The 135,833-nt window shown below is 35.1% G+C and overlaps 2 protein-coding genes, 1 long non-coding RNA gene and 6 pseudogenes across 5 annotated transcripts; 4 read left to right on the top strand and 5 right to left on the bottom strand.

The window, feature by feature from the left end:
• The first annotated feature begins 3,483 nt into the window (after positions 1 to 3,483).
• LOC122145433 lies at positions 3,484 to 9,973 on the top strand (annotated as a pseudogene).
• A 653-nt stretch (positions 9,974 to 10,626) lies between these two features.
• LOC122145386 lies at positions 10,627 to 18,165 on the bottom strand. Of its 2 annotated transcripts, XR_006160320.1 has the most exons (3): positions 17,696 to 18,044; positions 10,999 to 15,436; positions 10,627 to 10,965 (listed from the first exon to the last, which is right to left on the bottom strand). It is a non-coding gene; the product is annotated as an uncharacterized LOC122145386 (long non-coding RNA). The 2 variants fall into 2 exon arrangements; XR_006160319.1 differs by lacking the exon at positions 10,627 to 10,965 and having other exon boundaries at positions 14,737 to 15,436; positions 17,696 to 18,165.
• A 1,620-nt stretch (positions 18,166 to 19,785) lies between these two features.
• Positions 19,786 to 23,441, top strand: eif6 (eukaryotic translation initiation factor 6). The gene is made up of 7 exons (XM_042759152.1): positions 19,786 to 19,941; positions 20,567 to 20,708; positions 20,813 to 20,898; positions 21,127 to 21,302; positions 21,506 to 21,682; positions 22,763 to 22,944; positions 23,054 to 23,441. Exons 2-7 carry the CDS (start codon positions 20,602 to 20,604, stop codon positions 23,061 to 23,063), a joined length of 738 nt encoding a protein of 245 aa, XP_042615086.1. The 5' UTR covers positions 19,786 to 19,941; positions 20,567 to 20,601; the 3' UTR covers positions 23,064 to 23,441.
• Positions 23,442 to 23,521: 80 nt separating this feature from the next.
• Positions 23,522 to 54,765, bottom strand: LOC109107340 (annotated as a pseudogene).
• A 2,387-nt stretch (positions 54,766 to 57,152) lies between these two features.
• Positions 57,153 to 59,709, bottom strand: LOC122145434 (annotated as a pseudogene).
• Positions 59,710 to 61,683: 1,974 nt separating this feature from the next.
• LOC122145241 lies at positions 61,684 to 62,310 on the bottom strand (annotated as a pseudogene).
• A 1,603-nt stretch (positions 62,311 to 63,913) lies between these two features.
• LOC109107341 lies at positions 63,914 to 67,701 on the top strand (annotated as a pseudogene).
• A 1,330-nt stretch (positions 67,702 to 69,031) lies between these two features.
• Positions 69,032 to 76,344, bottom strand: LOC109107343 (14-3-3 protein beta/alpha-A). 2 transcript variants are annotated; one of them, XM_042759153.1, is made up of 6 exons: positions 76,189 to 76,344; positions 73,092 to 73,392; positions 72,321 to 72,444; positions 71,931 to 72,094; positions 71,623 to 71,718; positions 69,032 to 70,866 (listed from the first exon to the last, which is right to left on the bottom strand). In XM_042759153.1, the coding sequence occupies exons 2-6, from the start codon at positions 73,383 to 73,385 to the stop codon at positions 70,810 to 70,812; spliced, it is 735 nt and encodes a 244-aa protein (XP_042615087.1). In that variant the 5' UTR covers positions 73,386 to 73,392; positions 76,189 to 76,344; the 3' UTR covers positions 69,032 to 70,809. The 2 variants fall into 2 exon arrangements, with proteins under 2 accessions (XP_042615087.1, XP_042615088.1); XM_042759154.1 differs by lacking the exon at positions 76,189 to 76,344 and adding an exon at positions 75,856 to 75,874.
• A 22,283-nt stretch (positions 76,345 to 98,627) lies between these two features.
• Positions 98,628 to 128,467, top strand: LOC122145387 (annotated as a pseudogene).
• The last annotated feature ends 7,366 nt before the right edge of the window (positions 128,468 to 135,833 follow it).

Consider the following 135,833-nt stretch of genomic DNA (forward strand, 5'->3'; position numbering starts at 1 on the left):
AATACACCCAGTCAGGGGCCCATCCTCGCCCAGGGCCATTTCGACGCTTCTGGCAGGCAGTTGACCCCGCTGACCTTTCAGACAGTGTCCTACTCTGAAGAGCAAGAACGAGGTTAAATAAAAGCGGACCTTATTATCTTCCTTTGCCCTCTGGTTTCCATGGTGACAGTTCTCCGTTTGATGGAGAGGGAGGTGTTTTTAGCTCAACGCATATTTTCCCCTGGTCCCGGTAATTGGCGGAGACCACGCCACTTCATCGACTCATGTGATGATCCCCTGGACATTTGGAAATGCCAATCACGACGTTAAGTGTGGGCCGCTGGGTGGTGATTAAACTGTGTGATTTTTTTTTATTTTTTTATAGCGTTTTATCTTTCAGTTGTATTTGCATTATCTTAGTACGTATACGCCCATTATTGAACTAACATTAGGATGTGTTTTGTGATCAAAGCAACATGACAGTGGGCTGAATACAGAATGATTGACTTGAGATGTCTGGACTCATATGCTCTTATGAATTACTGTGATAGACAAGTTTAAATTAAATTTGTTTAATTTTTGTTTGATTTTTTGTTTGCTTTTTTTTACTTTTGTACTTTTTTTTTTGTGGCTCTATTTACATTTTAAATCAATCAAGCATAAATCCCTGATGTAGTAATATTTAGACAAAGTAATATATATAGAATTTATTTATTTTTTAAATTAATCAATTAATGAAAAATTTTTAATGCAATAATTACATAATTTTTAAATTTTTGGGGGCTCTACCACTTCATGATCAATTTCATTTTATTAACCAAAAACAAATTGTACATATATATTTTTTGCATCTGTATAATGATGAACTTTTCATTTATTTGAATTTAAATTTATTTGAATCAAGCATGATATGGCTTAATATAGGAATAATTTGACGACATTTCTGGGTCTCATAATCACTGACATTTTTTTTTTCCCGTCAGTAGATTTTTTTTTTTTTTTCAGATTTTAGTTTATACTATATCTTATTTTATTTTTTTAATGTATTTTTATTTTATTTTTTCTATAAATATAAATTTTTTTTGTGGATCTATTTAATTTTGTTACGATTTTTTCATGTATGTGAATTTATGTACTTTTAATCAAGCATGGTAATGGCTTATATATAGAATTGATTGTGACCTGGCTGTGTCTGGTCTCATAATCTCTGACATAGTAATATGAAGTTGTATTTTCTAGAAATGTTCTGCAGCTATAGATAGATGGATCATCCAGATGTGTAGCAGGCAAATCTTTTGGGAGCTGGAGGCAGTGAGCTGCGGAGCAATCATTAGATGCCACAGGGGGAAACATAAAGACACACAGAGCATTGCGTTCTTTCTTCTTTTCACTTGCATCAGCCGTGCCTGCGTGCTGCATATTGGCTGTGTTATCTTTTCCTGTGTGCTGCAGAGTCAGCAGTTCATGTAAATGCTTTATAGAACCACAAAATCTGTACCCGTTTGTTCACGAACACCACACACACACACACACACACACACACCAACACCAACACACATTTCTTTACAGATCTATTTCTCTATACACCGTATCAGACCTAGTGGATACAGATCAAAGGTAAACGGTTTACAACAAACAGTAGATGTATTTATCTTCAGCAGCTGATGTAGATTTTATATTTAATTTTTTCACAATGACACTCTCGACAGAACACAAAATCAATTTCTTTTTAAAGAGACAGAGAATTAAATACACAGTTAAATTGGACAACAAGAGAGCGTGAGGACTGATAAAGAAGAATCTCTATACAGAGAGATCCTCTAAAGAAAGCAAAATGTACAAGACACTTTGTGAGCCATCTGATACTTGTAGCACCCATATATGCCAAAGAACAGATCAGGCTATTTCCTGTGATTTGAGTGATTGGTGTCACATCCCGTCTGTGTTTCCCCAAAGATCCCTGAACATGTCAGTCATGACAACCGAGTCATTGTTCTGGTAAGGAGCTTACAACTTGCAGCCCAGGCAACAAGATATGTTTCCTTAAGGGTTCTGGGTACAAACAGTGTTTTTTAACCTGGTCTACACAAGTGGGGAAAAATCAGACAAACTGATGAAACTTGTACAACAACAAAATAGTATTTTTAGATAATAGTTTTGAAAATATGTTTGCACATAATACAAATATACAATGGAGTGGAAGAAATACAACTTGCTAATATATAAATTTTAAAAAGTTTCTATACATGAATATAGTTTTTTGTTTGTTTATGTATTTAGTGGGTGTGTGGGGTTTGGTGTGTATGCACGTGTATGTGTATATATATATATATATATTATATAATAATAAACGCACTGAATAAAGATGTGGACATGTGTTTTTTTTGCCTCTTGAAGTATGATTTTTAATTATTGCTTAGAATTTTGAGATATAAAACTATATAAAAAGATAAAAATATTTCTGAATCCAGTATATCTTGTAACGTATGGATGAAGCCCTGTTTCTGACACCCGTATAGAAAAAAAAAAATTGTTAATTGTGACTTTTTATCTCAGAAAGTGTTGAGATATAAACTCGTAATTGTAAGAAATGTAAAATTTGTATGTATTTTTTTTTTTGACCTCAAGAAAATGAACTTTATATGTCTTCTTTAAAACAATTCTGAGTTTATATTTCCTGATTCTGAGAAAATACTTTGCAATTATGAGCTGTAATGTCAGAATTGTGGGATAATAAACTCACAATTGTGAGCAAAAGGTCAGAATTGCAAGTTTAGAACCTTTATATTTCCTTGCAAATGTGAGTTTATAATGTCAGAATGCAGGATACAAGCTCGCACATTCTGGAGACAATATTAAGAGTTTATAAAATCAACAATTCTGACTTTTTTTCTTACAATTTTTGAGTATTGGGAAATTCCCTTAATTAGCATTCCACCCTTCAGTTCCTCTCGCTAAACTAATTAACTAAATAGATTGCACCTGGTTTTTAGAGAACGGAAACTGGTTTCCAACACCTTTTTACAGAATGTTTAGTTTTTACCACATTGATTATGACTTCTTATGCATATGCAAATCCCGGAGGTGCATTATACAAATGAAAGCGAAGGAGGATGGGATTCTTAATGCTCCAAAAGAAACAAAAAACACCATAAAAGTAGCACATTACTTATATAATCCCAAGTGTGCTGAACTACGAATGAACTCAATCCTTTAATAATTTTTCTCTCTGCTGATTCAGCTGTTTGATGAATTTGTCTATGGGAGCTCTTTATTATGTTTAGAGATCACTTTTTTTAACAAAAAATGCACATCAAATATGCAGTGCCTTATGATTGCATTGGTAATTCTCCCTCTTCCATATTCTTATTCATGCCGTGCATGTCATTACTGTAACATATTTCATCCAACATAGAATTCTGATCTGTACTGATTCAAAGATGGTTTGACCTTTCAACCCCATTTCCTTTTTCAGGGCAATGACCTTTTCCCTGGTGGACCGTACATGAGTTGGGACACGCATTGGGTCTGGAACATTCCCAACGACCCCAGTGCCATCATGGCCCCCCTTCTACCAGTACAGGGACACACACGAAAGCAACTTCAAACTGCCTCTAGATGACCTTCAGGGTGATCCAAGAAAATCTACGGTAACAGTTATGATCTCTCTATCACCTCTATTATCATTTTCACGGAACGAAGCAGGAATGTAGATTATACTTTGCATGCCAGGATAGCTGAATGTATTTTTAGAATGAATAAACTTTGTTCTTCTACAGGTATTCCCACAGCCATGCGGGAGCCCCACCCGACTCTTCCTACTCCTCTGCCTGCCCGACGCACACACTCCACCTCTGAGAGCTAAACACGACCGGCATCGCCCCGCTCGCCCACCCTCTGGAGATCGTCCGTTCTCTCCCGGTAATGGAAAACCCAACATCTGCGATGGCAATTTCAAAACACTATGGCGCTTCTTTCGACGGGAGAATGTTTGTTTTAAGGTGGAGTTGCAATCATTTTCTCTTTCCGATATTTGATACAGATGGTTTAATATAAGCAGATCATAACACAATTACCATAATTTCCAGCTAATTTTAGTCAAATTGGGGTTGTCATGTGATATCAACCATTTTAATTCCTTTATTATAATGGCCATAAATTCACGATTATTTTTTTACCAGTAGGCCATTTATCGGTTTATAATGTGAAAATAATTTCTGACTAAGTTGCTGTTAATAAATTTTTAATATTGTGGGATCCCTACTTGATCTAAATAATCTCTCTTACTAATCACAGGATCGCTGGTTCTCTTCTGGGCGTTTACGCAACAACAAAGTTCAGGAAGGCTATCCCATGTTGATAGAGCAGTTCTGGAAGGGTCTACCTCCTCGCATTGACGCCTGCTTACGAGAGATCAGATGGCAAGTTTGTGTTCTTCAAAGGTACTATTAATTATCTGTACTCGACAGATGTCATGACATTAATTGAAAAATTATTCCATAAAAACAAGCATTAACAAAACAGCCATGTGTTTATGGCTTGATATGAAAAGTGCAGCCTCAGGCTAGTTTTTCTAGTATCTTTTTGTCATAACTATAAATTATGATACCAAATGCAATCCCGAAGCCCTAAACTTAAGTACCTGAATATGGCCTAGATAATAAAGAGAAGCCATACCCATTAAACATCTGTTGCCTTTGGATAGTTTCAGCTCAAATCACTATATTTTGTGCCTTTGTACTTGTTTAGTTTTATGTCACCTTTTAATACAAGCATAGGTACACTAGAGTTAAAGGTTAGATAAAATGCAGTTAGATTGTGGGTTCATCTCAGGAAAGGTCTGCATTTTATCCTTACTGTTGGGCCTGATAGCCTTAGTGAAATCCTTTCAGTACACTTTATTATTTCTATCTGTTCCTCCCCTCGCTCGCTCCCCTTTCTTTCAAACAATCTCTCTCTCTATCTCGCCGTCCTCACCCTCTCCTCTTTCTCATTAAATTAGCCCGGCGCAGATTTGCAGCACAAGGAGAGGTTGGTGAGATATTTTATAGCCTGAGTCTCCTGGTCTGTGATGTTTTCATGAGAAACAAGCTCGCAGGATGCCCTATGTTTTTATCTCAGAGAATGCCCATTGGTATTAGTAATAAAAGGGTGGTGAACTACAAAGTCATGCTGGCATTTCGGCATCTTATTCACTAACTACACACGATGCGGTTTACCCAAGTGCTATCTGTGCTGAAATAAGGCATTAAAAATAAGATTAGGGTCATTACAGGTTGCGTTTTATTCACAAAATTCAGTGCCCAATCACAATTAATGTTGTAGGCAATAAAAAACAAAAAAACATCTGAATAAAAGATTTAAATACTGAAAATCACACTTTATAGATGATCATGGTAGATATAATTCATTGAATGATGATAAAATCTATGGAAGCTTATTTCCACCATGTATTATATAAAAAAAAATAATAATAATAAATAATAATAATAATTTACAAGGTAGTTGTGTCCTTATCTCGTAATTGTGGGAAAAGAACTGAGAATCACAGACCTTTGAGATATAAACTCACCAGTTCCTAACTTATTTTAAAAGAAAACAGAATTGTGAAATTAAACTCGCAATTACCTTTTTTTCAATTTTATTTTAACCTCCTTATTGGAAACAAGTTTGTCACAATTCTGATATTTTTCTTTCAATTTGTGAGTTTATATCTCACAATTAAGACTTTCCCCCCAGAATTGTGTTTCAATTTTGTAATTTTCACATTTTTTGTTTAGAAGTTTATATACTTCAATGCTGAGTTTATCTCTCACTCAAACAACTGACTTTATATCTCACATGAGAAAAGAAAATGTCAGATTGTGAGAAGTAAACTCAGAATTTCAAGAAAAGAAAAATTTTGCAATTTTCCTTTTTTTTTTTTTTTTTTACTTAACGGAAACAAGATTGTCACAGTTCGGACTCCCCTTCTCAGAGCTGCGAGTTTATATCTCCAAAATACTGACTTTATATGATGCAATTCTGAGTTTATATCTAGCAGGATAAAGAAGTCAGAATTGTGAGATATAAACTCAGAATAGCAAGGAAATCAGACTGAATTGTTATATAAAATGTTGCAATACCTTTTTTTATTTTTTTATTCCTTGGTAGAAATAAGCTTCCATATATATCCAAACATGTGGCACAGATAGCACATTGTTTCATTATGTGATAGTATAATTCAATATAACCATTGAATTTTGACCTTATCTACTGCTGTTTTTCTGCGTGTTGTTTTGGACTCTAGGGGATAAATACTGGGTCTTCAAGGAGGTTACAGCAGAACCTGGGTATCCTCACAGCCTGGTAGAGTTGGGCAACTCTCTGCCCCGCGATGGCATCGACAACAGCCTTACGCTGGGAACCTGTGGGCAAAACCTACTTCTTCAAGGGTGACCAGTACTGGGCGTTACAATGAGGAGAAGCGTACGGCTGACCCAGGCTAAAATCCCAAACCCATCAGTGTCTGGAAGGGCATCCCTGATGCACCGCAAGGAGCCTTCATCAGTCAGGAAGGATGTGAGTCAGTGAGGTTCCAATAACCTATCAATATTTAATGTGCCAGTCAGCCATGTGGTCGGTGGGCATTTGATCTGACTGCTTCCCTCTGGTTTGAGAAGTTCAAGTTGGTTGAGCTTCGTTCTCTAGTGTGTAGTACTGGTCTAATCTGTTGTGCAATGCAACTCCCATTATAATAAGTGAAGCTTTATAAAATGGATAGTTGTCATTGGATGAACTGCATTCAAAGCAGATTTAAAATGGCAATAAATGCACACCGGAAACCGCACATTCAATAGTAATGCTTGCTTGCTTGGGAACGGTAAGCATGATTGATACTAAATGGAGGAAGAATGGTTTATTCATTATTATGAATGCATTTAGCTGTTTATTGCATGTTAGTGTATTTTATCATCATCTGCTGCTGCTATTTTAACACAGTGTTTATCTGTCGCAGCATGCTTATGTATTTTATTGAGCAGGTAATAGAAATAAATGCGCTGAGGTCTCTTTTTTTTGCACTCATCCTTGTAGAGTAATTGATTAGTGTTTGTTTGGCGCAGCGCTGGAATATTGTTGTGTTGACACAGTGACTGTTTTGGCTCTGAGTCTTCCTTTCAGTGGTGATCTGATAGCAGGGCTGGATTGGCACAGGCACCGGAGACACAAAAAGACAGACACAACTTTTGGGTGTTAAAATTCACTCACAATCGATGCATGATTACAAATATAGTAAAATGGCAGCAAACTGTAGCAAGATACTTTATTATGTGATGTTAAGTTTACGGTTTATTGCCATGTAGCTAAAAAACAATATAAGATTTAAATAGCTTTTGAAGGCATTCAATATATAGGCCAGTGCTAATGTATTTTGCTCTGAAATAGTTTTTTTTTTTTAGTCAAAAAAGACTGAAACATGGTTGCCAAGTAGCTTGAGAATGCAAGAGAGAAATTAAATACAGGAGAAATCTATGTTGAGCGAGAATTTTATTTTATTTGAACTTTTTTATTTATTTGCACCATTCTAGTAATAAACCATATTTTATAAATGCATATTTAAAAATAATATTTTTTAATTAAAACATTTTAAAGCATGTAAAATTCCATTTGACTTTAATTAAATTTTTTTTAATAAAATATCTGTTTAAAAACATTTTATTTTATAAAATATTTGATTAAAAAAAAAACAATATATTAATAACTGTGCAATATTTTCTATATTTATATTTTTGTATTTAAAATATAAAAATAAAATATTTTCAAATGTAATATGTAATAACATTTTTTTTTTTAAATTTTTTAATACAAATTAAATGTGATTTTTTTTTATATAAAAATATTTGTTAAAATATATAAAATAATTGCTAAAAACATTCTAATATTCCATATGTTGGTTCATGTTTTTTTGCCAACAAAATATTGAATATATAACTAAAATAATAATAAAAGGGGATTTGTAAATAATCAGAATCAAAATTTCAGTTTAGCACTATAGAAAATAAAATGGGCTACTGACTATGGATGATGAGCGAGAACCAGTTGTTCTCACTGTGTTGGGTTGATGTTGTTGCTAGTGTCAGTCTCGTCCAATGGTAAATCTTCAAGTGTCAGTCAAGTATTTTTGCTGTGGCTGCATAGAATTGCAGATTTCTCCTCCTCCTCTCTAGAGTATTATCCAGTGAAGGAATGATAATCTTTTCTGCGAGTCATGTCATAACCTCTGTCTCAACATGGAGCCTAGGGCCAGAACACAAGATGGAGAAGCCAAGAGGGTTTATATGGGCGGTTTGGTTTGCCTGTAGCTCATGGGGATTTTCTGTCTCTCAGATTTTGCAAGAGGGATTCGGCATGTCTTGCACGGCATGAGTAAGAGGAGGGAAAGTAAGAGAGGAAGGACGAGCACTTCATCAATCACACTCTCAGGGGTTGCTGTCTAAAGCTTACTCAAAGCATTTATGTTTAGTTTTTGGACTGTGCTTGTATAGGTTCGGTTTGAGTGCCGCGAATGCATCTGTTTGTGTGGCATTGGCGATCAGACTGACAGCTCTCTGAGGAATTGTATAACACTGGAACAACTTTTTGAAATACTGTGTCATTGAGTGTTCACAAGGACAGCTATTTTTGTGATCATGAATATGAATTGAGCATTCTGAAAAGGACGTGCATCTCTGCCTGCATGTGAAGACAAATATTTGCTTGTTGACCTTATGCGCCAGAGAAAGAGTACACAACCATCTTTAGAATTTAGTCTTTGAACTTCTGGCTTTGCGGCAGCTCAATAGCATTGCTGTTAAAGTGGATTTACTTATTGTAGAGTTAACAAAAGTTATCATGTGCATTGTAATGTTCGAAGCAGATGTCATAAATGTCAGTAGACTGGGAAGATTTTAAAACGAGTGGTTCATTCATAAATTCGTACGACCTTACCTTCACGCTGTGGAAATACAAATGGAAGACAGAAAACAAGTGCAGCGCTGAAAAGGGGCGGAGCTACATACGGTCTATCCACCCTATTTTTTTACTTTAGAATGGCGGTGGCCATTTATAAATTTATTTTGTCTAGCTTCCAGTGTCATTCGCTTCCAGATATTTTTTAGCTGTACAAAACTTGTACTTGAAGCTGCAAACTGGCATATGTATTGTCCTAATTACAAACACACACTGGTGTTTGTAGCACATACAGTTTAAAAAAAAAACCATTTACTTTGATATTCTTCTCGTTATTTCCCTATTGCGGCTAATGAATCAGAAGCATTGCAGCTTACTTCTGCGTTGAAAAATAAGGTGGATAATGAATGGCTTTCTATGATTGGTCTGTTCATGTTTGCAACTTTTAGCTTAACATTAATGATTTAACTTGTTTTTGTATGTTAACTCATAACTCAATCCAATCAGTAATCAGCAATTAGTTTCAATGTAATTTTTTTTTAACCAATGGTGTGATTTTGGTGGCGGGACTATCTGTTTGTTGACCAATAGTAGAATTCTGGTTATGGAAATGAACTGAATTCTTATTTTTCGTCCTCTCTCTTTGATTTTTTTCTAGTTTATACCTACTTTTACAAGGGAAAGGACTACTGGAAGTTTGATAACCAGAAGTTAACAGTGGAGCCAGGCTACCCGAAATCAATCCTCAAAGACTGGATGGGCTGCGATCAGTCGGAAGTACAAAAGAACAGGACCGTCACCTCCCTCATGATGATGTCGACATCATGGTCGCCATTAATGATGTACCCAGCACTGTAAATGCAATCGCTGTGGTCATCCCGTGCATCCTCTCACTGTGCATTCTGGTCCTTGTATATACTATCTTCCAGTTCAAGAACAAAAACGTCCAACAGCAAGTGACCTACTACAAACACCCCGTGCAGGAGTGGGTATGACGGACTGGGGGGCGCGATGGACCCCAAACGCTTGAGAACATAAGTGAGGGCTACTATGCTGAGGTTTGACCAGTGCCCTTTTTTCTGATCCTTCAACCTTGTCCTGGAACGGGAACAAAATACGAGGCAAGGGAGCATCTTCTTCCTTCCCACTTGAGACAAAACTTAACAACACATATTGCAATTTTTTAGCATGAGCCCAACGGTCAAATCTTCTGGGGATTGAACGTTTGAAGTTGTGCCCTGGCCTTATGCTAACCAAATGAAGTCTTAACGGTCAGGAACCATCACTCCAATTTGACCGAGACCATCAATTTCTCTTCTCCAGGAGAGTTAGAGGAACCGCAGATTTGCAAAATGCCAGCAAATCCCTGTCTCATTCTTAACATAACCTCGTACATGAATTTCAAGTATTATCAAAGAAATGAAATGAGCAAAACAACAAAAATGACTTGAAAACCATGTAGGTAGAAAGGCCATAGAAAAGAATACCAAGGAATTCTTGCAGTCTTTTTCATTTACGGGGTAAAGGTTCACTGCTGGCACTCCTTGAAGACTTCAACATGTTTTTTAGAGGTGGATAGGAGGCATTTTCAAACTAATTAGCTTCATAACATCATCTGAATGTTTGTTTGCATTTTTTCCTTTCCTCACCTGTCAACCCATTTCCACAGAGTAGGAAGAACGAATTATAATAACTAGGGCAGTCTTAACACCTCCTCCCACTCGCTTCATTTGCTGTTTTATCAGTCCGCAACAAAAGAGGATCTCTTTTAGATGGCATTAGGTCTTTATAGGAGAGTAATTTTGTGTCATAATAGGCACAATTTGGTTCTTTGGAATAAGGCCTGATTTCTTGCAATCTCTATATTATATTTTGCTTTTATTAGTGATATTTCCAACCATCTTGCACAGTTTCCTGTTACGACCTTACCTTTTCACCAAGTGTAATATTTGAAACACTGGTGCCAGGCAGGAACATGAACAATGAACACATCTGAATATGAAATAGCTTTGTTACCGTTGCCTACAGGAGATGATCTCTCAGCGGTTCATCCGTCCTCTTCGAATGAACGTAATATGCTATATGTCTTACATTTTCATGTGTTCGGTGTGGATCGTCTAAAGCTCATAAATGTCTGTCGGGTGCTTTTATTGGTTCGACTGTGCTATTTAATGGGTGAAGTGTGTCTGACTGTACCATATTAACACATCTCTTTGTGCTCATCTGCTGTGGGAATGGATCTGATACATTGCACATTGGAAGGAGCTGAGATGTAATTGATATTTTCAGAATTTCAAATGGAACTTTTTTGGATTAACCTGACAAAGCTTCAGGCGTATAAGAAAAGGTTTGTAGCATCTTAATCACAATATTAAGATGGTACATTTGGCGAGACTCCCTAAAAGGCTTCACTTATCACACAGTTTATCATTTGATATAGGGGTTTCACTGATGTTTTTGCCTTAACACATTTAGGTTGCATGTTTTAAATCCATTTTATTTTCCTCTGTGGAAAGAGCATTTTTAGCTACAAAAAAGCCATTTTTTTTATTCCGCAGAGAATCATGTAAATATTGTATTCACAGTTCAGTGGAGCATGGATCTGCAACACAAACTACCTGGCATCTTCTTTTAGGTTTCTAATGTTTCTCCAATGGTTTGAGCATCTATTCAAGCTTTACCATATTTTTACACCGAGCTGGCTTCACTGGCATGGTGTTTGTGACATTACTTCACTTCTGTAGTTGCCATATGTACATCTGCCCAAAAGATCGACCATTTGGAGATCGTAATTTTGTTAATACATTTCAATCAACATAAATGTTTTCTTAATAGTCTGTTGAAGGTTTTGTGGGCATGAAAATTTTTTCTCTAAACCCTTGTCTTCCAAAGATTTTCACCCTCTTTGCGTGGTCTTAAAGCTTTTGGACCTTCTTAAAAGGGGATCCATCATGTTACCACTGATTCGCAAGACAAAATAGAGGAAACTTTCAGTGCAGTGCAACTATGAACTTTAATGTGCGTAGCAAAAACAACTTTGAGAACTTAATGATTTAAGACAGGCATACAAGGAACGATTTTAGACAGTTGCACAAACTCTCAATCATTTTTCCACATGCAAGACTGGACAAGTCACCCACACCTTTTATGCCTGCCCTCGATGACTTGTATGGAAGGCTGGTTTTGTCTCAGAGTAAAAAAAAAATAATAATAATTGCGGCATGTATCTCACATTTGTTACTTTATTTCACCTATTTCCAACTTTGTATATCCCATTTTTGGCTTCATAATTCACAAAGTGGCTTTACATCTCACAGTTGCAAATTTTTATTTTGCAATTGCATGTTTATATTTCACTGACTTTCTCTCAAAATGTGACTTCTGAATTAAATCTCACAATAACTTTTTTTTTTTTTTCTACTCTTAAGGCAAAAACAGGCTTCCATAGACTAGTGGCAACTAATTCCATCACAAAAAAAGTACTGTGGTTCCACGAAACAGTGATAATATCAAAAGTGTTTGTCACGGTACTTTGATATGTGCCATGTAACTGAATGATTATCAATATTTGCATAGTACTTCATACCATTGGTTGGAAGAATACTTGGTGTGATGATGATTTTTGAGATTGACTATAGAATGTTTTATAACAAGGTGGAAAAATGTATAATTAGCATAGTGTTTTGGTCAGATTAGCTCAATGCAGTAGTATTGGGGGACTGTACCCCTTTAAGACATTGTGCCTTGTCTTCAAGTCCGCTATGGCACACTGAACACTGCTCATTTACATTGATTTCCACCTCATTGTTATTTGAACAGTGGATTCATGAATACATGCCTTGATATATTATTCAATGCCTTTACTAATTGAAAACAAGGCATTACCAGTCATTTTTATTCCCCTCCATCTCATGTATCATTTTTTGGATCTGTTATGCGAGCAGCTTGGTCGTGGGTAGAAAAGTGGCATGAAACTAGAGCAGATTTTACATGTTTGTGCCCACTTGGGAAAGATTCGATGTTATTGTTTCTCAGATAAGCATTTTTATTAGTCAGCTCCGAATCTAGAGCAACAACAACAACTTGTTGCAACAACAAGCAATGTGACTGTGAAGTGATCTAATGTCTCGGGTACAGGAAGTACTGGGTGGGAGTATTTTTAATGGAACACACTGTGCATCACCAATTGTCTTCCTCAACTTTAAATCTGTCCGATGAGCTGTTGTTGGTACAAAAGATGGCAAAACACTTGCTCTAATAAGCCATGGATTGAATTTGACAATGTGGCACAATAGTGTGTTCCGTACTTATTAAGAGGTTTTATGTGTTTTAGATGTATGTCTGACATCTTATATAGCAGTGTTAAAGTATATTCTTTATCAATATGAGAATGGCTTGTGATGGAAGAAAACTCATGCTGCAGATGTACTCTAGATTGGGATCAAAATGTTAAATTAAAATTTATTTACAGAATAATGTAAAATCTTCAAGGTCACGTCATGCATTATGATCAGTCATATTGCAATCCACATAAAGGTGTTTTTGCAGAACGCATATAAATCCAACTATAAACCTACTCCCAAACTATATGCAAACATAACATTGTTGACTTCCATGTTTCTGTCCAATATATTTGCCAGGTTTGGCAAATGAACATTATGTGGATTGCATATGCAATCCCAAACATCTGTATGCTGGTGTAATTCCATTTGGGACAACCAACATTTATAGACATTTACGCTTGTGATTCAAACTATCTCCAGAATATTAGTCTCAAATGCCTCTTGGAGGGCATTTACACTTTTCATGCATTACTAAAAAATGCATGATGTGACCATTATTATTTCTTTAAACCTGCACTATTATCACTTAAAGATTCTTTTGTAAAAACAGGACATTTAAATTCCAGACCATGCCATTTCATGAAGAATTCCTAAGCTAACAGAGCACCGCACAAGCAATTATGTGTATATATTAACACACTGAACATTCAGCAGTGTCTGAGGTGAAATGTTTAACAGCACTAAAATGTATTTATCAAAGGTGGATATCTTTAGAAATGTTTGTCGTAGGGTGAAGTGAACGGTTTGTTATGATAGCGGCTTATCATATGAAAAGCTATTTATTTCTCATTAATGGAGACATAAGGGTATTCTACACAGTTTAATTTGAAATCAAGGTGAAGCCATGCCTATAACCACATTAGTTGCACAGAAAACAAAAATACAGAACTGTACAGGGAGATACGCAAATAGGAATTCTCTGGTAATTTGCCTCTTTTTAATGGGTATGTGGCTTTGGACAAGTCACTTTTAACCCGAGCTGCTGTTGCCTTTTGTTTTTTATAGTCCTTTTATGAGACTAACAATAGGACAAACATATCAGAGGTAGTCAAGGAACCAACTGTATTTACGCTTTTTCATTACAGAGGGTTAACTTTAATGGAGCTTTTATCTGAGATAGCTTTAAAGGTTTTTGGTTGGTTTTTTATTATTATTATTTTTCTTGGCTGACCATGGGGGAATTTCAACTGTGTTTGTGTATATAACTGGTTCTTTTTTCCCTTTGACAAGAATTTAAGAGTGAACGTCTCACTCTGCGATTTAAATAAATTCAGATTCTGTCAATGGAATTTTGATATTTTCTGATTTACAGGTCAAATGTCGCTGTCTGCTCAGCCTCGTCAGGTTTTAATGGTCATGTAAATACAAAGATTTACCTAAACTTTTCAGACCTTTTGTATTTTGCTTTCACTCTAACGGTAGCCTATGATTTCACATTGTCATGCATAATGTTGATTATTAAAAAATGAGGGTGATCTTAAAAGGATTGATTTACTTATTAAGTTTTATTTCTTAAATCCTGTTTTTAATTCTATAAACAAGGAGTCAATTTTATTTCGGTTTTCCGTCTACAGTTTTACACTGTGTATCTAATATCACCATGTTCAAAGAAATGTCAATAAAATAAAAACTACAGAAATGCCAAGCGTATGATGCATTATATTATGACATATTTATACATACATACTGTACTTAATTAGTGCAGGTTGATATTAACTACATAATACAAGCTTTTGATATCATGCAATCAGTACATAAGTGTACAGCTAGTGCACTAACTTTATTCCTTATGTCTTTAAACACATTGAACAACTTATTAATGGCATAAATCACATCAAACCCATTTAAACAGCAATGCAACTCCAGCACCGCCGTGTCTTCCATTGTCCCGTCCTGAATTTGGCACTCATTTGTGGACGAAGCGTCCAGTCTAGTCAGTTCTTTCACAGTCTTCTTTGGCTTTTAATACCAGTTAGTGCAGGATATCATAAAGCTCATGTCGTCTACCTTTCTGGTGCCCATTCGGCACTGAGGCAAGTCAGTGTCTGGATCCAGACTGTCCCGAGGCTCAGGACCGGTATTGTTTTGGACACTGGATGAAGATACTTCACCTTGCAATGGCAGATTGCCAGGATCCCTGGGCTGCTGGTCAGCAGCCAAACTGGTACTCTGATCAGACCCCATTTCTTTAATAAACAACAGACTTAGATTTGCTTACGTTTTTCAATCACACTTGCAAAAATATATTTTAGTTCTTATTAGGATGAGTTTAATTGCAAATGCACTGTAGTCAGGATAAACTAGTACTGCTTTTGATTGTATTCTACAGTATTAACCTTCTACAAAAAAGTACCATGATAAGTTACTGAATAATAAGCGTATTCATGCACCATGGTACTTGTGAAGATGGCACATGTCTCAGGTAACCTTCCAGAATTCATAAGATGATTAAGTTAATGTTCAGCAACTTCCTTTCGCAGATTATTCGGTTTGAGGTAAATTAGTAACGTTAACTGGAAACAAGAGACATCATCATCTCTAATAGGCAGAGTCGGCGTCAGAGCAGATCTACTGGAGGGGCATTGGATCATCGGCGGGGGGGCACTGTCATTTGGTTTGATAAATATTTTTTGACGCATTGGCAACATCATAGTAGCATGGAAATCCAGACCTAAATCTGAAAGATCTATATATAGAATGACAATGAACGATTTAGACTTGAGTTTTTATCTAAAAGATGAACAGAAGGCAGCGCTGAAATTTGCTGTTTTGCCGACCGGATACGGCAAGAGTCAGTTAGCTCCAATGATCTATATAGAATGACATTCTACCCTAGAATGTTAGCTCCAATGATCTATCTATATAGAATTGTGACGAGTGGGGCGGAGCCGAGAGCCGTGGGAACGGAGCGAGGCCGGTGGAGTGATTTGGGAAATGAGCAACACCTGCTCCACTCACCGGTCTCGATTCCCACGGAGGAGATTGGGAGGATACAAAAGAGGAGCGACGACAGTGAAGGACGAGAGAGGACCAGGCCTGGGTTTTATTTTGTGTTTGGTTTTTGTTTGTGCGCGGCAGTCGCCCGTGAGGGGCTGTCGCGCTGTTTTATCTTTATTTGGTTATTAAGTTTTATTTGAATGTTCGCCGGTTCCCGCCTCCTTCTTCCCGTGACTATGGAGTTTTGAATGTCATTATATAATTTTTTTATTTTTTATTTTTACCTGTCTTGATTCCTAATACACAACAGATGACGATTGTTAGTTAAAACGTTCAGAATACGATTCCATATAAGGTTAGTATAACCTAGTTCAGCACTTTGCGAATGGACAGCGATTCAAGTAGCACGTAGTAACCTATTCTCGCGTTCTATGAGTTCAGTAGCCTACATTTTTGGGAAACGCGCGAGGAATTGCGGCTAACGTTCATAACCTTGCACGTAGAGAGCGCTTTTAAAAGGCTAAGATAGGCTAGGCTACATCGTTATCGGGAAACCCGGCCCAGAACAGATAGCCTAAACAACAGAACAGGACAGAAAATAATAATATAAATATAATATAGGCTAAATAAAAAACATAAAATAGGCCTACAATAAATAGCAATATATGTTTTATACTTGAATAATTAAAAAATTACGACGACAAAAATAAAACACTGAATCAGTTTGAAGCTTTGAAAAACCGGCAAAAAAAAAATGTACCCATCGGACAAAGTTTTTTCGTATAGATGTTTCTGAAAACTTAAGGCTTTTTTCTTCAGAAAACGAGTTGGACATCATCACACAAATGTCTGCGTATTAAATCTTTTGGCGGTTGTCCGGAGCTAGCATTCGCAGAAGAAGGGCCAGCTCGGCTCTCATAGACCGTGGTACTGGTGGTCGTGGCTGGAGTATCTAAGTCTGATGATTGACGAGGCTGCGGATGTCTAAAACATTTTCGTAAATCCATTTTTTTTTTTTTAGAAATTTTTAAAATTAGCTGCTAACAACTGTAATAATATAGACGGACAAACTGTTCTTCAACTTGAAATGGATTTTGCGCGCGTGCTGCAAATCAAATGTAACAAGTTTACTCTGCGACCAATAAGCATTCACCATGACGAAGCCTAGTAACTTGCCATGAACAACCAAAATTATGCATTTTCCCCATTCTTTTTATTTTATTTAATTTAAGTTACAGTTTGAACATTTAATATTAAAATAATGACTAAAAGGGATATTTTTTTGGGGGCCACGCCATGGCCTGTAGGAGGGGCATCAATGACCGCTAGGGGGGGCACGGCCCTCGAATGCCCCACCACAGCGCCGGCGCTGCTAATAGGACAGCAGTGTATTGAGTACACTGCAAAAACCTACACACGCAACAAGCACTTGGGAGCGTTTGTCACCGTGACTGGGACGAAAACAGATCAATAGTGCGTTAACGAGCCGAGGCACAGCAACACTTTACCTCACTCCGACTCCAGCCCCCGGAATCTTGCATTTTCGCAGCTCCGACTAGCTCGAGATGTTTCCAGGCAGAAAACGCGGGTTGGACGTCAAGGGGTCACGGGCGCGCGCTGCTGCAGTGACGTTCCGCGGGTGGCCAGCTAATCGAAGTGTCAACAAGACGACGTCACGCTGAAACTCAATCGTGATTGGCTCACAAATCCATAGTGCCAGGAGAGGTGTGCCCTGTTGCTACGCAGGTTTGTAGCTGATGACAAAAGCATGTGGGAGTCTCAGCCATTTAGACAACAACAGGTTTTAGAAATGTAGATGTGCTAATTTTAAAAAGATAACAGGATATATATTTACTTCATTCATTTTTAGTATGCTATTAAATGGAATAAAGTTGACTCACTGAAGCGGTTAAGTGTTTTCTTTTGATATGTTGTACATTGTTATTCTAAAATTATTATAAAGCACTTTAAATAAAAGTACACAAACTACACTATACCAACACATATGTATCAGTACACTAACAACTGACAAATCAAGTCAAATCAAAAATGTAATTTAAAAAATCTAATTTAATTGAATTCTTATATTGCATTATTATTTTTAATAATATTTATTATTAAAAACAATCAATAAAAATAACATCTAGCAACTCATCTAGCAAATAATTATTAAATTAATCACCAAACTTTGCTCCAAACTCTTATCTTTAAACAACAAAAATGTATCTATACCAGAGAAATCGAATCTTTCATTTTATAAATCTAAATATTAGTTATTCAATATTAATCCAAAAAATCTGGGTAAATATACATTCATAAAATAAGTGTTTTATGGATTCTTCCTCTAAGTGACAAAAGATGCATGCAGTCTCAATGTCTCTAAAATTTTTGTGACTGCTTGTCTCATCAAATTAGTAACTTTATATATAACTTCTTTAACTTTATTGGTGAGACAGTATTTATGAACGAATTCCAAAAAGGTTTGCATTTAGGCAATAATGTGGTTCTACATATTTTTTTTTTTTAATATAAAAGTTATTAAATTTATTATTATCTATAATTTTCACACCATTAATACTTAACTGATTAGTATATAAGGGGATAGACTCGGAAGATAAATTGCCAGGCAAAAGCTGAATAAGACCACTAGGAATGGCTTCAAATACTACTGCAAACTCTTTAATAGTTACAGGGATCTTATACTGTAATAATTAAAGAATTCGCAGTGATTAAACAGATGTCCATTATTCTTGAATACCTCTCACCAAAGAGTATACCATTATTGTACCAGTTTCTGTAAATTAAAGACTTATTTTTAAACGTAATATATTTGTTGTTCCAAATCATTGAGTAATGTGGAGAAAAGTAATGAGCACTCATAATTAACAAACCTGTTTGTGAAAAGAAGAAAGGTTGTTTACATCAAAATTACACCTAAAAAAAAAAAAAAAAAACCCAAAACTAAACCCCCTAACTTGCCAAAAAATTAACTCAAGGATGATATTCCAAATTTTGCCTTTAGATTTCAGGTAGTTCTTAATCCATTTGTTTTTTAAATATTTAAATACATAATTAGCAGTATTACAGTCAAGTACATTAAGACCACCGTCTTCCATTGAAGCGTTCAGTCACGTGACCCGCTCGAAGACCAAGACTAAGACAATTTTCAAGCCTAAATCAAATTTAGATCACCTCTCGAAAATAATAAAACAATGGTACGTGAACAAAATGCAGGTTTTGGCCATTTGCAATCCATATTAACCACCCGCGGCAATATTTCAATCATTAAACAGAGCGACAAACGTTGTGAAAACACTTAAAGTGCCTTATTATATTTAAAAAAAGTAATGTTAAACGATCAAATTCAGTAATCACTATATTAATGATGCATAGTTTTAGTTTACATAGGCAAGCAGTTGAGCTCGGAATATGAACGCTTCTGTTTAATGGTTCAGCGTTTTCCTTATAATGATTTTCTATGGGAAACCATTTAACTTGAAACTTTGCACATTGCGTTTATATTCTGGGATCATATGCTTACCTGTACAAAATTACATAACCAATAATATGTTTACTGAATTTCACCTTTTAATAACTGGCGATCAGTGGAGCAGAGCTTCGTTTTGCCCTCCAAGTGGGCGTTCCTATGAGCATGTGACGTCACGTGTCATGACGCGTTGACGTCAGCACGTCGAGGAAGTGAAGTGAACACGTGGTTTACGGCTGTCCACGCTTCTACACAGAGTTACTAACGGTAAATATAAGATTACTGTTGTAATTGCTATGAATTTTATACTTACGTTTTTACAATTAGGATGTGATTTGTATTGTTAACCCGCGTTGTCATTTGAGGACACCGAACTGATAGCGTTTAACGAATAGAGAAGTTAAAATAACTTCATTTAGCCGACTGCTAACTACCTTGACTAGTGCTGTTTAAATCAAAGTTAACGTACTTAGAACGAGTTTAGCCCTAAGGTTTTGTTGAGAATTACTTTATTTAATCATGGTGCCCTAGAGTCCCCTATTTTTCAAAATAATCGTTTCAGAAGTACATTTAAAATGTTTCTCTTACCTTAAGATGTGATTTAATCCTAAAATAGCACCATATTTACGGTTTAGAAATATGATTATCCTTTATAATAATTTATAATCTATTGAAATATAAGTTTTTATGTTTCTGTTTGGGATCAAACCCTAATTGTAGAGAAATACATTGAAAACATTTTTTTTTTTTAACTCTCAACTTACCAGATCATAGTATGTATATATGCTTTATACTGTTACTAATGTTTGTTGTATATCATGTTTTTATAGCTTCCCTATTTCTTTTTTCTTCTTATCATCACTATCTCCCTATAAATGTTGTTTCTCATCAGTTTCAGGCAGCTTTGATCAGTTCAATAGCAGAAGAATGGCAGTCCGTGCGTCATTTGAAAAGAATAATGAAATTGGATGCTTTGCCAAGCTCACAAACACATACTGCTTGGTAGCGATTGGTGGTTCAGAAAACTTTTACAGGTAAGCCATAAATGAGATTACTGAATATATATACACACAGTACTGTACACACAATATAGTGGGATATACAGTTCTGATTGTGATCAATACCTGTTTGTCCACAGTGTTTTTGAAGGTGAACTGTCAGAAACAATGCCTGTCGTTCATGCCTCTATAGCAGGATGTCGAATCATTGGCAGAATGTGTGTGGGTGAGGAAATATATCCAATCCGATTTATTTTACTAATTTGTGATCGATTACCATAATTTTTGTTTATTGTATGCTGATTGAAATTCAGACATCATGTCAGTAAATAATGTAGCAAGACCTTTAATGTGATGAAACTGAGTCAGGTCAAAGTAGGTCTTATGTTTTTATGTGCTCATATGTGATGTATAATAGATCTTGTGTGTCTGTCTGTGGGCTGCTCTTCTGCAGGAAATCGTCACGGTCTCTTGGTGCCCAACAACACGACTGATCAAGAGTTACAGCACATTAGGAACTGCCTGCCAGATTCAGTGCGGATTCAGAGAGTAGAAGAGCGTCTTTCCGCGCTGGGGAACGTCATCGCTTGTAACGACTATGTTGCTCTAGTTCATCCTGATCTTGACAGAGTAAGAACATCCCTAATGGAAGACTCTCTGAAATGAGTTTGCTTTCTCCGAACCTTAAATGGTCTTAATGGGTCTAAATTATTTCTCAATGCTTTATATTTCTCTAAAAAGCCTATAAGATGAATGAAACCATTAGAAAGTTGAATGTTTATTTCCCAAAGCTGATGTTTTTTGTATTAAATTCGGGGAATTATTGTCCACAGGAAACAGAAGAGATTCTTGCAGACACTCTCAAGGTGGAAGTGTTCAGACAGACGATTGCGGAGCAGGTGCTTGTGGGTAGTTACTGTGCCTTCAGTAACCAGGGAGGCCTCGTCCACCCCAAAACCTCCATAGAAGATCAAGATGAACTCTCATCACTCCTGCAAGTACCTTTAGTGGTGAGTGACCGCTCTCTGACAATCAGTTCATTTGGACAAATTAACATGATTTCTGAAGGGTCATGTGACACTGAAGACTGGAGTAATGATGCTGAAAATTCAGCTTTGATCACAGAAATAAATTACATTTTACAAGATATTAAAATGGAAAACACAAAATTACTTTACTGTTTTTTTTAATCAAATAAAAGCTGCCTTGAGCATAAGAGACCTCTTTTAAAAATCTTACTGACCCAAACTTTTTTACAACAGTTGTGTAAATACTGGTGTTTACTAAGATAAGAATTACTATTATTATTTCTCATACTTGGCGTTTATGCAAAATATACATACACAGAGGATGTATTTGATATTTTTTTTATAGACGTTTATCATAATTACAAATTTTTTGTTAATCTTTGCCATTTTAATGTCAGTGATAGTTGATTCTACCAATCCTAATTTTCAGACTATTATATACCTTGAGTATTTATCTATGAATTTATGTGAAATGAATAATAGGGGCAAATGTATTCACTACATCGTCAAACCCTAGACTGAAGTAACTTGTATTTTGTCAGAAACCTTTATATATTTATACAAAAGGAACTACTTGATTTCTTTACACTGATGCTGACTCATTGATGATTTTGACCCTGGAGCACACATGCAGTCTTAAGTCGCTGAGGTATATTTGTAGCAATAGCCAAAAATACATTGTATGGGGCAAAATGATCCATTTTAATTTTATGCCAAAAATCATTAGGATATTAAATAAAGATCATGTTCCATGAAGATATCTTGTAAATTTTGTACTGTAAATATATCTAAACTTAATTTTTGATTAGTAATATGCCCTGCCAAGAACTTCATTTGGACAACTTTAAAGGGGATTTTCTCAATATTTTGATATTTTTTGCACCCTCAGATTTCAGATTTTCAAATAGTTGCATCTCAACCAAATATTGTCCGATCCAAACAAACCACACATTAATGGAAAACTCATTTATTCAGCTTTCAGATGATGTAGAAACCTCTATTTCAAAAAATGGACACTTAGACTGGTTTTGTGGTCCAGTCTCATAATTGTGCTCCCTGTGGGCTGGAACGGTGAACCGCGGTAGTGAGGTGATCGCTGGTGGTATGGTGGTGAATGACTGGTGTGCCTTCTGTGGGCTGGACACCACGAGCACTGAGCTGTCCGTCATCGAGAGCGTCTTCAGATTGAGTGAAACACAGCCCAGCGCCATCGCAACTACTATGAGAGACTCGCTCATCGACAGGTATGTGATGGAAACTTCACGTGTGGAGAAATACATACAGTTTATCCAAGAAAAATGTTCTGATTATTATTTCAAAGCAGACTCAACCTCATTGTTTCTTCTTTTCCAGTCTCACATAAAACTGAAATGGTTCTGAAGTCTTTGGATATTTGTGGGAAGATGCCTAAACAGACCTGGAAGTCAATATTAGATGGTTTGAAGGCTGATTATGTCTCCCTTCAGGGAGAAACGCACTCTTGCCTTCGTACCATGAGAAAACGTGTTGTCATTATAATGTTCATTTATGAACTGCTTGTCACACTGTCTTTTTGTAAAATACTTAGAAGTATTGTGTTGATGGGCTGTTTTTAATATAATCACTTCACAGCCTACATAAAATAAAACCACATGTCCTTTAAATGGTGCCAAATGTTTGTTTCGTTGCACAATGCAGCATTGATAAAGCTGTGCATGATCAACATAGACTGCTTTGTTAAATAAAAAAATCAACTTCCACAGAAGGTCTTTTTAGTGGTTTTTTTGAGTTATGTAGTAGTAATGCTTATGTGGTTCGAATATAAGGCTTCTGACAACATTCTGATGCCATAACTGTTTTATTGACAGCTGTGAATATGAGACAATACATGCAGAAGTGTGACAGTACGAGTAGTGCTGCTCAGCTGAACATCATCTGTAGCATGGTTTGGTTCTTTGGTATTTACTAATTTGCACATAAAACTCAACACATTACAGCATGTTTTAATGTAGAATATAAAAATTGTGGGAATAAAAGTGTAACATGCACACAATGATAGAAAACAAATGGAATGCAAAATATGAACTCCAACTAGTAAAGTAAAACCTATGACAAGAAAAAATACTGTACACTACAGTTCAACTATTTAGGGTCTGTAGGATTTTTTTTATTCTCACAAGGTTTCCATTTATTTATTAAAAAGTATAGTTAACTGATTATTTTATGATTCTTTGGTGAGTAGAAAGTTCAAAAGAACAGCCTTTATTTGAAATAGAAATGATTTGCAACATTATAAATGTCTTTAGTGCCAACTTTATCAATGGAATGTGTCCATGCTGAATAAAAGTATTAATTAAAAAAAATCTTGCTGACCCCAAACTTTTGAATGGTAGTTTGTATAAAGAAGTATATTATAAAAACCAAATCATGAAAAAAATGAATAAAGTTGAGCAAAAGGCATTTGCATTCGGTCTAGACCTTGGACAGGGCTCCCACCCTTTTAACTAATCAATTTCCATGACTTTTCTAATTGTTCATTATCACGATATCCAGCTATTAGTGGTTAAGTATCATTCAAATCATTTTAGACATTACTGGAGTTTCTTTTGTAACTCAGATACCAATCCTTGGAATTAAGTGATTTAAACAACCATACATGGTTTACAAAAGTCTCCAAAGAGAAAAAAATGAATCAAAAATGCTCTGAATGCAGCTCAATGCATTTGATTCAATGCATATGACTCTGAAACCCATTGTCAAAGCGTAACCAGAAATTTACACTCACTTTAGAAATTTTTGAGACTTTAACACTTTATGTTACATGATTTTTGCAAGCCTGGGATTCAATTCAAAGGTTTTCACAAGTATGGGAGCCCTAAGAATAGACCTGGCAGTTTTTGGCAACATAAATGACTGTAAATAAAAAATGACTTTTAAAATGAACACAATGTAACAAGCAAGCTTTAATAACATACTTTTGGCTAAAAAAAAAAAAAGTGATTTTCTAGATATTTGGCATCACAATGTACTGCAGAAGCTACATAAGACACATCCATGTGTAAACAGCAGCTATATGTCGAAACGCAACACTATGATTGTAGAGATCTGCAGTGGTAACAGCACATAAGTCATCTTAAATAAAGTGTTTAGGTGGTGATATGTAGACTTTCTAAATAAAACCACTTTATATTTTTGGTGCACAAAGATCTGTCAATTATAATCCTTCATGAATTTGAACATTTAAACAAGATTTCATATCGTATCCTGACGTTTAATAAAAACAAATATATTTCTTTGCTTTAAAAACTCATTTTAAAATCCATTTTCTTCTAAATTTAAACACAAATGTGACGTCCATGCAACCTGCACAGAAAGACGAGATTCTTTCCAGATAGACTTTACAGATATAACCAATTTATATATCAGCTCTGATATAATACTCAGTGCAGCAATATGTTCAAACCACAAAGATCTTTCATATTTATCACATGAACTGGTCACTCAGAAATCATCTGTTGATAAATAAACAGATGGAGAGAAGAAATATGTGTGTTTGTGAAGTAATAAAAAAAAGAGGGAAGGGAAGCATTGGCAGGGATACACGACAGCGAAGTTAACCTGATGAACTTCAGGAAGAGGTTCAAGGTTGGCTGTGAAGTGCTCAGGTCAAGAGCATTGTGTTCAGCTCTGCTCTTCTTTTAGATCAAACCTGACAGAGAGAAAAAAAAATTAAGGAACAGTTCATCCAAAAATAAAAATTCTGTCACTGAAGAAGTTAAACAGATATCAGAACAAAATAAATAATACATATACACAATACAGTTATTCCATGGGAAAATATTTGTATGTTTGTGTATTAAAAGCACCAAAACTAACCATTCTGTGACTCCAGCGATTAAGTCAACATGTCCCAGGTCTATCTGCACCTACAAGAATAAATCAACAATACATTAAACACTACAATATTTAAATAATAATATGGTTATTAAATGAAATAAATATTATTAATATAAGTATAATAAAAAATTATAAACATTAAAATATACAATTGAACACAAATAAAATTAACTTAAAATGAATGTATATAATTTTATTTTTAAATAAATTTGTATAAATTCAAAATTGTAAAATTATAAATATTATAAATATGAACAATAACATTAATTTATATATTTTTTTAAAATACATCTATATAAATTAAAATTAAATTATAAATATTTATAATATAAAAATTCTTGAAATTTAATACAAATAAAATTATATAGTTAATTTTAAATAATTTTATTCTTCATACATTGAGATAAAATAAAATTCTGTTATTTGTTCATGGCACAAAATCATATGACATTTTTTTTTGTCTTGCTTTACACTAAAAATATCTAAATAAATATATATTTTAAAAAAATTAATGTGCACTTAAGATTTATATTTAATACAAAGAATACAAAAAAAGTAACTCATAATTCAAAATAAATTCTCTGAAAACAATTCTTTATGTCTTACACAATTTTGTGCACAGAGTGTCAGAATGTGTAGATATTTTAAATGGACAAGGAGAAAGTTTTATTTTTCATTTTTTTGTGCCTGTATAGCTGACGTGAGCCCAGGCAGACTGACCTGTCCGATCAAGTCTTTGTCTCGGTTCATGAAGGACGTGGAAGCGTTTTTCACACAAACGCTGAGCTCTCGTCTCTGAGCGTCCTCCACACTCATATCAAACTCAAACCTGCAGAACATCATTCCAGTTTATGACACACACTTACTGGGTCAAGGTCTGATAAACCCATTTGAAATGCAAACACATTTCAGATCATAAAATCAAAAGACAAGATTTACACAATGCAATATATAAAAATTAATTAAACACACCCTTATCTTTATAGTATTCTGATATGCTACTAAATAATTATGTTTAGATGGTGCTCCAATGCAAAAGTAAAGTATTACCATAGTACGTAGTGCACAGAACTGATAACACTTCACTTGAATCTCCCTTATTCATGAACAACACACACACACACACACACCCACACACACGTCTCCAAACCTTTCATTGAACTCTGGGTTCAGATTTTTCTTCTTCACACTTGTTTTTCTTTTCGTGGCCTTGCTTTTATCCGGCAGCAGAATGAGGGAGACGTAGGTGTCTAAGCTGTCCTTGGATGATGTAACCAGACCCCTAAAAAAACACAATCACAGAACGTCCTCACTTCCCCTCAAACTTCAGACTTACACAGGCGATTCTAAACTTGAAATGAGTCAAAAGGGTTTATAATCACACCAGACCTGCATGCATGGATGATCACGGTCAACTTCTTCTGGAAGGTCAGGGAGATTTTGATCTGACCAGTGGTGGCCGTCTGCTTATTACGCAACACGGGACCTGAACCCATGGCTAGTAAGGCGGCCATTTTTGAATCCAAGATCTGGATAAAACAGAAAAAGTAGTTAAACTAAACATCTTGTGCTCAAATATGATCAAAATGAGTGAAGATGGCTCAAGTTTTCTCACCTTCAGCTGTGCCCTGAGTAGGATCTGGCTCTTTGGTGAAGCTCCATCCAGATCGAGCCACTGGTCCATCAGTAGATCTGGTTTTGAAAGCAGCTCTCTGATTGGTAGAACCAAAGAGCCCATGGGTTGGTCCCAGGCACTTGAGATCTGCTCAGAATGACAATAAATCAAATGAGAGTCTGAAATAATCAGAATTTAAGACCTGAAGCTTAACACAGAAACCCTTCTAGTTTAAACACAAATACCTGTTGCATTCTTGTGCCTCCACAAGGGGCGCAAATTAGTGTAAACTCTTCTTCTACAATCAGTTTCTCTTTGAGGTCAACTACTGTCATGCAGAGCAAGTTAGTTTAGGTTTGCTGATGTATTTTTTAGCATGCTAAGTATGTACTTAAAAGACACTAAGGCTCTGCACTGTGTATACAATAATAACAATTTTAAATATATATCATCATATATTGCAGTTACTGATTATTAGTTTAATATTCATTGCATCTAATCTTCACAAAATGATATCAACTGCATTTCAGGCTAAAATATCCTCACCTTAATGACAAGTATGTCCTTTTTGGGGTCGTGAACCAGAAAGTCAAATGCTTCATTCCAGTGAGGAGAAGTTGATCGATCACACACCTTTACATGAGAGAGCACAGAACAAAGAAATTAAATATATTACAATATTACAAATAAATGCCACATGACTTTTTATAGTACTGCATTATTGCTATTATAGATCAATTCTCCTGCCTTGGTTTTATAAGATGTTGCTCCAAGTGCAAGTTCAGCAGCAGCTTTGGGCTCCTTTCCACTTTTCTTCAACTAGATGCCAAGACAGCCAGCAAGAATTATTAACAGAACTTTCATTACACTTACAGTCATTTAAATACTTTATAGAGATGTAATAAAGACAATTTCTAGTAAATATACAATAATTTCTAATAAATATACATACAGTGATACTCATAATTAATAGAAATACATACATGTGTATATGTAGTGTATAGAAGTATATAGACTCACAGGCAGATCATGAGCTCTTTCTAAATGAATAAACAACAACGCTGCTGACGGCACAGACTTGTTCTGGTAGGTCTGAGAGCTTTGCATCTGCATGACCTAGTTAAAAAGACAACTTTTAGCACTGAGTCAATTTTATAGAAAACAATAATCGACAGACTCTGTGTGTCTTCATGAAAAACTGACTTGATCCAGTCTTTCCCGTTGTGTTGAGGTGGGAAGCCATTCCAGCACCACATGGACTCGACCGTGTTTTATATCATTCAAAGTAAACCACTGGAAAAGAAAAGGCAGCAGGAAATGATTAAAGTGCTCACTGTGTTGTGTTCTTACAAATCAGAGCCAAATGTGTTGATACGCACTTCATCATCATACTGGGAACTGATGATATGACCAAGTTTGAGCTTGAACCTGAACACACATGAAGACAAAGTAAAATGTAATTTGTTTTATGAATATATTATCTGAAATGAAGTGTTTTTGTGTGTGTGTTTAGAGTAAATTTCATGAACATTTATCTGGGGCATATTTCACCCCAAAATCAACAGTAAAAATAGTTTTACTTTTTTAATTTAATTATTTATTTACATATTTTACTGTAGTAGGCCTACATTGTTTTTTCTTTTTTTAAATCATAAACATAAATTGAAAACAAATACTACCATGATATATATGAAATGGAGGGGGAATGTGCCTAGTTGTCCCAAAAAATTATGTGATAATGCAAAAAAATCTGGTTTCTTAAGACTTGCGCTTTATTGAGTAATAGTGGTTGTAGATGTACTAACCTTCCAAGGAAGTCATCAGATTCAAAATCCTTATCATAGACCTCAAACTTCACATCTAGATTATTATCAGGTCTCAGAACCATCTAGTAAATAAAAATGGGAACTATTAATGTCTCATAAAGTAATTTCTGTGACGCCTTGATTTTTCCAAACTACATTTCCCAGCATTCCCACCTCATACATCTCGTTCCAGGTGGGGTTGAGGTTCTCCTTGATCACGTGACTTTTAAAGGTTGTCTCCCCGATATGGATCTTGACATACGGGTCGCTCTTGCCCTTCACCATCCCTCCCATCATGTTGTCCTTCGCTACCAGATCCTGAGCTTCCAAAAGATGGATGCGCAGCACCCCCTATGGGACAGATATTAAACAATAATAACTTTTTCTAATGTGATCCTGCCCAGTAGGACATGTTCCAGCATCCTAAGACTGACCACGGAACCTAAGCAAAAAGATAACACTCACCTTGGTGCCAAAGCTGGGGTCATGGCTCGTTTTTTGAGGTCGTACGTCTGTAGAGCTAGAGACTTTTGACTCCTCTGCAGGGACACTGGGAGAAACCTTCTTGGGAGACCTGTTTAGCATGAACAAACACACATTAATCAATCTGTATATGATGACCCATCATTATTATGATTTTTATATTAACAATTTTATATGATATATATTAAAAAAACCATCTCAAATCTTGAACTCACTGCTCTTCTGGTTTGTCCATGTGTCTGTGCTCTTCATGGGCTGATCCAAATGTTTTGACTGGTTCCATGTATCCACCCTCACTGATAGTGGAATCAGGAACATTGCTGAGATCCTGTAAATGATAAGCAACAATCAGAGTTATTATAGTTATTGAAAGTAAAACAATTAAAAAAAACTTTACGTTTGTCAAAATATATGTTAATCTAAATAGAATAAAATATATAAAAAAACTAAAAATTAACTTCATTTATGGTCTGTGCACTTTTCATCCATTTGTTTTTCGTTTTTTAACCATTATGAAAAAAATAAAAAAAAGAACTGTTGTTGTATTTTTAAATGCTATGTTGAAAACCAAAACTGAAAGTAGAACCGTACACACAAGATGCTGCTCGAAAAAGTAAAATACTCACTTCTTTTCAGATTTTTGTTCATGACTCTTTGCTCCTTTAATAAACATTTTCAAAAAGCATCTGTATAGAGAGTGTATAGAAATTAAATTTAACGTTTATATACATTAAAAAGACAAGCTTTATGTAATTTTTTATATTTTTAATGAAAAACGAATTTTGAATAATGGAAATTAGTTTGTGTCTGCTTATTCTATTCATCGGTGTTTGAACCATTAAAGAAAAGCCGCATGTTGTGTATTTCATGTCTGAGTTAAAATCGAAAAATGAATGGATGCAAAAGTACACTGACCTTTTTATTCCTGTTAGCTGCTAAAGCAACATTTCTCATCTTCATTTAGTTTAACTTGAAAACTAAAACTGAAGTAAAAACTATGTAGACATAAAAAAACTAGTCTGAACAATGACAAAAACAGACGACAAAATTACTAAAACTTAAACTTTGTGTTCCTGTAGCTCAAGTGGTAGAGCATTGCATTAACAAGCGCAAGTTTGGGGGTTCGATTCCCTGGGAGCACATGATAGGTAAAAATTGATACCTAATTGATAGCCTGAATGCAGTGTAAGTCGCTTTGGATAAAAGCGTCTGCTAAATGCATAAATTTAATTTAATTTTAATTTAAATTTTAAACTAATTTTAATTAAATTTTTAAAAATAATACAAACACCACGATAGTATCTGAATTATACAAAATTAACTCTGGCAACAGTTTCTTTAATGAGCAAATCATTTAAAAGGAAGCTTTTTCATCATTCACTTTTAACATTTATTGTACCATATTTAATAATTTTTTAATCAATTTTTTTTTCTCCAAAAAGTAGTTTAATGTAATATATATAATGGATCTGAAATACTGTTTAAAAAAAAAAAAAAAAAAAAACGTAATTAAATAAAATTAAAATAATTAAAATGAATTGAATAAATTAAATTCAACTAAATAATTTAAGAAATGAAATCATTTATAATATAATGTATTACATTAAAATTAAAATAATGTCATTATGATTCAAATACTTAAAATAAAATATTATATAAAATTAATTATCTATTAAAATAAAATCTTCAAGTGAGTTATGCTTTATACACACACCTCAGTGTCAAGCTGTGTTTTTGTGTGTGTGAGTGCTCAACAGTGACTGGTGCTTTTTCTTCATGCTGTTCACTCACCGAACGCTCTTCTCTTCAACAACAGGCTTTTTACGATGAAGGACACTTGTGTCCAAAACTTGAGTCCAAAATCTGAAATTAAAGTAGAGTAATTTTGCCATTTATACATTTCTTATGGTCTAGATTTGACACACCAACATGTAACTAATTGCAAGAGATCCATATATATCCACATATCCACATATACAATATACATATTTTTTTATTTTATGAACTGAAATGACAATTTGAAAAAGGTCATTATTAAAGGTAATTAAAGTACAATTTAGAAAAAGCAATAAGAATCATTGTTTGACCTTAAGTTGTGCCCTCAGCAGAATCTGACTGTCAGGACCTGCTCCATCCAGACTAAACCACTGGTCCATCAGTAGATCTGGTTTTGAAAGCAGCTCTCTGATTGGTAGAACCACAGAGCCTAAGGGCTGCTCAAAGGCACTTGAAAGCTACAGTGAAACGAGAGAAAAAGATGAACCAAGTTAATAAAAATCCATTATGATTGTTTATTACGACATATATAAGGGTTTTTGATGCATAATGTGTCCATGGACTATATCAATATTGAAAAATCATGTTAAAATCGGTCTAAAAATACATGAGAAAGTGTAAACTCTAGTCACCTTTTTCTAAATGGTCCAGCAGTGTGACAAATAATATCATATATAATAATATGATATATTTCTAATTATTTAATAATATCATCATAAATAATACAAATAATAATATATTAAAAGTACAAATATTTAAAATAGTCTCTGAATATGTGGTATACATAAATTATATTTATTTAAATAATAATAATAATAATAAAAAGTATTATTATCATCATTAGTAGTAGTAATATTTTTACTATTATTACTAGTACTATTATTATTATTTAAAATATATTATTTTTAATTATTAATTTACATTTAAATACATTATAATAACTTAAAATGTATTACAATTTTAATCACCATCATCATGTTTAATATTCCATCATATTTAAATACATTTTATTATAAAATATATATATATATATATGATTTTGAATGTGCATAAAATAAGACTAATAATGAGATCATTAATTACTATATTATACAATATTATAAATAACCAATGTAATGTGTAATAAAAGTAGCAAGCACAATAATTCCATCTATTTTACCTTTATAATAAGAATTTCCTCTGTAGGGTTGTGAATGAGGAAGTGAAAAGCTTCACTCCACTCGGGAGACGTGGAGCGCTCACACACCTTTAAACAGACCAGCAAAGAAGTGGCTGATATTAAGGGTCAGAAACTGACACAAGACTTCATCTTTACAAAAGGCACAAATTCCCACCTTGGTTTTATAAGAAATGTCCCCCAACACCAGCTCTGCAGCCGCTTTAGGCTCCTTTCCACTCTTCTTTAGCTGCACACATGACACAGTATTACCACAATTCTGTCCAATATAGTGTAACTGTATTTGTGGTGTGATGATGCTTGTAAGACGTACCTGCAGGTCATGAGCTCTCTCCAAGAGGATGAAGAACAGAGCTGCTGACGCCACAGATTTGTTCTGGTACGAATGCTCTGACTGTAACTGCAGAGCCTGGCATAAAGAAAACAAGAAAAGAGATTAAACTGAAGAAAAGAAAACACCAAATTAAACTGTATAAAAATACATTCACATTAAACATACTAAGAAATGAATAATTAATGCACTGAAATAATATTTTTGATTATTTAATTTTAAAACCATGACATCAAATGTAACAATTTATCCTGATCTAACATGCAAATAAGTAATTCAATTAATTAATCATTAATGCAAAATGACTTTAAATGAATTCATTATTTTTACTGAAAGGTAAACTAATCTTGACCCGGTGCATACATACATCACAAGTCTCACCTGACAAGTAACATGAAAAAGCAAACTCCAAAAATAGCACACTAAATTATATAAATATATTTATTCAAAATATGACACAAATATGTAAAGTCAATATTTTTAAATTAAACAATTTAATATTAAAAAGAAACCTTCAAATATAACACTTTACTCTGATCATAAAAAAAAATAGTCATTACATTTATTTTTTTAACTGAAATATTATAGAATCGCTTAAAATTTCAGGAGGTTCTTGAAATAAATCCATTAAATAAATAAAACATATAACATAACATAACATAACATAACATAACATAACATAACATAACATAACATAACATAACATAACATAACATATAAATTTAATGATGACCTTCTGTAGTCTGTCAGGTTGTGTGACTGTAGGCAGCCATTCCAGAATCATATGAACCTGGCCATGTTTGACGTCACTCAGAGAAAACCACTGACACACAGAGAAAGAAAACAATGAAATTACATAAATCATTACATAAAAACATTATCTATTCAGAAATGAATAATCAAAAACCAACAATACCACTGAATTACTAATATGACACTTTCTCACCTTACCAGTAAACTTATTAGCAATGCTCTGTAAATGCCAGTTTAATTTAATCAAACTCTAAATTGCTCAAAATAAATACATTAAAGAGAATGAGGAAAGAGATCAGCGATGAAGCACTCACTTTGTCAGTCAGCTGGGACTGAATGATCTCCTGTAAGCTGATTTTCACCCTGTGGCCAAGCAAAATTAATATGCAAATATGCATTACATAACATGGACGAGTAATAAACGGTTTAAATTAGCTTTTATATTTCCATTTTTTTAATGTTAATTTTAATTTGCATTTTCACTGCTTATACTGTATATACTTATTATTATTTTTTATTTAGTTATTATGTATATATATGTATATATACATATATATATATATATATATATATATATATATATATATATCTATATATATATATATAAATATACACACATAAATATATATATATATACATATAAAATATATATATACACATACACACATATATATATATATATATATATATATATATATATATATATATATATATATATATATATAATTATTTTATAATTTCAGTTTTAAAGTCATTTTAGCCTTTCAACTAAACAAGGCATCATTTCAAATTTTTGTTTACATTTTTCATCTAATATTTATATTTTATTTCAATTAACGCAAAGGTTTTTTTAATAACTTTAGTTTTAGTTGGCAATAAAACACGGCCACATACCTCCCTAAAAAGTCGTCTTTGTCCATATCCTTGTCGAAAACCTCCACAAGGACATCAGAGGTCGACCTGGAGGTCATAACCAGCTGGAAAAAGCATTGTTATTATTTTGAAAACCATGTTTAGTAGTCTCTAAAACAACATCTGAGGACCTAAACGCACCTCATACATCTCGTTCCAGGTGGGGTTAAGGTTCTCCTTGATCACATGACTCTTAAAGACTGTGTCTCCGATATGGATCTTGACATACGGGTCGCTCTTCCCCTTCACCATCCCTCCCATCATGTTGTCCTTTGCGACCAGATCTTCAGCTTCCAGCAGGTGGAGGCGGAGCACGCCCTAAAAACATCAAGTCATTATGTTAGTATGTTTGCTTTTATAAGCCATATCAACAGTCTGCCATCCATCTTAACATTTCTCACCTCAGCACCAAAGCTGGGGTCAGGGCTGGTGTGCAAGGGTCGAAGGTCATCTGAACTGGAAACTTCTGGGACCTCTGTGACTTCTTCCTTTTCTGGGACTGACACAGAGGAAGTCCTGCTGACAGGAGATGGTGGGACCTCCTCAAAACTAGACCTGAAGCCCCCAAACAAACACAGACACTCACGTCAAAGTCAAAGAAAATGCATTGTCTTTTCACTTTTTGGCCAAAGAAGTTACATAACATGCAACAATATGAACAGAAAACATTGTTCCTCTTAAACATCAATCAATAAATATCCATAAATACACTTAACAGTCAACTAGAATCAGTAAACACACACACTTACTTTAATATATATGTTTATTACTATTGTTATTAGATAGTTGATGGATTCCATCATGCTGGTTTTATAAAGAGAAGAGATTTTTAAATTTGAAGAGAAATTATGAGCGAAATATCAGTTGGTAGTTCTGCAGATCTATCTTAAATAGGAACTTCAGTTTAAGGAACTGTGACATGAAAATCTCCTCCTCTCACTTCTGCACTAATTCCTCCTCCTGTTTTCTTCTAATGCTGGATGCTTCAGGACGATTAGGTTCCTCATGGTCTTCAGAGCTCTCTGTCTCTTTAGGGCAAAGAATCTACAACATAAAGAAAACATCACATCAACACCAAATACTTCGAAGGGACAGTTCAAGCAGACAGGACAAATCTGCTATCATATACCACTGAATGAACCATATGTGACCCTGGACCTCAAAACCAGCTTTAAGTGTCAATATTCCAAAATTCAGATTTATAGCTGAATAAATAAGCTTTCCATTGATGTATGGTTTGTTATGATAGGACAAAATTTGGTCGAGATACAACTCTTTGAAAATCTGGAATCTGAGGGTGCAAAAAAATCAAAATATTGAGAAAATCACCTTTAAAGTTGTCCAAATTAATTCTTAGCAATGCATATTACTAATCAAAAATTACATTTTGATATATTTACGGTAGGAAATTTACAAAATGTTTTCATGGAAAATGATCTTTACTTAATATCCTATTGATTTTTGGCATAAAAGAAAAATCAATAATTTTGACCCATTCACAGTGTTTTTTTGGCTACTGCTACAAATATACCCCAGTGACTTAAGATTGTTCCAGGGTCACATATTCTTTTCTTCTTCTTAAAAAAACTAATTTTACATGAGGCTACTCTTTCATTCTACTATTCAAAAGTTTGGGGTCAGATCGTTTTTTATTTTGTTTGGAAACCAGACTTAAAAAAAAGACCAAGACAATTTGAATGAATAATTTTAATGACTAATTTGAATTCTTAAATCAAGATGCATTTACTTGAGAAGCAAAATGACATGAGATAAGAAGTCTTGTTTTCCGTTAAACTGCTCAAAATGCACAAGTTTTTGAATAAAACAAGAACACATATCTGCTAATGTGCTCAGTCATTATCATACCCTACTGACAGATATCCGTTCTTGTTTTAAACATTTAGTTAAATTTCTCAGAAAACAAGAATTAATTTCTTCATTTTGCATCTCAAAAGTAAATGTATCTTGATTCAAGGAAGTTTAGATACTTGTAATGGAATTCAAAAATACGGATGAAGATATTTATTTTTTGCAGTGCGTGTGAGATTTAATGCCATGATTTTATGAATTTAAGAGTTTCTGCTCTGATTTAAGACCTTGCATTTAATAAAAATGCTGTTCCTTTAAAAATTATATTCATCAAAAAATTATGAAAACAAATGCACCATGGTTTCCACAAAAAATTTTAAGCGCCAATGAAGAGTAACGAGTAAGAGTAACGGCAGCTGATAATTCAGCTTTGCATCACAGGAATAAATAAACATTTTAAAATCTATTAAAATAGAATTATTTTAAATTGCAATAATATTTTACATTTTTCCTGTGTTTACTGTATTTTTTTATCAAATAATTGGAGCCTTGGTGAGCTTAAGAGACTTCTTTCAAAAACATTTCAAATAACAGAGCATGTCTGTGTGTGTTCTACCTTCAGCTGAGCTCTGAGCAGAATCTGACTCTGGGGTGACGCTCCATCCAGATCCAGCCACTGGTCCAGCATCAGATCTGGCTCAGAGAGAAGCTCTCTGACGGGAATCACCACAAATCCCAGAGAGAAGTCCCAGTTGTGGGTCAACTGCAGAGTGGTAGTAGAAAGGTTCAAGTCAGGTGCATAACATGCATAACAAAAAATGTGCTGTTTGCTTTTCTCTTACCTTCACAACAAGGTCTTCATTCAAAGGATCTTGAACCAGGAAGTGAAATGCCTCATCCCACTGCGGAGAGCTGGTGCGATCACATACTCATCACAACGTATCAAGTAAAAGAAAAAAAAGAATGATTGCAGCCACACATCATTAATAAATCAATTCAACAGTATTTGTGTTTAAACAGTTTCTCACCGTGGTTCTATGAGACGTTCTCCTCAAAATCAGCTCAGCTCCAACTTTAGGCTCCTTTCCACTCTTCTTCAACTAAACAGAAAAAATAAGCCTTATGAGAACATCTCAGACAGTAAATATGGGTAAATGTTTCAGACTTCTGAACGTGCACTGTTTCTTGGCAAATACGAACACAGTTACACTTTAGAGATACATGCAAGATTACGAAAGTCTTCTTCTCAGAGGAAAAATCAAACAGTCTCCTCTAAACAACAGAGATATTAAGATATTCAAGAGATGTCATGTGTGTCATACTCACAGGAAGCTCATGCGCGCGCTCCACATACACAAACAGGAGAGCGGCAGTCGGCACTGTCTTATTCAGGTAAGAGCTCTTTGACTGGTACTGCAACACCTGATGAATAAATCGCCCAGTTAACCAGTCCGTTTTATCAATGCATTGTCAACACAGACAGAGACTGGTTTTGCTCACCTGCTGTAGTTTCTCTGGTTGTGTTACAGTGGGCAGCCATTCCAGAGCGAGATGAACACGGCCACGCTTAACGTCGCTCAGAGTAAACCACTGACACACAAACACAAATCACAAGAGCACACATGTATCAGTATATTCACACAGCTTATTTTTAGACTTACTACTACTGATGCACATATACTCACTTCATTAATGTACTCAGAGCTGATTATGTCACTCAGATTCATCTTCAGCCTAAAAGAAAAACCAACATATGCCTAAATGATGCTAAAACAAAACAATGCTTAGAGTTCTCATGGATTATATTGACAGCAGCCCTCATACCTGCCCATAAAGTCATCGTTCATGTCCATGTCCTTATCAAAAACTTCCAGCGTTAACTCTTGACCAGGAAGCTGCGTCAAAACCACCTTAAAAATAATCATGGGAAATTAAAAAAGTAAAAAATACTTTGTCATGCTGTTAAACAATCTGCAGCTTAAATGAGGAAAACGTTTGCATAACGCATAGTTTTCTGTACCTACTGTATACGGACTGATATTTTTATTTTAAAAATAGCATGTAAAAAGTATGTCATTATTGACATAAAAGTTATTTTTATTATATTATAAGGTTATTTTTTATATTCTATATTTTTTTCTTTATTTATTTTTTTATATATATTTATTTAAATAATTTATTTTTTATATTTTGTTAGATAGTTATACACTATTTTAGTATTTTATTATTATTTTCATTTAATAAGGAAAAAAGTCCCAAAAATAAATGTTCTGAACTGTTTACAGACTACTATTTTTAAAAAAATATATTTTTTAATTATTATTTTAAGAATAGCATGTAAACAGTATATATCCACTGACATGTAACAGTTATTTTTTATAGTTTTAATTATATACTACTTTAGGATTATCTTTAATTACTTCTTTATGCTTGTAGAGCCTTTTGAATTGCATTGCCGCATGTGTGAACATGCAACATGCAAAAAATACACATTTGAAACACTGTTGCATGACTATATTACATTTTTTAAAACAAATAAATATAAATATATAAAATATATTATGTACATTTAATTTAATATGTCATATCCAGTTATGTTTGGAAATAAATATGGTTATTTTATATTAAGAATTCAAGTTTTTAAGAAAATGACTTTTATTAGCAGTCTAATAAAAAAATAACATTAGTTAAAAATGTGGTTTAAAATCAATTTTCAGTTTCATTAGTCCTTCTGGAAATGAAATGTCAAGTTGAGCGCAATGCATCATGGGATAAAGTATTCCATGCAGTCTGCTCTAATTGTATACAGCACATTTTAGGCGAATGCCAACATGCCTAATATAAATGTAGAATATACATACTACAAACTGCATAAATTGCATGAGTATTACAGTAGCATACCATTCCCGACATAGACATAGTGTCTAGAGTTGATTTCTAAATGTGTTTCCCAGCATTCCCACCTCATACATCTCGTTCCAGGTGGGGTTGAGGTTCTCCTTCATCACTTGACTCTTAAAGGTTTCACCTCCAATTTGGATCTTGACATACGGGTCGCTCTTGCCCTTCACCATCCCACCCATCATGTTGTCCTTCGCGACCAGATTTTGAGCCTCCACAAGGTGGATACGCAGCATCCCCTACAGGAACAAAGAGCAGATGATTTTAGAGGTTGGTTATGATCGACTGAAGTCAGACCATTAGGATGTTGGTTTTCAGAACATATTGTACTCGTATGGCTAATGCGACACATTATTAATAGTTTACAGAGATAATGACAGTGCTGACTCATGGACACCTCAGTGGCGAAGCTGGAATGGGGCGTCGTCTTCTGTGGACGTGATGCAGAACTCTTGGAAAGAGGGTCACTGGAGAGGAGAGAGGAAGTTGCGGCGGCTTCATCCAACCAGAGCACCTGCAGGAAATGACATCAACAAAGAATGAGACTCTTTTTCTCCAAATATAATGCATTTGAAATCTGTATAACATCATTAACTGCTGTTTAAGGGGTTGGGATGAGCAAGATTTTTGTTTTTTGAAATAAATGAATACTTTTATACAGCAAAGATGCATTAAATTGATCAAAAAGTAAGAGGAGGAAAGACATGTATGATGTTACAAAGGATTTCTATTTCAAATAAATGCTGTTCTTTTGAATTTTCTATTCATCAAAAAAATCATCATTTTGGTTTCCACAAAAATAGCAGCACACACTGATAATAAAAAAAATAATAAGTGCGTATTGTGTGTCTGATGAATTTACCCTGAGCACTGTGTTGATGTGGATGCGGCTTCCTGGACCAGAATTCTCCAGATTAAACCATTCATCCAAAGTCAGATCTTGGCAAGAGAGAAGACGGGAAACAGGAATGGACAGACTTCCCAAAACCTGAACACGGTCATTAATCCTTCACCTGAAAGAGATGGAAGAGACATGTGGAAAAAATACTGCAAGCATTCACATTAGTGTTGTCAAAAGACCCAGTACTTTCGGTACCAAGTCGGTACTAAAAAAATGAAAATGTCACGGTACCAGGTTTCTTTAAGGTACCGGTGGTACCGAGTACCCGGTCAACCCGTTTCTTGACGCATACAGCACTATGATCTCCGCAAAGTAGAAAACGCGGACGGAATCTCAAAATCCAGTCATGAAAATGAAACTTACATTTTCAATATGGACAGTCACGGAATTTGACAAAGTTAGCATAAATTAATCAAATCAAATCTCCATATGGACCAGTATCTGTAAATGTTAAGCTGCAGAAGTTGGTTGAAATATGAATCCTGCATGTTCTGCGCGTCTCTGTGTGAATGAATGAATGGCAGAGACGTGCGGGTTTGTTTACTACATCTGCCGTCTCAATGAGGAGATAAATGCATAAACAACATCACCAGAACTGTTCTGAGTCACTTCACAAGCATTTACCGTTTCATTTGAGTAAAACCAGGTGTCAATTTAAAGGTATTCACGGCAACCCGTCAAAATAAAAGTTCATTTTTACATAACGGCATTGTTCTAGAAATATTACTATTATTTAGTAGAATATATTTGATACTGCTACTACTGTTGAAAAAAATTAATAAAACTTTATTTTTTTAAAGAAATAAATCTGACAATATTTCTTCCATGTTTTAATTTTAATAGCAAATCCCCTTTATTTACCAAAAAATAAAATGTGTTTTAAATTTCATTAATTAAAAAGACAATTAAATTTGGGTGAAAACTTGTTTTACTGTTTTTCATAATTATAATTACTTGTAGAAAAACTTTAAACAACAATTGTAAATAAGTATAAAGAATGGCATTGGTTTTATTTTTAGTGATAAAAAGTGTGTTTTTTTAATTAGCATATTTTTGTGTTTTGCTTTGGTACCGAAATTGGTACCGAGGAACCGTGGATTTTCACTGGTATCGGTACCGAATACTGAAATTTTGGTACCGTGACATCATTAATTCACATATGAGCCGTGTTTTCACTAGTATTTAGAGCTGTGGGTTTGTAAACAGATCAGACCAGACGAATGCTAATTCCAGGCAGATGATGTTAGGATACCTGTACGCTAATGTCCTGTTTGCTTGGATCTCTGATGAAGAAAGTGAAAGCGTCCTCCCAATGGGGTGTTCACGGTATTCCAGCAAATCTAAGAGAAAGGGGAAATTGAGTGGAGCGAGAAAGAGCGGGTCACATGGGAAGGTTTATTTGGGGACAGATGGTAGGTGTGAATCTTACCGGCTGTCACGAGTAACATCTTGCATGAGATTTGAACGATTGGATTGGGAACCTTATTGCCTTTCTTTCATCTGAAAACCAGAAGAAAAAGGCACAAATACACTTAAAAAGCAAAACACACCGCAGCAAATGCATTATAGTTCTCTTATGATTTTGTCATTAATATGATTAGATTTCCTGTTTTAACTGTTTAAACACAAAGTACAGTTAGCAAGCGAATCTATGTACAGTACACCAAGTTGGTGTAGGTAATATTTTGTAATGTTTTTGAAAGAAGTCTCTTCTGTTCACCAAAGCTGCAGGTATTTAATCAAAAAATACAGTCAAAACCGTTAAATTGTAGAATATGACAACAATTTTCAAATAACTCTTTTCTATTTTAAATATATATTAAAAAATGTAATTTATTCCTGTGATGCAAATCTGAATTTTCAGCATCATTACTCCAGTCTTCAGTGTCACATGATTCTTCAGAAATCATTCTAAGATGCTGATTTGCTGCTTAAGAAAATACATTTACTATAATAATCAATGTGTGTGTGTGTGTGTGTGGTGTGTGTGGTGGGTGTGTGGCTGTGGATGTGTGTGTGTGGTTTTTCCTATCCCGGTTGGGACTTAAACCGGGAATACACACAACTGGACTAATGTGGACTCTTGTCCACCGTGGGGAAATCAAGCTTATAAAATCATACAGAATTAGCTTTCTGTATGATTCGGCATTTTTGACAGTGAACCTAAAGATACCGAATCAGAATGGCATAGTGATACATTCACAACCTGACCATGTGGGTCCGGCGTTCGCATAAAGCATCGCTCATCTTGTAATTACTTCCTGTTTGGGTTCATTTTAAAAGTATTTGGTCCGTGTGCATTTATATTTCATTCGAACCGCACCAGAGTTCGTTGGGAGAGGACCGAGACCTATCTTTTTGTCCGCTTGTTGGTTGTGCACCAGGGTTTGGTATGGCAGCGTTCACACTTACTCAAACGAAACCGGATAACAGAGCAAGCGCAACCAGAGGTCGTTTTTTTTGTTTAATCGAAACAAACATTGAACACAAGTGTGAAACACACCCGTAAACTGACTTTAGTTGTCATATAAAGCTAATTATAAGAGCATTATATAATTTTATTCAAAACTTTTTTTTTTTTTTTTTACTTTTTCAAAAAAAAGCTAAATTTTGTTTATTTATGAAGAATTTTTCCATTCAATGGACATGCTCAGATGTCACCAAAAGCAGGTTTTAGCCAGACTTAGCACATTTTGGGCCCGAATTACAATGTGTGGTTTGTGTGTGAGTGGCAGCAGGAAGAGGATGTGAGAGTATGACTCACAGGAAGTGCCTCAGCCTTGTCCAGATACACTGCCAAGCATAGCTGCTGAGGGAGGCTTTGCTGTTTGGACTCACCACACTTTCATTTCTCTTCAGACCTGCGAGAGAAAAAGAGAAAAAAATTGAGGGCAATGGAGGGAGGGGCGAACCAACTGCAAGAAATTCTGTTTGAAGTACACTCTGTTTGCCAAGCGTGCAAAGTAAGCTTTCGATGTCTTAACTTGGGATTGGTTAACGGGTGGAGTAGAGGAACACACTGTTTGCATGTGCGCTGAACAGAGCACACCCTTTTCCATCAAAACCCCCGTGTTGTTCTGTGTATGTACGGGTCTTAACCGTCTTCTAGTCTTTCTGTGTTGGTTTCTAGTGTCAGCCACTCAAGTCTGAGATGAACCCGTCCTGTAGGGGTGTCTTTCAAGTTGAACCACTAAGAAGGGGACATTAAAACAGAAATAAACACCAATGAGACAGGCTACAACAAAACCTATGACCAACATTATAACAAAAAGACACCAATGTTCACTATATAAGCTGCCCATTGTTGTAAAATCAACCCTTCAGGTTGATACAAAATAAAATAGCCTTTTCAGAACCAAATAGTTTATTTTGCAAATAATGAGCAGCTTAATACACTTATTACACTGTTATTTAAAAAATAAATAAATAAAATGCACTTACATTTCATATACTCACTTCAGATTTAATTATTTTATTATGGCAGAAAAGTGAACAGAGTGATACAAAATCAGTGCTTCGTATTTATTATTTTTATATTTATTTTTTTTGTATTTTATTTTTCATAAGTTTTTGTATTTTCATATGAGATATATTATATATATCTATATATATATATATATATATATTAGATAATATATAATATATATATATATATATATATACATCATAGTCATAATTTTTCTACTTTTATTTCAGCAATATTCTTTGTAATATAAGTACTTCGGCTTCAACCTATTTCAGTCGGTTACCATGGCAAACATATTTTTTTTTTGCTAATATTTCAAATTTTATTTATTTTTAGCTTATATTGCAGCTTTTATTGATTTTCAATATTCAATTTATCAATTGAAAATATGTCATTTTAAGTTTGATCTTTTTATAACCACTGCAAAGAGATTTTGAAAAGCAGTTAAATGAAAGTCCCTCATCTTTAAAAATATTTGACGGGAGAATGCCATGATGGACCAATCAGAATCAAGCATTCATCCATGTGATGATTACATTCAGAAATAAAAATAACTGCAATATGCAAAACTGGTTTACGATTTAGTGGTTTATAACTGGTTCATCAATATAGACTTCATGTCTTGTGGTGAAATTTTGCAAGGATTTGCAAACCAAACCAGGTAAACCACAACACCCACAGCCACACCCACACCCACACACAGGAATATAATTAAGGTTCTCACCTCATCCCCTATTTTAGATTTCTTCACAATCCCCCAAATCTAATTTTGTCCTGAGCACAAGTGGAAATAAAGAGAATCAACGCTAGGATGAGAGTAGTGTGAGATCAGCAACAGAAAAAACACCTTTTAAAGAATAAATGAGAGATGGATGGACAGAGAAGAAATGCAGTGATATGGTACCTGCCCAGGAAATCATCAATGATCAGGATCTTTATCAAACATTTCCACCTCTAGCTCCTGACCAGGCAAACCTCATGAACGAGGACCTGACCGGACACACCACGCAATGCATGAAACACCAAACACACACCTACAGTAACAGCATGAGTAATCAATGACAAAATGTAGGTAAATGGTTCCACATCTGAACTGAAAAGACACTGATACACATGAGATTAAGATGTTTATCACATTAAGATCAATACACCATTGATTTTATAATAATAATGGATTATTGTTTTTTTGTTGTAATTAATAAATGTGGGTGTCACTTTACTAACCCAACACCAACTACATTTCATCCATTTGGGATTGACGTGTGTGTCCAGATGGCGGGATTTGAAGGTTTGCGGCCGGACGTGCTGAGCAGGGCGTATGGGTCAGGACATGCCCGCCATAACCAACCCTTCGCACAGCAGGTCATCCGTCGAAGGCCAAACCGCGCCAATCAGCCTCCAGCAGGTTGAATCTCGCACAACTCCCTTTAGGTGAAAGGGTAAAGATGCACAGAATTGAGACCGCAGTTGTCAGAGAAACGCTTTCATTACTGCATCTACTCCTAAATGAAGCAAGGCAAATCTCATACGTGGTTACCAATGTTGTGTGGATGTCAATGAAAGAACGATCCTTTTGAGATGGACTGGGTTTTGATGCCTATTTTCTCCAATAAAAAAATGTGGTTAACGATTGACATTTCTAATGTGCACTGCCAAATGTGAAGGACACATCCGAGAAGCTTAAATGATTCAAAAGTAACAAGAAAAGGACATTTATAATGGTACAAAAGATTTTGAGTTTTCAAATATACATTGATGTTCTTTTGAACTGTCTATTCATCAAAAGAATCTTGGGGTGGGGGGGTTTCCACAAATATTGAAGCTGTTTTCAACCAATGATAATTAGAAAAGTTTCTTTACAGCATCAAAATCAGGACGAAGTATAGAATGAGTTCTGAAGGATCATGTGGGCCAAGTGATGCTGAAACATTCAGCTTCCACCATCGACTTGTAGTAAATTGGCGATTAAACACAGAGCGCAGATGAACGGACTATATATACACGCATAATGGTTAGCTCGTCAAATAGCAACAAACTAGTTATTTTACTATTGTAATAATATTTTTTACCACAAATTTAGCTGTTTTTACTATATTGTGAACCAGAAATACATGAGCAGCCTTGGTGGGGCGTGGATCCAAAAACCTGCATGTGGTAAACTAGTTTGGTATGGTAGTTTAAATTTCAATTGCAAAAACCAAAGTACTTCCTTATGGTGTTTTGAGTGTTTTGTGTACACAGGAAAATGTTGCATTTTAGTTGGTATCGTTGAGTGAAGCATATTGGCATTTGTAAAGGTCCGGTGTGTCGTCGCAGGTGTGTTGCTGTGCAGCGTGTTACCCTGGGTAAAGGGCAACCCAAAGCAGCAGTGCGCAAACACTGCAGGTCTGCCACTAGGGAACAGTGGAGCGAATTGGGCAGAACCATGGAAATGAAGCCGATCGCCGTGCCATTGATGTCTTAGTATCTGACATCGCACTGAGAAACAGATTTCAGAGATAGAAAAAGTGTTAATTAGATTCAGAGGGAGAAACACACACACCAAATGAAGGCAGCTCCGGACAGTAGTGTTACTGAAGCCGAATACATATTAGTGTGTATCTCTAATGACTGCAAGACTCAACTTGAGGCCTGGAATCGTCCAGAAGGTTGGTCAAAACGGTCCAGGTTAATGGTTCAGTTTCTAACACAATATACAGGGCAAAGTAGAAGATTCCAATGATTCCAACAAACTACATTAATTCTGTTCTTGAGTACTACTGAATAATAAACACTTATGTGTTTATTGCTTAAAGAACGAAGAACCCAGATGAACCTTGTAAAAGTCTCAATGTGGGTTTTTAGAAGAAATCATGTATTGATGCTTTCAAACGCCCAGGAGAGCTTAAATTTTCTCATATTAAAGGATGATACTAAGAAACTATATACTACTGCAGTGATTCCCCAAAAATTATTTTGACCTAAATATTTTACCTTGTAATACCACATGAGATTATTAAATGGAAGCCTGTTTCCGCCACTGAAATATAAAAATAAAGGTAACTGCAATGTAACTTGAGTTCATTCTTGGCAATTCTGAACTCTTATTTAACACTATCAATTGCAAAGTTATAAAGTCAAAATTGTGAGTTATAACCAATCAGCCGCATTGTGGAGATATAAAGTCGCAACTTCTGATTTTCTCTCTCGTGCCATTCCGCTTGCTTTTCTCTATTGGGTTCAAAGCCACATTGTGAGTTCATATCTCGCAATTTTTGACTTTATAACTCACAATTGCGAGTTTATAAACGCAGCCAGTTCTCACTTTCCCTAACGCTTGCAATATCTTATGGTAAGCCGTGTGTGGTACTGCAGTACTACTGGTAATAAACCTAAATAAACAAGGGCAGGTAACCTTGCGGCTTTTATTTGTTGAGCGCAATTCTGATTGTGAGATAAAAAGCACAATTACCTTGATTTATTTTTTATTTAGTGGCGGTAAGGCAGGCTTGCCATAAGAATTTTAAGTTAATATTTCAATATTTAATAACATATTTGCATGTTCACTGTCCTTTTATTTTGTTAATGGTCACAACGTTTACGTATATTTAATATGAACCTTTATTAGTGATTTGCTCTATTTTATTTTACATTTCAAACACCTTTAATGTCATGCAAGTAACTTTTTAATCTCTGAAGAACTATCTAGACAAACTCAAGAGCCAGAATACAGCCTAAAACAGTTCTTCTGTTTTGTTTACCTTAGAACCATACAAGAACATTTACTGGGTCACACATTAGTTTTGGGACCAATTCTCATATTAACTAACTATTAACTACGACTTCTGCTTCAAGAAGCTCCTCATTTGCTGCTTATTAACAGTTAGTTAGGTAGTTGTTAAGTTTAGGTATGGGCTAGGATTAAGGGATCTAAAATATGATCATGCAGAATAAGGCATTAATATGTGCTTTCTAAGTCCTAAAACCAGCCAATTTGCTAGAAATTGATATGCATGCTAAGCAACTAGTGAGAATTGCACCCTTAAAACTAAAGGGTTACCGATTTATTCATAGTTGTAGAATATGTTTAGAGAAACTCACAGGTCTTTGAAAAGAACGATACATGGTTACAGCACCCACGATTTGGGACGTCACCGATCAGAGGCTCCAAAATCATACGCATCATTCATGAAGCTGACAGACAAGCGCCGGTGGAATTAAACTCTCATCATTTATTACTGTGAGTGTGCATCAAATCTACCGTCACAAACGAATCATATCACTCCCTGGTATTCCTTCACAGCCAGCCTTGCAGAAATACCTCTTCACCTCCACATTTATCTCGACGTCCCCACGTAGCTGGAAAAGACGGCCGATCGAGGATACATTAGGATTGCTTTTAACTTCTTCCAAATATATTAGACCTCTTAAGGAATTCTGCTGAATTTGTCAAAAACAACTAAAACTACAAACTAATGAATTGAAATGCTTTTTCAGTCTTTCAATTTCATTTTTGTCTCTGAATAACACTCATTCAGGCTGGAACAATCTGAGTTGGCTGCAGTTTGACAATCTTGTTTTGTCAGCTGCAGCTTGTGAAATACAGACACAATATCGAAGTAACCCACAAGGCTTTTAAAATCACAATCCCTGAGGAGACAATTCCCTGATATAGGACCTTGTGGTTTGCAGAGAGTCTCAGATGCATGCGTCACCTGAATGTAAACGTCTAGCAGAATTTGACCTTTCTCATTTCCGTATGAGCCTTCCACTCCAACCACCCTCATAGGCTGTGAAAATGAAAAGAAAGTTCTGTTGTAGAAGATCAAAAAAAAAACAATGCCAGGCAAGACTGTAATATTGGGCAAATTAGTTGTTTCTTTATGAATATTATTCAATACTGCTAAATGGGATACAATAGTTCAGGGATTCCAAAACCCCTTTGATCTAAAATACGTACTTGAAGAACATCTATGATCTTAATGTTAAATATTTAAAGGGTGGTCATATGACATCGCTAAAAGAACATTATTTGTGTGTAGTGGTTGTAAATGCAATGTGTTTTTGCGGTTTAAGGATCAAAAAACACATTATTTTCCACAGAAATGTACATTATGTGTTGCTCCTCTATGCCCCGCCTTCTGAAACGCTTCTGATCACTTTTTTCTGATTTAATGAATTAATAGCTTTTCCATCGACTCACATCCTCCCTGTAGTATTAGCTAAAAATATTTGCAACAAAAATATACAATTTCAGTCTTATAATATTTCTGAATGACTTTAAACATCTAAATTTCACTATGCCTTAATCAGGAAATGTTTGTCAGAGACATCAGGATGACTGTAATGTTCTCTAGAGCGTTTATTTTAAACAGAACGCTTGTTCTAGACACGGTGTCAGGGTCACTGGAGCTCTCTTTTAATCTCTTGCGTACTGTGGTGGATTGGAGATGGTGGGAATGTTTTTATTGGAATATTATTTATTGGGCTTGCTTAGGCTGTAAAGTGAAGTGAGGCATGTATGACCTTGCCACCAAAGTCGGACTACTTAGACTAAAAGCTGAAGCGTCTGCAGATGAGGAGCTGGAGGCCGCGGATGGATGGAGCAGCATGGTTTCCGTCAGACAGGCTTCTCAAATACTGACCAATAAATGGCCAAGGCCTGCTGGATAAACCTTGAAAAAACCAGGACCAGGAAGAGAAAGAGTGTGTCATATTTTATGTCAGAGATGTGTCATTTTTATCCTTTTAGACTATTTTGCATCGTGCATGGAACGTTTTTTTTTTTTCTGGAAACGTTTTAGCTTTTTGTTTTTAAACTGTTACTACCGGTTCAGAGGTTTAGAACATCATTGACAAAGCAACATTTCATAATGTTTGAAAAATTATTAAAAGGATATGTTCCCTTAACGCTCATATAAACTCATGTTGTTCTACGGCTTGCTTGCAGCTGTTTACACCGTGCCATTTGTGTTTGAATGTTACTATAGCGACTGTTGTTGTTGTTCGCGGAGGTTCAGAGCTGATAACAGACGCGAAAGCCCAGTTGCCAGGGTATTTATCAGATTGTTTGTTGCATGAGCAAACCGCAGAATTTAGAAATAGCATTTGTGACTCATAAACAAACCACATGACCACGAGGTACAACAAGGGTAGAGTCTCGGCTGGGATGAATGCCAGCGTAAAATATCTGACTTGTGAATCACTGGTAAAGAACGTCAAGCCTAAAAAATGTTGTGCTCTAACGATACGTTGCAGCACTTTTACATATATTATACACTATTATATAATAAGACTATTACTGAAATGGGATGAGCTTCATCACAAAGAAGGACAAATGCTATAAAGACGTCAGGAAAGGATGATGCTCTATATTCTCCTTCCTCTTTCTGTCGCGAATTTCAATAAAGCTCAAGAAGAAAAAGAAAAGTTCTTTCAAACCCCAAAATCTAACTAAAAAAAAAAGAACACCTATATCTTTGCATAAATCTCCCATTAAAAACCTAATAAGAACGCTAAAAAATGTATCTTTTTACTTCCGGCTTTTAAATAGCTATTGTTTTTCCTGGAAGCGTTATGTAATTATGTTTTGTTTTTTTATTATTATCATTTGGTTTCATTTTCATATTATTTGTTATGCCATTAATTGGTATCTTTTATCTATCATTATAAAGTGGGTTCTATCTTTAATTGTATGTTATATTTACTATGGTGTTTTGGGCAACTATTGTATAATTTTTATTGGTAATGTTTGTAGAGATGCAAGAGGGCCATTAAAATTTTAATTTCTTGGAAAAACGTTGCATTGCATCTCATCTACTAATCACAAGGCAGGAACATATGTTGGTTGAATTAGTGTTTGGTTAAGAATGGAATGGTGTGATAATAGAATATGCAGCTTTTGTTCACCAGGCACCGTGTCCACGTTTGTGTGTGTGTGTGTGTGTGTGTGTGTGGGGGGGGGGGGGCATCAGGACAGCTGTTGTGACATGAGGGAGGGCATACAGACGGGTTGGGTGGTCGGGGTTAAAGTCCACGGTTCAAGAGGATTAACATGGGATTACAGGCTTGATTTTTACATGTGGGCATCCAATGAACAAATGTAAACAAAAATGTTTTTTCTCCGAATTACCTTGTTGAGCCATTCAACCTTCTCCACATCTGGAAAGTCTGACCTGGAATTATGAAGAAAAAATAGTAAACACCATTTCTAAATGCAAAGCTTGCAATGCATACAAGCTTATTTAAGTGTACAGCACAACAAGTTTTTACTAGTGGATATGGTTATTAAGATGGTAAACATTACAAAAAAAAAAAAAAAAAAAAAAAAAAAAAAAAAAAAAACATACAACCACCTCAGTCATCATGACACATTCTTCCTCCAATTGCATCATTTCTTTCTTGCAAAAACAATAACAATATATTATTTGCAGCCGTATAATTCGATTTCTCTTGGATAAAAATATCCCAATTAAAATTGAAAAATGAAATAAATAATTGATGTTTGGATTTAATTTAAAACGTTTTAATTTTAGTTATATATATTTTATATATACTTTAAACTTTTTTTTCACCACAGTTATAGCCATGAGAGCATGTACCAAATATAGAATAAAACTCTTTAATGGAAGCGTGTGCAAAATGTGGAAGGGATGACAAAAGCAACAATGGGTGTTCAGCAGATGATTTGGGGCGATGGGGAATCTTTGGGCCAACTATGTCAACACCTACATGGTTATTGCAGATATACACACCCAACACAGCGCCAACCATCAGCTCGAAAGATGTCCTCTAAATTGGCTTACCACTCCGTATTTCTTAGCACGCAGTGTGGGTTTATTTGGACGTTATACATCAATAAACAAATGGAATGTGTTTTATTAAAGAATAACAAAAGACACACTTTTGTGCATTCTTACCCAAGAAAGGCAGGTCCTATTCTCACATTCTATAATGATTTTGAGGATATGTATTTCTGGTTCGTCGTTGACTTAACTCTACAGCAGACTTCAGTCTCGCCTCCTTGGTCTCCCGAGGTGTTTTCCATTCCTGCAGTGCGTTTGAAAGCCACCATCCACAACACGGCACTAAACTAGTGGCCACTCCTGATAGTAACCAAGCCAGGTAAAACGGGCAGCAAGGCAGTTGAGGACATTTGCACAAAAGTCCATAAGAAGCGCTTGCCTTGGGCATCAAATATCGTTAGTGTTTAGGGTCGTACATTTTCTCCCCGATGAGCTGTCACGGGGACGGTTCAGTCTTCTTTTTCCGACAGTACCCGAGTCAGTTTTATCGGGCCCTGCCTGAAATCAAAACGGAACGTGCGCCATTGGCTATGGTTTGCCACCACGCAATTTTTTTTTCAAAGTCGAGAGTACGATTACCAAAGCGATTGCGCGCGGCGATTTGCAACTCAAATTGTCAACAATATGAATGCTGCGTTAAAGTTCGAGCGTTTCGTGCGCGCAATGGACTGTTGAATTAATCAGAGAGTGCCTGATCACTGCGGATCAATAATCAACCCGAGAAAGCGAAATTGCGACACCACTTGCCGCTTTTACCCCTCTGGCATGACCGCTCACTTTTTCCTTCTGTGCAGGGATCGTCTGTCTGAAAGCCCGATCGAAGTGTGTGCCCGCACCGTTACTTAGGGGACAGATCCACGCCCACAACCCAAAACGGACCGCAGTTATGTTTAAAGCTCACAGAAAAACCTTTGTTGGAAGCTACAGTAGGGCAGCTCTCTAACTTACACTTTACATCTCGCTGAGTCAGTTTCTGACTAGACGCAATTTGATTTAAAGGGAAATGTTAAAGCACTCTATCTGACTTACATACGTGACTAATGGAAACGATTAATATTCCATTTTTTATTCATTTTTGTGACTGGGCAAAAAGTAATTGCAATATGATCCTGGATATCCTTTTCTTTAATGTAGTTATTTGCATATAAGGTATTCAAATTTAAATCAGTTTTAAGATTTTAATTTAAGGTGGTAGCCATCTAATGATTTTGCATTTTGATTCCATTACATTTACATTTAGTCATTTAGCCGACCGCTTTTATCCAAAGCGACTTGCAAATGAGGACAATGGAAGCAATCAAAAACAACAAAAGAGCAAATGATATATAAGTGCACTAACACGTCTCAGTTAGCTTAACGCAGTTACACGTAGTAAGGGCTTTTAAATAATATAATAAAAATATTAATAAAAAGGGGAGAAAACAAGAATAGACAAAAGAAATAGAGGGAAAAGCTAGTGTTAGAGGTCTTTTTTATTAATTGTATAATAATGGAAAAGAAAAACAGAAATACAAAAAAGATTAGAAAGGCAGTTAGATTTTGGTTTTTTTTTTTTTTTTTTTTTTTTTTTTTTTTTTTAAAGAATAGTACATTAGAGCTATCGTGAGGTGTTAACAGTTAGAGGGTCAAATAAAGATGGAAGAGACTGTTGGTTTTAAAGCCGATTTTTGAAGAGTGTGTATGTGCTAAGGACTCAGCTGCTCGGATTGAAGTTGGGCAGGTCATTCCACCAGGAGGGAACATTTAATTATAAAAGTCTGTAAAAAGTGACGTTTGGTGCTTCTTTGGATTGTCACAATCAATGCGATGGTCACTTGCAGAACGCAGGGCTTCTAGAGGGCACACAGACATCATTAGTATCAAATCCCTAAATAGAATGCTAATAAAGTCGGTCCATAGTAAAACCTTTCCTAATGAATCAGTGTGGATTAAGCCAAAACTAACCATATCGGTAAATGCATATTTGACTAGTGATCATTTTTAATTTTTGTAAGATATCTAGTGCAATTTTGACTAGTCATAATTCTCAGGTGGAACATATCCATCATGCAGTTTTGTCTAGTTTTTAAAAAAGGTGATAACAGAAAAAAAATGGGACTTTCCATATATCTAATGGGATCTTGTTTTTGATTCTTTGTTCAATCAAAATTACAACTTAGACTTCAAATTCTGAAAATAAAACTAACACTTTTTGACAAGAAATGGTATGCACGTATCCAGAATACATTACCTATATTATTATTATTTTCTATAATGTTATCTAACAAGCGTTTACCTTTATTACTAGAGTATCTTTAATTGGATTGTACTGGTTTAAAAAAGGCAATTTTTAACCAGTCAAAACTGACTTATATAAATGATTTAAAGACAGATAAAAAGAAAGCTGAAAATGTACTTGTCACAGTAGGTGCTCTCATACCAGCTGACCACCTGCTGCCTCAAGAGCTGTATTCAATTCATGCCCAGAGTCATGTCACCAAATCAGATTTTAGATAATCGGCTCGCCCATAGAGACACTATAGGTGGTTTTGTGGCTGAAGTCCAGAGCATCCAGATGTGCCTTTGTGTCCTGCAACCTGGCAAGAGAGATAGTTGCTACAACGGTGGATATATCAGATTAAAATAAAGGAAGGAGGGGGTGGAAGAACTGGTCAGTTTAAAACATACTTCTGATGCGTGGAAACTTTTTTGCATGAAAAATCACCCTACTTTTAATCTGAGTAGAACCACAAAACCTAGTACTATATTAGCTTTAAAAACAACAATCACAAGCACAAATCACTAAAGCATGACCAGTGGGGGGGCCCTTTTCGTTCATGAGAACGATTAAAAGTAGCAATAATTAGAAGTGGGATTGGGTTTTCAAAAAAATCTGTCGGCTCCCTGGGTGTTTTCAGTTTATTAATAACAATTGAAAAAAATAAAAAAAAAAATGTGGCTGTTAAAATTTCATATCTATCTATCAAACAGAACGCATCTAAACTCTACACTCTAATAACTCTGCATAAAATAATTGGTGGGCATTGTGCGGGAAAATATTTTTAAGCAAGCATAGAAGTGAAACACGGTGATTTTCTGAAATTCTCTATAGAAAAATTTACACACAATGAAATCCCATTATACAAAAAACAATACAAAAACATTAAAAAACAAAAACAACAAACAAAAAAAAAACAAAAATTACACAACATACACGCAACAACAATACAACAAAGATTACAGACAACCAAACACAAATACACACAAACAAAAAAAAGGATACAAAAAACGGTATCCGAATTCAACATGGTACCAGGCCGAGGAGGTGTAAACAATGGTGTTATCTATAGTCTCTTTCTCTCCTCTCAGCAGAACATGAGAAAGTGATCAAGCTCAGAAAGAAGTTTGGCTTGGAGAAGAAAATAAAAACAAAAATTTCACAATCATTCACAAAATGTCAGATTTCAAAGATACTCACCAAAGATGGAGGAAAACATGGCCAATAGTCAGACAGAAAAATGCAGTTATTTAGGTTTTGCAAATAAATAAGTAAACATTTTTATGCCAATATATGATTTTTCTTTGCTTTTTGTATGTAAACATGACAAGAATTAATATGTTGCTGTAATGGGTCAGATTCCATTAATTTTTGTGCAAAGACCAAGTAATCAGTTTCACACAAAACAGCAATTCACAAAACAAACTATTAAAAAAGAATCCACAAAAAACTGACAGCTAACAGGTAACGTATATATTCCACAATCCTCCTCTGCAGCGAATTAGCTGAATAGTTTCCATCTTTAAATGTCCACAATCTCGAGCAGTCTTTTTTCCGGCTCTCTTAAAGGCAATTCATAGCCAGTAAAGCTATGGCAAGAAAACTCAAATTTGAGAAGAATTCCTTATTTTGTCTATACAGAAAGTGTGAAGTTCCGTCAGTGCAAAAACAGACCCGTCACCTGATAAACTGAACCGGGTTAGTGGAAGGTAAACAAAGGGGTGGTAAGCAGAGAGGGCCTGATTTTAAAAGGTAGGGATATATTGCGACAAAACATCTGCGCAGACTAATGAGGCATGTGGGTGAATCTCATGACTCTCGGGCGATGGGATAAAACGACACCATCGGTGTGGTCGGGATTGCGCATCGGGAGGCCAGGGCAAAGTTGGGGCCATTGACACAGCGACCGGGCCAACGAAACTGCAACAGGGGACCATGGAAACAGGTGGAGCCAGTCCCGGGGCGCGATAGTCTGAGCGCGGGCGGCAGAGATGGGGTCGGGGTTCAGAGGCGGACGGTGGTGCGCATAGGGGGCGCTGCATTGTGGGATTGGAGGGGGGGCGGTTGGAGGCGCCGGCCGGGGGCCACCAGCTCCTTTGTTGCGTGACGGGACGGGGCTGCCAGACCAGCGCGCTCTAGTGGTGGGGGTTGTGGGGCGATGCCTGTTGTAGGAGTCGAACAACCAACAGGGGGCGCCAGACTCTGCTCGAACGGAGCAGGGGGGAGGACGGTCTTCAGTTAGCCGGGCTGCGGAAAACGGGAAGCGTTGCGGCTCCAGGAGCACCGCGTGTGGCTATGGAGAGTGGACACCTGGGAGGAAAAGGAAGAGGGGAGGGGTGGAGAATTGCACTTAAACCCTAAACCGAGTTAGGACAGGTACAGGTGTCCCCGGTACATGTTAAAAAAAACAACAAAAAAGATGCTGGCACTGATCTTAAAGGACAAGGGGGGAGATGAGGGGCAGGTTTGGATTGCAGGATTTATCATGCAAATACTCTGGTGCACTCATTTATTCATAGCTCAAATTCATTCAAAATCTGTATTAATTATCTGTCATCCTGTGGAACATAAAAGTTATCTATTGCAGGACTGTCACCCCCCCCAGAATTTAAAAAAAGTAACAGTCAAAGATGGGACTGAGGGCAATCTCCCAAAAATTCCACAAAAAATGAATCTAAAATATAAATAAAATAATACTAATAGGATGCCTTGTACTATGTTCATATCAGTTTAATATCAGAGATTTTTAATAATTAAATCAGTCAATATTGGAAATATTTTAATATGCATGCCTAATTTTTTACATAACAGATTACGTTTATCATCATCTAAACTCATCAAAAACAGATAAACTTAAATCTTTAGCAAATCTCAAAGTCAAATTTATTTTTTATACTGCCATTTATAATGTTAGGATGCAGCATTTAAAACTACTGATACTGGTTTTTAAGTTTTTATTTTTAGGTTATTTTAGACAAAATATACGAAGTTTATTATCGTGCCGGTCCCTAAAAAAAGCTGTTGTTTATTGTAACTAAAATACAACAAACTATTAAAAATGCATTTTCATTTAGAAATGAACTCAACTAATACAAATATATATAAAGTTACAGCAAAAAAATACTAAAACTAGAAAAAACCGACAAAAAATTAAAAGGTCCAAAACTTACTAAAACTTACAAAAATAAAATTGTAATAATATCAATATATTAAAACAATTACTGCAAAAAAGCACAATAAAATAAGGAACAGTTCCGTTTGTTATAAATATTCTCCTCTACTGGCTGTATTTCTCTAAACTCATTTACAACTAGGTTTTGATGCAATGTGAAATGTCTTTCTGTTGTGGTCTTTTTGAACAAAATCAGGCACACCCCCATGCATCTTGCTAAGCTCTATATTTGTACAGAACGAGGCTGGAGAGCTAAGGCTAAGTTTTTTTTAGTAACTTATGTGGACTATATTATTTTGCAGAGCCCCAAACCCATATATCTTTCTTTGTATTCGCCACTGAAGAAGGGAGGTTTGGAACAAACATAAGGGGTGAAAGTAAATGAGTACATTTAACATGTGGTCACCTGTTTCTTAAGCTCTCTCCCTCTTTTCTCAGTAGGGAGTTCTCCCTCTTCCTAGTAAGCGGTACTCTAAACGGTCCGGGTCGTCCACGAGTGGTCTGAGCCCCAGGTCATAATGTCCACCGGTGTTGTCCCATCAGTCAACCGCACGCCCCTCCAAACGGCGTCTCTTTCAAGCTGGAAGGCCGTGTGTGTCGACAGGGGCCACCTCCGACCGTGCCCTTAGCTTCAAACATACCATTCTCAAACAGAGGGTCGTAGACGGAGCAAGGTGCCCCTGGCGTGTAGCGCCGATGACCATGCCGTCCCCCATCGACATACAGACACTCCCTTCGAGCCCCACACCTCCAGCTCACAATGCCCTTCAGTCTCTGCAGCTGCCCATAGACTTGGGACTGCATGCCATGACCATGTGTTCCACGCTACCAACCACACAAGCACAGCAGGCCCCCCAGCACTGCAACACGTCCGTCTCCACCACCGGGGGGGTTCACCATCCCGCTAACCCCCTCCGTGACGCCCATCATGCAACCAACTCCACCCCTGGACGGCCCTCATATGCATAATTCCTTCCTTGACGTGACGGTAACTTGCACATTGTGGCCCCCCATCGCTGGCACTCTCCTTTCAGGTAGTCCCCTGGCAATGGGTCACCTCTCCCCGAGGCTCAACGGGAAGGGCGGTTGAAGACAATCCCATTCCGGCCGCCACCTGCCCCCCGGAGCCGAAGCGGAAGCTCCTCCAGTTGTCCTTATAAAATCCTCGTCCTCCGGTCGAGCCGTTGCACGAATCTGCAAGTTAGGGCGCACAGCACTCGTGGTGCTGATGGTCGGGGCAGAAGATGAACGCATTTCTTTTGGCCACGCCCAAATCAGGAACCTCGGGGAAGGCTGGAGAGCGAAGCGGCAGCGCTTTCCGCGCTTTGCACAACGTTTTCCCGCAAAAAGGCTCCGCAAACACCAGCCGAGTCAAAAACCGGAGCTGAAAGCACCAGTCCTAAAGCGCCGCCACCTACTCCCCTTGCCCCGGACCTCGGTACCCCCCGCGCAGCCTCACGGAGCCGCTCACAATGCACACCGGCCCTATATAACGAATCACCCTCTCCACCACCTTCCCCAATCCTCCCGTCGTACCCCTGACCAAACCCCTGTCGCGCACCTGCCAACCGCCCCCACCACCACCCCCCTTGCCAGGTAGGCTCTATCCCGGTCCGCATGGCGCTGGCCGCTCGGCCCAGCGGGAAGAGAACTCTCTGCGCTCATGTGGGAGACGGAGAGGTGGAGGTCTTACAAGTGTTCAGTTAGTTATTTATGGAGTGCAAAAAAGGAGAAGAGCTCGGACATGAAGAACGGATTTCAGATCACAGATCCACCCCGGGCACCTGTGAATATAATACAAACGACAAATATATTTTTATTCCAGAAGTATCATTATATACCTGCTACGTAATTTAAACTATTTCTACTCATATTATATATTATTTCTTGTTTCATTTAAATATAAAGCAGCACAACTGTTTACAAACATTGATAAGAAGAAATTGTTTCTTGAGCAGCAAATCAGCATGATAGAATGAGGTCATCATGTGACTGAGTAATGATGCTGAAAATTCAGCTTGCATCACAGAAATAAATTATATGTTATAAATATATTTAAATAGACATGCAATACATTATAACAATAAATATTTTAAATAAATATATAACCTCTTATTGTGTTATATTTTTGAATTTTTAAAATATTTATTTTCATTTTATTATTTAATATAGCTTGAGCTTTAAATCAACTTACGAAACCACATCTAAATACAAGTATCTGCAAATGATCATTACAGGAAAAACTGACCATCACTACAAAAAAATTTTTCAGGTGCATCATTGCGTGTTTGTGGGGCGGCCGTTTTAATGTCTATTCAAAACTTTTCTGCATTAAATTAAGCCCCAAATTTGCGTCACACAGGGAGGCAACTTCTGTTGGGTAGAGCATTTCAGACTTAGGCATGCCAGACATATTAGCCTTGTGAAACTTGGACTTTTGTTTAAAATTACATCTTGAAAAGGTCTCATCAACACCAAAAACACAAATTTTTAACATGCTAAATATTTAAATTTCTTCAAAGCATTATAATTCTTCCTGGACATGCAAATCTTAATCCAACATATTAGGCAGTTCAACACTAATATTGTTACGGTTTTGGTTTTTGGGCATAGTAAACATATTCAGTTAAGTAACAAGTACATGAGTATATAATAATATGGAATAAAGATAATTATATGCAATAACAATGGCACAGAAATGTATGTACATTGGCAATTTACATGGAACTAAATAAAAAAGTGTGCAAAAACCAACTGTACAACACCATTTTTTTTAAATAAAATGCATATCAATGAAAATGCAAGCTTCCGCCGGGTATACAATATGGTTAGAAGATTATATGGTTATTGCAATAATGTTTTAATAATTGCTTTACTAATACATCAAAAAGTGACTGTCAACTTTGTGGGGCGCCAAATAACAAACACATAACACATAGGCTACCTGCCTACCTTTGAGTCTAACAGAAGTACACCAGGTATTGTTGACATGTTCGGTTGTACCTTATCTAGACTTAAATACACAATATTTAATAGTTTATCCACCAGCACACACACATGCTGTCCACTCTCAGGCTCGCGCGGCACAAAGCCCTGCAAAAGGCACATGCACAGAACGCACTTGATACCCTAAACCATCACTAGAACTAACAACTCACCCCCCAGATACACACGCAGCCGTATCGGGGAGAGTTAAAGAAACTGCGTTGGGTACGACATTACTAAGCATACGCATTAACTGACAAATTGACCGTAGAGAATGCTTACATTAGGAACATGTTGGTTCATGCAACAACAACAACAACTTCCGCTTTCCTTGTCGAATCACTTCCTGTGCGGTAGAACGCTGGGAAAATGCTGTCAAAATAAAAGCCCTCAAAAGCAAACAATACTGTGCAGAGCGCGTGGTACAATGATGTGTTGATCAATATGGCAACGCCAACGGTAGTTTCAAAATAACTATGGTATAAGAATTATATATATTATATAATATAATATATATATATATAGTATATATTATATATATAGAAAACGCGCCATTATAGTTAGTAATCATTCCATTAATATAAAATACATTTAAAATAAAAGGTATACAGCAAAGTATACATGTGAGCCATGTGGCTTCTCTTAAGGAGGTCAAAAGTACAAACTAACTGTTGTTGTTTAAGCACATCATAGGGTTTTTAAAGTAAACCTTAACACAAATTTTCATATTTTTCTTTAATGGCATGGAAAATAACTATTCTAGACATGACTATGGCAACATTACTCTATATGGGATCAATTAAGAGATTTTAATTTATCATTTATATAAATTTACACTATAGTAAACAACCAACCTGGTCAGTGATGGGGGGGGGTCTCTAACTCAAAGTGTATATTTTCATGTAAACAACGAACATGTTGACAAGATTCAGGTTTGCACGACATTTATTTTCATACACAAGTACCAATAAGTTCACGACCAGCATGATGGCTGTCAATAGTTTATTTGTTTATAATAAGACTATCAGACATCAGTGTTCATATCTGATAATCTCATAAAGATTCAGTATGTAGAGCAGGAATGCAGGGGGGGCAAACCTGTAAAGAACCGAAAAAGTTGTAAGTCAGTGGACACCACAGGTGAATTCAGCAATACATCACCATGCTTTCACCTGTTGATTAATCACGGCCCCATTAAACAATTTTTTGCAGAGCAAGTGTCTCTGAAACGTGGTTTAAACAAAATAGAATGCATGATCTACTCATGTGTGCACTAATTTGCCACATTGTCCTGAACAGAAAGAAATCTGAACGTGGATAAAGCCAGGTTTGAAAAAACAGATTAGAGCTAAAGGTTTTTACTGATGATAAAGGATTTATTAAAGAAATCAGAAAATACTGTTGTTCAAAACAAAAAACCAAGTCACCAATTTTTAACAAATTAAAATGTTGATAGATCGGTGAATGATCTATGAACAAACCGTCAGAATATAAATGGGAATAAAACGAAACAGTAAGACTCGGACATTGAGGAAAACGGCCTTTGCAGATATGTAAATGAATTGAAATCTAAAATGCAAATAGATAACGTGTATAAAAAACAAAAACACTTTAATGTGCATTTTGAATCTTTTCTATACACTAGATCAGAAAAAATAGTTATATGAAAGCCAAACCACCCGACCGGTGCATGAAAAAAAATAATCATGGTATCAATGGGCATATTTTTCTTATTTATAGCCAGGTACATAACTCTAGTATTTAATTAAATATACATTACATGAACAACCTCTCACTTTGTTTGGACCATTTAACGCTGGGGATGTTTTAGCCAGAGCTGGTTTAAAAAGTGTACTCAAATGATCGTATTTAGAGCTTCAAGATAATGGAATATAGTTTAATTTTATTATGCATTGCATGAAAAGTATTACAAATATAACTAATATATGCAACTGAAGGGCCACTCACAATGACAGTGGTTTATTTTCCAGTGGGTCTGACACTTTTCAAAAACACCAGCTTCCCTCATGGCACTGAACTCCTTCATTGAATCGTAATGTTTGTAGAAGTCAGCATAAGCTTGTTTCCTGGGCTCCGTTACGGTGAACTGCAGAAAGACACAAAAACTGTTTTTCTCAGATTCAAGGAAAACTGAAAAAAAAAACAACAACATTTAAACTCCTTTTGCCCCAAGATTAAAAAAACAAACAAATTAAAGATGGGGATGCAACCAAATAGCCAAGGACTACAAATTAAGGATCATCTAAGGAAAACTAATTAGAATGACTTTTGAGGTTACATCATGAGAAAAAAAAAAAAGGTGCTTTTAAAAAACGTCCGAATTTATAGATCTTTTTTTAAATTAATTTAAAGAAACCTTTTGACAAGAGGAAGAGATGAAGTACCAATCATAATTTTTAACAGCTATGAAGACCACAAAGGTCAACTATAGTGCATATAATCATAAAAATCAGCATAATCTGAATTTTATAGCACATTTGCAACTGACCTTGAAGGCGACTGCTGCCACAAGGGCAAGACCGAAAGCTATGGCAAGTGGAACCTCAAACGCTTGGCAAGGAGGCCTCTCATTGCTGGCTTTACAAGTGACAATCGTTGACTTCTAGAAAGAGAAGACAGTAATGAGCATTAATAAAAGAATCTTCAGAAACCGATTTCGTACTGCTACGTGCTGTCCTGACCATCACGAATGGATTGTCTGTCTGACTTTTTAAGACAACCAAACGAAGAACCACAATTTCATTATCTACTATCATCCAGATATATGAATCTCTATGTTTGCTCTACTTATGCGTGCTCTTCTTTGCAGCTTTTTAGCGCTTTTAGCTAATATGCAATTTGCATCTTATTTTTGTAGACGTGATAAAAGCGCGTGCAAACGCAAGAGAAGAGCTTTCTTTTATTTTAAATATAACATTATAGATACATAACAGCCTCGTATCAGCAGGTGAGTATATTCTGAGACATAAATACCTGTCTAGCTAACACTAAGTTTGCTAGCAATGACGACAAGCGGCAAGACGTACTTCAAAAACGAGGCACGTTTAGCTAAAATAAATCAACTCTTATATAGTGTTAAAAACATAACAGTGGTATTATTATATTTTATACAGATTTCAGTATATAAGTGTTGATGTAAGCGTATAGCAAGCTCGATAGTTACTGTTTAATTCACGACCTTCAGCACTCACGTCCGGCTTCTCGGAAAGGAAGGCGTTTATGTGGGGCCAAACTACGGAAACAGGCGAGGGACACATACAGCGGGGCAGATTCAGACCAACATGGGACGCACTGTCATAACAAAGGAAACAAACAGGACATTTTTAAAAAAACAGGATAATTAATGTTTTTTATTTGCTGGAAAAATTATGCGTTTATAGAGCAAAGCATTACATTTGATAAAACATCTCAACTTCGTTGCTACATAGCAACCACGTATTAAATTCATAGTAGTATTAATAATAATAAAACAGAAAATAGACTTTAAAGTGGTTAACTTTAATAGATAAAGACAAAACTTTTTTTAATGTAAAATGTATATTTAAAAAAAAAATCAGATATAATATTGTCTATTTATAGTCTTGTACTTTATTAAAAATATTTTACTGACTCTATTTACTATATAAATTGCACTTGCATTTCATAGTATTCAAAAATAAAACGAAAAGCAACTGATGCGTTTTAAAATAATGAATTAGTCGGGTTTTAGGAACATCTGGCAACCAACAGCTTGAATTTCCATAGAGGGAAGCCGCCAGTCGTTTGGGACTGGGTCGGGTGTTGCCATATCCCTGTAATTTTACGTGTTTTTTTCACTCGTTAACTTGTCAGTACAGGTTGCTTGCTTTTCTCGCTGGACCTGGCAACACTGGATTGGGTTACACTCACCCATCCTGATCTTCAAATAGCAGCAGCGGAGATCGACAGCCGCTTCAGTCCGGAGAACTGAAATTGAAATTCAACACCGCCCGTTCTGTAGAGCCTCAGCCGGTAAAACGTGGTGCTCGTCCCGGCTCGCGCGCGCGTGTAGTAGGCGGAGAAGCGGATCTTCTAGCGTGTTCTAGAACGAGGACTGACTCGTTCTCTCATGTAACTTTAGTTCACAGTACAACAACTGGTAACCGGTAACCGAGCGGAGCTGGGCGATCTCTAAAGCCCTTCCTTCGATATTTACTCTCCGCCGGGTTTTCAACTTCAGACAGCGATTCTACCGCGGTAGCTTTGTTATATTGTAAGTTTATACCTATCACAACAGTGTTGCTGCCAGTGTGTAATATTGATGTAACTAAGTTAACAGCACTCACGGTTCACGCTGCCTTTGATCGTTTCAGTATCATCATGCCTCAGAAGCGGCGCTCGCAGTCGTGGGACGGAGCTCAAAACAAGCCGTAACGAGTGCTTCAGAGCCGGTCAGTACGGAGAAGCTGTGAGCCTCTACAGCCAGTCCATCCAGCTGCTGGAGAAGTCTGGTAAGACCGGTCAAATATAGTAATATTACAAATATCACCATAGTAAACACCAGCGTTACAGTATTACCACTTAGCTAATTACATGTTTTCGTATGTCGGAATGTTCATGGTATTCTTGTAATATCATATCAATACCATGGTATTGCTGAATACATTTCAGTACCATGTGTGTACTGTTTCAGGGGGGTTCAAAATGGGGTCCCAGGACCCCCAAATGAGGATCGTACTCGGGGGTCAGTGGAAAGTTTAGAGAAAAAGAGTTGAGCTTAGCTATATAGCTACCACATATTAAATTAATAGTAAAATTTTGCAATAAAATTGAAAAATACATGAAAAAATTGACAGGTTAACATTAATAAAGAAAACTCTCTCACACACACACACACACACATATATATATATAGAGAGAGAGAGAGAGATAAATTATACATTTTATAGCACAACACTTGTAGGTGAGTAGCAAAAGTGTGATATTACATAATAGAAAATATTTTCAAAATCAAAATATACACATATTTATAGGATTAATTTTCATAGTATAAACTGGGTCTTTATAAATACAAATATATTACTGCCTTTTAAATTTTAGGAATTTTAGGATGGGGGGTCCCATGCATTATTATGCTCATATTATCCTTTATCATCTGACAGAACTGTGATGGAATCTGATGGTAACATCATCGTACTGTCATATGCTAATAATACCATGGAGATAACATATTAATATGTTTTTAAATGAGTAATAATAGGGCAATCATACTTAACAGGTTCCTTAAAATGGTTCCTCAGACTATAATGGATGTAAAGGAGGCAGTGGTGCTATTGTAAATAAGGACACATCACTGTATCTGTAACTGTTCTTTTCGCAGGTCAGAAGAACAAGGAAGATCTGGGTATTCTGTACTCCAACAGAGCCGCCAGTTACCTGAAAGATGGAAACTGCAGTGAATGCATTAAAGACTGCACAAAGTAAGTGCAACAAACAGCGGGTGCAAAAATGGTTAAAGTGATTATGTTCCGTGTTAATTATACTTACCTTTCAGGTCTCTTGAACTGATTCCGTTTGGATTTAAGCTCTGCTTCGCCGGGCGTCAGCTTATGAAGCTTTGGAGAGATACAGACAGGCATATGTGGACTACAAAACTGTTTTACAGATAGACTGGAACATACCGGCTGCTCACGATGGCGTCAACAGGTAATTCTGCATGAACAGGATCCAGAATTATGCATGTTCATAGAGAATGCACTGATCAACTGTATAATGAGGAAATACACAAAATATAACACACACCCAAAGAATAAAATGTCCATTTGTGAGCATAAGGATACAAAAATGTACCATTTAACCACATCTCTCCTTGCCTTCAGAATGACCAAGGCTTTGTCGGATGTAGACGGACCTTCTGGAGAGAGAAACTGCCTCCGATTCCCACCGTTCCGATGTCCGTGAAAGAAAGCCTGGCGCAAGCCGCCAGCTCGGCCTCCAGTCCACAACAAAAACAGCGTGATTGACAACAAGAAAAATGGTATTTACCTGTGCCGTACTGAGCGGAGCCATCATGCTTTGCTTCAGCACTTGATTTTCACTTGTTTTATTCGAAGCACCAGGACCTGAAGCTGCTAAAAAAGCCAAGGCTCTAAAGGAAGAAGGCAATGCGTTTGTGAAGAAGGGCGAACACAAGAAAGCCGCGGAGAAGTACACGCAGTCACTCGGTCTGAACCCCACAGAAGTCACAACCTACACAAATCGGTAAGAAATGAAACCAAATGTCAGGTTTCCTATGGTTATTCAGTTCAAAACTGATTTGTAATTCCTACCTGTAAAAGTCATGGACTTCAGGTTTGATAATGTGTGTAAATCAATACTGCTTGTAGGGCTCTCTGCTACCTGTCATTAAAGATGTTCAAAGAAGCTATTAGCGACTGTGATGAGGCTCTTCGATTGGATTCTGCCAACGTTAAGGCTTTTTACCGACGTGGCCAGGCAAACAAGGAACTCAAGGTAAGTTTATTTCTGAATCATTGTCTTAGTTTAAGGGGTCATGAACTGAGAATTAAAAATTCCCTTGATCTTGACATATAAAAGGTTATTGTGCTCTAAAAACACCCTGCAAGTTCAACAACTCAAAACAGCTTATATTGAAGCCAATCTGCCAAAACGACAGGTTGTGGAATGTGCCACTTTGTGACGTAATAGTGTGGCTAAACCCTGCCTCCGCAGAAGATCATCAACGCCTACTTCTACATCACTGCCTGTTTAGCCCCACCCACGTAGTGTAAACGAGAGAGTGGAAAAACAGCCTTTCTTCTGATCTCAATATTAGGAAAGAGTGGATGAACTTTATTTTTAATGAAGATCCAGATCGCATCAGTAAGAACTTAATCCATTGTTCACTACATTTTATCACGGATTTGTTTGCAAACAAGGCACAATTCAGCGCAGGATTTTCAGAAAGATTGAAACTAAAAGACGATAAATTGGATCCGACAGTAATGTCGCACCAAACCAAATACTGAGTATTTATGTTTTTAACTTAAATCACAGCAGTGTCCATCTATGAAGTCTGTCAAACATTCACAATTGTTAGCCAGTCATAGCACTGAGCGTTTACCAAGTCTACAATCCGCCACGTCCATTCAAACACAGGGTGGTTAAAAACTCCTAGAGATGTTTTTTTTTGATGTAAAATCTTGTTAACATTATAAGTGGACCTCAGGGAACAGTACAAAAAAAAAGGCAGTTTGTGACCTCTTTAGTAAAAATTGGTGGATTGTTTTATAAACTGTAATACATTTTTTCTCTTAGAACAAGAAATCTTGTATTGAAGATCTCAACAGCGTGCTCAAAATCGAGCCAAACAACACGGTGGCGCAGAAGCTACTGCAGGAAGTACAGAAGATGAAATAACCGTGATTATAAAGTGAACATGAGGAAACTTTCCCAAAGTGCCTCGAATTGATTTGCCTCTGCAGTGTTTGCTACAGACTTTAGATATGCACATCATAATGTTATTTTAAACTTAGGAAAAGTGTTGATGTTCATATAGGCACATTTGTCCGGGTCTATTGTTGTCATTAATAAGGTAATTAAGGCTTTTTCTGAAAAACTTTGTGTCTTATGTCAAACTTGTTCTGGTAATTTCATTTGTCCATTTAATCAGTAATGAATCATGTGACATTAAGCATGTGATTTTAATTTCTTTTTCATTGCACACTAAACTGAATGGCTCTTTTTCAGACAAAAATTTAATTCCTACTTCACTTTAGGTGGACAACTCAGAAAGGCAGATCGTATTCAGGCTGCGTTTTCTATTACATGTTGTATTGTTGTGGGTTAGTTACTTTCAAAACCAATTAATGTTTAAATACATTTGTAAAGACTTGGCTCCTGTATTTATTAATGTTTCATATGCCATTTTGCATCAAGACCATGTAAACGGATCTTTATTTTATTTCTAGAAAATAATGTGCTGTTATGCATCTGATAATAAAGGAAAATGTTCAGGAATATTGTATTTTATTTTTTTTCATCCTGTAAACCGGCAGATGTAATGCTATGATCAGCGGTGACTTTTATTGTAGGAATTAGCCATACTAAAAAGACATAAACCAGTAAATGCTACGTATACAGGTAGTATAACTATTGTATTCCTGTGGCTCAGTGGTAGAGCATTGTTTTAGCAGTGCAAAAGGTGGTGGGTTCAATTCCCAGGGAACACACATACTGGTAAAAATATATATATATATATATATAGCCTGAATGCACTGTAAGTTGCTTTGGATAAAAGCATCTGCCAAATGTATAACTGTGAATGAAAGCAAAAATATACATGCTGTCAATTCCAATTTCAAATTATTCCTCAGTTATCTGAACTGTAAACATGCCTTAAATTGAATATGCCTTTTACAAACAAGTAATTTTAATCACAGTAGTCAACTTCAAATGTTACTCTAAATGTTTTTTGTACAAAACAAAAAAACCCTTTTCTGTTGCAATCAACAGAATGCCACAGATAATTGAATTTACAGAATAATTCAACAATAATGAATGGGTGCCATCAGAATGAGAGTCCAAACAGCTGATAAAAACATCACAATAATCCACACCACTCCAGTTCATCAGTTAATGTCTCGTGAAGCCAAAAGCTGCATCCTTGTAATAAATCCATCAAGACATTTTTAACCTCAAACCATTACTTCTGGTTAGAATGTTCTATTCATAATATTGCTTTCTCCGAATTAAAATATCTTGTGTGAATCCACGAGAGAAATATGCACAGATCTAGCACTGTTAACAAGCAAAAAAAGTCCAAAACAGTTCTAAACAAATGTCAGTGGGTTTTGAAGTCTCAAATCGACTTATTTGAGACTCATATTTTGACCAGAAGAAATGGTTTAAAACACCTTGATGGATTTATTTCTTACAAACATGCAGCTTTTTGCTTCACAAGATGTTAACTGATGGACTGGAGTGGTGTGGATTATTGTGATGTTTTTAATCAGCTGTTTGGACTCTCATTCTGACGGCACCCATTCACTGCAGAGGATCCATTGGTGAGCAAACGATGTAATGCTATGTTTCTCCAAATATGTTCCATTAAAAAACAAACTCATCTACATCTTGAATGGCCTGAGGATGAGTACATTTTCAAAAAATTTGGTAAACTATTCCTTTAACTTGTATTGAACCTGGAACATTCCCTTAAATGGTTATTTAAATAGGCATAAAAAACCACACACCATATATATCTTTATAGGAGAGTGAGAAGACCTAGAGAACTTGCTGCTTGTGTATTCTGAATTGAATGTACACCACTATGAAAAACAATACAGCGCGATTTGGAACTGATAAAACTTTTATTTCACTTTAAATTGTCTTTTACACTTTCCTGATTATAACATGTAAGGTGAAACTAGAACTGTTTTAAAAGACATACACAAATCTAGTATTACGTCAATAACCAGGTTGTATATTTTTTTTTGTCATTTTGTAATTTTTTTTCCCTTAAGCTAGTCTAAATTTTCACAACCACGTGCGCACTAAGCAATGAAACCGTCACAGAAGCTAACTTTAGGCAGAATACTGGTCAGTAAAAACAAAGCAATTGGAGATACCAGATATACAGACAGGCTCGGCTCCACATTCACTACTGTATTTTTTGGTAATCAAGCGTAGAATAACTGCCATTTGTTCAGCTAAGGGGGGAGAGAGAAAGATTTCGTCTTCAGTGCATGAACATTGTCTTCAGCTCGAGACAGATGAGTTCTACACCTAAGTGGAATGTTATGGTGATGTGACAAGGTATTGTGACACTGAGTGAGTGACTACCCCATAAAAATGTTTGAGGTCCTTCAACTATTTGCCAAATCCGATCTCGGCTTGCGTTTTACAGACTTTGGGCCAAGACTTCAAAGCCTCCACTGGATTGCAGCACTTTCCTGCACCATAACTCATATTAAATCCAGAATTTCTCATTTGAACTGTTAAGGTCTTACAGAAATTCCTCTCTTAGCAAGAATGAAGAGTAGAGAAGTTCAAAGTCAGTCTAAGGCCCCAAAACTCCTTCTGATTTACATGAAGAGGGAAACATCAAGCATCGACTTCTGTTTGTGTAGTTTGTTTGTTGAATAACTTAAAAAAAAAAAAAAAACATTTGCAAGCATTTAGTTTTAGGACAAATTATATTTACCTCTAAAATGTTTATAATTGTACATCTTTATTAAATGGAAGTGCGGGAAATATGTCAAAGGGAGGAAAAATGTACAGAACAAACCAGGAAAATCGTTTACTGATGTCAAACAGCACCTTTATGTAAACTGCCTCATTGACAGCACATTAGGAAACTCTCCAGTTTGTTCACGAAAGGTCTGTAATTGTTAAACATCACACACTAATGGAATGTCTTTAACTTAAAACTGAATAGACATGGAATTGCAAACCTCGGGTCCCTTTTGTCGTCAGCCGTGTATGCAAAATTACGCACATGACAGCAATGATAGTAATGCATGTTAGTCAGTGTCACAATACAGCCTGTTTTCATCCCTTCTGTATGAGATCGCAACAGAATTGTACTGCTCTTTGTAACGAAACCATTCCGATTTCCATTAAGCACAAGTTATCCAGGAGGAAAAACTAAACATCACAGTGTTTGTTAAATTAATGGACAGTTTAATAGCCTTTTGAATAAAACCAGCAATCGCCAGTACACTATTGGAGAGAAGAGACAGAAGGGAAAAATGGTGTTGGGGTGGGTGGACACTATAATGTGTTATATCCTGCTAGACCAGAGAATATATACCTTTTAAAAATGTTAGGAAGGATTTTAGGACGGGAAAAAAAGATGGAAATTGTTTCCACTATTCAACCATTTCCCCTCGACTGGGGGGAAAATACACAATCAGACATGTTTGAGACAAGTCAGCCTTGGAAAAACCAAACTTTTCCCTGCCGCTCGTGGCTTCAGGGGTACAAACTTGCAGGTCAGGTACAATTCATGCTGCTCGTCATACAGAAAGGTGGATAAAGGTGAGGTGGATTGGATGGAGCAGGGAATTATGGGCTGTATATGTGTAAGATAAAGAGTGTAGGTGGATTTAACAGTGAAGTGCAACGCCTTTAGTTCTCGCCCTCGCCAGCATCCCCCTCATCACCCTGGTTTTCTGATGTCCACAGCTGCAGAACAAAAGAAAAAAAAAATTACAATTAGACAATGATAAGGCTTCCAAGGGTCCAAAATTAACTGACCAATGGCGTAATATTAAATTTTTCTTATTGGCAAAATTTTGCATTATTCATATAAAAACTATACTGACAACTATTCTGTAGCTTTTATGAAGGTAAATTCAAGATATTTTGTTTGCCTCATCAATATTTGTCTTGTTTTCCAGTGCAAATATCTAAGATTCTTAAATCAAGATGACACAAGAAGTCTCATACCACATTGACAGATGTGTTCTTTTAAGCAAAACCTCATTTCATTTTGTTTAATTTCTAAAAGAACATGACATCATATTTTCAATTTGAATCTCAAGTAAATGCATCTTGATTTAAGAATGTTGGATATTTGTTTTGAAACGCCTAACAGATATACTGAGGGAGATATTCATTTTTCCACCTTAAATGCCATGAATTTAAGACTTCCTGTTGTGATTTAAGACCTTGTGATAAGACCTGAATTTGTGAAAAGGGTGAATTAACACTTTAAGACTTGCAATTCATATCAATTCATAAACTAAAATTGTTATGGTAATAATAACTTGTAAATGACAAAACTAGCATGGCTCAAACTAAAATTTGTAAAGCTTGATTTAAAGTTTTATTTAATGATGAGTAGTCTAAACAGTCTACACTAATTTTGCATTGTTAATTTTAAGCAAAGATTAATTTTGGGGTCTGTCTAAACCTATTAAAGCCAAAGATGGCACTTACAGTGAGGTTGTCCCTTAGTAACTGCATGATCAGGGTGCTGTCTTTGTAGGAGTCCTCGTTTAAGGTGTCCAGCTCAGCAATGGCCTCATCGAAAGCCTACGGTGAAAAGCAAACATGAGGGTAAGTTCTGTCTTCCTGTACACTGGAATTGAACACACTATTTTTCAATATAAACTCATTTAGTTTCACATTCCAAATCACTTTTTGAAGATATTCATGGGATGAAAGAGGAAAGTGTACATTGTGTGTACCCAAAACAGAAAAAGTCAAACGCAGACAAGTAGTAGATGAACAGATCATTGTCTAACCGTCTTTGCCAAAGCGCAGGCCTGCTCTGGGGTGTTGAGGATTTCATAGTAAAACACGGAGAAGTTCAGTGCTAGTCCCAGCCTGATGGGGTGTGTTGGCTGCATTTCCCTTTTGCTGATCTCAAACGCATCCTGGTAAGCCTTCTGAGAGTTGTCCACTGTGGCTGTAATTTGAGAGAAAAACAAAATCAAATTCATGACCATCACATCACAGCCTGAATGTTCTGATGCTTTGGCTAGCATCTAACTATTAACTCTTAGGACTGGACTTTAAACTTCAGCAATATCAGTTCCAACCATTTCCTATTAGTCCATCTTCTCCCTAATGAATAGATTTAACAGGTTAATATTTAGTCAACAAACTTCTTGCTTTAAAGAAAATGAGCTCACTTCTCTTTGCTTCTCCGGATGCCACCTCGGACAGGTATCTGTAGTAGTCTCCTTTCATTTTCAGGTAGAAAACTTTGCTCTCTGCCTGGCTAGCATTGGGAATTAGGTACTTCTCCAGGAGACCCTGAGAGAACAGAGGTAAGACTGACATTAAGCTATGAACATTAATACTAATATTAAATGAAAAGCACTGACCATCAGAAAGAGGAAAAACTACTTTCTTAAAGGTAAAGTGTGCATTTTTTGATCCATCCTAATTGCATTGTTCATACGAGCAGTTTCATGTTACAAATAAAATTGATTCCTTTTGCTCTAACCGTAAAGTGACCTGCCTTGCTGCCTAATCTAAGTGAAAACAAACATTTAGTGGTTGATTGCAACTCATTCATATAAAGCTTTGCACCTGAAGCCCAACGATTTTGACACAAAGGCAATGCAAGAGAAACAACACAGTATTCTAATAAGCATATATATACATTGCACATTTTTTAATTGAAATTTGAATTTTCTGAATTTTGGCCAAAGACATTCATTCTTTAAATTTATGTACTAAATTCATACTTTAACACTATAATGCCTTAAAATGCTGTAGCCAACTAGATTTTGAAACGGAACATCTAATATTGCATAACAGACATCATCATAATAGTCCTACGTTTTAAATTCAGCTGCAATTCTAAACCTAAAATTAATTGCTAATTAAATCAGGTGGAACTTCTAGAACTGTCAATTCAACTGTCAAATGTTTTCTTCACACGTCACGTCTCTCACCAGCACGTCGTTGCAGATGTCCTGAAGCTCAGCCTCGATCTTCTCACGGTATTCACGCGCCATCTGCTGTTTCTTCTCGTTGCCCTCCGTTTTCTGCTCGATGCTGGAGATCACGCGCCAGGACGAGCGGCGGGCGCCCACCACGTTCTTGTAAGCCACGGAGAGCAGGTTGCGCTCTTCGTTGGAAAGCTCAACGCCACCCTCCGTGACAGCCTTCATGGAAGCAGCCATGTCATCATAGCGCTCGGCCTGCTCAGCGAGCTTTGCCTTCTGCACTAGGTCACTCTTGTCCATGATGCAACTACAAAAGTAAGAGAAAATGTATAGTTCGATAACAAAATGCACGTTGGAGAGTTGATTTTCCTTTTCCTATAGCCTGTACTATGAATATAATAAAATTAAGTCAAGTTTGGTGTCGCTTAGTGAGATTCAAGCTGACCTCCTTTTGTTGTAAAGAGGTCAGTTTTCAAGTTGGCGCCTGTTTTGACCTGCACCAGATACTATTATTAAATTTGGGACTTATGAAGATTTAAGTCATACTTAAGGCTACCCATGTATGATTATGTAGGAGGACCAATGCTGAGGCACGGCTTTGAAGTTGCAGTCATTCAGCGACTGTCTCAGAGACTTTATCTCACTGCATTCATCACTGAATCAGAGTGAAAAAACATCAGTAAAATCCCATTTGAGGTTATAACACTAATTGATGGTATGACAATACAAGAGGATTACCTGAAACCTTAAACAAAGCTTCCTTAAGACTGATTAGTTGACTAGTCGGCTTTGAAAACAGTCAGTTTTGCACACTAAAACGTCATTCACACTAGTCTTTAAGTAAAATCACTTCAAATCCCACTACAATGCAAAATAATGCCATGTCTGTGTTTTTCTTAACTTTTTTCGGTAACACTTTACAATAAGGGTTCCATTAGTTAATGTATTAACTAACATGAACGATACATTTATTACAGTATTTATTAATCTTTGTTAATGTTAAAGAAAATACAGTGGTTCATTGTTAGTTCATGTTAATTCACAGAGCATTAACTAATGTTAACAAGCACAACTTTTTTTTAATAATGCATTAGTAAATGTTGAAATTAACATTAACTAAGATTAATAAATGTTGTATAAGTATTGTTTATTTTTAGTTCATGTTAACTAAAGTAGTAATGAACCTTGCTGCAAAGTGTTACCATTTTTTCTTCTTTGAACTCAAATTAAGATTCTCTACTGAGAATCAAACTTGAACTTTGGTAAAACTTATATAATATATATATATATATATAAATATATATATATATAATATATATATATATATATATATATATATATATATATATAAATACACATACATACATATACATATACATATATATATATATATATATATATATATATATATAAACACTTTAAACAAATTAAGTTTGGGGGTTTTATTTTGCCATGTAATGCTTTATAAAATATTACCATGCGTATCTGCATAATGAATCAGGTTTATCTATAGATAATGGTAGAGAAGACTTTTTTTTTTTTTTTGTAGAATAAGAAATATATGCACTGCATAATGTTTGTTTTACCTTGACAGTAACAATTTCTGAGAAGCATAGAAACACTTAACAGAGAATTTTTATTTTATTTTGCCATATAATGCTTTTTATTTATTTTTTTATTATAAGATTACCATGCATTTTATATATTATAACCAAGGTCTACCCCATAAATAATAGTTTAAGCAGTGGTTAACCTAAAGGACTAGTTTCGGTCGATAAATATATGACCACCATAACATTTGTTTTACATTGACAATTGTTCTCTGCACCAAACTGACAAATAATCAGGTCATATGTTTAGCTCACACTGCACTGATGCAGTGGTTTCAGGATTTCTGAAATATATAACCCAATTAAAAAGTAGGTCAAAATCGTTATTTCTAAAACACACAATGGCTTATCCACCTCTGCATATTATAACTGGTCAAAGTCTAAACCAAACCCACTAGGTTATATCACCTTTTCTAAACCACATATAACCTCAGGTTTCTGACCGCTGCTTAATATTACATGTATCCAATTGTCCCGTCTACCTTTGTGCAAGGTCATGGAATCCGACATGGTATCGGGATTCCAGCAGGCCACGGTGGGAATTTCAACCCTGTCAGCTACCAAAACGTGTGTGAGTGCCAACGCCCTGGGCGTTGATGTCTCCGCCTGAACCCGAAGCACAGGTAACGCTGTCAGGCGAGTAAACACAGTCCGTCCAGCTCCTGGAGACGAACATACACGTGTGAGCTTGCTAACCGGTTGCCTAATGAGACCGAGGAGGGCTGGAGTACTAGTTAGAATACGTAGTTTGAACGGTTAATAGATGACATAAGGGCTGGTGTCGAACTAGATTTATTTACATAGGCCCTCACGACGCGTCCTGTCGACAAGTCCGCCATCCTTTGAGACGATTGTTTCGCGATTTTAACGATCCAACCCACTATATTATTTCACTAAATTAACTTGAACGCATTTAGAAATAGTGAAACTATAAACGTGAGCCGTTTTAAGCGCCTAACCTCACTAATGCTGCACTGCAGCATATTCAAGGCTCTTCGCTCGAGCTAACAGTGTTAGCCACCAATGTAACGCCCTCTCACTCGCATTCCCGTGTGGAATTTAATCGGACGCGCTGATTATTCGCGCCAAATTACATTTAACCGTTACTAACTGCATTTCACAAGCACGCGCTTTACTCCTCTGGTGTATTATACTATTACCTGGTTAGCCGGTTAGCTTTCACGACGGCCGGGTGTTGAACAGACGCGGGAGCCGCAGGGTTGTTCCTCACGACGATACTTTGATTATTACACAATGATAGTGCGGGAATCGCGCGCTTCTAATAGAAATCGGACGCAATCGGAAATAAATCGGCAATAATCGTTATTCATCGCCCGCCTCGGCCTAAGTCCTTGTACCCAGCCCCAAACCACAATAGACACCTTCCGCCATTGACAATGATGAGGGGGGCTTACATGTGCAACAATACAGCAAAATGCATCTCTAACATTCATAATATCACCCGAGCGGCCTTAATGGGCGTTGTAACTCACATTTAAATATATTTCGAGTCCTGATTTGTGTCTGTTAACGATGGGAGTATCAAGCTGTCCTCCTTTTCGCTGCTCGGGGTATTCAGGGCAGTACCACTTCCGCTTGCGCTGACACTTCCGCTTCCTCTAAACTCCACCCCCCCCCCCGCCAGTATCCATGGTAACCGCTATCCGGGGTTTCCGACACCGTTTTACACGGTCCCTCACGTCACAAGGACCATGGTAACCAAAGTCGAGCGTGACGTAGTTAGTCGCCATAGCAACCGTTGCCAGGAGGCGCTCGACAGCTTGCTGAATTCGAAATGGAAGCTTGTGAGATTAAGAATAATGGCAACAACAGAAGATGATGTTTACTCGATCTCATATGATTCATCGTTTCTCCGATGCACCCGCATTCTGGAGCACGTACAGTATTTGTAATGACCATTTGTAACGCTCATTTCCATCTCTCATTTCTGTTTTTTTCCATATTAATATTAATAATTTTATTTTTTTAATAAAATTAATATTAATATTTTTTGTAGCTATCACTTTTTCACACTAAAAATGCAGCTAAAAAAGTTTTAAATTAATCATTAAAATAAAAAGAAGTGAAAACCTATGTAAAATAATTAATAATAACGATAAACAGAATAGCGCAGAATGTTAAATACCTGGCTTTCCTAATTTTATGTCATAACTTTTTCTTTTTTTTACTAGCTTATATCTGCCCATGCAAACACTTGCGTAGGCTATCTTTGCATCTTTATCAACAAATTATCTTGATCTATTTAAGTAAGATTTAGCCTTTTCAATTTGTTGATGAAAAAGAGGAGTTTATAATGTTCCAAAGAGTATCTTGTGCTTTGATGGAAAAAGTTAAATAACCAGTGTCATTAAATTGCTTATTTAATTAGTGACCTAGAAATAGTGCAGAATCTTAAATATTTATTCCTTTTTTACTATCTACGCTGATTCAACATCAGCCGCAGCGCATCAACAAATTCTCTTGAATTATTTGTCCATCAGGAGTTAGCCTTTTGCATTTGTGAATGTACAATGATGACACATATGAATGAACCATAATTCATTTTTCAAAAATAGGCCAAATATACAAGACAACCCATTTAAACAGGGTTTTATAACACTGAAACCCACATCAAGCCTGTCAGCGCTTGTGATACACAGAAGTCACCAGCAGGGTGTAGTGTAGATCTCTACAGTGACTCAAAGAGGTCAGTCTGGTAGTTGCTTTAGTTTGAATAAAAATTTTCATTTTACATTGGCTTTTATGACACAGACATAATAAAGCCTGCCGTTTTAACCAAAACGGGAGCATTACTAAGATCACAGTCTACACCAGAAGCTATTTGTTGCAGAAGTTGCTCCATGCAGGTAATCTCATTGCAGTTAGTATTGCTTAAAGGCAAATAACATTTGTTAGTGTCTAGGCCATTTTTATAAATGGTATGACGTCAAGTCACAACAATGAGCTAACTAGATTTTCCTTTGTTAAACAAAAATGCGTAGCATTGCAACTTTGCATTCATAGGGCAGGTTTACTCATGTAGGCATCATGCATTACAATCAAGTGCTGACAATGTTTTCCCTCAGTTTGTAGGTTCCCAGGTATTATGCTCCTTTAATACTAAAGCTTTAAAAGAAAAATAAAAAGATGTCAGACGGAATATGTTTAATGCAATCAAAATAAACATGCATAGACCTTTTGAAGGTGATGTTTCTGCATGCGTTGTGCCACAAACATAGCTGGAATTTTGCATTGAACTGATTTTATTTTTTATTTTTTATTGTATTTATATATATATATATATATATATATAATATATATATATAATATATATATATATATATATATATATTATATATATATAATATATATATATATATATATATATATTTGCATGCCCGTCTCCTCATATAAAAAGCTTTTCAGTCTTCAGTGTCAGAGTCTTCATGCTCTTATACTCCGCTCTTTCATTATAAAGCACATGACTTGATGCAAGGCCTGGAATTAAAAGCATAGCATATCAATTCCAATGATTTTCTGATTATCTGCAGCAAGAAAATCAATGGTTCTATCAGGTAATCAATTAAGCATCCACTTCATTAATTTAGAATTGGAATTATCAGCATGACCTTTAAACTTTAAAAGCCAGGTCACACAGAGTTTTGTCCATCACACACATCATTCACACCTTGCTTGCTAGTGTGATTAATGTCCTTTTTGTAATTTCATGCATGCATGTGAGAAATTACCACGTTCTACTCAGTCATCCACTTGTACAACAAAGTAGAGCAACCAAATTTGGTGCATGAAGAATAACTAAATATATTTTCTCCAGGTTTTGAAAAAAAAAAAAAACCTCAATGTTCAATGAAACAGATACAGCAATGAGTAAGACTGTTTCATAAACCAGTTCAAATCTTTAGAGGTGCTATATCATGTATGACTCAGACCCAAAATGAGGCTGGGTTATTTTGGGACAGTAAATCAGATGACTGAAAAAGAAGCATGGAAGAACTGAACATGGTCATTATTATTATGAACACTCATTTATAATCTAAGCTTATCTTTCAAATAAAAGAAGCTAAATACATTCTGAAGCCTAATGTCTAAAATTTGTAAACTATTTAATAGATAAATGTTGATATAAATGATACAAATGAGAAAAAAAGTTATTTTGAGTGCCTAGAAGCAATGTATTGAAATAAGCCTTAAAAAAAAAAATCCAGCACAAAAGAGGCTGCCGTACAGTCTGTGTTCCCTAAAGGGACTTGAGAATAATATCTATAGCTGCGAGTCTCCAGGGAAATCTGTACAGACCTGCTTAAGGCATGTTCAAGCAGATTTATTTGTTAAGCAATGGAAGCATGTATTGATGCTGACTTTGTCACCTATTCATAAATCAAAGACATACAGTATATCGCTGTATGTGTTGTTGTTCTTTTTAATGAAAGCTCTGCACAAAAGCTAGCCTATATGACAGAGGCAAGCATCATGATTATTTCTGTTTATACTTTATGGTTAGAGACAACAGTGTTATTTTAGTATAAGTCATATACTATTATACTATTTATTAAAATTTTAATAGTTTTTATTTTTATATTTTAAGTTTCCAATTTAATTATTAATAATTATGTTGTGTGATTTTGTCATTTTTATCAGTTTTTATTATTTATAGGTTTAATTTCTTATTATTTTAGTTTTAGTAATATTAGTAGGCTACTTCTGCAACATTTCTAATTGTCACTTTTTTTTCTTTAAATTTCTAAATTTAAATTCAATCTAATAGGCCACTTTCACATAGCACAGGGTTAACTTCAAATTCAAGGAACTTTCAAGGACTTTCCAGGTCCAGTACCCTCAAATTCAAGGACTTAATGTGGGAACACATTTCAAGTGAGAGCAAGGTTATTGTGTTACTTTGTAAGATACATTGTTACAGGTTTCATGTGTCAAACACAACTATGCAAAAAAAAGTTTTTTTTATTTTTTTTTATTTATTTATATTTTTTTTTTTGCCTTTATTTTTGGCCATATGACAGAGACCTTATATTCTAATTGTCATATTTTTGTTTTGCATAAAATTTAAGAATATTCAGTACATCCTATGCTGTATTCTAAAATGATCTGATAGTAACTTTTGCATGGATTTTATTGAAACAGGTTTTCTGCAGGTGTCATCAAATCTAATCATCAAAAGTTTTCTTAATGTTTTTGAAACAAGTATATTCTGGTCACTAAGGCTGCAGTAATAGTAATATTGAGAAATATTATTTAAATTTATAATAAATGTTTTCTATGTGAATATCTGTTAAACTGTAATTTACTCCTGTGATCAAATCTGAATTTTCAGCATCATTACTCCAGTCTTCAGTGTCACATGATCCTTCAGAAATCATTCTAATATGCTGATTTGCTGCTCGTTTATGATTATTAGTGCTCCATCATTAATAACAGTTCTTATTATTATCAATATGGAACACATTTTTTCTGCTTAATATTTTTGTGTAAATCATGGTAATTTTACTTTGCAGCATAAATTTCAGCATAAATATATTTCAAAATGAACAGCATTTATTTGAAATAAAATATTTTGTAACATTAATATAAATGTCTTTACTGTCACCTTTTGATTAATTTAATTTGTCCTTGTTGAATAAAAGTATTTATGAAAAAAATTATTGTATTTATTTAATGGTAATATACTATGGTTTCCAAAAAAAAAAAAAAAAAAAAAAAAAAGAATAAGCACAACTGTTTTCTATATTGATAATCAGAAATGTTTCTTGAGCAGCAAATCAGCATATTAGAATGATCCCACTAAAGACTGGAGTAATGATGCTGAAAATTCAGCTTTGAATCACAGGAATAAATAACATTTTAAAATTAATTGACATAAAAAAAAAAAAAAATCAGATTCACACACTTTCAAGGATTTCAAGGACCCGTGGGAACCCTGATAGCAGCAGAATACAGATGTCAGTCTTATATTTGAGTCCGTTCACACAGTATGGTTATTTTCAGGACTCACAACCGCATTCTCAGAAAACCCGCGCTGTGTGAACGGAAGAGGACGGACAACTGGTTGTCTGTCACATCATACAGCGAGAAAGTGATAAGTCTTTCAGTTTTATGGACGTCGCCATCTTTGATATTACTTTGGTCACTGTTGCTATGGTTACCGGTAAGGAATATGGGCTTGACTCAGTTCATACAGACAGTATTCGAGACGCTACTGTTGTGTGAAGGAGACATTTCGAGACTCACATCTGTAAGTAAATTTTGGTTGTCAAGCCCAGAAACTGACAAACCCCTAACTCTAGTTTCAAAGGAATAGTTCACCCAAAAATTTGTTGAAAATTTACTCACCATCAGGCCATCCGATCTGTGGATGAATTTGTTTCTTCATCAAAACAGATTTGGAGAAATGTTGCATTACATCTCTCACCAATGGATCCTCTGCAGTGAATGGGTGCCGTCAGACTGAGAGTCCAAACACCTAAAAAATATCACAATAATCCACAAGTAATCCACACCACTCCAGTCCATGAATTAACGTTTTGAGAAAGAAAAAAAAAAGAAAAAAATACCCCTGCAGGTAAGAAACAAATCCATAATTTGGAGTGGGGTATGAGTGGTTATGAATGAATGAATGAAATACATTTGTCCATGTTTCACACCGTCAGGAATCGTGCTCGTGGAAGGCGCTTGAGAAACAGTGTCTCTTCCACGGCTCGGTACGCTTTCAACTGATTTTTTTAGTATTGAGCAAGACTGTACGAAATTCACATAACATGATTTTGACTGATTTTTACGTAGAAAGGGCAACAGCACATAAAAAAAAAATTATCAAAAAACAATTCATAACCACTGGCCAAATTCAAAAACAAAACTAAAATTAAGTCATCTTTGAGAGCAAGGGGGGCCCTACGCAACTTGCGTATTTTGTGTATAAGGAGGATCAGCTCTGGCCAGAAGTGATGGTTTAAAAGGGTCCTATTATGCTTTTTCACTTTTTCAACTTTAGTTAGTCTGTAATGTTGCTGTTTGAGCATAAAAAAGATCTGCAAAGTAACAAAGCTCAAAGTCCACTTCAAAAGGAGATGTCTTATTTAATAAAAATCACTTTTCAAAAACTACAACGAATGACTCATTTGGACTACAACGCATTTTCTTCTGGGATTTGTGATGTCACAAATACCGATGAATGGGACGAGACCTGGTTGAGCTGCACTAGAGAAGGCAATGAGTGTTATCACTATGTCCGAGACGCACTAGCTTTCCCAAGGCAGACAAACTTAGAGTGGTTGCAATCATACGGTATTAAATTGCGCTCAAATTGGTTTGATTTTGATGCAATATTTACACTGAAGTCTGTAGGCTGACTTAATGATGGAATTGTTCCTTACAAACAGTTTTTTACTTCACAAGAAGTTAGTTGATGGAGTTTTGTGGATTACTTGTGGATTATTGAGATGTTTTCACTCACAACACCCTAACATCGCGGCTTTTGCACAGTCACTTGCATTTTCCTTAGTTAACGTAAAAACTGTCTTGTAGAAGATACTGGTGATCTAAACCTCAGAACCTTTTCCCTTCAGTCTTTTTTGAAATAAAGGCCTGTTAAATATGTATTCAAGAAATGAACTGCCTCACAAGACACTGTATGCCTCTCATGTTGGAGCGTGAACATAATAGTCTTGGACAATAGCAGACATCAATTGTTCAGCTATATAATGGAGAGAGGTGGAGATTCTTTACCATGCATGGAGAGAAAGGAAAGAACTATACTACCACACAATATAGTCTTTATGTTAGCTTGCCATTTTTAGTATCTAATCATTCCCTGGATAGAAATGAACATGCATTACTGACAGCCAAACAACTGAAATGAAGGAGCAAAGCACGGCAGAGTGGCATATATCATCCCAGCATGAAACATGAATGAGAAACTAGATTTGTACATTTTCTGAACGAAAGATGAATGGTGCCTGCTAATGCAAAACTCACTTACTGTGGTTCTCAGTACATTGCCATGCAGTTGCTTGAGTGTTCTGGGTGGTTGCTAGGTGGTTGCCAGGGTGTTACTGCATTCTGAATGGTCATTAGTGCAATTCTATGTGATTAATGGCTTACATTTCAGTCAAGCATGCAATTTTATAACTGTTTTTTTTTTTTTCTGAGCATTTCTCATAATCATTTACACCTGCAGCTGCAACCAATGATGCAATGTAATAATTACTTTACAAAAGAATGAAAAACTGCAGGTTGTTTCTGAATTTTATACCGAAAAAAACTGGTGTAAGATTTACTTTGATACAATTTTCACCCTGATATTGTAGTAAATTTTACAAATAAGTAGTGTACAAAGAAATGGCAAGTAACACATTGAATTAAACATTATATTTTGAAGTAGAACAACTGAAATAGTATACAAAACATACTTTAATAATCTGTTTTAATGAGCTAGCAGTTGAAATTCAAAATATTGAAGAGATAGTAAATTATTTCTCCCACTCCCTCCTTCTCAGACGTGACGCTCTAGAACAAACGCAGTTGACAATGAAAGGTGATGAGCCTTATACTATAAGTTGATGAACTGATTTTTTATAGTTTTCAAGCTTATAGAGTTTTTTAGATGGATGGCCAGGCTTTTTAGGTCAGGTAGAATCTGCAATCTCTGACCCAGTTAATTTTGCTGGTTTCCATGTCTGTAATAAGTTTTGTTTTCTACCAACTGGCAACCTGTGGTGTCAAAATTCTATTGGGTAAACTGGACGTGGGCGGAATCACACAGACCAAAACAAAAACAGATATTCTGACACGGAACACACATTTCAAAGCAAAATAACTGGCTGTAGAAACAAGCATGTGGCCCAAATATTTACAAACATATTATGGTGTTTTATACAATAAATGACATACAGCACATTTACATGAACTCCAGGATTTTCCTTGGAAAAAAGTGAGCAAGAAATACTTAAAGGATGAACTGACTTAAAAAAAATTAAAGTTGATCGATAAGTGCCAAGGAGTATTGAAAAACAGGTGGTCGTCTGAAAAATCTCCTTAGTACAAATGAAATCATTATTGTTTCCTAACTACATCTTCTTTAGTGCTTCTTTACAGTCTAAGCATTTAATTGACTTCAATTAAGTAATGGGACTGTACTTCAGCTTCAGTCCAATAACTGCCTCTCTGTTTAACATTGTCTTAGGATGTGAACCGATGCTTGACACACTTAGCCTGTCCTCCATCCTCCACGTTTTAATGATTAGCCGAGGATATCAGATATGAAAGACATGGCATCGTCCTCTGAGCCCCAATTTCTATATTAACTGGCAGCAGGCTGCTCCATTTTCAGCAATCTAGGTTGATGTGTACTGGAGGAAACCGATGGCACTGTTAAAACGAGTGCCAAGAACTTGTGGTTGGCAAATGAAGCGAGGAACAGAGAGTTTCTGCACAAGTCATCACATAATACGTCTATACACTTGCACATATCAGATACAAGAATCAGATTACTTAAAAATACACAACATGAATTCAAAATGAACACTATTTCCTTTCCTAATGCGACTTCTTTGGTCTTATTGTAAAGAATTCATCAGTGCATGTTATTCCAAAAAAAAAAAAAAACCTATCAAAAATAGTTCACCCAAAAACAAAAATTCTGTCATTTTTTACTTAGCTTCGTGTTGTTCTGAACCTGTATGACTTTTTTCTCTGGAACAAAAAATAAGATTTTAAAGAATGTTGATAACCAAACAGTTTTGTTTCCCATTGACTTCCATTTTATTTTTGTCTATACTATGGAAGTCAATAGCTATACTTCCATCCACCTATATGCGCATTTTGGGATATCACATTAAAAAACATGAAATGGAAATGCAAAGATGCACATAAATTCTAAAAATATGCATAAAAACTGTGTGCACATTTTTTATTGATAAGAAAACGAGTGCATAAACTATGATAGAAACATATTTACCGAGTAAAATTCCTCAAAGCGTATTAAAAGAGTAATGTGACTTTGCTGGACTAACCAGCAGACCAATCTCGCTGCACAATATCTGAAATGTTATTTTGGTCACCCTTAAATCTCTGAGCCAAAGTCTGTCGTCAAAGTGGTTCTGTATAATTACCTCCCAAAACTGTCCATGTTTATTGCATTTCATCTGCTGAGGCACAGGTAATTTATTATATATGAAATAAGACCCAAAGTGGCTTCTCCTACTGCAGCAAATTACCTTTTTCTTAGTGATATTTGGCACCAGTTTATCAGGAAGTGACAATGTTGTTCTCTTCCTCTCGCTGAATGGAAATAGAGCTTTATTTGCAATTTTTTAATATGATATTCCAACTTTGCACATAAGTTAAATTCTCAGCTTTGGATTTAAAAATAGCTAATGGGAACTACAATTATTTGGTTAAAAACATTCATGGAAATAGGTGGACTATCCCTTTTACAACCAAGTCAAGTCAATTTGTTATGAAGTTTTTTAAATTCAATTTTAGAACTTGCCGCATGTCATCAATAAATGCAGGAGTGTTTTAGTTTATAACTAAAGCATTTAGACTATAAATCTACATTAAACATTAAACACATAGGGAGGATTGTACAGTATCTTATATCATTTGTCATCAAAACCACAATTTTGATTCTGCAGTGCAAAGAATAATAGATACAAAATGAAATATTCAGCAGCTCCTAAAGGCAATATGGAGAATTTATTTACACATATCCATCTTTGAACTAAATCGTCAATGCTTATCCCATAAGACATGTCTGCCCCACAGCCCTCCCAGAGAAATATAGTGGTGGGACGTCATCTGTAAATTGCTTTCTGACTCAGCATGTCCTGGTAAAATGAATTCACACTACAGCAGGTAGTGGGCCCACGGTGGGAAACAGCTGGCTGCGTTATTTGCTTCTCTCTCTCTGGTTGTCGCTGGTAAATAGAGACAGCCTGCATGCATCGCTGTCCTTGGATGTGCTCAAACCAACTCAGTATGTGAGCAGGCACCAACAAATGAGGTTACCACAGGAACAAAAGAGGGTGGCCTCAGCAGGTGTTTGTGAGACATATAGCATCTGTTGTGAATAACACTCTAGTAAAAGCTTGTACTGCAAAGCATCTATCTATCTATCTATCTATTAAAAATATATACTTTTTTGTCTAAACAAATTATACACAAAAACTAAAATTAAATGTTCTAAGTGAATTAAGGCATTAAAATATTATAATGTACTGTATTACAAATATTAGAAATGCACCAATATTAAAATTCTGGGCCAATAACCAATAAATAATCGATTACAATTGTGATTTAAAAATCTATACTATTTTATCTAAATAAACATTAAAAACTCAAATATTTTAAGTGAATTTAGGGACCAAAATATTATAATTTACTATATTTAAAATTCAGTGTGAAAATATTATTGATGAACAAATGAACCAATATTAAAATTCTGGGTAATTACTAATAAATGATCATTTAAAACTCTATTTTAAAAGTCTAACATAGTTTGTCTAAATAAACAAAAAATAAAATCAATTGAATCAAGTGAATTTTCTAATAAAATAAGATGAACAATATAAAAATGGAATTTTTATTTTGATATTTCCTGAAATGTGCATTTAATGGTGCTACTAAATTATTAATGTTTTTAAAGAATAAGTTTAAGTGAGTGTTAGATGATGGCAAAGTTAAGCTAACTGTAAAAATAGGGGAAATGAGCAAGCTTAATTAAACAATAAACAAATAAACCTAAATAACCTGTTACAGGCATATTATTCAAAAATATTTATATAATATTATAATATCATAATATATGTACATGCAATATGTAAATAAAGATATGATAGCATTATATATATATTTATATTTTTTGTTTCGTAATGCTAATATGTCTTCGAATAATACAAAATTTTATGATATCACATGGTTTGTAAACAAACTGTCAAAATTCTTGCTTCAGTTTATTATTAGTCTGAACTGAAGACATATTTTGCATGGGAAATATAAAAAATAATTCCAGCTGTCATATCTACAGTATGTGAGGGAGTGTGTATTATATCAGGATGGACTGACAGAACTAATGGAGCTCTATGATCACAATGTTCTCTGCTTATGTCAAGGGCAGGTGGCTGCTACATTCTTGTGAGCTCTTTGTAGAGGCGCCAGAGAATGATGATGGCTTTCCAGTTTTCTAGGTCAGTCTGATGCATGATTCTGCTGCGTCTGTGAATAATATGCATTTTGTTTGTGTGTGTGTGTGTGTGTGTGTGTGTGTGTGTGCGTAAACCAGCTGTTCCAATTCGGTCATTATTGTAAACATGGCCGTTTGGTGAAGACTGATTTCCTGCACATCCAAACAAACTAGGAAACTATATTATCAGTGGACTAATAGTTGCACACAGCTCATGTTAATCAAATGGTTTGTACTGGTTTCTACTTCTAAACCAAAACAAAGTCACAATATACTGAAATACACATATGCAAATTTCTTACACAGCTTGTTTCCACACTCATGCATTCTGAAATCTGCCAGAACGTAACTCATAACTCAAAGCAAAAACACTACGCATTCTCAGCGTCACCTCAAGGGGTGCTACAGCAGGTATTATAGTGTAAACTATCTTCTTCTACAGTCAGTTTTTCTTTGATTGACAGAATGATAGAGTGATAGAATGACAGATTGAATGATAAATAGAATGTTGGATGGATTGATGATTTATGGACGGATTGATAGAATGAAAGATACAACAATAGAATGATGGAACGATAGAATGATAAATAGAACGATGAATGAATTGATGGATTCATGGATGGATGGATGGATGGATGGATGGATGGATGGATAGATAGATAGATAGATAGATAGATAGATAGATAGATAGATAGATAGATAGATAGATAGATAGATAGATAGATAGATAGATAGAACTGGAACAATTTGGAAAAAAAATGGAAAAAGAAAGAAATACTGTTGCTGTAGAAGTATTGTTCATTCTAAGTTCATGTTAACTAAAGTAGTTAACTAATGTTAACTAATAAACCTTACTAGCGCTACCCACTGATCTTATATATGTATTATAGATCAGTGGTGTTACCCAATTTTTGTTACAAAAACTAAAGAAAGAGCAGCTTCGGGCTGAAGAGCTTTCTAGAGATGTGAAGGTAAAGACAGAGCTGTTGAGAGCGGCTCTTAAAGACAAACCAATGCCAAATGAAGGCAGACTACAACATCTGCACCTCAGACAGCAGCTAATGAAAGCACAGTTTCTTCTCCCTCCTTTGCTTTGCACTATCACCAACATGGAGAGCGAGAGCGAGCGAGACAGAGAGAGAGAGAGCACTCGACCTTTACTGTAGACAGCCAGAGTAAGTGCACATTACAGCCGAATGATTTATGTTAGCTCCTCTCCCAAATCCCACAACATCAGCAAGTGCTCAACATCCAGATGCAGCCGTACCTCTCCCTCCCTCTCGCTCACTCGCTTCCTTCCACCGTTCCACCTAAGATGTCACAAGGACACATCGGCAGAGACATCCTCATTTCGTTCTGCTGGAGAATTGTGTCTCCTGGGTACCTATTTAATTACTTTGTGCTGTTTGATGACAAGAAACACGCACACACCCACTACCTGATTGCAAGGTGATGACCTCTGTAAATGTTGAATGGAACAGACGGACGGGAAACAGATAAAAAAAAAAAAATGATGCTCGTGTAATTTATCCATTCTCAACCCCTTATTAATTAATTATTATAAGGCTAGACACAACCATTTTCTCTATTTTTGTGGGTGTTGTGGGCTTGGGGACACACTATGAGGTGTTCAGTGTACTTTCACAAAAGGCTACTCCTTCTCACTGTTATTTATTTCTATATTTCTTTATTACAATTTATTTTTATAATTTTTAGTGTTCGTTTTAAAACTTTAAGTTTTAGTAATTTTGTACGCTTGTCATTTTTATTATTATTTTATGATTCAATTATTTAAACTTATTTCAATTATTAGCCAAGTCATTTTTAATTTTTGTTTTTCAGGTTTTCTAAGTTTCTAAGTTAAGTTTTTTTTTTTTTTTTCAGCTTTATGATTTTAGTTAACAATATCATTGCAAATTCTGTATTTGTAAATATACTCAATAAGCAACTACAATGTGCAGTTTAAAACAAGCAGACGTGAAATAATTTATCCCTTCATACAATGTGCTCGATGTGACCTGTGACCAATAATATTTACAATTTTAAAAATCTCTTCCTAGTCTAATTACTCGAAGCTAAGTCTTTTACAGAAGATCAGACCAAAAATTAAAAATAACCATTTTAAATACCATTTGCTGGATTATAATGCATGTCATGTGACGGCAATGAATGTAGTATGCTAATATGTTGCATAATGCACATACTATTTTTTAAGTATTTCGTTTATGTTATGCAATATTTGGTAGGCAATAGGCAATTTAATTTTGAACATATTATACTAGCATATTACTCTGTTATAGTATGGTATTCTGAATTCATGAAAGCATTGAAATTCATGTATTTTCTTGGGTCCAACTTCTTAGGTTAAAAATCTGGAATCTAAATGTACATATCCAAATTTCAAATGCAACATGAAGTTATTTTTTTGACCTGGTTTCACAAATGTGTTATCCACAGGAAGTGAGTAGCTGCTGCTGTCCTGCGGCATGGTGGATCTCAGAGGCGCACTGATTGCACATGTAAACACACACAGGTGCTCTGAGCCTATTTTGGAGCAACTCCCATTAGCACTTGACAAAGACTGATTTTGCTCTCCATTTTGGCAGAACACTTCTGAACATTTCTGCACAGATCCACTCATATTACTACTGCTGCACACCTAACATTCCCAAAAATAAAACCTCAACCTTATGTCGTTCTAAACCTATATGACTTTGTTTTCTTCGTAGATAAAAATCTTGTTTTTGTCCATACAGTGAAAGTCAGTGGGGTTCAGTGTTGTTTGCATTGTCTGGCTTTACAATCAGCTAATGTTTAATAGCAGCTAATTTAAATCCAATACTTGTTTCTTACTGATTTAGAAGAGCTGATTGCTAAAATAGTGCTTGTTTTGTTCAAGTATGTCACCTTTTCTCACAAAATATGATGCATTTCATAGCATCTTTGCTTTTGACAAGCCATTTGTAAGGTGACAAAGTCTTGTATTATCCCTTAATCACCAGAAAAAACTGACACAAAGACAGGATTCCTGGATAATTGTTCAGTTCTCGTCCCATTTTTTCATGGATAAATGATTCTGAATCCTGATTTCAAGGTTAGAGTTGTTATGTTGTTGTTGTTATTTTTATTACAGGTTTTGGGAAAAAACAGTATTTGAACATTTTTCCACTCCTTTATGTTACATTCTGAATACTTTTTGAACATTTTTTTTTTCACTCCATTGCAGATTTATAAGTTAAATGATACATTTTGAAATCTTTGACATTTAGTAGCTTTGGTTATTTTGATAATGCATTAAAGCTTTTGTATACTGAATATATAATTTGAAAAATGTTTTTGAAAAAAAAAAACTTTAAGAGATAGAGAGTTTTTTTATTGATATATTTGAACTCATCAAAGGCAACATTAGGTCCTTTTTGCAAATCAGCATAAATTGTTTTCAAGATGCGTGGCTGAGCAGTTATTAGTTTTGCTACAAATATAAACACACTGTCTGTCTAACTTCCAGATGTGTTGTGTAACCCAGTCTTGAGTTCGGTGTAGGACGTGTTTAAATAGGCCGACTCGAAGGGGACTCTCTTGTGTGTCTCTCGTGTGCCAACCAAAGGTAGTGTCCTAAAAGTGGGAGCGTTTTTTTTAGAGCAGGAGCTGCTATGAATCTACATTGAGTAGATCAGTGTGAGGATGTGCAGTGCTTTTTATGAGATGCCCAGCATTCAGACCATCAGTACCCTTGGAAACAACACAAAAACAGACAGCAGAAGTAAACAGGCGAGATTACATCTGTGCATGTTGCTCAACTCACACAGCCATCAACATAACAAGATTAGAGAATTACCGTAAAAAATCAGGGTGAAGCCAACAGGATTGAGGATTAAGCAGTGTTTCAATAACTGAAATGATGCGGGGTCTAAACAAAAAGCTGTTACATAATAAGCATTTGGAAAATATCAGGAAGAAAAGCAAAGGATTTGATGGAATAACTAAATAGAATAACTAAAAAGAACTATAAAGAACAATCTGTTTTTTTTATTGAAATGGATTTCAACTTTAAAATTTCATCAAATAATGTTACATTTAACACTTTTTTAACAAGCACTCATTATTTAATCAACATTTACAATTTTACCATTTATTCACATTTTTTGTAATTATTAAAACTGTTATAGTCTATCTATCTATCTATCTATCTATCTATCTATCTATCTATCTATCTATCTATCTATCTATCTATCTATCTATCTATCTATCTATCTATCTATCCATCCATCCATCCATCCATGAATCCATCAATTCATTCATCGTTCTATTTATCATTCTATCGTTCCATCATTCTATCTATCTATCTATCTATCTATCTATCTATCTATCTATCTATCTATCTATCTATCTATCTATCTATCTATCTATCTATCTAGAATTATGGACTATGAAATGGATTTCAACTTTATATATATATATATATAGTATACATACATATATATAAATAGTAATACATTTCATGTATTTTCATTTTATTTTTTAGTTTTATTTTACTTAGTATTTTACTTTAATTTAAGTTTCAACATTTCTGATTTGTTTAAAATGTATCATCTAATATTTGTATTTATATTTTCTCAGCTTTATTTTAAGTCACAAAAAAGTTTTTAATATTTTTAATTTAAGTTATCAATAACAACACCAGCACTAAAAATGCCCACAATTAAACTGCTTATTTACCAAAAAAAATAAAAATAAAAAAAATCAGCATATTTCAACAATATCAGTAAATACCTTGAGATGAAACAAACAAATAAAAAACATCCCCAGCAGTAGTATAGTAGTATTTATAACTGACAGCTTAAGAGGGTTTTATCTGTTGAGACACTGGGACGCTGACAGCACAAAGAAGATTTTTATTTTAATGCCAGTCCATTTACAAAAGAGTAGGTAATTTAAATGGAAGCTGTCAAAATGTATAAGATTTGGTTGGATTTAGATTTTAGGGTTGTCATAAAAACATGTTGACATTTGGAAACTTTTGTATTAAAAAAAATCAAGACCTGGAGCTGCAATATGTTCGGTAGGCAGACTGGCTAAGAATAGCTTTAAATTTGGAAAATTTAGAAACCACAAACGGAGAATCGATTCAGTTTAACATCTTCAATGAGAAGATCAGTGACATTACACCTCCTGTCGAGTGCATTTAAATTAAACACCTGAAATTACCCATGACTCATTGAACTAAACAGCTCTAAATGCCACACAGCCTGAGACGGTCTATCGAGGTTAGCCTCTTGCATCCACTTCCTGTGGAGAGCACCCGTCTGTTTCATGTTTACGGGCATCAGTCAGCCATGGTCGTGATAGTGGGTTTATGTCTATCAAATCAGCAGGTTCAGTTCAAAAAGTCTTTTTTTAGACAGACATGACTAATGCAAGTTTTGTCTCACAAATAAGCTATTTGGATAAAATCAATATGATGTTTTTGGCAGTTATGATTTAGGTAATACAGTGATTCTATGTTGTATGGGACATGAATAAATGACAACAAAAATGTCATTTTTGGGCGAACTATCCCTTTAAGATGCCAAAAGCAGGCTTGCCATGCAGGGAATAACATAAATCTGTCGAATTAATCCCAGATCTTACCTAAGTAGGTTTTTGTGCAATTGTAAATCTGAAATTTTATGGCGACCCACATGACATTACAACAAACATGCTCCAATTGAAGTTAAACACCAAAACACAGGGCTGAAGTATATAAGTGGAAGTTAGCATGTATTAGAAAACAAGAGAGAGCGAGACAGATAAACGTGTAGCACTATGTTGATGTTAAAAGCTGTTAGAAGGATTGGCCTGTGGACACGGTGCTTTGTAAATCCGGTAAGTGGATTTTGCAATTCTGTGATAGACTGAGCGCTTTTGCTTAGTTGGTAAAATGATGTGATCAAGCAAAGCTTCAATACGACACGCCCCTAAAAAGAACCATACAATCACTTGGGTTTGTGTGTGTGGCACTTTTAACAGTGAGGGCCCCTTTTTTAATCTAATAACCATATATTTACTGTAATTACCTTTATTGAAGCACTATTAAGTAATTGGCAAACCGTGGGCCGCCGCACTAAACGGATATGCTGGTGGCTGAAAATTAGTCTGCAAATTAAGGTTTCCTGGCCATCAGCTCGACCTGGATGTCAGTTGAGCTCCACTTTTACAAGTTGCTTTCAGAATAAGACAGTATGTTAATAAAAAATGCAGTCAATTGGACCAGAAAATATAGGCCATCCACACTGCGCTGCTCCACAGAGAAGAAATATCACAAATGAGATTTCTTTCATATCTCAGTTGTTTCTCCTAGGCAGCAATGATGGAGGTCAAAGTGTCTGTATGTGGCCTGATTTTCAGATTTTTTACCTAAGAAGAGAGAGAGAGAAAAAAATAAACACTTCCGTAATCTAAAATGTGTCTCAACAATAGACATCTCAACAACTCAACAATGTGCTTAAGTTTACCGAGATACTAAAGTCTGCAATTAAAAGCCTATGGACATTTATTTTCCATTATATTATAAAAAAAAAATATAGAAATGTTATCACAAGTTCTTATCTCACAGTTCTGATTTTTTTTTTTTCACAATCTGGGAGTTTATATCTAACAATAGCAAGTTATAAACTCATAATTTTGAGTTCACATCTTGTAATTCTGACTTTTCTCACAATTCTGAATTTATATCTCAACTCATATTTTGCAATTCTGAGTTTATATTTCATAATTTTCTATTTATATTTCATAATTCTGAGTTTGAATCTTGCAATTCTGACTTTATAGCTCGCAATTCAGACTTTTGTTTTGCAATTCTGTTTATATCTCGTATTCTGAGTTTATATCTCACAATTCAGACATTTTTAGCTCAGAATTGTAAGAACAAAAGTCAGAATTGTGAGATAAAAATACTTACTTAAAAAATATTACTTTTTTCTTTTTTCCCTATTTTTGGCTTAAAGCTTCCATAAAAGTCAGATCTCAATAAGACCTCAAATATTTCTCATTAAATTCTTCCAAGACCAAATGATCTGAGATGCTATCTATGTTCACTTATTGCAAAGAGCTGCATGAAGCTTCTCCTTTCTTTTCCACAGAAAAATAAGAGAATACAGATTTGGAAAGACATGAGGGTGAGAACTGTTTGCTTTAATGGCATCAGAAATGCTTTCTGTGCCTTCACAAAAGCACACTAAAACCTAAAAGTGTTGCCCTATCGTCCTTCCATCATGCAACCCAGAATTTCAATGCAGCTCATGAACGTGGAACAACACATCCTCAACACGTGTGTCCACGTCACGTGTTCAAACATCTCCCTGATGCATTGCAGTCACCTAAAATGATCCGTTCTGCAGCCGTAACATCAAAGTTACTGCTGCTAGTACAAAATCCAAGGGCTTGCAAATGTAAGATTATTTTGATTGTGTCATTTACTTCTGGATTATATATATCATTCACTAATTTGCTTTGATTCACTTAGTATTTATTACTTCTGAGATAAAAAATGTAAAAGTTCTGTTTCAGATATACATCTCTATTTTTACAGACAGGATAATAGTGCAGGATGTGTTTGTACGCCAGTGAAATGAAAAAAATAAACCTGCTGTTGTCACCTGCTGTTACGTTTCTAAGTATGTGCTCTGCTACCAGGAAAAGCTTTTGCTTCCACTTGGATTGTGCAGGCAGGCATCAGCTGAATAAAGTAAAAACTGCGAAATATACAATATATTATGATCATTGCATCAAACATCATTCATTTGTTCTTAATATTACTGACCAGGATAAAACATGTTTCTGAATGAAACATAACAAAAATCACCTAGACTACGGAGGCCGCTATGCAGTTACACAAAAATCAAATCAAATACGAAATCAAAATAGGCACAATATTTTTACGTTCAGTACTTTATAATCAACATTCCAAAAGACTACCTATAAGTTATATTCCATCACTAGAAACAATGACAACTTAATTCAGCTCTCAGACTGATTCTAACGGTAACTCCTGAGTTAGTGAATCATTCAAATAGCCGGTTCATAAGAGTCATTTGTTATTAAATCAAAGACAAATCAATTGAACAAATAGCTTCGCAAAATGATTCACTCACTGTTTTTGAAGCACTCAAAATATTGTGGACACCTAAAGCTGTGAAAATGCAACGAGAACACCGCAAACATGTTCATGGTCTACAAGCAACGCGTAAAAAGACAGTATAAGTTATTATAATCAGTAATTATGTCCCCACTGGATGCAACAATTGCCTCGTTTATAATGGCTTTTATTGTTTTGTCTCATAGTGCCGGGAGACGGTATCACACTATGTTAAGCGGCGTAACATTTCCGTCACACGCTTGAGGTATTCGCCCAATCACAACACACACTGTATAGCTGGCCAATCAGCATACACCTCACTTTTCAGAACGATGAGCTTTGTAAAAATCAACTTGTTTCAGAAAGGCGGGGCATAGAGGAGCAACAATAATGTACAGCACGTGGAAAATAATGTGTTTTTTAACCTTAAACCGCATACACACATTTCATTACACCAAATACACAAAATAATGCTCTTTTTAGCAATGACCCCTTTAAGGAACAGTTTTTTTTTTTTTTGTAAGTGTATTATTTTGAACAGCCTAATTTAACCAATAATATAGTCTTCATTTAAATGAAATAAGGAAAAGGCCACATTTGAAGGCTTTGATGAACTACTGATCATATAATAGTGTAAGTGGGTTTCTGTGCATCGCAGAAAAAAAAAAAACACAAATTACAATGGTCTTACCCTCTTTTGGAATATTTACAGCATGATCATGGGTTTCTGCCATGGGCTTTGAACAGAAGGGGTGTCAACTGTTGCAAGTACATGTTGTTTCTGGAACAGAGAGAACAATCCTGCCCTAATTTGACCGTCTTTCTTCCTCCTGTATGTTCTCTCTTTCACACACATGCAAAAACTTGTGTTCACTTTTACTCTCTGCATCTGTCAGGTTTCATTGGTGTCTCGCACTTAAGATGTCATCACCGTGAGACGGCCCCTTCCCCAGGGTCCCGCTGGTAGATGGAACAACATGTTAAAAGGTCAGTGAAGCAATGAACAAGAACCAGCACAACTGCCATTGGCTACAATACAACGAACAAGCCGTCCTAATAAACACACACACTATTTAAATAGACACTTTGATTGTTATAAACACTAAAACCATATCATAATCCACATCCTAACAGAAAACTCACATTTTTGCCTTTTTTTTTTTATTTCAGTATAATAATTTTTGTACTTTTTTTTGTACTTGCATTTATTTTACTTCAGTTAGATGCCAATACAACATATAACATTTTTCATTTAATATTTATAATGATTAATTTTATTTATAAACTGATTAATGTATATATAATTTATTTTAACTGTTTTTCAATGAATGAAAACCATTCTTATTCTTAATTTTATTCTTAATTTTAGCTAAAATTAAAAACAATGCTCCAAGGTACGTCCAAGAATAACGTTGTACATGTTCAAAGCTAATGGCAATATCATGTTCCTCTCTGATGCTTTTTGTGACTGAATGATGGTACAGTGATGGTATCAGATGATAATGCTGTGAAATACTTTGAATATGGTACTGAAATGCACAGAAATGTATTATAGTAATTTGTGGTATTTGCTAATAGATGGCAGTTATCACATAGCAACTTGGCAACAGCCACTCAGAACACCTTAGCAACCACATTGCAATGTGCACTACTTCCTTCTGAAAATGTAAAAATCTAGTAAATCCTTCAAAAACTTGCATACAGCCAAAGTGAGGGTTAGCATACAGTCAGATGAACTCTGCTAAACCTGCTGAGGTTAAACCATATAAAGACTCAATCTATACGCAAAAACTGACAGGATGCACATTTGAGAGAGAGCGAGATTGTCAGCATCGGTTATGAGGCGTTCATAACTATGAGTGATTTTCCTGCGTTTGTTATTTGCAGTAGAGTTGTGATTGTTTTCATTGAGGGGGCACAGGTGACATTTTCAGCCCTCTCAGACACACACACACACACACACACACACACACACACACACACACACACACACACACACACACACACACACACACACACACACACACACACACACACACTCCTGCCAGACACACAGAAGACAAAATGCATCTTTAACAGAAGATGACTGTTCTCAGCAGGCAGTGTCATTCTTTTATTCAGCTTCTTAAAGAAATATTGTGGGTTAAATACAGCTGAAACCCACAGGTGCTGTCAAATGTGGGCATTTTAGTGTCATTTTGTTGCTATTTACTTGTACTTTAATTCACAACATACTATGTTCAAGTCAAATGCAATATGCCCTGTTTGTTGATGCTGTTTCTATCATTTCTCAGTTTTAAAAAAACATATAAATGTATATATAAAACAGGCAAACCTGGTAACTTCCAGATGGTAGTCATATATTAACGATACTAAGGACATCCAGTTTTATATTTTCAGTTTTCATTTTAATTTTTTTAAATTTTATGCACTTTATTATTTTTATTGGTTTTAATTTATTTTTATTTCAGTTTTAGTAATGTTTGTACTTCAACTTATTTTATTTCAGTTAATTGTCAACTGTCAAGACAGTATTTTTTTAATCAAATATTTGTATTTTACTTTGTTTTAGCTTTATTTCAGTTAATGAAAAACAATTTTGAATAGTTTTAATTAACAATAACAACACTACAAATAACCTTTTTTGCATTAAAGAATTAAACACAAAAATACAAGTTTCACATTTCTATTTCTAAACTTTCCATGATGTCTTGCTGTATTTATATTGTAAGTGCATTGTCTTTGTACAAATATGTTTTACAAAAAACTAATGTGAGATTACTTTTCTTCATGCTTGAATTGATTACATTTATTTGATATTAATATTCACAACATTATTGATTTGATAGGTCTTAATATATAGCCAGCTGTTGCAGTTTCTGGTGAATGTGTGTGATTTACTGTTAAAACAATCAGGTTTGTTTGGAAAGAGAGAGGCAAAAACATGCTGCAATCAAACCATGTCTGAAATCTATCAGCTTTCCAATGTTTCAAGATTTCCACTTCACCGTGTCAGTGGAGAGAGAGCGAGACGGTCGATGTCTGTGAAGGATGAAAGATATTCACAGCTATTGTGCCTGTAGACGGTGGCCACGCCCACATCCTGACATCTAGCCTGTGATTCGCCAGTATCCTGAATCCCAGCAACAGCTCTCGGGTCTCTCCTCCCACTTTTTGTCTCCACAAAGAGCTCAGCGCTGAATGAAGTGAATCAGCCTCAGACTGTTAGAACAGTGAGCACCTTTTCTCCCCGTCTCTCTCTCTCCGTCTGTCTCTTCAATCCCATCTCTCCTTCTCTCTCTTCATTTCTCCTCTTCTCTATCTCACACACACACAGACAAACGGCATTATATACTATCCATCCATCCATCCATCCGTCCATCCATCCACTGCACAGCCAAGTGAGGGATCAGCTAGACAGGGAAGAGCAACAGATCATGCTCTCTGAAGCAGATCCAGCACAGCTCTGAGACATCAGCCTTTGGGATGAGACTCCATCCATCCTAATTTTCAGTCCTGAAGACCTGGACAAAAACAAAACAAAATAAGGACATTGCAGACACCAGAAACTCTGGACATCACATCTTCACAACATTATTCTTGAACCCAAACCAGGTCCACAGGGACTTACAAGGGTGCTTTGGTGTTTGTTTTTCTGTCTTGTACGGGGCTGGCGAAGGGGCCGGTGAAAGTTAGCCAAGACGCCGCGTGCTGTGCTCCGCGTGAAGAATGCCCAGGCGCGCCTGCCCAAACCGGTGGACACGGCGCCGGCACCTACGCCGGGCCTTTACATGGAGCGTTCGCAGAGTCGCATCAGCTTGTCCGCTTCCTTTGAGGCCCTGGCCATCTACTTCCCCTGCATGAACTCCTTTGATGAGGACGATGGCGGTGAGTGGACTTATATGTGTGTCTGAGGATGTGGGACTGCTTTTGACAAACTGTGACACCTGGAAGTTAGAGCAGAGGTAAGGCTTAGGGTTGAGTTTTTGAGGTTATCGGTACTAGTTGCAAAAGATGTGGCAATCTGGGCTGGAAACCAAAAGGTTATGGGTTCGAATCCCACAAGACGTATATGAGTTTTCACCAATGTGTCCTTAAATAGATAGTTCCAAAACATAATGGCAATTTCGGAAGAATTTGTACAATGTGATTCATATAGAAACATATAAGCTGTGTCTCATTTCATAGGATGCACCCTCCAGAGGTCACATACAAAGATCAAGGATGTGCCATTTGAGAAAAGTAAACACTGTAAAATTGACGTTTTTCTTGTGAGGCGTAAATTATTGTAATTTCTGTCTTGTTAGTCAATGGGTACTTTTTTTTCTGAAATTAGCCAGTTTAATGACATAGATGGTCGATAAGTGTGACCTGCAGAGGGCGCAGCCTTTGAGACGAGATGCAGCAACAGTTTTTTCAAAAAGGTAAGCATGAAGGTCACAAAATGCAAATTCCTAACCGTCAGTGAGATGTAAGCAGATCGTATGAAAACATATGAATGCGATTACAAAATAGCCACCAATACGCAAAAATGAAAAATAGTTATGAATTGCCATGAGATTGGATAGTTGACCAAAAATGCAAATTCTGTCATCATTTCCTCACCCTTGTGTCATTTCAAACCTGTATGACTTAAAATAAGCAATTTTTTTAAGAATGTTGCAACTGTTTTTCTCTATACAATCAAAGTCATTGGGGTCCAAAGCAATATTGGCCTCACTGACTTTCAATGTACTGAGAAATGTGTGTCAAACACTCATACAGGTCTGAATTAACATGAAGTTGTGTACATGATGACGGAATTTGCAATTTTAGGTCTCTTTAACCAAAACATCCCAGGTTAATCCAGGGAATATACTTTGGATAAAAGTGCCTTGACAACTGACAAATGACAAGTTTGCTTTCACTTAGCTATCATAGATAATAATAGTTATCCTGTGGTTTTGGGATTCATTTGGGTCAGCAGCATTTATTTGGTGCAAAATGATGTTCAGTTCCTTTCCCAGTTTGGGGTGATTTTGCAAGCCCCCAACTTTTGAAAATGGTGGTTTGGATGGAAAGGCCATGTCATACTGCACTGTAAAACCCAACAGTGAAATTAATAAAAAAATGAAAGTTAATTTCACTCAAATAATAATGAAAGTTCATTGGACTTAATTGAAATAAGTTCTGTAAACTCAAAATGCTGTTGGTAGTGAGGTGAACTTAAAATTATTGCATTTTCAAGTTCCCAGCATGCATTGCATCAGCCAACAAGGAAAATAAATGTAGATAGAAATTGGGTGCTATTTTGTGTGTTTTTACATAAGAATAACATAGAAAGACATAAGTTAGTACTTAAATGTTGTGTTATCTTAGGATTTACATATGTTTCTGTTATGTTAGTTTTGTAGTGTTACCGTTGTGGTGAAGAGGTAGAGCCTGTGGTTAGGCCGTGAGGATGGAAAGCAAAACTTAAAGGCTATATATACTGCATGATGTTTGAATAATAATATGCAAGTATTATGTGAGTCTTTTGATAACTACATTAGTAGTTACATTTGAGTGTATTTCTCACATTATAAGGGTTGGAAAATAGTGAATATTTTTAGTGAATTACTCCCTATTTCTAAGTTCAGAAATATCAATATTTATAAGATAATATTTAGATAATTTAAGGCAACTGGAAATGTAATTTTTATTTCATGTAAACTTAAAACATTTGAAAACATCACTTAAATTTTTTTGTGTAATCTGTTACAAAATATTTTTTGAGTTCTGTGAACTTATTAGGGTTTACAATGTGTTCATTTTGATATGCAATAAAGTAAATGGGGTGGTTGCTTACTTAAGTGGCATTTGAAATCCGTATCTGCCATCTGAAATGGTAAAACAATTGTTCTTTATGATGAATACCTGCATATGCATGCGCGCACAAAATGCTTCCTTCAGCCGGCATTCTAATCAGACAGACGTTTTTATTAATAAAGGCATTTAATCACAGTGTTGACACTCAAATGTTAATATAGATGTGATTTTCTCCAGGTACGGCTGTTGCTCATTTCAAACGTCTGATTGCAGGTTAATGTCTGTCTCAAATCCATCAGCAGACATCATGGCGTTAATTTAGTGCTCATTAGAAATATTCCAACTGCTCGGTGTGCTACTTGCTGAGTGTTTTTGAGCTGCAATTTTGCATAATTTCCCAAGTGCTTTTAGTCTAGGCATGCTATAAATCTCTCTCTCTGTCCCTGTGTGCTCTCTTCCTTTCTTGATCACCCTTGTTTCCTTTTTTTCCTGTCCACTCACCCAAAAAACCTTTTACACAGCCACGTCTATCCGAGACATCCACACACCCACCCACCCATGCTCACACACACACACTCTCTACCCTTGGCCTGATTATAGACTTCTCTGCAGGAGAGAGACTAGTATCGAGAGGAAAGATTGAGCCTAGCTGGTGATCATCTTCGTTCAACATGTGTGCATAATCAACAAACAAACACTACTTTCTGGTTTAGGTCAAAGTAACATGCACAACTCCCCATATGCATCTTCAATTTTCACTACAACTCCCATAGCATCTTTCATGTTCACTTTATTCACTTCGCTATGCGGTTTCCGTTTATTTATAAATTATTAGCAAACAGTTTTGCATGACAATGATAATTTATTAGCGTTGGCGTGAGATAGTAAGACTTATGTGCCGTGTTTATTCGGCCGTGATGTTGTGCTTGAATTATAGCGTATGCTACTTGGTTTTTAGACTTATAGGCTTGTATAGGCTGTCATTTTAACTAATCAGCCTCACCGCATCTTTTTTTTTTGCTGATGACATACTTGCATAAATCAAACTTAATCAATGCAAATCACACTAATGAATATTCTAATTACTGGAACACAAATGAACACATTGCAAGGGATTTAGTTTAACACCTATTGCTGACTGTCAGATGAACTGCAAATGCAGACTGTGGTGGTTAATAGCAAATAAGGCTCAAACACAATTGAATTTGTGCAAATTACACTTTCCTTTCTGTTTTTTGGAAATTTTCTACTCCGTAACTATTTGGGATGGTTGCAGCCATGTTTACAACCTGGTCATTTATGAACATGAAATGGTTAGATGAAGGAGATTTTTCTACAAAAGGAAGGAAGCTAGGAATGAAAAATGCGGAACAAATGCATGTAATCAAAATGATGAGCTCGCCAGTGATTTCGTAATATACCCATTATTTACTGCTCGAAACCCCGGGACATTTCTGGACCTACCAAATATATCGAACAAAAGTTAATCTCATTAAAAAAAAAAAAGTCTCGCCCGCATGATGTGAATTAATGCTTTTCGGATGGATCCATTAATCTGAAGAACGAGTGGAGTTAAATGATGTCTTTTGTCAGTCCATTTCTGACAAAGAGCTGAATGTGAAGGTCCTTTGGTTGTGTTATATTGCACATCTCAAGACACCTGTAACTGCTGATCTAATATTTTATTAGAAATGCATAGGTGGTGATGATTTGCAATACATTTATGTTATCAAAAGGCTCTTACTGAAACAGATGTACGAAGCTGAAACTATCAGAGAGGCAACTACAGCAGTCTGCTAATAGATCATAATGAGCCATTAATGTCTACAATTCACTTTTTAACAAGACAGCTGTGTTCTCAACTTTGTTCAAACATTATCTACCCAGATAACAATGGCAATTTTGGATGAATTTTTACAATGTGATTTGTACAGAAACACACAAGCTATGTCTCATTTCATAGGCTGCGCCCTCCAGAGGTTACATGTTGGCCACATACAAAGATCAAGGATGTGTCATTTGAGAAAAGTAACCATTATAAATTTGACTGTTATTTCTTGTAAGGTTATTGTCATTTCTTTCTTACTTTGGATTTTAATGGTTACTTTTTTGAAATGAGGCCGTTTCAATGACATATGTGGTCGATAAGTGCAACCTACAGAGGGTGCACCCTTTGAAAAGAGATACAGCGACAGTTTTTAGGAATAATGTAAGCATGAAGGTCCATCCCTTAACTAGACACAAACCATGCCAGTAGGGTGTAAGCAGTATGGATATAGTTTCGCGAATTGCCATGAGATTCGATAGTTGACCCAAAAATGAAAATTTCTGTCATAATTTCTTCACCCCTCGTGTCATTCGTGTCCTAACCAGGCACAACACAAATAATTTTTGCAATGTAGTGATTTTCTAATCTTAATGAAAGCGAAAATGTGATTTTGAAATGTATTAATTATGTTTATTTTATTTATTCTGTTTTATTACTTTTTTTCTTAATTTTTATATATTTAATGCATTTATTTGTTTTTATTACACACTTTGTGTTATTTATACAGTTGAATTTTGTGGTATTCTGTTTTATTGTAATTCTCTTCAATGCCAAAAAAAAAAAGACCACTATTAAATGCAGTTCAATACCTGGCCCATAGGTGGCGCTTATGAGTTATAAAGTGGTTGCCCTACAGTTTCTGGACTTCATGTTGTCATTTTGCAGCATTTCTGTTTTTTTTTTGTTTTTTTTTGAGAAAACTTATTCCAGTACGTTTATTTAGCAAAAAATCATTTGATTAGTGTCCTCTCAAGCTTTAACAACCGAGTTAAAGTTTCTGTGTTCAGACTGCTTTCACCATTGCTTTTTTCTTCATTCTGTGTTAAGATTTAATCTAACAGCCCAACAAGGGGGTTCAACACCTATATAACACACACTTGCTCCCTAGCCACGTTGACGGCGAAGGGCCCAAAGCCTTTGCGACACGCCTCAGATCCAACATTGCTCCAACGCTTGTCTTGGCGCATTCAGACTTCATCTTTCTTATCCGTTTGCTGTTAGCGCTGTTTGACTTGCAATGTGTACGAAGAATCCCAAAGTACAACATGTCTCGGCTCCCCCCTCCACCAGCACAGGAACGGATCTCTGCCAAAGAAAAGCGAACGCTCTGAAAGTCTCGTAGGCTTATTACCACTCCTACACTGACAGTTCCCTGCATGGATGCTGCTGCCTCAAAATAACCCTGCCAAACAAACACACGCACCACATCAGTGAGATGTCATATGGCGGGCAGGCACACATTCTGTGTTGCTAACAGCGTAGTGAATCAAGGACAGAGGAAAAGATAGAAGGAGGTCAGGATGATTGATACTCGTAGCATCCGTACAGTGCATTTGTGTGAGTGTATGTGTGTCTGTGTGCATGAGATTTAATGCTGACACTGATTATCAGCATGTGTTTATGGCTCCGGTTTTAAAAAGCTGGTGAAGGATGATGGGTGATGATATTTATATTTTAAAATCAGGGTTAGGTTGGGGGGAAAAAAAACCCTGTCCTGAAGAATCTTTCACACGTTGAAAAAAATGACATTTGATTCAGATCTTTGTTATGAAACAAAATAAAAAAAAGCTTTAAAAAAATTATTTCAAAGAAAAGTGTTGCCAAATACTGTGCCTTAAATTTTATACACTTCTTTTATTTCACATTAAACTAGCTTTTTAGTTTTAAGTTAGAAAACAAAAACATGAACTATAATTTAAATAATAATAATAATAAAAAAAAATGAATAATACTAATAATAATAATAATAAATGCATGCTTATTTTAAGAATGACTTGTTGACACACTGTTGAAGTATTATACATTTTAAGCCAAAACTGCTCCACAACATTTAATACAAAGTTCTGTCATGAAACTCTAGATGGTGCAGGCCAGTAAGTTGTAACTCAATTTGATATAAACAACAACACACACATTGCACACCACACCAAAAGTGTTTTAAAAAAATATTTAGAATATCTACTATGACCACAATATGTGCCATTTTTCCCAGACGCATCCTGGCCAGGATTTCTATATTGCCTAAAACATCCAGGTACTTGACAAAGGTAATGATCAAAAAGTAGTTTGACCAAAAACATGAAGGCATTGTACATAATCCAGCTATCATGGCGCGTGAGAAGGCAGGGTCTACAGAGAATGGTCAAAGCGATGTAAATACATGTACATATTAGGTGTGTTTGACTTGAAGCAGCACTGCGCAGACTGATCGCCATATGGCATCAAAGTACCGTGAGAGCGGTTGCAGCATGCTTCAGAAACCCTCCACCTTCCCCAGCTCCACCTGTATGGATCCGCAATGGGGTGATTTCATATATATTATGAATGAATGAATGAATGAATGAATCATGCATTTATAACATTGCATTTATGATGCATTTATAACATTGCCATAACATTATATATGGGGGTTATTTTATATGTGTTACATGTGCAGCAGCAGTATTTCCTACATGCTCACAGCAGCATGTCTGTGGATGTATTGCCAGTAGCAAGTCTCGGCAGCAGTGTAGAAGATCTATTCTGCCAAGACCAAACACATTAACATTGCCATGTATATTACCATGCTAAACTCTCTGAGATTTGCATGTCTTTTTAAAAAGAGTTGTGCTATTATTAGTGTTCCAACGTGTTTTCTGACCATTTAAGAATGTAAGGAAACTTGCTACATCCAGAAACCATAAAATCACAGAGACTTGTGATAGAGTTGTGTTTTTTGTTTTTTCTTTTCTAACTCGATCAAGTAAGCAACATCCTAGCTAAGCATTACAAACAACCCTAAATGCCTTAGCATCATAGCACATTATGATCAGCATCATGATCAAAATGCAAAAATGTAGTATTATTTCTTATTTTTGAATAGCCGTTTCTGGCAAACATATCATCAGACTCAGTCGGGACTCAAATAGGTCAAATAGGTCTGGTTGTGAAGTCATATCAAAAGACAATCTGAAGTGGCATCACTTTATCAAATGTTACGCTCTTTTGAAATGTCACAAAACCATTTTTTTTTATCATAGAGATTGCATGTCTGTTTCCAATGTACAAGTTCAAATATTTAGAAAATATCAGTGTGATAAGTGTGCAGTGGTCGATTCTCATCGGCCCATATGAGCCGCTGTGTGTGTGAACTGATCCTGAATCGATGGCCACTGAAATGCTGTTCGATTCCCAGCCATCAGGCACAGGTGAGAAAGTGATCTGTCGTTTTTTTTTTCCCCAAGTGCAAAAGAGAAAAAGTCAGCCAGGGTGAGAAATCTATCACATGATGCCAGTGTGAAGACAACAGTCTGTCCGATCAGATAATGAAATTTCCTGTTTCACACCGATGCAGTCTGACTCATAATATCATTCATTGTTCCTGTTAGAAGCATCTCTAAAATACAAAATTCTTTGTTCTAATACTACACCTACATGGTGAAATGCTCAGTAACACTTTATATACAATGCTATATAAAATTATTTTAATGCATGAATTATGTATTGTAATGCACCTTATAATGCACTGTATGATCTCATGAATATTTGTAACCACATTATTATACAAAACAACACAAAAACTAATTATTTACAACACCTTAAAAAAATACACCACAAAAAAAACACACAAAAAAAAAAATAATATTAATTTAAATCTTTCTACAATAATTAATTAATAATATATATATAATGCATTATATTGTATGTTACAAATACCTTTTTGATGCATCAGGCATTAAAGGTTTCAAGTAGTGTAATCAAATGTTTTTATATACATACAATTATAAATATTATAAACTAAAATAATTTCAGCATAGAATAAGATGCCTTCTCTCTTTTTTCTCATATTTTTCTGAAGCAAATATTGTAGCATATATATATATATATATATTAGTATAGTAGTTTAATTAATAGTTTGACATTACAAACATATCTGAAATGAAACAAGAGTATGTGCTACATACTCTGTAAAAAATATTCTTCATAGTTCTTTTATTTAAACAAAGATTATTAGAGTTTTACAAGAAAATACTATTTCATACTTCAAAATTTTGTTTAATTACTTTAATTTAATGTTACTTGCCATTCCTCTGTTATTGTTTGTAAAATTTACTAACAATTTCTGCATCACCACCACACACTTCAGCTTTAAATCGAGTGAATAAATCTGCAAATGGAACAAGACCAAATACACATACTCTTCATTCTCTGAAAACATAATAAATGATGCAGTTTCAGGTCAATTAATTTGATTTTAAGGACGTAAGGAGGATACTGAAAAGAATAGTGATTTTATCGCAATGTAAAAGTATTTCGTAAAAATGTGTCTTGTGCCTCAGATTTATGCACACACAAGCCTGGCAAATGCAGCACTGATTGATCTCTCTTTTCTTTCCCAGCATGACCTCTGGTAGTGTAGCGTGCAGGTGCATTTGGTCTGCACCCTTTGTGTTGGCATAGGCAGTTGGAAAGCACAGCGATACAGTGACGCGTGGGAGCAAGAACAGATGGATGTGCACAAATGCTCAGATTTACCTGCTGTCATGTCCTTTACTACAGCCTAGAAGTGGGATTAATGTTCTGAACTTTTCTTTTCTCATTACTGTCATACAGTATGTTTAGGCTTAATTTTCTTCATGTAAAACATAAACAAATATTTTAAATAAAATTTTTCATATTATATAGTGCAATACAAATATAAAACATAACTTATATTAAATATTTTCTTTAAAGTTTGACATTAAGTTTTCAATTTTAAACTAGAAAGATATTATTTTCTTGTAAAACATACTCCAAAAAACAGTGGAGTGCATTAAGATTTTCTTTTTATATTGTGACATTATTTTCTAGACATTTTATCTATTCTTAATAATAAATATAATTAAAATTGTATTACTGTAATACTGTATTTTTAGGCTTAATATACTTAATTAAGGCTTAATTTAGGCTTTAATTTAGGCTTAATTTGAATTTATATTAAAAATATAATTAAACAATTTTTAAATACAATATTTAATAATTTAATACAAATATAATATAAAACATAACTTAATATTTTTCTAAGTTTGAAATTAAATTTTCAGTTTTGAAGTAGAAAGAGGGAAATAGTATTTCTTGTAGAACACTCCAATAATCTTTTTTATTTACAACATTGAACAATAATTTTATTACAGTGCATTGTTTTTGCTTTGTAACATTATTTTCTTGACATTTTAACTATTCTGAATTTTAAATATAATTAAAATCTTATTACTGTGATACAGTATTTTGATGCTTAATGACCATAAAAAAAAAAAATAATTAACACATAATTTAATATATAAATATAATATACAACATAACATATATACTTTTCCATTTAAGTTAAGGGTGAAATACAATCCAGTTCTTGGCAGGTTTTTGTGAGATTCACCATCTTCGATCACTGGAACAAAATAATCACACTTCATACTAGCAGGGTGTACATCCAATAACTTTAAGCGTTCATAATTCATTCATTCATTTAGAAGTGTAGTTAAATTGAAGAGTCAATATAATATTACAATGAGAATTATATCTGTATAATGATGGAATAGTGGGATAACAGGTGTGCACTAATGCTAATCATCCATTGTCACAAATGAAGATCATAATTGAAAATCCTAACCAAACATGAATTTGTTTTTAATACGCCGCTTGGCAGAAGCGTTCAGCGAGCACATCAGTTTAAGTAGCAGTTGACTTGTGGAGTAAATCACAGCGTGGTTCGTCTGTTTTATAAAAGCCACTCTGAGCAGATCTGCAGAACGAGACTGTTTGAAGCCACACAATGTCGACACTCGCGCGCTCAATTATTGCCGCCCACACGTTATGACTGAAGTATCTGAACCAGCATCCGTTGGCCCACATTTTGAATGGACACATTGTTTTGAAAGGAAATTTATTCAAAGCTGTGACTTAGTGGTATAGTGTTGAGTCATGCAGGAAAATGTGAGTTTGAGTAGGGCTTGTGTGTTGCTTTTCTGAACTTGATTTCACTTCTTTGGCTACTCTCATATTTTCAGTTGTACTTTATTGTCACGATTTGCTTATATGATATTTCTGCCAAATTTATATAACAACAACAAAACATACAAGAATGAACTGCAAACAACTTAAAAACAAAATACAAACAAAAACTAAAAAAAGGTCATTAAAATGTTATATTCTACACAAAAGTTTTTTTTCTTTCTTTTTTTTTTAAAGAAATGAATTACTTTTATTTAGCAAGGACACATTAGGTTCATCAAAAGTGTTTCAAGAGATTTCTATTTCAAATAAATGCTGTTGTTTTGAACTTTCTATTCATCAAAGAATACTGAAAAAAGTATCACTGTTTCCACAAAAATATTAAGCAGCACAGAATGATTTCTGAGGCTTCCTGCTGACACAGACGATGGAATTCTGCTGCTAAAATACAGCTTCATCAAGCCAGAATTAATTGACATTTTTTTTTTAAAAAAAATTGCTTCCTAATGAAAAATCTATAGATGGTTCCCGGTCTTTTTGCTGTCAACACAACAGCCTTTGTGGGCATAAGATACGTCTTTCATAAACATTACAAAACCTTCAGTGTATAGTGACATGAAATCAAAATTTACCTTGTTTACTTTCTAAATACACATTTCTGATCTCGTAATTATTAAAGATTATTACAAAAAAAAAAAAAGGATCATAATTGTATGGATATGTCTGATTTAACTCTGAGAGAAAGATGATAACTGATGGACTGGAGTGGTGTGGATTACTTGTGGATTATTGTGATGTATTTATCAGCTGTTTGGACTCTTACTCTTGATGGCAGCTATTCCTTGCAGAGGATTCAATTTGAATTTAAAATGGTCAGTTGACTGCTAATTAAATAAGGAATATATATAAATGATATTAATACAGATCTATTTAAATGAACAACAATATAACTCAAATTATAAAACACAAGACAAATGTTTTAATCTAAAGTCTGTTGTGAACAGACGCTTGTCTCTGGTCTGCAGCTACTGAAGCTCCAGTATGAAAAATCAAACTCATAAAATCCCAGAAATATCTCAGGTATATTAATATAACTCTGATATATTAGCTTCTGATAAATGACCTTCTGAGGTCATTGTCCCCCTTGCATCCATTTATAGCTCAGATCTAAGCTCTTACCTTCACTGTCTCCTGATCCCTGACTCACTTCTCATTTAGCCCGTAGGCAAAACATCGAAGCTGAATTAGGGCAGAATATGAATAAATATTTGGCAAGACTTTTGGCTGAGAAGAATTATCTGTGTATGATCAGATTCTCCACTGTGATTAAACAGATGGGCTCACCATCTAACAGCTTTTAAAAGGATTTTAACACATTATTAAGTGCATCTAAAAGGATTAAACCAAAAAATACAAAAACATATCCAACAGTAAACCTTACAGGACAAAAACATTTCCAGGAAATTAAAAATTAAAAAAATACAACTTTATTTGAAATAAGTGTTTTGAAGAAAATGCGAGGGGTGCCTATTTATTCATTTTAGTTTAATTATGATTTTTGAATTTGTGGTTCAAATTCCATCGAATTTGACTGAATTCCATTGAGCTCAGAGGCAAATGTGGACCTTCACAGGTTATAATTATACACACAATAACCAAAAAATTAAAAATACCAATAAAATAAAAATGATTTTGAAGCATATTTATACCATTTTAATTTGACTTTTTGCATTGTGATTGCAAAATAATGCCCCATTTTCCATAAGGTTATCTCAAATTGCATCGTAACCAGAAAATAGAAAAAAATTTTTTAAATGTAATTTTTTTATAATTACATTTTTTAGTATTATATTATATTATAGTACTATTATATATATTATTATATATTATAAAGGAGCTGACAGAGAATTGAGAATCAAACCAAAAAACCTTACAGGACAAATATATATCCAGGTTATAAAAATAAAATACAATCCTTTACAAAACGTATTGTTATACCATGAAGGAAATATTATAATGATGTACAAATTCAAAAAATCATGGTGTTGCTATGATTCCTGAAGAATGAACATACAGTCCGGCCCCTTTCCATGGGACAGTTGTTATGAGAATCCACCCACTTCACATAACCCAGTAGTTCTAAGAAAACAATGCTTTCAGTTGGAAAGTTGGCAAGAGAAGAAAATGTACGGATTTCCCTCTTTGCTTCAAAAGCAGTAGTAGTATTGGGTTTGCATCTGATTAGGGAGCACAGAGGTTATAGCCTCCAACCAGGCATCTATCAACATCACTGTAGATCAATAGGCCTCTAGTGCTACTGATTTATCAAAGAAGTAATAGATAATTAAGGCAGGCTGGGGTAATGAGAGGTAATGGCGTGATCGATAGCATGGACAAACCAGAAAACTGACATGCATCATTTAGATGGACAATCAGTGGTCTGGCCTAATGATCTTCGCCCGCTATGTTTCAATCAGACCCAAGTTCAAGAGCATCCTATTCCTGTTAACCTGCAAATTGCACCAGTCCATCGACAAAACTCATCAAAACCCTGGGCTTTTACAATGACTCGTTCAAATCCCTTCCAATTCATGTCCCTTAATTTCTGCGGTGAACACCCCCCCCGGGATAATGTTCTCTGTGTTCTTTTCACACCTTTACGCTCCAAAAAGGACAAAAAACCCTAAAAGTTCCCCATAAAAACGCACATTTTTCCACTTTTGGAGCTTGCGCGCTCTTGTTGGACCCCACAAATTATTATGGATGCCCTCTTTATTAACGCGGCATGGCACACCTCTTTGCATTTCACTTCGATATATCACCTCTTTACCCACTAGGTCTTTACTGAAGATGTAGTCTTAAGTCTTCTATAGGGTTTCTATATGTTTTTGGTGGTGTTTTTTTTTTTCTATGGGTGTGTTCTTGTTTTGTTTTGTTTTTTTTTTTGCTTGTAATCAAATTTAGAGGAAATAAATTTGAACGCCTTGACAAGTGACAAGCTTGGGGCATAAACCACAAGCAAGATGAGATAACAACTAGAAGCGCTTGTTAGAAAAGCCTCTTATTTCTTTCTTGTTCATGGTAAATTCATGAATGTCACTTTGATTAATGAGTGTTGGCCATTCTGATAAAATGAGATACTTTATCTGTTGTCATGGGATCTGGTTGGTGAGACCTATGGTTGCACAATACTTGACAGCACAGAAATCGCTGGTGAGATGTCCAGGGAACAAAAATATCACACTTACACAAGATATAATAAATGCCAAAATTGAGTATTTATAGAGTGAATTCATTTTTTCTCATACTTGTTTTGAAATAACACCCAACAACCCCCTAGCAACCACTCAAAACCAGTGGATGAAGTATCAAATACTTAAGTAAAAGAACAGATACCCTAAAAAAAAATTAGTCTACTCCAGTAAAAGCAGTAGCCTCCAGTAGCCTACTCCTTTTCAATTTTACGTAAAAGTAAGTAAAAGTATGAAAGTTTTTTTTTTTTTTATGTACATAAGGATTAAAAGTAAAAGGTACAAATTGATGAATGTTTATTTTGTAATTTTAACTTATATATTTTTATATTTAATAATTTTATTATATATAATACATTACTACTCCATACACATCAAAACAATAAATATATTAAAATATCAATTTATATTACTGATACTTCATGTGTGCAAATAAGTGATATATGTATATATGTATATATATATATATATTAATATAGCTATAGATATTAGTATTATATATCAGTAATTAAAAATGAGGAAAAACTAAATGTGTGTTGAAAAACAATAAAAACATACATCACATAGAGCAAAATGCATACACTTTCAAGAAGGACACTATACAATACTAGTATGAAACTCATTAAACAGCTTAGGAAATATCGGAAAAATACAATATTATGCTTAGGAATATAGTGAAGTAAAAGTTTCTCAAAATAAAAATACTGTACAGTACAGATACATAATAAATACTAAAGCACACACAGTGACAAAGTAAAAATTACACAACTACTTAAAAAAATCCTCAAAACAACCAAGAAACAAAACAAACAAGCACCCAAACAGAAACATATAAACAACCAATCAGAACATCTTAGCAACCACCATGAGAACACCTTGGAGACACCCAAATGCACATGTAAAAATCAATTTTGCTAGGACTTGACAGATTTTTTGTGAAAAGGTGAAATCACTTTTTCAGGGATGTTCACCAAACATAAAGAGAGAGAGATGCAGTGTAGCACACTGCTCTTGTCTCCCATAGCAACCCTGGCATTTCTAGTGCATTTCCTGATACATGATGTTCTGTTTTGGAAGGTTACACTGACATGCTGGTTAGGATGTGCCAAGCGCACCAGAAAGGCAGGAACAGACAAAAGAAGACTGTATTTTTAGGAATGGCTTAACTAGGTCATGTGCTTCACAGCCAAGAGAAAGCTGTGAAAATGGCTGCTTTCCCATCACTGCAGAGAGCGTGTGACTTTCATGTGGATCGAACGCATTCAGTGGTCAGAAATGACAAAAGAGATTATAGGCATCAATCTTACTTTCTGTTGCATTATATATAAAAATAAGAAAAAGAAAATAATTTGATTGGAAAATGGAAATAATTTGATGATCGAAAAAAAAAAAAAAATCTCCAGTGAAGATTTAAAATCAACCTGAAATCAAAGGTAACTTAAAAAAATTAATAATAATAATAATAAAACAAACTATATATATATATATATATATATATATTATATATATATTGTCTTCTCGTTGCTTTTGTAATTAAATGTGTCTTCTCGTGTCTTCAATTTGCTAAATTATCACCACACACACACTATAATTCCAAAATTTGGAAATTTCATGTGTTTTTTTTTTAAAGAAATTACTAGTTTTATTCAGCAAGGACCCAACAAATTGATCAAAAGGGCATTTAAAATTTTATAAAACATTTCTATTTCAATAATGCTGTTTCTTTTGCATTTTATTCATCAAATTTTTTTTAAATTTATTTAAAATTGGTAATAATAATTCACTATATTATTGATAATAACAAATGATAATGATTTTTGATCAAATAACTGCAGCCTTGGTGAGCATAGAGACTTAGATAAAAAAAAGATCTTTAAAAAATCTTATCAACCCCAAACATTTGAATGGTGGTAAATATTTCCTCTTAGAAAGAAAGTAAAATTGGTTGTGAACATTGTTTTATGTTGATATTTCCTGTCTATAAATGTGGCCCTTTCAAAAATACATAACACACCATTCTGAGAATGACATTCCAGCCTGTGACATGCCTCTGAAAGTTCATCTCTCTTCGAATACGACCCCCCTGTATCTCTCGTGAGGTCCTGGGGCTAGTAAAGCGATAGTCTGCGGCTGTCTCTTCACCTTTACTAGGAAAGTCCAGGCTTTTGTGAATCTGTTCTCTAAGCTTCAGAGTTCAATAAGGCACCACTACAGACTTGAATTATTCAAGAAGATTATATTTTTTCAAAGGATTTATTTTTAATACAACCAGTACTCTACCTGGCGGCAACGTTATCACAACATTTTTATTGAGTCTGATATGGACAGGATTTGATATAACTTGCTTTTTTTCCAGTGCCTTGTTGCTCAGACAGAAATACAAGAATAACATGCATATTTCACAATAACTTGTCCCACAAAGTTTGTGCTACAGACATGAATGATATCTTAAATTATGCGATGTGTGATTATGAAACACAATTTTTTTATGTGCTGGACAATAAACATTCCCACAACCCCCCTTACACTGAAGGAGTGGACTAAAATCCAGAGGACTGATTCCAGTATGAACCACGTAGCAACAAGCTAAAAAGTCACCCCCTCTTATGAATTAAATTGTTGGTTTGGTGACCCTTACCTTTCTTTGTTTCAGACCCAGAGGGCCGCAGGTTTAAAGGGCATTCAGAGGATAGTACTGAGACAGGGCTGGCGTAGAGATGCCCAGTCGCCCAGTCCGGCAAAGCGAGCCGACGAGTCCATCGAGGACAGCATGAACAGCTATGGCTCAGAATAAAACAAGAATTATAAAAAAATTACATTCTCAAAAAAAAAAATTCTCATAACAAAAATAACAACACCCAAAAAATTGACAAATCCCCAAAAAATACTCAACATCATGACACCCAAGAGTTTGATTCTTCATCAGAACACGATTTGAACTGTGCGCATTACATCACTGCTCTCAGTGGATCCTCGCAGTTAAATTGGTGCCATCAGAATGAGAGTCCAAACAGCTGATAAAAACATCACAATAATCCACAAGTAATCCACACCACTCCAGTTCATCAACTGATTTCTTGTGAAGCAAAAAGCTGCGTGTTTGTAAGAAACTAAGACGTTTTTAACCTTAAACTGTTGCTTCTGACTTCTAAGTCCCTAACCCATAATAACATTTCCTCCAGTGAAAAAGCCCATCCCTAGTTGTCCTCACACATCAAAATCCACATAGTAGTTTAGAACTGTTTTGGCTTGTAAACTGTGCTTGATCTGTGTATACATCTCCCCTGATTCAGATAAGATAAATTTTTCAGGAATATAATGGATATTATGGACTAATATTTTAGCTGGAAGTGATGGTTTGAAGTTAAAAACATCTTAATAATGGATTTGTTTCTAACACAAAGCTTTTCACGTCATAAAATGTTCATTTATAGTCTGGAGTGGTGTGGATTACTTGTGGATTATTGTGATGTTTTTATCAGCTGTTTGGACTCTCATTTTGATGGCACCCATTCACTAATATAATAAAAATAGCCATCATCACAATGATGCCTCACTTTAGAACTGCAACAATCAATACTGAAAGTGAAAAGCAGACTGCTTCCAATTATAGAAGCTGTTATTTTGCAACCACATTTAGTTTGTAATCGGTTTGATCAGGTGATACATTTGATGGGATAAATATAGGAAAGAGTGTTGCATGACATTGTAGAAAAGTGCAGGTGAGATGAGAAAAAAGCTTAAGAAATCTACACAGCCTTTGGATATTATATTCAGCTACAAGTTTCATCCAGACACATATTCCCTTCCTTTCCAAAAAATCTACAAAAAACAAGAAATATTTTTTCCAACCTTTGACAGCCTTAGTATTTTTATTAAAAAACAGTTTCATTATTATCAGTATAACAAAACAAAATTAAAATCTGGAATCTACTTAAATACCCTTGATTGTGAATAACTCAGTTATATAGGAATCACATGTCTCACATTTCTGTTTTAATGGTTTGGGATACATTGCATGTGTTATTGCATTACATTTCTCTAGATACAGGGATGTTCATCCAGTAACTCTCAGGAGATTGTGCTTATATCTTATATCAAGCAATAAATAAAAAGTGTTTGAGGTATCCCCATAAGTTACATAACCAACAATATAAACCCCTCTTTTCAGTAATAAACCTTTTCTCTGCCGGCTCCATTTCTGAATGAAATCCAGAGTTCAGACCTTCTGTGTAGATGTACTGTAAATTCATTTCAGATCTGGACACTGTCTGGAGTGTCACATCAAAGCCACAGCTTTTAAAATCTTATTTTAGCTCTGTGGAGGACAAAAGCTGTTTAACTTCAATTCCAATGTGCCAGAAAGTTTTGCACAAGTTTGGATATATAAATGGATTAGATATTTGCTGGTTTGGGCTAGTTAGAACAAGGGCTATTATCATTATCTAAAAAAAAAACAAAAAAAAAAACAAAAAAAAAAACTTGACATTAAAAAAATGTATTTATTTCAGCTAGTTGCCAAGTCAACAATTCTCATTTTCAGTTAGTTTGAAGTTGAAGTACTATGAGTAAATCTAAATAAACTATAAAACAAAAAATAAATTAATCAAAATAATTATTTATAACTATAATATAGACATGTTTAAAAAAGAAAAAAATGAATAAACATGACCCAAACGCACATTAAAATTACTAAAACTTTAAGTGAAATACAGTGAAAACAAATAAATAAATAAATAAATAAATAAATAAATGTTAATGAAAAGGATAATAATATATCAGTGACTACCACAATATTTAAATTAAATAAAATTTTAATAGTGCTCTTTTTTTTCATTGAACAAACTAAAATTTTAAATTAATTATCAAACATTACTAGACATACCGTGGCCAAAAATATATTTGGACATGTAAGGCACACTTAAAAAGAATCAATGTCATTGCATTATATGGTAACACTTTACAATAAGGTTCTTTAGTTAACATTAGTTAACTACTTTAGATAACACGAACTAAGAATGAACAATACTTCTACAGCATTTAGCATAATCAGTTTATGATAACAACAACAACTTACTCATTAATAAAAAAAAAAAAAAGTTGCTCTTTTACACAATATAAAATACACTGAAAAAAAACAGAAAAAAAAAAAACAGTCTTTCTTATAACAGTCTTATAAACTAACATTTATAAAGATTAATAAATACTGTAATAAATGTATGGTTCATTGTTCGTTCATGTTAGTTAATATGTTAACTAACATTAACTAATGGAACCTTATTGTAAAGTGTTACCCATTAGATAATAAAGCAAGTGGCATTTATTTTAAAGAAAGATTGCGCAAGTATACTTTCCATACAAAACATGATAATATGAACAACAGATATTTGGTTCAAAATGAAGACAAAACATATTGGGACCAGTTGCCAAAAGCTAAAATAGAAACATTAAGCGAGGATGCAAGATGATATAAACTTTAAATAGATTCATAAAGATTTTTCAGGCAAAACCATTAAAATAAGAACCACTCATTAATAACAAAAACTTCTGAAATGCGCTTGCAGACAGTTCACTTCAAAACAATATATTCAGTTACATAACTATAACGATATGTTGTGCTCAACTGACGATCTATTCTGCATAAATTTCCCCTCAAACTCTTTGTCCAATACCCAGAGCTCCATTAGAAATTCACAAACAGACAAAAACTCCCCACAAACCTTACGTAATGTAGTTAGAAGCTCTTCCTGTGCAGCTCCATCATGGGAGTAAAAATCCAGCCCAATTCAGCGGGATTACTGCACAGTTTATGGAGCGTGGGGATTACAGTTTTGGCTGCCACCACTGAGGATATTTTACCATATTACATAGCATCTTATGCATCTCATGAATATGTAACAGAGTAAAACATATTTTACATAAACTCTCATTGTCAGTCTGGGCTTTGCAACCATGATGGAAACTTCTAGAAATTTCGGTAATATTTATTCAGTATCTAGTGTTTATTTTTTATCTGTTTCCATTGTGTGTAACTTGCCTTTTATGCAAGATAAAGTTGTTTTTTTTTGGCTTTAAATACTTTAAATGTTATGAAACGTTTTATAAAAATGTATAAAACATTAAAACTTAAAAAAAAAATTGAAAAAGCTTTACAAAGCATTACAAGGAGCACTATTTAAACATTAAACAATTAGGACTATAAGCATTGTATAAAAAGTTGTAAACATTGAAGAGTATATGTAAAAAGGATAAAAATGATAACTTTACTGAACATTACACCAAAATTTTTTACAATATTTTAAAATGTACAAATTTCTTTAGTTTCTACTGCAAAACCTTATATTTAAATTTAACTTATAGTCTGTTGACTTCAAAACACATTGCAAGCATCATCTTGCTGCAGCTGTTATACAGTTATAGAAGCATAGCTGATTTATAGTTGTTTTATAGGTGCTTTTGCTTTATTAAAACACAAATTTTATGAATCTAGATTAAAGACTCTTGCATGTCTGACCTGAACAACTCCCACTTTTGTCAGTAAAAATGTCTAATTTGGAGAGCAAGAAGTGCAAAAGAGGTCACTGTAGTGACATTTATGCAGTGGATCTGTCATAATGCCCTAGAAAGCTGCAAGCACCGATCTAATGCCCTAATTATAACTCCAAAAGCAAAACTGCTCATGATGCATGGACCAAAAATATGATCATATTAGATCAGAATTACATTAGAATCATATTTGATAAAAATTTTAAGCTGCTATAGAAAGTAAATATGAGTGCAAAAGTAAATGCCCTTAAGTTCACACAGGTCTAGCAAAAATAGCCATGGGTTTGACATTTGACATCCAAGAAGTGTCCAAATACTTAATTATGAACAAACTTTTTTTTTTTTTTTTTTTTTTGGTGAAATGTTTTACATGAAACCATGCATCTTTCTTTAAAATCAATGCCATTTCATATGCAATGAAATTCATACATTTTTAAATGTCCAAACTCTTTTTGGGGCCTCTGTAGTAAAAATTAAGACTGCAATGTTGTGATCTATCTTCCATAAATTCTCAAATAGTAGGTAAAAAAATCTAGCTAAGTTGAGAGATATAAATATAACAAAAAAAAATAAAATCAAATAAAATATAAAAAACTAAACTTATTTTATTTCAACTAGTTAAATAAAATATAAAAACCCTTAAACTTATTTTATTTCAACTAGTTGCCAAGACAACATCTCTAATTTTCATTGCTGAACTTGATATAGTTACATAAAATAAAAATGATTAAAAACTATATAGACATATTTAAAAACAAAAACTAATGAAATAAGACAAAAACACACAACAAAATTATGAACACTTTACCTAAAATTAAAAAGAAAATAGAACAACAAGAAAATAGAAAAACTAATTCAAAATATTGCTACAACTATAACAGTATCTCACTGACACTAAAATAACACTGTCTCCACCACATTTTAAAATAAGTCTGCGCTCTATTTCAGATATATAAACATTTCCCACATACCTTTCACTTTTTCTCTAGAAAACAATAACTCCTGTACTTGCATGCAGGAATGGAGCATCTGTTTAAAAAGGTTTGCATGCAAAGAATACCAGAGTGCCAGAAGAGCAGCACAGAGACAGTGATATATAAAGCAATTGAGAGCAGTGCGCTGAGATGCCATGATTAACACATAACACAGACAAATGTTTATTCTAGTGACATCAAGAATGTGGCGTGTAATATGTGGAGCGATGATAGGTGTATTTGTCACTCTCCAAAGCGTTTGTAGTATGTGTGTTTACTGATGACTGCTGCTGACGCCAGTGCACGCAGGGGCCAGTGACTAATAATGACTCTCCGTTTTGCCAGATAGAATGATGAAATGTCACATGCGAGAAAGGAAGAGGGTGAAAGGGATAGTTTGCTCAAAAATTAATGTTCTGTCATCATCTACTCATCCTCAAACCCAACCCAAGCTTTCTTCTGTGGAACACAAATGGAGATGTTTTGAAGAAACAAATATTGGTCCTACACACACACACACACACACACACACAACAACAACAACTTAAAAGTAGTCCCACTTTATTCCTAGTCTTCTGAAGCCATATAAAATAACTTTGTTAGATGAACAGATGGAAAGTTGTTTTCAAAATCAGTTCATGCTGCCATCTTTCAGCAGCTATTTCTTATTCAAGTATAGCTCCTGTCTACTTGAACGGGAAAATCAAAACTCATGTCAAGATTGTTTCAGTAACACATTTTAAATCAGCAATAAATTCTGACAACAATGGCATCACACATTTTGCTATATACTGTATATATATATATATATATAATATTATATATATATATATATATATATAGACTATATATATATCTATATATATATCTATCTATATATATATTATATATATAAGCCTTTATTTGTCTCATTTTCCAGTTAATACCCAACCACTGACACGTTTAGGGTCGGTAAGATGTTTGGACTTTTTTTTTCTATTTTAATACTTAATAATATATATATTTTTTTCAGGATAACTATGAATTAAAACTAAAAAACAGCATTTATTTAAAATATTTATTTAAATATTTATTTAAAATTTTACTTTATAAATTACTTTACCATCATTTTTGATCATTTTAACGCACCCTTGCTGAAAAAAAAGTGTTAATTTCTTAATATCTTATGCAGTTTTGTGTATTAAGTAAAATTATTTGTATGGACTCTGTGATTCTCCGTTTGTGCTCCAAAAGGAAACAACATCAAGGGGTGTAAATGAAGAAGATTCCTTCAAGAACAGGGTGACAAGCAGACAGAGACATCAGAGGAGAGACTAAATGATGAACTAGATATTGACGTGGGACAAAGAGACAGGAAGGAGTGAAAAATGAGCAAAAGAACAAGGAGGCGATGAAAATGGCATCTCTTGGGATGCCCAGTCTGAGTATAAGGCATCAGGATTGTCTGGACCCTCCCAAAAGCATTTTAAAAATAAACCTGTGTGGAGACGGCAAGCGAAAGAGACAGCAAGAGGACAGAACCGGGAACGTGGGTGGAGGAGGCGCTGGAGGGAATGAACAAAAAAACACAAAAAGAAAATTAAATAAGAATCCATACACAATATTAAAGAAGAATAACTAAAACAAAAAACACAGTAATATAAGAGAACCATAAAGAACTAAGACTAATAGCATTAAACTAATACCTAAGGAGAACGACAGTCATATAGGAGCGCCTATTTAAAAAATATATATTTATTAAGAAGAAATGTGTCATTTTTGTGCAGAAAGGCAAAAATAATTACTATTTTCGAACAGGTTTCCTTAATATTCACCCCATCTGCAACTGGTCGGTCAAAACAAATAATCCCAGCCCAAGCTCATGCCATTCATTCAGCCAATGTTGCTGTATTGGACTGGCCGGGATGCTCAAATAAAATTAAGAATGTTTCGGGGGAATCAACCTCAGTTAGTTAGAGGAAAAGAAGTAAAAATGAGTAGCATGTCTTTTAAAAACAAGATCTGCCTCATTTAAACTTTTACATCTTCACACAGGATGTAAAAACACCTTATGTTGGGGTTACATTTGCTCAAACAAGCACCCTTCTGCCATCTTTGCTCCCTTTATTTTTCTTTTCTTTTTTTTTTTTTTGCAGAAGGAAAACACACTTTTTGCCACCACCATCTGCTTCTGTATCTAAAATGGATCTTGTTACCAAAAATTAGACCTAATTAATCTCATCCGAGCACAAGTGGCTGCTTTCTGTTTGCTAAAAAAAAAAATGTGAAAAAGCTATTATAAGCAATATGGGATTCTTCACCTGTGTAGATAGCTGAAATTACACCAATTTCCTTCCTTCCTAATCTACCTTAAGATTAAAAAAAGATATCATGTATAAAAAGAAAAATAAGAGGTTGCTAATGCAGCATTGCTTCATAAGTGAGACAAGCCAGGTAAATGACTATTTTACTTCAAAATATAATATAATATAATATAATATAATATAATATAATATAATATAATATAATAATATATATATAATATAATATAATATAATATAATATAATATAATATAATATAATATAATATAATATAATAATTGATTAGGAATACTTAATAATGCTTATACAATTTAAAATACAATTATATTAATTATATTTAGGACCTATTTTAATGTATTAAAGTTATTTTATATATACTGTCAAAATATATTTTATGGGCTACTATGTAATATTTTGACAGTATACATTAAAATCAGTTGTTCTTAAGTAATTAGTTTATTTAATCATAAAATATTTTTGCGAATAGAATTGGAGCTTGTTAGTTTAGTTTAAGGCTTAGAATTCTTTATTGGAGATGTTTAAGGGAGAAAATAAATCTGAAGAATAATTTTGGAAGTCTGAGGATAAAAAGTGTGGGCAGTCACTGTTGTGCTATTAGATGAAGGCCAGACCTCCTGTTTCAAGAGGTCATGAGGGTGAATATGACATGGAGTATGCGGCTCATCTCCTAGAAAAAACATATACTGAAGTAATGAATTTTTGGGCCGCATACATCTCAAAAGTCTGCCTATAGGAACAGGAAAGCAGTGTGATTATATGCGTGTGCGCTGGCTTTGCTCCAGCGGAGCACTCGTCGCTATCAAAGCAGAGCTTCACTGTTAGGCTTAAAAAGGCTGTGTATCCTCATTACATAAAAGAGAAGTGCCTTCCACCCATCGATCCCGTCCCATCACAGAGCTAAGCCGTTATCAGTTCAGCCATCGCAGAATAAAGAAAAACTTGTAATGTCTGTCATACGTGCTCATCTAATGTGAATCTTCAAAGCCATCAGAAGCAACACACATATTAACATCATTCTGTAAAATAAAATTGTTTGTTGAATACTTAAAGCTAGACATTTTTCTTTAAAGAGATGGTGAGCTGAATATGAAATAAACAAATTTTTTGGAAATAAACTCGATTGATTGATTGATTGATTGATGTCGATTAACCTTTACAAATGACAATAATTCTACATTCTTCATTCAGGCTGTCTGTACTCAAAACAATGAAATACTGAATATGTTCTCAGTGCACACAAAATGTTCTGAACATTATTTTAATGCAGCATTGTATATATTCTATCCAGCAAAATATGTGGCAGACAAAATAGAGCACTCAATAAACTGTATGAATAAATGAAACTTTTCACATTAACACTGCCCTGTTTTCTTCCCTCTAGTCTGAACTACAGTGGAATGTGTTTAGCATCAGACGCCCAGTTTAGTGACTTTCTGGATGGGATGGGACCTGCTCAGTTTGTGGGCAGACAGACACTAGCCACAACTTCAATGGGTGAGAGCACTTACAGTATTTAGTCATATAAAACTACACATTTGTGTATTTTTTTGTGTTAAATGATAATTAAAATCCCACATTATCTTTTTAGATGTGTATATATAACTAAAGTGTTGGAGATTAGGCAGAAATGGACATCTTTTTCTATGCACAATAACTGGTTGGTAATTGTCAGAGCTGCTTGTCAAAAGGTTGTTTGTATGACAAAATATTCAATAAAATAGAAATAAGTATCTGTGAAAAGAAATGTGCTTCTATTTTGATACTTCCAAAAATGATAATGAAAAATAATTTTCAAAAACCTGAATCACTGATATAATTAAAGAATCAAAATCTGAAATATAGGTTAATGAAAAAACATATTGTGCAGAATGTAATTTCAAGAAATGGCCACTGAAAGCTTACCAATACTCATTTAATTCTCAAATGTTGTTGTAGTATGTTTCTGTTATATGAAAGATATAGTCCCTGAGATATAAACGATAACAAAACATGTTTATATGGTGGCTGTTTAGCCAAAATGACCAATGAGCAACCAGGACTTAAACTAATAGTTTATAATTAATAAAATAACATTAAATAAGACACCAATTTTTTTGTAGAGTAAATACATGCATTGTAATTAAAATATTGTTAACACTTCACAATAAGGTCTCATTAGTTAACATTTGTTAATGCATTTACTAACATTAACTAACAATGAACAATACATTTGTTACAGTATTTATTCTTTGTTAATGTTAGTTAATAAAAATGGAACTATTAATTTATAGTTCATGTTATCTCAGGTCCATTAAATAATAATAACAGATACAATATTTGATTTCAATAATGTATTAGTATTTTATTATTATTATTTTTTTTATTAGTTCATGGTAACGAATGTAGTTTTGTAATGTTAACAAAGGGAACCTCATCACCAAAATATTAAAATATTAAAAATCAACAGAATGCTGTTGAAAAAGGAAGAAATAATATCACTCACCCACATGTCACTTGACACTCGTTAATGTGCATACTGATGTTTTCAGGAGATGTTGAGATCGGTCTAATGGAGAGGAACGGACAGCTGGAGGTAGAGATCATTCAGGCTCGAGGACTCATCATGAAGCCTGGATCTAAGGGCCCTCCAGGTGATTCTTCATCAGACAGAGGCTTGAGCCTGATAGAGCGATTAGATTCATTTAGCCACAGGACAAAACTGACTCCAAATGTTTATAGACTGGTTCTCAAATACACAAGTTTCTTTTAGAGTGTTTTCCTATTCTTATATGAATATTCATTATACAAAAGTGTGCGTGTGTTTTTTGAAAAAAGAGAGGAAACTGAAAAGAGACTTCTAAATCGGTAGCTCTTCAAAATTATTTTCAGTATAGTGTATTTCAACAATGCCATTTGAATTATTATATTTTTTGTTTCCCTCTTCCCTTTCAGCGGCCTACATTAAAGTCTACCTTTTAGAAAACGGCATCTGCGTTGCCAAAAAGAAGACGAAGTCCATCCGGAAATCGTTAGATCCCCTTTACAATCAAGTCCTTGTTTTTTCAGAGAGCCCACAGGGAAAGGTTGTACAGGTAAACTTCATTTTTACCTTTTCTGAAGAAAATGAGGGTTACTTGGCCATGGTGAATCAGAGGGATTTTTACACATTGCTGTGCAGTTGCAAAGAAGTTCTGGGTGGTTTAGTTCTGGGAAGTCGTGGCCTAATGGTTAGTGAGTCGGACTTGTAACCCAAAGGTTGCAGGCTCGAGTCTCGTACCCGCAGGGATTGTTGGTGGGGGGAGTGAATGTACAATGCTCTCTCCCACCCTCAACACCACGACTGAGGTGCCCTTGAGCAAGGCACCGAACCCCCAACTGCTCCCCGGGGCACAGCAAAAAAGGGCTGCCCACTGCTCCGGGTGTGTGTTCACAGTGTGTGTGTGCACTTTGGATGGGATAAATGCAGAGCACTAATTCTGGGTATGGGTCACCATACTTGGCCACATGTCACGTCACTCTTGCTAATTTTGTTGTTAGAAATGCCTTACATTTTATTGTCCACCAAGCAAAAAATGTCCAAGTACTTTAATATTTAGCATTAGAAGTGGTTTAAATCTCAAACGCTTAGTATGAGCAATAGAAATTCATTTCAATTCGTTTCATTTATGCATTCATTCATGATGCATTTAACATTAAGGTGTCAAGCACTTCAAATGCATCTGTCTAGTTGGTTATTTAAATGACAAAGAAAATAGGCTCTAATTTACAGTAAAGTTTACCCACGTCTTTTTCAATTATTTGGTGTAATTTCTCTGTAGGTGACGTGATGTCAGTGCATGATCATTTCTTGTGCATCCCCTCCATCACTGCAGAGAGAACTGGAGTAGAAACAGCAATGCAGTGAACACTTTATTTTTAGCAGCGGTGAAGGAATAAGAGGAAACGTTTCATATCTCTCCGAATTAGACATTTTTCTAAGGACAACATTTATGAAAGTCTTTCAGAACAAACATTAAAGGTTAGAACAGACTGCAGGATGTTCAGTAACATCGGGTGGTTGGAAAAACATCATTTGCAAGTTTATTCACTGGTTTACGACATCCTCCATCCAAACATCTGTCATTATTATGTAATCTAAGGGAACTTTTAGATTGATCTATTATAAATTATTCTTCAAAATTTTCACACATCCATTATCATATTTAGAAATTCAAGTTATAGTTTGTGCTGCAAGATGGATGAATCACACAAAAGCTGTCAAGAACATGGTCACATCATATTACGTCAAAAATAAAATAAAATAAAAAAATAAAAAGAGAGAGAGAAACTTGTTTTGCTTAAAGAAAATGTAGCTCATTTTAAGAATCTTTTGCATTGTAACATTATTTTCATGACAATAAAGCACATTTTCCCCCAATAGTCATGACTGTAATGCAAAAACATTGCATTTCTATTACTTTAATGCAGAAAAAATATGATGTACTCTTTTAATTGTAAAAGAATTATGGACCATGAAAGAATTTGTTGATTTAATAAGCATCTGAATTTGTGCTGGATTTAAAAGATGCATTTAAAATGTTTTCAAAATGTTAAAAAAAAAAGCTCCTGAAAAAGCTCCCTTAATGTCAAAGCTATACTGTATTAAAGGGTTCATATGACGTTGCTAAAATGAACATTATTTTGTGTATTTGGTGTAATGCAATGTGTTTATGTGGTTTAAGGTTAAAAAAACACATTATTTTCCACATACTGTACATTATTGTTTCTCCTCTATGACCGCCTGTCTGAAATGCCACACGATTTTTTTAAAGCTCATCATTCTGAAATCCGTCAAATGTGTTGCACACACATGAATATTTGGGCTGAACTGTTCTGGAACAGTGTTGAAAATACAACTTAGCCACTGATTTCTAGTTGTGTCCTCTTTTGGAAGACCAAACAAAGTAGTTTTCGCTTTCACAACGAAACACACAGTGTCTTCACGACACACGGCGGCCAGCGGCAGCAACATACTACAGCAAGAAAAAAGTTACGCCTTCTTTCTTTGCTTAAACTTTTGGGCGGAGCTATGCAAATCTTCCCACACAGTGACATAGACATGTGGGGGCGTGTTTAAATGAGGCGTTTCAGGAGGGCGTGGACTTAACTTTTAAATAGAATATTTCTTTGTGTTTGAGACTTTAGTCTGCAACTTTAGGGATCTTATCAATTCACAAACAGCTTGTAACACAACTTGAAATCGCAATCATATGACCCTTTTAAACACACGAAGATGAAGAAGAAAGTTTATAAAGTCTTTAATCTGACACAGGGTAATCCAACACACAGGGTAGCATAAACTCAGATGAGACTGGAAAAACTAGAACTGAACACTACGCAACCAAACAAGGATCTTTAACATACACACACCCTGAACAAAATGACACAAATAACTCAATGAGGTGAACATACACAGAGGAACAAAGTCCAAACTGAATGACATGTGACACTTAATGCTTCTAAAATAAGCTTTATTTTCTTTCTTTATTCACCCAGAATGATGGAATTAACAAATAATAATGACCATGGAGTATGGTATAAAAACAGAGAAGGAATTCTGAAATGAACTACGAGGATTATAAAAATGTAGAATATTATAGTCAAAAGTACTTTTCATTGTTCCTATATGATAAAATAATACTTCCATTTCTCATGAACAGGTCATCGTTTGGGGAAACTATGGCCGGATGGATCGTAAATGCTTCATGGGCGTGGCCCGCATCCTATTGGAGGAGCTGGATTTTTTGACACAGGATTGGCTGGTACAAGCTTTTCCCCACCTCTTCTATGGTGGATCCCACGATGGCTCCGCTGATCCGCCACTGCTCACAGCTCTCTCTGGAGAGCACCGTCGGGCCGTGCTGTGAAGGTTCATAAGACTAACAACTCCACTAGATTTATTTTTCTCTGGAAGGGCTCTCACAGCCCCCCGATCCTAAGAGTGCTGGTTGTGCATGACTGCGGCACCTGAAACCTCTGGAATGTTCTAGAATTTCTTCAGAACAAATGACCTTTCTGCAATATTCCAGAACTGACCACAGAGGAAATGCTCTTTTTCAGCCTCTGAGAAAAAGATTTCAGGACAGGCAAAGAATGCAGGCCAGACATCTGGGCTTTATTTTAGCTTTCAACACATTAGCTTGTGATGGTCTGTATGAGGAAACATCCTCAAGTTAGATCTGATTTCCAGAAAGCAGGTAAATGTTTGTGCAGTCATCACGTTGGGTGCTGCAACGGATTGGATGAAACGGATGGGTTCGTGCAATATGACATACAATAGAGAGAAGAATGTATCGGTAATAAAAGTGCGGGTTTGCATTCATTTCTTGTGTAATGACAATACAAGAATAGATATATGTCTTAAAAAGATTCAATATGTGTAGTTTGAAAAGAGTCGATGACTCTGTTTGTGTCTCTTCCGTTTCGTCTTTCTCATTACTGAACAGTGCCAATGCTGCCAGCGAGTGGCTTTATTTGTGGTTAGTGTCTATATTCAGTGATATGTATCAGTAATCTAAGCAGACACATATTTAAAAAGACTAATTTTACACAATCTTTTCCTGAGAACCGGTGACATATTCCTGATGAGGAGTTTTTAATGTTATTGGAACGTTTTTTCCCCACTAATAATATATGGGAAATTTAAATGGATACAAGATGCTGAAGTAACATAGTGATTATAAAATAAATGTGAGTAAATGATATGCTTACAGTAAGTGGTCGACAGATATGAGGTTTTTGGCTGAAACCAATATTTCAAGAGCAGAGAGACAAACAGACATGATATATACATATATAATACAATTTTATGTCATGTACATGAAATGAATGAATTTAAATGAACACATTTTCAGAAAAAATACTGAAAAAGAACATTTGTTCTATTCATTAATAAGGTTGTGATTTTTTTAAAACGAACAGTAGGCAGAATGACCACTTCTGTTAAAAAAAGAAAAAAAAAAAAGAAAAAATATTGGTCAAATTTATTGCCATGGCCAATATTTAAGAGTCTATTACTAATTATTAAAAGATAATTTAGTTTTGCACTTTATAATCTTAAATGTCTTTCTTATAAGTAACCGCTAGTTTGGGATAAGCCAAAGTTAATTTTCTTCTTTATACTATAATATTATTGGTGACTACGGGATGCAGAATCTTTAGTAGCAATGATAAGGTTGTAGCATTAGATAGCAGCATACGCATGAAGGCATCTTAGTTTGCCACCATCTAATGAGGTTTTGCATGGAATTGGTTGATAGCGGATTATAGAGCATTTTCGCTGGCAGTCGAGCAAACATGTAGCAGCGGACGATCAAAACAAAAATACTGTTACATGATCGCACTGAGATGTACTGTGTGCCGCCCCGAACGCAAGATCAGCGTCAGAGATGAATAAATACTGATGCAAATGTTTTCATGATGAAACATTCATACACTCTAGCACAGAAAGGAAGAAAACAGCATTCTGCATAGCCAAGAATTTTAACGTCCAGCATAAAAATATATGACTATTTCTGAAATAAATACACTATTTACCACTAGACAAAATGATTTTTTTTTTTTAAAGAAAATTATTCCTCTCTGAGAAGTTCAGAGAGTGATTATTTCAATTAACACTGAAAAACCTTGAATATACCTCAACATAATCACGTTTGTAAAGGCCATACAAAGCACTGCCACATTCTTTTTAAAAACTTTAATTTTTATTGTCTTAAAAAGCATAACTGTATGAGTTTTTTTCTCACTGTATTTGTTACACGGATTAAAGCCAGATGTTGGTCGCGCTGCATCACATTAGAAACTTCTGCATCCCATTAGCAATATAGTAGATATTTGGTTTAGACGAAGCCGCTGAATGTCCTGAGATCCACATTTCAAACATGTCTTGATGGGCTAAAAGAAATTCATGATTTGGAAAAACCTTTTGAGGCACTGTAGTGATTAGCATTGTATATATAATAGGGACAATAATATTATATACATGAATTTAATATAGCATAATTTCATTTCCATCGTTCATATACATCAATGTCAATCAGTGTCTGAAAAAACAACATCTTTTTGGGTCTGTTTCATGTAAATAGAACTTCATGGTCTGATTGGGGATGCTCAATACTTGCATTTAGTTTTTAGGCTGCAAGCAACACATTTCTCCTGTTTACATCAGCATGATGTTATTGCTGATATTTTTACAAGGAGTGGATATATAATTGCTTTAAACTCCAAATACACTCAGATGTTATGAAAGAATGTGATTTGATAGAATAACAAAATTAAGTAATCTCCAATTCCACACTGTTGAAATCATTAGAATAGTTTTTGTAAAGGCCTTACTTTGTAAACAGAGGCTTAACACAATTCCAGTTTTACGATACGGCGGAGAAACGAGCATGCAAGAATGTCATTCTGCTTTTTATTTCTATTTCATTATCTGTCTTTCTCTTTCTTTTGTATTTACTATTGCTTTAATCTGTAAATTAGTCATGGCCTTTGTGCATCACCATTTTCCACCACACAATTTTATAACTAACTCATCTACCATATCAACTATACTTGTTGAAGTTGATAGGAGCAAAATTATCAACATGATTCCTTAAAATTGGATGCTTTGAGATTTTTCTTTTGTGGAGATACTGTGTTTAATTCCTAATTTACTATTCATTATATGTACATTTGAATTCCGTACAATAATTCCCTGTGATTAATGCACAATTTAGTGTATTGTTACTCTACTGAAAATGGTTATACAGAATAAAATGGCTCACTCTGATTTACAAAACACATTTCTGGCTTGATGATTGCTGATGCGTCATGGGCTAGAAGGGATTTACCATGAAAACCTCCTGATAAACCTTTGACACAAATATAACGTAAGCTTATGTGCACGGCAAAGAGAATCGATATTGAGTGTTATAGTTCGCCTGTTGTCTGCTGCACTCAAGTCTTTACAGGAGATGAAAAGGCTTTTAAAAGGAGTAGAGCAGGAAAATTAGGATATCAAGCACTCTTGATTTGGGAATTGAGCTGGATGTTGTATTTGGGGGATATGGCTGGTTGTTATTATTGTGTGTGTGTTGTGTGTGTGTGTGTGTGTGTGTAACCCCCCAATGTCCTGTAATAATTTTGTCCCTGTTTGATGCTAAACTACAAAGAGAATAAGATTGCCCCTTTATTTTTACACATCATATGCATCACACCCACATACATTTTAGACTAATTAGCTTCTTGCATAGTAAAAAACACACCAATAATTAATTATCTTTTTTATGAGTATGTATAAGAGTATAGATATATATATAAACATATTAAACCAAATCAACAAAATAAAAAAAATATTAAATTAAAACATCAAATATAAAAAAATACAAACACACAAAATTAAATATACATATAAACACAAACACACAATCATATAACACACACACCACCACAATTATACAATCAATTTTAATAAATACACAATATTATTATAATTTCTAAAAAAGTATTATTAATATATACCATGTAACCATATATAGTATTAATAGAATGCTTAATGTGATATTATTAATAACAGTTTTTTAGGAAAGGATAATACAATACTATTACAATTATATAACTGTCATATTTTATATCTACAATTATATAACTGTCACTGTTATATTAATATTAACTACTAATAAAAATGATCAAATAATTGTGTGCGACTAATTATGCGCAAAAAAAAGTAAAGATCCTGCTCATTATGACAACGTTTATTTTTTTTTATGTAACACAAAAGTGGTTTTATTTCATCATTTACTGACAGGAAAATTAATTCCACCATCAAATAAATAAATTGTTTTATTTACAACAAATCCTTCTGTAAGAAGGTTATCATTGCTTTCATTTTGAAAGAGGCCACAAACATTGAACAATAAAACAACAGCAAATGTCTTAAAGTAGACGCAAATTAACAAAATGTTCAGATGAACTAAAGCAAAAAAAAAAAGAAAAAAAAAAAAGAAAAAGAAAAAGAAAACAGGACCTATATCATCCCTGATATTCTCACAAGACCCAAGTTGATTTGTCATTGGAATTACAAGCATGAAACATGAGTGGATTTCCCAAAACATGTCTAGACATCCAAGCGTGGCTGTTGCCAAAGCCTTCAGAGGATGCCCTGGTGTTTGATGTGTGAGGAGATCAAACACGAGATCCATATATTCCCTTGTGTAAACTGTGAGCGAGGAGTCGCCCTTTTACCATCTCAAATATGAAGGCCTCCTCACTACTAAAAACGAAATCCGCTTTTCAGAACATGTCATGCTCTACCAGAATGGACAACAGAAGGAGCATTGTTCATCTCAGATCGAAAGTTCAGCAGTTTTCTGAAATGATTCTCAAGGGTCTAAACATTTCATCTGCCTTTCTAGAAAAAAAAAGTATAAATAGAGGGGCCTAAGTTGGAAAACTAAATATCTAGGAAACTAACTTTAACTCGGGCGTCCTATTATGCCCTCTTTTGTACAAGGTCTTGATTTTATTGTGCGGGGTTTTTTTGTACTAGCAACAGGCTCTCATATACTAGGTTGTTCGAAAAAAACATTATTTTGTCACCATAAATTTTACATTATTACACCACCTATCTCCCCAGTCTTGCATGAATGGCCTGGAACTAGTTCCTGTATCAAATGAAGGCCCTGCCTTCTGAAATACAAAATGCCGCCCTGTGATTGGTTAGATGGTCCAGTCTGTGTTGTGATTGGCAGCACTCGGAACGCCTGGTCGGGAAATGTCATTCCCCTTACCATAGCCCACCTACTGTGAGCTTCAATGAGCAATATTGGTCATCAAAAAAATCAAATCAATTGAGCACAATTTAAAACCTGGATGATTTGATAACCACTCTAAGCCCCTCATCTGCCCTTGGGAAAAACTAGTGCTGCGTTCTTGCGACATAGTGATAGAACACTCTTGGGTCTTCTCTAGTGCAGGCTCCTCAACCAGCGTCTCATTTCCATTCGTCAATCTTTGGCCTGTGGACATCACAAATCCTGGAAGAAATATGCGTGTGGAGTTTAGTCCAAACGAGTCCTTCGTTGTAGTTTTGTGCAAAGTTGATTTCTGTTAAATAAAAATCTTCTTTTGAATTGGACTTTGAGCTTTGTAATTTGCCCCAGATTCTTTTTATGCCTCAAACAAGCCAGCAAACATTAAGACTAACAAACGTTTTGAAAAAAGTGGAAAAAAAACCATAATAGTTGTTGGGGAAAACCGTATGTTTTTAGTGCAAAAAAAAACAACAGTATTTTGAAAACAGCTGAGATACTGGTGAAAAATTAAGTTCAGAAGAAATAAGTTGAGTTACTTTTTAACACTGCCAACTTATGGTGCCCCATTCAAGTCATGTCGGTACATAAATCGTATTTACGAGTCCGTTATTACGAAAGTGGGAAACTCTGAATTTGGAGGTGTCAAAGTGAGAAAAAACACAGCGGATTGCAAGGATTGCCAGCCAAAGACTTTAGGATATGTAGCGTTCCTGTATTGACAGTAAATTTGAAATTAATAAAATGTTTTTTTTTTGTCATGTACAATTAAACTACATAAGCTACATTATACAAAATGATATTATGTTATTGTATAATTACATCGAAGTAGACTATATAAGTATTCCATCACCTTCATAAAATTGAATAAAAACAGAAAAAAAGCTAAAGCAAAAACACCGATGCACTTTCTTTATTCATCTATTTTGTAGATGCCTGAGTAAAAAAACAAAAAACAATGACAATTTTATGTAGAAAAGTTAAATCGCCATTCTTTGTTCCGCATAAAGTGACTTGATCGCCCAACTCTGAGAATTCATATTACTATAAAACTTACATCAAAACTTGTCAACGTCGTAAATTCGGTCTTAACAAGAGGACATTGAATGCAGAATTAGCAACTTTCTGGCCCCACATTATTCTAGATAATGTGATTATAATGTCAACATCAATGGCCCTTCCAGAGACATCTCGCCCTCAAAGTCCACCATCTTCGGTGTTTGCGACGCGACACAACAGCGACCAAACAAAAATTCCCATCAACTTTATCAGAGGATCTTAAAACGTAGCGGTCAAACAGGCGCGCTTTTGCCGAAACGGTGACATAGATATGTCCCTCTGTTATATCCCGCCCTGGCCATGCTGCAGTATGATAAAAACCCATCTCCTCGCACTCTCCAATGGTGGATATGTTTTATTGTTTGAAGCCCGACGCGGCGCGTTGGGACCTGTTTTGGATCCCTCTTTGGGCTGTCCGTATCCCGCGTCGCCCTCTTGGAGTCGAAAGAGCCATGGCAAGATTGTTCATAGTTCAAACTTCCTATTTTCACCTGAAAGGGTTGAGCTTCTGCGCTTCAATGTGGTCTTCAGCCGAACCGCTGCCCAACTTGCCTCCTACAAGTCAATTCGTCGTGCGTTATTTTAATCTGAAGAGGACACGATATGTGTTATTCAGGACCAAATATTTACAATAAAATAAGCTGTATGTTTTAAAGAATTAGGGCATATAATACACCCGGCCCCGCAATGCGGAAAGCGAGACGCGGCTCCAGTGTTTTTGTAGTTTCAGCCCGTGCGTAGTTCCCATTTTCCCATCCGCAGCCACGTTGTTTAAATAACAAATACATTTGTGCCCATTTGTTCGCCCATGGAGAATGCTGGTCAAAAATGCGTGCTGGTGCCTTCAGGCCGCATTGTTGGCGCCGGTGCTATTTTGAAGGAACTGAAAATAACTGCCACCACAGAACAACTCAAACCTGGCTAAAGTAGGACCAGCCGACAATATTTTGTCTTTGATTATTTCAAGAGCGCGATTAGTAAATGCGCCTATAGGAAGGTGCCACAATGCGCGTACACATTGCTTATTACACACACAGCGGTATGCCCGCAGCAGCAAAACAACATTTTTAAAAATTTTAAATTATATTCCGCCATGTAAATAGCGAACCCGCATGCGACGGCGAGCGAGCCGCAAATTGTAGTGTTAGGCTTTTAAGGGGGGCATGGGAGACTCACCGAAACATCGGAGATTGGTTTGCCATTGCATGTTACGCCCAAAAAAATTCAACCCATTAAGTCATTAAGAGACAGGGTGACATCATCTGCAAAAGGAGATTTCAGAGGTTATTTATTATTATTAAATCATTATTAGTGGTAGTAGTTAATTAATTGATAATAATAATAAAAATAAATAGTACAGAATAATAAGAATAAGAATAATAATTTCACTTTAAAGACAAACATTTTTCTTTAAATTAACATGCACAATAAGATTAGGAATGTCTATTAGCAAAAGTAAATACTTTAAATTTGGATTTAATGTTGACTTTAAAACATATTTTTTTTTTTACAATAATATATATATTTCAGATCTTGTTTAAGGTCGGTAGACAGCCAGGCTTGTCACCAGACAGTCAAATTACACTACTGTCTGTCCGATATGCCTGAGCATTACTGTTAAATATTTCTCAGGATGTCTTCAAGGGGCACTAATTTCACATGGGCGCCGCATCTGAACCCGTGCTAAAGCGTCGTGTGAAATGACAAGCTGGTGATATACAAATACCACAGTGACACAGCTGTGATGGATCTAACTCATCAAGTTGAGGGTGAGCATGTGCTTTTTGACAGCGTCAGATGAAAATGATCCATCACTGTTTTTTATTTACATGTATTCCATTGAGTTATGATGGAACTATTTGCTGCCGCCGAAGATACTAGATTAGACTGCTGAAATGTGTTTTCACTCCCATAACAACTGAATTCAATGTGAACAGAACCGAGATTCTCTCACAAAAGGAGCGACAATCCGAATTTCATCCAAGATAACAAAATAAATGACAGTGCACTATTTCGCGAGTTTTAAAAAAGGTAATGTATTCTCCGA

The sequence above is a fragment of the Cyprinus carpio genome, chromosome A6 (assembly GCF_018340385.1).
Source record: "Cyprinus carpio isolate SPL01 chromosome A6, ASM1834038v1, whole genome shotgun sequence".
Lineage (NCBI taxonomy): Eukaryota > Metazoa > Chordata > Actinopteri > Cypriniformes > Cyprinidae > Cyprinus > Cyprinus carpio.

Bases quoted from the DNA above. Each gene is read 5' to 3' on its own strand.
- eif6 (XM_042759152.1), top strand. From the start codon at position 20,602: ATGGCAGTCCGTGCGTCATTTGAAAAGAATAATGAAATTGGATGCTTT. The intron at 21,303-21,505 runs GTAAGAACATCC...TATTGTCCACAG, and splicing joins TTCATCCTGATCTTGACAGA to GAAACAGAAGAGATTCTTGC. The intron at 21,683-22,762 runs GTGAGTGACCGC...TGCTCCCTGTGG, and splicing joins TCCTGCAAGTACCTTTAGTG to GCTGGAACGGTGAACCGCGG.
- LOC109107343 (XM_042759153.1), bottom strand. From the start codon at position 73,385: ATGGACAAGAGTGACCTAGTGCAGAAGGCAAAGCTCGCTGAGCAGGCC. The intron at 72,445-73,091 runs GTGAGAGACGTG...CTGTTCTCTCAG, and splicing joins ACATCTGCAACGACGTGCTG to GGTCTCCTGGAGAAGTACCT. The intron at 71,719-71,930 runs GTTAGACAATGA...TTTTCACCGTAG, and splicing joins CCTGCGCTTTGGCAAAGACG to GCTTTCGATGAGGCCATTGC.